General features: G+C 39.3%; 2 protein-coding genes across 2 annotated transcripts; one reads left to right on the top strand and one right to left on the bottom strand.

Moving 5' to 3' along the window:
- Positions 1–23,392: 23,392 nt before the first annotated feature.
- Rad1 (Radiation insensitive 1) lies at positions 23,393–46,815 on the top strand. Its single transcript, XM_067159215.2, has 7 exons — positions 23,393–23,595; positions 23,836–23,934; positions 24,025–24,161; positions 28,716–28,950; positions 36,982–37,046; positions 40,094–40,235; positions 46,635–46,815. The coding sequence occupies exons 1-7, from the start codon at positions 23,485–23,487 to the stop codon at positions 46,674–46,676; spliced, it is 831 nt and encodes a 276-aa protein (XP_067015316.1). The 5' UTR covers positions 23,393–23,484; the 3' UTR covers positions 46,677–46,815.
- A 12,161-nt stretch (positions 46,816–58,976) lies between these two features.
- Positions 58,977–120,980, bottom strand: LOC136886391 (U3 small nucleolar RNA-associated protein 25 homolog). The gene is made up of 8 exons (XM_067159167.2): positions 120,259–120,980; positions 116,090–116,712; positions 99,308–99,512; positions 98,309–98,464; positions 92,635–92,898; positions 79,080–79,286; positions 66,431–66,607; positions 58,977–60,747 (listed from the first exon to the last, which is right to left on the bottom strand). Exons 1-8 carry the CDS (start codon positions 120,742–120,744, stop codon positions 60,583–60,585), a joined length of 2,283 nt encoding a protein of 760 aa, XP_067015268.2. The 5' UTR covers positions 120,745–120,980; the 3' UTR covers positions 58,977–60,582.
- Positions 120,981–123,056: the final 2,076 nt, after the last annotated feature.

Genomic DNA, 123,056 nt, shown 5'->3' with positions numbered 1-123,056 from the left:
AAAACATTTTAAATTCATATTTATTGTCATATTTTCATTAATTTTTAGGTCATAAATGCTTGCATATTTCTAACACTTTTAGTTCATAAACACCCGGGCCCTAATGATGACAGTGTATGAAAACATGGAGATTGTCTTTGTACTTTTGTGTGTCCATGTTTGTTCTTATCTCCACATTCTGTTGCTCCTTCTTCCACAATAACTTGCTATTGTGTTTATCTTATTACTGGTTCATTTTGTGTTCCTATGTATCAATTTATGACTTGAGTTCCTTCTTAGACAAATGAATTTTCATTTGTTGTTTATTTCGAGTAGTATGACATTGCAAATATTAATAACATACTATAGTGGGGTCCACCATTTTGTATGAAAGGCCATAGGAGGAACGATCCAGCTTGGCTCCCATTCACAAGTGTCGTCACCTAGTACGGCCTGCCTGCTCACTTCAGCTGCAAACGATCATAGACAAGCCGCTTTGGCCACTGCACCATGATCTCCTTTCAGGTCTTCCTGCTCACACCTTTGATTAGTTTCTGGTGCTGCCAGGAAAGCCTGAAAGGTCTTTGATTGCCAGGGAGTTCCAGCGGCATCTACTCTCACAAAGTATCCGGAAGAGCCAGCCTCCCTATAAAAGACATACCGGAATAGCTCCAGATGGCAGTGGTGATTATTGTTTTAAGAGGAAGTACAAGTGGGCAACTATCCCCTTAACCAGAGGAAAATATGAAAAGAATCCATCACTTCAAAAAATGAATATATTAGCCAAAGAAGGACAAGAATAATAATGGCATATGGCCTCTGGAGGGGCCTGGTGCGGGTCTTTTTCTCGTAGATGGCCTATTAGGCAACCTGCATGTCTGTGAAGATGAGGGCCCTAATGCTGAATACGCCACACACACCCAGCCCTCAAGCCAGTGGAATTAACTAATTAAGGTTAAAATTCCCAACCTGGCCAAGAATCGAGCCCGGGACCCGCTGAACCGAAGGCCAGTATGCTGACCATTCAGCCAACGAGTCACACAGAAGGACAAGGACCACCAAGGGTGTGAAAATGAAAAAGACTCCCCCTAGGCCTTGCAAACTTAATACCGTCAGGTTCCGAAAAGAACAAGAATTGACCAAGGGAAGTTGGATAAGATAGGTGAAAGTGAGGAACTTGACACTACTAAGTGGAAGCAATGTCGGGACTCAGCTAAGGGCCCTGTGGTCGCCAACCCACACTCCCAAATTAAGAACCCCTGGGGCCCCTCTTAATCGCCTTTTATGACAGGCAGGGGACACCATGAGTGTTATTCTACCACCCTCACCGACAGTCGGGAGCTAGCACGAGCAGTTGAGTGTGAGCTCAGTCAGAGCGAGGAGTGCTGTTTTGCTAGCAATCATGACTGTTCAGTTCGAGGAGTGACAGCACTGTGGAGTGGGTGCTTCGGAACACCAGAGTGCTGTGTGTGAAATGACGACGAGAGCAAACAGTGCTACTAAGCGACGAGGGATAACAGTGCGAACAGCAATGGGAACAGTGAATTGAAATGACTGCCGACACATATAGGTCTTAATGGTGATGAAGGGATGGGAAAGGGCTAGGAAGGGGAAGGAAGCCACCACAGCCTTAATTAAGGTACAGCCCCAGCATTTGCCTGTCCCTTTTTTTTTTTTTGCGATACCTTAATTCTTCAAAAAGTGTTTGACTCCTTCCCTTTTCTGGTTACTGTTAAGAGAGGATGGTTGCATTTATCTTGAAACAATTGCCATCCCACCTACCTCCTTTTTACTCAGGATTTGGCAGTGAGAAAGTTGGAAGTGGATTTCACAGTGCCTGTTATGTGATAGTTGGACATCTGTATTCATTTCTTATCCATTTTACTATTGGCAGTATCATGCCCTTGTCTGACAAACAAGTGATTAATTAATTTCTGTATTTATCTACTTATTGAATTAGTAATTTATTAATTGATTCATTTATTTATTTATTTATTTATTTTACTGCTATGTTTGCATTTGTGAATTTTAAGCCCATTCTGTTGAAAGAATAAATTGTAAGAAGTCCGCTGTAAGTAGCCTACTTTTTTATGTGTTATAAATATGTAAGTATTCATTTAACTTTGTTTTCTTTCTCTCTCTCTAGGGAGAAAGATTGTTACCTGGTACCAGCTATCGAAAGGAACAGCTAATGAGATGAACAGAATGCCACTGCAGGAGCTTATAGAACGAGAAGCAGCAATAGGAAACAATACTGCTGCTCAAGAATGGGCGACAATGTATGAAAACTGGTATTCTAACTTAAGTGCTGGCTCTTATCCTCCTCTTGAAGATACAAAGAAGAAGAATGCTGTCTGCATAAATGTTAATTGGATGTCATGAGAACTATAGTGAGGGGGAGGAGAAATTACTCTCTTTTGCAAAAGAAATTTGAAGCACCCAGCTAACTAATATAAAAAATGGTAGGGATAAAGTGTATATATTGAAAATGAAACAGTTTCAATGTCAGAACAATGAAGTGACTTTTTTTCTTTTTTAAAAAAATTTACAATTTGCTTTATATTGAACACACAGATAGGTCTTATGGTGACAATGGGCTATGAAAGGGCTAGGAGGGGGAAGGAAGTGACTGTGGCCTTAATTAAGGTACAGCCCCAGCATTGCCTGGGTGAAAATGGGAAACCATCTTCAGGGCTGCCAACAGTCAAGTGGAAACCCACTATCTCTCAAGTGCAAGCTGATAGCTATGTGATCCAAACTGCACAGTCACTTGTTTGGTCTTTATTATTATTTTTTTATATTTTATTTTCATCCCAGCCATCTATGGACATGTTTCAAAATCTTTGCCGTATTCTTAGCCTTCACTGCCTTCTGGTATCTTTTCATCCTTTCTCCAACTTCCTTCTTCTATTCTTCCATATAGAACCTTCCTTTCCCCAACGGTGAGTCTCCTGGAGACCATGGAACCTTTTGACGAGTTGTCTAAATTGATTTCTGTCCATGATATAATCTTCCAGAACCTGCATTATTATTATTATTATTATTATTATTATTATTATTATTATTATTATTATTACTACCAATATGAATAAATACACTGCAACTGGGGGGGGGGGGCGGGCGGGGATTTCCCAGTACCGTACTTTCACCCCAACAATACAGGAATTAAAACTGAGAGGACATTTCCTTTTGGTAAAACTCACCACCTGACCTTTCATCCCGTTTACCATCATACCTATCATTGTTTCCCTGTCCATCGCACAACATTGTTAAGGTCCTTTTGTAATCCCTCACAATCCTATAACTTATATTTACTACTCTGTACAGTATAACATCATCTGTAAAAATCTGTATCTGTGATTCCAATTCTTTACTCATATCATCATTTATACGTACATAATAACACTGCCGTGTGCGACCCCCTTCTTAATCATTACAGGATCAGATAATGCCTCACCTACTCTATCTGAGTTCTATTTTCTAGAAATGTAGCCACCCATTCAACCACTATTTGTCTAGTCCAATAGCCCTCATTTTTTCCAGTAGTCTCCCATGATCTACGATCTACCCTACCAAAAGCCTTTGATAGGTCAACAGCGATACAGTCCACTTGACCTTCTGAATCTAAAATATCAGCTAAATCTTGGTCAAGTTGAGCCTCACTGGAACAACCTTTCCAAAACCCAAACTGCCTTCTATCAAACCAGTTTGCAATTTTGTAAACGTGCCTAATATATTCAGAAAGAATGCTTTTCCAGAGCTTATTCATTGCTTGTTATGAATAATTTTATTTACAAGTGTATGATAGCATGTATGTAGTGTTAGATCTGGTATTTGGCATTAAAAAATGAATCCACTTATTAGATGCGTCTCTGTTTTGGAGATCCTTTTTGTCTAAATAGAAGAATCACAGTGTGATTTGTACAGATGTTAATATCATAGTACCGTATGTAGATGTTCACTGTTATGGAAAAACTGATGACATATGACAATACTATTTCTATAAATAATTGCATGTTACTTTATAAATTTGAAAATGAGCCACTGAAATGTGCAAAATAAAATGTGTGTGTATGTGTGTTTTTTAAAATATCTTCAAATTTTGTTTTGGACACTTAAGTTTCTTTTGAATTTTGTATGTATTTTCCATCTAACATACTTAGGACATTCAGAGCACTTTCATTCAGAGTCATACCCAGGAATGTTATACTTTACTCAATCTATACCAGGAATTTCCACATCATTTGTCTCCTTATATTCACTAATAATCTTGAGAACCCTCAAACAGATGTTAATGTGGTTTTCATCCTTACAGGTTCAGGTGTATGTATGTAACATTAACCTATGACAAAACAGAGCTGAGCAGTCAAGATTTATAGTCAATGAAGTAAAAGGCCTTTCTTAGCTTACACTGTGTATAAATTGTTAATCACAGATTAACCAACACAGACACAGATCTTCTGGGCGACTTTATTTTATAGGATGTATAGGTAGTCAGATTTTTTAAAAGTGGAAAAAAGCTCATTCAACACAGCTTTTCATTCGGTCTTCAAGGTGATTTTTCCTCGCTTGTTTCTTATCAGTGATCCTTCAGCCTCTGACTTCTTCCTAGCTGATCTGATGCAAGGTTCTCAGGTCTTTATCAGGGAAGATCCCCTGCATCTTTAATTCTGAAACTCCCTCTGTCCCAGACGTATGCCACTGTAATGTCTGTCCTGGTGAACTACTTGAAGTGAGGGAGACTGTGACTTCCTCTTCCCTCGGAGGATGAGAATGTCGTTTGCTAGACTGTCTGTCCCCAGTCTGTTGATATGCCTTTAAATCATCAATTTTCCCTTTCTCATGCTTACTAATATCCCTTCAAACTTTTCGTGGAAGCTTCTTGCTTGTAAGTTGATTGTGAATGCATCTTCAGAAACTTTCTAAGGTCCTACTTTTCTCCTTGAGAATTTCCTCTTTCTTTTCTCTATCTCCAAAATACTCATTCTGCCTAAGTTCTCTGCTGGTAGTACTGAGAAAATTTAGTACTTTTTAACGTCTGTCATCCGAACTGAAGTGTTGCGTTAACCATGATCACTATAACAGAGTTCAAGATATATAACCATCAAATGGGGTCATAATCATATATTATATACTTGGTTCCTTTATTTTTCCTTCTAACGCTACTTCTTTTAAATACCTTTCTAAAACATTATTATACTTCTTTATCACTGTAGATTTTCATTCATAAACTTGTGGCATTTTCACACTCTGAATAGCTATGAACTAAACTACACAAAAGAACAAGAACAAATGCAACACTGACAGAAGATCACTACAATTGCCAACTGAACCCGTCAAAGCGGTTTCCCGCTTCCCGCAGTGGATCCATTGTTGTGCTGAGAGATCATTTGTGAAAATAATTGTATTATTGTTGTTAAAATCAATTCTATAGTTAAAACAATTCTATTTATTGTTAAAATCAAATTTTAAAATATCTCATTAATTTATTAGCTAAAATTAGTCAACTTCAACCCAGATCTCTTTAGTGGTCAACTTCACACCAATTTCATATGAATGTGACATAATTGTATATAATGTCTAGAAATGTCAGTAAATACAAATAAATTAATTTTCCACTTCCAATGACCGCTGTTCTAATAAATCAAGGTACAACATACTGAATTTTGAGAACTATTTTTATCTTGGCTGTCCATGTGAAAGTTTAAACATGTTTTATAAATTGAAAAATTCAGGTTTTTAGTAAAAATTGTATTTAAATAATGCATCAATGGTTGGAAAAAATAATTGTCATCATGACTTGAGGAAACTTTAAATAACTGATTCCCTATATTATTATGAAAATATTTAATGAATAACATATACATACATAGTTAAGAAACATTTTGCAATTTTTCGGTCAACTTCAATCTGGTGGTCAAGTTCACCCCATTTGACTGTATAACTCTGGAAAACAGGAGGAGAGCAGTGACTTACCACGCAAGACCACATGGATAGAGTACATATAAAAGAAAACAGAGTTCAAGTGTAAACTAATTATTCTCAAAGTTGTATGTGTAATTAAAATAATATAAGATTACTAACAATTTACAGTACATGAATGTCTTAATTATGTAATTATATTTTTATGTGGGTCAGTCCTGATAACTTAAAATATTCATGTTAAACAGCTTTTGTACTGTCAGTTGAAGGGCCCTCATTTTATCAGTTCATAATATGGCTATCCTATTACAGTACATAGTCACATATAAGCCCTGGATTTTTTTTAGTTTTAAAAAACTAAAATTTTTAAACCTATGGTATTTTAGGTTCTTAAATCTATGTATAATTTACAGGCTTTTATAGAAAAAGTAAAAAATAAGCATCAGACTATCAATCTATTTCAAGAACTATTAGACTTGCATTATAATATTCATTTTTATAACATTATAAATAAAAAGTAGCCTGATGATCCATGTAATGGTGATGAAATGTTTTATGCAACTATTTACCAGGGGCGCTATTGGGCGGAGGCATGGGACGCCAGGTCTCCTTTACTTTTATTTTAGAAGCATTCAGATTTTCCTGTGAAACAACTGAGGACGTAATTTATTTCGTATCAGAAGTTCACAGCCAGATTTCATTCCCTTTTGTTTGGATTCATCCCGCATAACTAATAATAAATTAATATTTTCTTATGTATGATGTGAGACGTACAGCAAAAGATTCGCAGGGGAGTGATTATTTGATGTAATTTAACGTAGTATGTAGGCTGATATGTATGCTGGTTGACCATGTAAAGTCTCTAGAATTGAGATCATATTCATGATGTAGACATGCAAGCCAGGCAACCAGTAAACCTCCTATGCTAACAGTCCAATTCAGCAGAGGCCATTTTCACATGAGTCAAGAGCTGCTTGTATGGCTCCTTCAAAGAGAAAGCGTGCAAGTTTGTGTGGTAAACAGTGGCTTTACCATTAGTTGTTAGCCTGCACATAAACTCTTAATTTGGTACAACTATCACGTACATGCATTTAATTTTATTATCCCTTGTCTTCCCACCACATGAACCCATGAGGAGCCACTGCTATTTACCAAATTACTGATATTAATACTCTAGTTGTTTAAATAACACTGTATGCTTATAAAGTTACTAAAATGGCAAACCACTTGTATAATTATGCCTGTTGCTAATGGTAACATGTTTCATAAAATTTGTTGTACAACTAATTTTATAAAAATATGATGAAAACAAGTTATGTTGTTCACGAAAAATGATTTTATAAAATCCATGGAAGCATCAGGATGGCCATCTATGAACTAAATTCTGAACTGTGCTGCCAAGGATTGAGTTCAAAGCCCATTTATCATCGCTTTCACATCAGCCTGGCTTGTGTTGGCTTGAGATACAAATTCAGCAATTGAGTTTTCTGCCTCCCTCTTCCATTTCTGTTCTGATACATTGGCGTTTTAACCTCATACAAACACTAACAGCTTCCTTAGTCAACCTGGATCCTGCCATTTTAGAAGTGTTTGTTTATATTTACAAACCATCTTCACAATCTTCTCACATCATAGCACCAGTTGCTAATTGGTTCATTTCACAAAAATAATTTTACAAAATAGAACATGTCCTATTTTATGAAAAGTTTTATCAACGGTTTTATTAAACTTGAATTTGACTGTGAGCAACAGAAATTGTATAAAATTAAATTACCGTACAATAAATTTGAAGGAAAATTTTACCGCGAGCAACAGGCATACTCTTAACACAACGCAGAACAATTAAATATTTTAACAGATTGTCAGGAGTGAAACCTCTTCTGTCTTCCATTAAAATCTGCATGATGCAGAAAAACTGTCTTCCACCAGGCCAGTAGCCAGCCATATGGTTCGAGGGGGACAGGGACAGCATTGGGCAACCTACTTTTCAGATGGAGCATCAGTGTTTAATATACCCAACTAAACCATAATAAGAAATACAATCTCAAAGAAAAAAAAATTACCCATCCATCAACATGTTGTTTTTATACCAATCGAATTTAAAATACTGGCACGTAAAATGGATATGATTGTTAAAGGTAATTCAGCTTATTACGATTGCATGTTTCTGGGTTTTGAACCCACTATCTCCCGGATGCAAGCTCACAGCTGCGCACCCCTAACCGCACGGCCAACTCGCCCAGTGGAACCAAACTAGTCAGCAGATGGTATAGGTGGAAATTAAAGAACATACTGAAATAATGGCATTATGCAATAAAGGAAGCAAGGCTTACACATTTGTGGTCAGTCTCATTTGTTATTCGAGAACAGTATTATTCCAAACAAAAATTCATACCAATGTACTGAAAACAAAAGGTTGAGGACAGAAACTTGATTTCTAGAAAAGCTGCAGTCTTCTCCCCTTTCCCTTGTTAAATTTCCTCAATATCATGTCTGTGTCCATCATTTGTATACGTTTTGGTTCAAAGGACCGGGACTCATAATGAGTAAATATAAAACCACCATTAATATATTTCAATATCTAACTAATTACATTTGAGCTATCTAAGGTGAAAAATGCTGTTAGTGTGGGCAGTACCTGTCCTTGCTCCTCCTTGGCTCCACAAGAGCTGCAAACTTCACAGCAGAAATTTCCTTAGGATTTCTAGTCAGTGTTTCTTGAAACTTCTCTCCATAGAGATCATGACCGACAGAAGAAATGATCTTGTTAGTGCAGAGTTCTGCTCTAGACTTGCCTCAGTAACCTGGCAGGCCTCTCTATACCTGCACCACACTGTAGAGCTATCCTTTCAAAGAACACCACCTACGGTACGTTGTTTATGCTGCAATAAATAGCTAAACTACTTGGGCGAGTTCCATAGTTGGTTTAAAATAATTAAACCACAGATATACAGTGTCCCAGGAGGAATGATAAATATTCAGGGATATGACAAGAAGAATCATTTGGAGCAAAATCTTCACATGGATATACTGTATGCCCTATTCAGAATGCTTTCCGAGATAGAACACACTTAATGTATGTTCGTTTTTGTGCTAGTGGCGGGCACGTATGTGTCTTACCCACCCAACCTCTTTAACGTTTTGAAATGGGTACAAGTTTTCCGGATATAACGTTCGCCACACACGTGTTCATGGGACACTGAGTCGCCGTATGCTGATAGAACTACACTGCACCATTTCAACAATGTGTTGCTGTTCCTGCACAGGTTGTTGAACTACACATTCAGAAGAAAAATGGGAACTTGGAAGACTACCTGTTTCACGCAGTTTGCTGAAAACTCTGGCAAACCCTCTACGATCAGGAATTTGACGTGTCGGAAAGCATCGATGGTATTCCTTGACAGCAGCAGGAGCACTACCATCGCAGAAGCTGTAAATGCACACCATATCTGCATATTCTTCATTAGTGTAGATGTGTAGCATTTTACCCAGCGTGTGTACAAACACAATTAACCGACGCTTCTCTCTGATACACTCACAATCCCTCGCACTACTTCACTCACAACACAACATTAACAACTGCACTTTCAACGGGCTAGTTTAATGCTGCGATGGCTATTTTGCAATAAAAATCCTTCTAGAAAAACACAGGGAATTTAATGTAGAAACACATATTGCCTTTGTGGACTTCAAAAAAGCCTTTGACAAAGTTAACCGCAATACCTTATTTAATATTTTTATATCTGACCACACCCCACAACAGATGGTACAGAACCTAAGTAACCTATGCAAACATAACCTGATTTCCATAAATGTCAACGATAAATTATCAGAGTGGAAAACAATAAACACAGGAGTAAGACAGGGTTGCAGTCTTTCCTCTCTCCTGTTCATAATCTATATGAAAGCTCTCATACAAGAATATAGAGAAACATGACATGGTTCCATCCTCTTTAACAGAAATCTACAGGTAGACATAATATTATCTGCAGATGACTTAGTGATGGTTGCCACCTCAGAAGATGATTTACAGCGTTCAATGTATAACCTAAACCTAGTTTCAGAAAAGTACTCAATGGAAATATCCCCTGAGAAAACTAAGATAATGGCTTTCTGTGGCAAGGAACCAGTAAGAAGCAAGATCTGCTTAAATAACAACATTCTGGAAAGAGTAAATGATTTTAAATACCTCGGCTACAAACTGTCTTTCTTTGAAGAACTGGACATGCACGAGAAAATCTCCAAATTCAACAGATGTTTGGGAATCATCAATAAAGTTTTTACATTATTAGTCCAAAAACACACCCGTACAAGAATCTACAAAACCATGGCAAGACCTGTTCTTTGCTATGGAAGTGAAGCGTGGACCCTGAGGAAATGCGATGAGAGAAGAATAACAACAGCTGAAATGAAATACATGCGGCGAACAGCAGCAGTCACTAAGTGGGGACACACAGAAGTGCTGAATGATCTTAAAAGCAGACCTGTATTGGAATACATCTATGAATACCAGAGAAATTGGCTAGAACACCTAAACAGGATGGACAGAGGCAGGATCCCCAATGCAAACTACTGCCCCGGTGAGAAGAGATCTCTGGGACGCCCCAGGAAGAAATGGCATGAAAATGCAATCTTTTGTATAGACCTTAACAGTTCTTCTATAGGACTAATACATGAAAGGATGATGATGATTATGACATTCCGAGCACAGAGGTTGAAAGCAGCAAGGTTGGTTGGGCTAGAATAAAACGTCAAAGAGGTTGGGTGAATAACACACACACACGTGCACGCCACTAGCTCAAAAATAAATGTACATTAAATATGTTCTGTCTCTGAAACCATTCAGAATAGGGCATATGTCCATATGAAGTTTTTTTGCTTCAAGTGATCGTTCATGTCATATCCCTGAATATTAAGCACTCTTCCTGGGACACCCTGCATATGTTAATTAATATGAATCAGGTCTTTTTTTTTAAGTCCTGACTAGCAAAACGGTCATGAGTTAGGTCATTTTAGTCCTATAATGTCATTCATTGGTCCATCAAATGAGAAAGAAAATTAATATTTTGGGAGTACTCTAATGAGATACAAAAAAAAAAAAAAAGATTGAAGCCTAAGAATCTGGAGCTCAGTCATATATATCTACGTCCTCAGTTACAAGTGTTTGTTCAATCTTTGTGACTAATTTAACAGCAGCTACATCAAAGGACAACAATGATTACTTGAGTTAGTGATTATGAATTGTGTATTTTAAATGTTTCTTTCATGTCTCTTCATACTTTGTAAGTTTTATCATACAGGATAGTTTATTTAATGATACCTGGAAGGGCATTTTTTGTAGAAAGGTGAAAAATTAAATCCTATGTAATTTTATTGCACCAGTTATTTGGGTCTAGTATATTAAATGGGTCATTTTGCAACCATGATATTTGTACTAACAAAGCAAACAGTAACAGGTACTTAAAAGAAAGAAAAAGAAATTGAAGAATAAGGTTTTAATGGGAAATAATAAAATAAAAAAAGATATTTGAAAATATAAACCTTCTTGGTGTTCTTAATTATCCACACTGTGCAGAAATATACCCTCAATCATTAATAATATTACAAATGTTATTCCTTAAAAGAAACTGTGTAATTATATGAACTGATATCTTAACGATATTCTCTCTTTCTTACAATATTCTAATGTATTTTTTTAATTGGTAATGCATGACAATTCTGTCTGTACATCTCAATTTACTCAGAGTTTATTGTAATTTATTTTTAATATAGATGTTGTACGGTTCTGGCAAGTTGATTGTATTTATTGAAATGAATTGTAATGTTGAATGTAACTAATACAGTTTGATTCATAGCTGATTATTTGCCAGTTTCTGTTAATATAGTAAAATAAGACTGAATAAAAATAATTTCAAAAAAAAAGTAATTTCTTCTATCTTTCCCATCTCTCAAATTCACAGCTTACTTTTCGTCATTAAGTTATACAGGGTGACCCAAAAGTCCGTTAACATTTGACGAGGCAATACTTCATGGAATATTCAAGATAAAGAGGTAATAATTGACACACATGATTAGCATGTGTTTTATTGACATCAAAATAAAATAAAACTTCATTAACAGTACCCTTTTCTGGTAACGTCAACATGCCGCAATTACAGACGCATCTGACGCCTTTCTCACAACAGCTGCTTTTATACCATACACGGGTGTCATGCGGCATCACTACAGGTTGCTGTCCAGCGCCATCTGTTGGCCTGTTTGTGGACTCGTTGTTAGTGTCAATAAAACCCTATGTCATGTCAAGCATGTGTGGCTGTTTGTACCAGACGTGAACCATCTGTTGGTTTTTTGTGTACTTTATTTTGGTGTCAATGAAACCCCATGTCATGCCAATCATGTATGTCAATTATTACCTCTCTACCTCCAATATTCTGTGAAGTATTGCCTCGTCAAATGTTAACGGCCTTGTGGGTCACGCTGCATTTTCATTGAGCAGTTAACTGTAGAGACAGTAGTTTACCTGTTTATTGAAAACATAGCGACTGTAAATGTAAAAATCTGTGAAGCACATATTTATGTTTTGTAGTCCTAGAAAAGACGTACGACAGAGTACCAAGGAAGATTATGTTAGCTGTGCTGAGAAATTATAGGATTAGAAGTAGATTATTACTAAACTGAGGATTTTGTCATAAATGCCTATTTTTATCCTCAACCCAAAAGTGTAGGCTCATAAGTTTAAAATCAGTTTCAGTCAATTTGTGAAGGAAAAACATAGGTTTTATAGTGCCAATAAATGCATGTTTTGAGCATTAATGTCTATTTTGAAGATGTTTGCATGTTAAGAGCCTAAAACAACAAATATTAAGTTTTTAAATCATATTATTTTCCACCCATCTCTACTTTGTTAGTTTTCTTTACCAGGTAGCTACTGAATGCCAGGTAGCTACCAAAGACAGACACTTAAGATGTGATCAAAGGTTTCTGTCTGGAGTGAGCTGGCCTTGAATCTGCACCCTCTATTGGCCAACGTCAAGATTTTCAGCGGTCTCGCATACATTTCTTCCAAGTCTGAAAAGTTGCCTTCCAAAATAAAGCAGCTGGAAGAGAGAGAATTACCTCTTGTGAAGGCAGTAGAGATTTTGCATGAGGTGGAGGCGACCGTTGCTAACGTTATTGGAGGTGCTTATGCCATTGCTCGAAGGCAAAGACGCATCACCACCACCACCAGGTTTCACCCCAGCAGAGTTAGCTGCTCTTACATAATGTCGCCCGACCTCATGTGAAGTGGAAAGGTCATTTTCTCAATTTAAAAATATATTAGCTGACAACAGGCAAAGTTTTACTGTTCAAAATTTGGAACAATATCGGCTTGTCCAATGTAGTGGGACGTTCATTTGTCACCGGATGGCTCACCATACGCCGTACATTGCTAGCATTTGAAGCGGAAGCTGACGGCACCATCAGAATCGATCTATGGGAAGGTGGGGATATAACTGGTGTACACACATATGAAAGTATGACACTGACACAAGCCACCAACCAGCATAAAAACAGGGCATTCTCACGACACTCGCCACGAATTTATGAGCCATCAAATATCCATGTGGAGATGGACACACTCAAAGTCACATTCAAGGGTAATGGTTACAGCAATATGCAGATTCATAGAGCCCTGCATCCCAGAGAAACGACCAAGCAAAGCTCACAGAAGGAAGACGTGAAGGGAACTGCCTACCTGCCTTACACTCACAACACCACAGATTGAATTGCCAAGGTCCTCCACAAACATAATATAAAAACCATGTTTGGCACCGTCATTAAAACTGCTCACAGTCTGGGTAAAACCAAGGACAAATTGTCCCCACTTTTACATCCTGGGGTACACAAAATTCCCTGTACTTGCAGTAAGGTATGCATTGGCCAAACATGCCGGTCCATTGGGACTCGCACGAAGGGACACAAATAAAATATCCGTCTCAACCATCCAGACAAGTCAGCAATAGCTGAGCACACCCTATCGCCGAGTCATGACGTTGTATTCCAAGATGTTCGAGCTCTTACCCACACTAGAAACTACAGGTCCAGGATTATACAGGAAGCTGTGGAAATACACAGAAATCCTAACAGTTTCAACAAGGACTCTGGCTATCAATTAAGAGTAACTTCTACTACTAACTTCTAAATTCAAACTTTCATTATTGGAGAAGTGAACAGTCTAGATTTTCTTCTAAAGATGCGGAGCAAAGTTCTCTGTGAAATGTAAAGAGTTTCACATTGTTTTCTTGACACGCATAAGCACAAAAGCCCATATCATGTCTAAAACCATTTATGTTAACAATTGGGCCACTGTGAAAACTGGTGGAATGAGTTTCTGGTTCAAAGTAGTAGCAGTGGTTAGGCAAGGTTGTGATGATTCACCTTCCGAAGTTATAAAATGGCAGGGAGGGATTCGTGTGTTGCTTTAAGAGGAACTACAAGTTGGCAACCATCCTCTAATAACTCTAATCAGAGAGAAAATTGAAAGGGTGGCATTATTTTATACTGTAAACTCTGTGAAGTTGAGGTACTGGTATGGGCAACAACATTGGATTGCCAGTAAGCATCAAAGGTGTTTAACAAGATTTTCCTCTACAGACAACATCTACTTTTTGAGGGAGCTTCTTCAAATACACTTTCGTTAGATAAACCAAACCAAACCCCATGGCGCAACAGCCCCGAAAAGCCATGGCCTACCTAGCGACCGCTGCTCAGCCCGAAGGCCTACAGATTACGAGGTGTCATGTGTTCAGCACAATGGATCCTCTCTGCCGTTATTCTTGGCTTTCTAGACCGGGGCCGCTATCTCACCGTCAGATAGCTCCTCAATTGTAATCATGTTGACTGAGTGGAGCCCTCAGATGCAGGTAAAAATCCCTGACCTGGCCGGGAATCGAACCCGGGGCCTCCGGGTAAGAGGCAGGCTCTCTACCCCTACACCATGGGCCCAGCTCTTGTTAAATAACAAACATGAAATTTTTAACTCTAAAAAATAACATTTTGGAAAAATCTCTATATAATGATGGTTACTTCGAATATTCCTATAAAAAAGTAAATAGTGCCATTGTCAGATCCTTCTTAGAGAAAGACATCAGTCAGTCAATTCCAAATGAATCAACACCAATAAATAATGATATACCTGCTTGCTATGAAGATGTGCTAAAGAAGATGAGATCTACAGTGCTTAAAATTACGATAGGGATTTTGATGGACGAAATAACTACTGTAGCCAACGTATTATTTGAGTAATGAAAGAGGATCTGGGAAAGTGTTTATTAAAACATGTGAAGTTCTGGAGAACGTAAACCATGTTTGCCATTGCAGTGCTGTTTGATAATGCTATGATGCTACTCTGATCAGTTAACCGATGTTGTCCCATACATGACACAGGCAGATGGTGGTGAATCCTCTATTAACACTAATCAGAAGGAAAAAATGGAAGGGGTCTGACACTTCAAAAAATGAAGGTATCAGCCAAAGGAAGACAAGGGCCAGGAAGAGCATGAAATGAAAGACTCCCTATGCCTCGTAAACCTAATATCACCGGGCGAGTTGGCCGTACGCGTAGAGGCGCGCGGCTGTGTTCTTGCATCCGGGAGATAGTAGGTTCGAATCCCACTATCGGCAGCCCTGAAAATGGTTTTCCGTGGTTTCCCATTTTCACACCAGGCAAATGCTGGGGCTGTACCTTAATTAAGGCCACGGCCGTTTCCTTCCAACTCCTAAGCCTTTCCTATCCCATCGTCGCCATAAGACCTATCTGTGTCGGTGCGACGTAAAGCCCCTAGCAAAACAACAAGAAAACAAAAAACGAAGAAACCTAATATCGTTGTAGTCGGAATTGAACAATAGCTGACCAAGGAAGGTCGAACAGGGTAAATGAACGTGAGGAGCCTGACACAAGTAAGTGGAAGCAATGCTGAGACTCAGGTAAGGGCCCCCTGGTCGCCAACCCATGCTCCCATGTTAAGAGCCACTGGGGCCCCTTTTAGTTGCCTCTTACAACAGGCAGAAGAGGTTCAAAGACAGGCTACTTTCTAACAGGAAGAAACTGTTCCTGACAACTCCATTTAATGTACAGAAGATGAAAGGAACAGCCCCTACTTTACCTCTTCCTCCTCAACCTATACTTACTCACCGGCAGACATGGCACAATGCTATTCAATATTATTACAGAAATTATGATACCCTTTGAGAGGGTAATTCAAGAGTTTGATCCTTCTGATTCGTCATGTACTAAAATTGTGCAAGTTTTGATGTCTTCTAAGAGCTTGGCAAAAAGCCTTGACATACAGGACATCAAATTTTGGCAGAATTTCAGCATCTATCACTTGTCTTGAAACTGCAGGACTTCCATTTTGTGATGGACAGAAAATTGTAAAACAAACCGAGAATGATCTAAAGCGGGGAAAAGGTGAAGTGGCCGATACAATTAGAGCAAAACTGGAAAGGGTGCAGCTGTCTAATGTAGATTATTCTGCAAAATAAGTGACATTCTTTGAGGACATGAAGCAAAATTTGAGGATTCTGAATTCCAGCGTCTTGGTAGGTGTGCTAGGTACCAACTGATGAGCCCAGCCTAGCACGCGGGGGCGAAACGCTGGAAACCAGGAATGAGTTAGCTGGAAAATTTATAATGTCCAATAACGGACCATGTATATTGGTATTATTGCTTCCACTTACTTGTGCCAGGCTCCTCACTTTCATCTATCTTATCTGACCTTATTTGGTCAACTCTTGTTCTTTTACGACCCCAACGGTATTAGGTTGTGAGGCCTAGGGAATCTTTCATTTTCACGCCCTTCGAAGCCCTTGTCTTTCTCCAATACCTTCATGTTTCGAAGTGTCGGATCCCTTCCATTTTTTCTCTCTGATTAATGTTAGACGATGGTTGCCCAGTTGTATTTCCTCTTAAAACAGTAATTACCACCACCACCACCTGTCAAGGTATAAAAACATTGTGTCTGACAACCGAAGAGACTTCCAGTTTGCCAACTTAAAAACATGCATGTTTATCTAGGGTAATTTCAGTGACAGTGGGAACTAATGTCAAGTAGAGATATATTATCCTCATTTTTATAAATAATTGGCTAATTACACACTAGCCAAGTATTTTGTCACTGACTGTTATATTTTTATTTATTCTTGTTAGTTTTCAGGGTACATAACTGGCTATAACTCAAGGCGAAGTGTAACAAATAACTTTCTGATGGGTGATGGAAATAATATGTAACCTGTAATTATTATGATGTGTTAGTTATATGTGAATCATTTAAATTATAAAATCACATTTTTATACATAAACTAATTAATTTGCAAGGTCATATTTTTGTATTTTTAGGTCATATTTGCTTTAATATTTTAAATAGTTTTGGGCCATTACAATCCACCCCGTGGTCATTATGTATTACGGCATGCTCTCCCACAGCAGATTTCTTCTGGCTAGCAAAGACGTTAAGTGTTTGCGATGTTCCTTAACCCTCGTTGTTATTTTCCTACATGTTTGGCCAATATAAACAGATCCACAGGAACAAGGAATCATACTTATTCCAGCATAGTTTAACCCAATAGTATCTTAAACAGATCGGAAGCAATTGCCTATGATGATATTAAGCTTAAGATGGTCTTGACAGTGGTGGTGGTGGTGATTATTGTTTTGGGCAGATCATCATCAGTGATTATTGTTTTAAAAGGAAGTAGAGCTAGATAACCATCCTCTATATAACTGTTAACATTAATCAGAGAGAGAGAAAAAATGGAACCGACACTTTGAAAAGTGAAGGCATCAGCCAAAGGAAGGCAAGGGCCACAAAGGGTGTGAAAATGAAAGATTCCCTAGGCCTCGAAAACCTAATTCCATCAGGGTCAGAAAAGAATAAGATTTGACTAAGGAAGGTTGGATAGGATACGTATAAGTGAGGAACCTGGCACAAGTAAGTGGAAGCAATGCCAGGACTCAGCTAAGGTCCCCATGATTGCCAAAGCACGCTCCCAAGTTGAGAGCGCCTGGGGGCCCCTTTCAGTCGACTCTTACGACAGGTAGGGGATACCGTTGGTGTTATTCTACTGCCCCCCACCCACAGGGGGCTCCACACTCAGTCTCCATGGAAAATTTAATATTTGGATGTAAGCTATTCAAGTGATCCAAAAATATGGATAATTCATGTTCACCCTGCAGCCAAATAACAAATGTGTTGACACATCTCGCTAATACAGAGCTCTTCAAAATCCTGCATATAAAAATTACTGATAACTGGTGCCAATGGTGAGCCCATGGCAACACCATCTATGTGTTCATATATTGTACCATGAAAACTGAAATATGTGGTGGTATGGCATGGTGAAACGGATGTCACAAGGAAAGATCTTACCCAACAGCAAGGAGATGCCCAGGATTTTAACCCTATTGAACAGAGAGACGATATCAAAACTGGCCAGATTATCATCAGGAGAGAAACACAGATTGGATAAAATGTCAATAAATTGGGATGAATTCCTGAAGGATGCCCCAAGAAGTTCTTCAAGGTATCTGGCCAGGTTGTACGTAGAGGAAACTGTACTATCGACAATGGGGAACTGTGGAAGTCTGCTCTTGTTAACCACGTGAGAAACGTCATTAGGAATAGAGTAAGCTTGAAGAAGAGACACTGTGTTCTTATCAATGGTGTTTAAAGGATCATTCTTCAGCGCCTTATAGGTGGGATCGCAGAGAAGGAAGTTCTTCTTAAATTCTGTTGTTATAATCAATGGTGTTCATAACTACATTCCATTTGCTCTTAGCATCGTTCAAGACCACCAAGTCTTAATTCATTTTCAGTTGTTTTACAGCATGCCACTCTTTGGAAGTAAGGTTAGGATGAGGAGGCTTGAAATGTCTGATAATGGTAGCAGTTTCAAGAAGAATCCCTTCAGCGATATGATTCGATGGTAAAGGTTTTACAGAAGATTCAATAACATAGATGATCTCCTCAATCAGAAGCTTAAGAGGTAGAAGAAGTATCCAAATTAGTGGATAGATTAACCACTATCTGCACTAGAAGAATTCAACTGTGCACTGTAAAACGAGAAAATTCGGATACCATACATGGCTAGCCCCAGATGAAGATGAAAACAATAAGGAAGCCATGCAAGGTCCAGGAGACCTAAGGAAAGATGAAGCTTATAAAGCTCACCTGAAACAGAATCCAGTTCTCTTCTCAAAGCAAGAATATGCTCTTGAGTGAGAGTAGCCTACCCTTCGTATAATTCTACGGGCCTGTGGCGATTCAATAGGATGCGTTATCACCGCGAATTTAGGGACTTTCTTATTTTTCTGACATCTAACACAAAAGGTAAGAGACGACAATATACGAGACCTTTTCTTTTTATTCGAAGACGTTCAAAACGTTTCACATCGTTGTGTATAACTCTTTCCACAGCGTTTCGTTATCTTAAAACGTAGACTTTCATGACCAATAAATAACATTTTTGGGATATTGGGACGTGTTGTTTCAACTATAATAGACAAAAGCGCTTCGAACTTGCTAACACGATCGTATTCAGCAGAGTATAGTGTCTTTAGGCGCAACAAAAATTACATCGGAATAATGGCATATTGTCCCTGGATTTGTAACTAGACTTATGATAGAAGGAAGACCCTGTTAAAAGTGTAGTTTTTTCCAGGGCCTCCGGTGCTCCGGACTCTGGGATAAAAATATTGACAACGGTCGTCCAATAAGGAAAGAGTTTTAACTTTTAATAGATGCGGCCGTAACGAGAACTACCGCTACTACCAGAAGTGCGACACGCTATGTTGCAAGCTGCTTATAAGCAGCCATCGGATGCAGATCGAGCAGGCAGTGGTTGCTAGATACCCATCAGCTGATTTGCCATTGACTCTACAACTTGTCATTATTTCCTTATGACAGTATTCGTATTGAAACTTTATTCCCTAAGCTACGAAATTCACCGATTTGACCAACCGACAGCATGCATTCGCAGCTATTAGTACCCGTGCCATTCGATTCCAGTATAGAAGGGCGCGTAATACCAGCTGAACATTTTCGCCCGGCGTTGTAACACTGCAGAAAACGGACTCAGCAAAAGTATTATAACGAACTCATAACATCCCTGCAATGTTTGTTACGCATACAACAATCACGAGCACTGAAATGACAGCGACGATGTACAGTATGCACGAAATTACGAACTTAAAAAAATCACAGGAATTAGCCAACTTGTAAAACTGGCCTTGTCTAAAAACAATATGTGAACCTCAGACAGCACGTATCAAATATAAATATAGGAATAATGACCGTACTAAACAGCATGCATAACACATAGGGTACGGTGACATCCGCGAAAGCAGTTATTTTCAACAAATAAAATACCGGTACACTTTTACTTACCCCTTGGACCACCTTCCTTTTTACCAACGCCTCCAGCTACAGCAGTACAAGACTGTGCTTAAAATAATAAGAGGAGAACATCTTTGTCGAAAAGATCTATGACATTTGCCACTATGTTTTCTCTTGCTTCGAATATACACTACGTCCGCTTTATTCTTCGGAGTTCCCTGAGATTTTTCCGAATTTGTGGTTATAACACATGCGAACAATACACACAAGTAAAGAAACAAAAACTTACGACAAATAAATAAACACCGAAGTTAAACCACTTGAATAATAAACATTATAACCAAAATATTAAACTGTTTAAAACACTAAAATAAAACTTATGTTACACACGAATCAACGGGAACAATAACGATCAAAAACAATACCAGAACGAAATGACGGTACTGTCAAGGGACGCAGGTAACACAAAGTACGGCTGAGCGACCGCAGGGCTCAAATGTCAAAACCCTTCTCTCATTGGACGTCAATAAAAAAAGAAGGCAGCCATGATCTACTCAGTCAACGACCCCTGAAACTATACAAAATCCGCGAGGTTGTAATTGGCAAATAGCAGGGTTGTCAGATACCTGAAATCAAAATACGGGACAGATGTGCGATCGAAGAAATCAACGGGCTTGCATTCCAGAAGTTATACACTTCGTTCCAAAATGATACGCTTATTATTATGCTGTCATCATAGTTCAGTTGATTAATGCGGTATATGCATTTACATTTAAACACAGACTGAAACTTACAGTGCCGAGCAAGTTGACCACGCGGTTTGAGTCATGTAGCTATGAGCTTGTATTCGGGAGACGATGGATTAGAACCCCACTGTCGGCAGCACTAAACATGTTTTTTCGTGATTTCCCTTTTGTGCATTGGAACCGTTCTTCCCTCAAACAGTAACTGAACAGGTCTTGTGTGTTTCAGGAAGTGTGCAATGAAGTTATCTCTTTTTCTATCCACCTCGGCAGTGTGATAGTTTAGCGCTATTAGCTGCAGTTCTCAGATGTTCGGGCTCGATTCCCAGTACTGACCGAAATTTAACATTGACGGATTCACGAGAGGGGACTTAATGGTCTCGTGCAACACCCAACGACCGATACAGGCGACCGTGCTTCCTGATGCTACGTTCAGGCTTAGGCTCGTCCCTACTGAAACTACGTTGCGCCGCGCTGTCCGCTTGAGAATTGGCGTACAAAAGCAAAGCGTTTATTAGTCCATTATGAAGCATCTGTACACCGAAGGACTAAAGACAGTAGATTTTAACAGACTTTAGGATATACGTTAGGTTTATTAAACTAAAAAATAGAAGAAATGACGGTAAATGAAGTGTAAAATTATTGGTGTTGCGCAACACTGCAACAATACCGCGAACTGCCTCTGATCAGCATAGATGATGATTATGCCGATACCAAAAGCAGTCAACTTGTTTGAGGTCGTAAAAAACTTTTCTGACATGACACACATGACCCTGGTCCTAGAGTTCCAGAAATGAAAAGCTAGCTCAGGATTGGATGGCAATGAGAATCGCATCAAACAACAACAACGGAACTTGAAACGGTAGCCCCAAGCTGCAGTGGAAACTGAAGAAGAAAACAGACGGTAGCGACATTTTGTTTATCGCTCCTAATTTCTAAATAATTTGAAGATGTCAAATAAAATAAAACTATAAAAAAAGGCTTAAAACTGTAATGCTTTTGACATAAACTAATATGGCTGGGAATATACAGTACCTACTCTACCACCTTGATGGCTGGAAGTCATCTACAAATTTGTGTTAGGGAAGTCGTAACAAAATGTGTTAGGGAAGTCGTAACAAAATGTGTGACGGAAGTGTAACCATGCTACTTTTTTTTTTTGCTAGTTGCGACGATGGGACAGGGAAGGGCTAGGAGTGGGAAGGAAGCGGCCGTGGCCTTAATTAAGGTACAGCCCCAGCATTTGCCTGGTGTGAAAATGGGAAACCACGGAAAACCATTTTCCGGGCTGCCGACAGTGGGGTTCGAACCTACTATCTCCCGAATACTGGATACTGGCCGCACTTAAGCGACTGCAGCTATCGAGCTCGGTTAGCAACCATGCAGGTGCACACGAAGCAAATGCTGGGGCTGTACCTTAATCAAATACAGTAGAAATACAGTCTCTACTGTATTTGCCTTAATTAACGCCACAGTCACTTCCTTCCCTTTTATATCTCATCATCACTATACGCAGGTGCGACGTAGAGCAAATTGTAAAAAGAAAGAAGGAAAAAGTCGTTTTAATACAAGCATACTATCATAGCCCACTTACTGGCACTGATCAGGTACCACACAGATTTTTTTTTTTTTTTCTTGGTAAATATGCGAACAGTAATTACTGTGGCTAATATGTTTAATCATTAGTTTTCTTGTTTCTCTGCTTTACCTCAAGTGATTTACTAGTGTCAGTGACCAAAGACTTCCTCAATGTTGTCAATATTGATTTCCGCCCATTCTCCTTGAAATGTTATTTCTTTTATTAAATGAACGAAGTTTCATAATAAAAGAAATCATTTGTTTCATCCGTTTGGAAATGGATTCTGCGTGCAACTCTTAAACTTGCACGCTTCTGCTTTAATAAGATAATTTCGCCAGGGTTCTGGAAATCCCCCTGTGGGTGGGGGCGGTAGAATAACACCCACGGTATTCCCTGCCTGTCATAAGAGGCGACTAAAAGAGGCTCCAGGGGCTCTGAACTTTGGAGCGTGGGTTGGTGCCCCAGGGGGCCCTTAGCTGAGTCCTGGCCTTGCTTCCACTTACTTGTGCCAGGCTCCTCAATTTCATCTATCCTATCCGACCTCACTTGGTCAACTCGTGTCCTTTTCCGACCCCGACAAGTGTCGGACCCCTTCCATTTTTTTCTCTCTGATTAGTGTTATATTGAGGATGGTTGCCTATTAATAGTTGTGCTTCCCCTTAAAACAATAATCACCACTACCACGGAATTCTCTTCTGTTGACCAGGGTGGGTCCATCCTTACCAAAGAGAATCATTCTACTGAATCATAGTCCTTTCTCTTTTCTTTAAACTCTATGATTGACGCGCGCCATTTATCTTCGTTGATCTTCGTAATGTGTATGAAAACAGTTTATATGTCAACTCACATTTGTTAAGTGTACTTTTCATAATTTGAAAAGGAAAGTATAATGGCTTTATTAAGTCAGCACGACACACCCGATGAAAATTACGAACTAGTCGCGCACCTTGACAATGTCAAGAGTCTATCCTTGCTTCTTAAATCGATCAACTTTAAAGAGGTTAGGTTTGTGACGATATTTTCTTGTAATTTCCGTATCGTCTGTGCTGGCAGTTGTGTTAATATACTTTTCTGCTTTTTAACTGGCTATGTTAGTCGCTTTAAGAAACGAAAGGATGTTATTGATGCCAATCGACAGCATAATACAAAAGTAGTGATGAAGAGTAAACACAAGGAAAGCAGAACAAATGTAGCAGTGTGCTAGATATGTTTAAGAAAACAGTGTATGTTTTTCTTGCAGTTTGGTATCTTCTTTGCCTCTGAAAAGGGCCTAAAAGTTACTGTCGAAGACGCAAAATCAATCCAGGCAAGCGCATTTATGCAGGAAGAAATATTTGAAGTAAGTAACTTACTACTATTTTTTGTTTATTTGTACAATGTCTGTCTGTGAAAATATTTTAATGTAGATTTGTATTTCTTTCTGTTTCAGCCATATACTTTGCTTGTAGAGCAAGTGGTATTCAAAATTAACCTTACTGTCCTAATAGAATGCTTGAATATATTTGGTAGTAACTCGACAGCTCTCAAGATGTGTTACCAGGGATATGGTTCACCTCTGAGACTCATGTATGTAGCCTGCTTACCAGCATATAATGTATTCTTCTTTAAATCAATGTGAAAACAGATGATGCCATTTTGGTGCAATCATGGAGAGACATGGCATATAGTGTCATTTATAATGTCTAATTGTGTAACTGCTTTCTTGACCTTTATGTCCCCCTGCATTTAAAGTATATTATGTGTATGCTAATACATTTTAAGTGATGCATAAGTTAGTTTGTTACATAAAACTTTTGAACAGTGAGCACTGTGACTGACAGAGTCGTCATGCTGAGGGCTCCAGTATCTTATTATAAGGAGTCATAACTTCCACATCTTTTACATTTGTGCAGACAATAGACACGGTATTTTGTATAGGTATACGTTCGAACTATCACGAAGGTAATAATTTATTTAATTAAATAACACAATATGGCTGTAAACTTTGTTTTTAAAAAGTAGTAGTTCAAGAGAATATACAGTATTTCACTAGAGAATTAATTACTTAACAGTTTTTGTATTGTTGGCGATTATTAGCTGCATGTCTCAAATATTATTACAATATTATAAGTCCACCTGTTCAATACAATTCTTTTCTTTTTCAGCATTGAAGGACATACGTTCAGTACAGGCTGCTTATTTTGTTTCCACCCAACTGAATCATTCCATGCTGATTAATATATTTCCATAAATGATCCATGTGTACTATGAACACTTAAGTGTGAAAGATTACAGCCTTGTTGGTACAGTTTTCAGGTGAAAGGGTCCACTTGTTCAACATTTTACATCTTATATTAAGTTATATGTTAGCGGGAATACATGTTTTGTCTCCTATGAAGACATCCTCAGTACCTTGAAAGATAAGCATAAGGTTACAAGGACAACACTTAATATTATTATATACAGTGAGTTTCTCTCATCCTTTGGCTGGCAGGCGTGCCTAGCTTATCTGCCTCCTGTCGACTCATCACTCCCCGCTTCACGGCATAGCAACAAGAACAGCACTTCACTCGCTTTATCCATGCATGACATGAGATAACAATTCAAATTAAGAAAATTGTAATTAAGAATTAAGAAAATAAGCTCGTACCATGGGCGCCCATATAACAGTTTGTAAGGGGGGGGGGGGGCAGACCTGGGGGTATGTAGTATTTTTCATACTTTAGAAGATGAATGGCGACTTGTATTCCATGGTAGAATATCACCCACAGTATCCTCTGCCTGTTGGTGGATACCATTTCTACGTAATACCGAATTTTAAATTGTTGTCTTGTAAGAAAAGCACCTAACTACATTAGATTTTTGCCTTTCCCTGAGAGCTAGGGGGCTGCGGCCCCCCCCCCTTGCCCCTGGGCATGAGCGCCGTTGGCTCGTACCTTATGATAGGAGATGTTGGAAATGTTCTCCTCCTGCATCCATACATTTCTGGGATTGTCTTAGGAAACTCCGATTCACATGCATATGTTCGTCTTCCATAATTGAGGCTATTTCTCTCTTTCAGTTTTAATATTTTCGTAGCCCGCCATGCTGAGCTCTTCAAAACCACGGACTCTTGTCTTAGTCGTCTTAGGGATTTTGTAGGCGTATGTTCTAATCTTTCTGTGATTTCCTTTACTCTTTCTTTGTTAAGTACACTTTACATTTTGCTTCTTATCGAGTAAATAATAATAATAATAATAATAATAATAAATTTAAATAGTCTGTTGTAAATATTGTGGAAATATTTTTCTCATGGTCTCTCTATGTGGAGAGCATACACCTGTTGTTACAAATCACCCAACAACGTCCCTGCAAGGCTCTGTTATCACATAATTATCGTACATAAATACCCTTTCCTCTGCCATGTACACATGCGTCGGCATTATGAGAATTATACTCTGAAGTAACACTTCACAACTCAAGAACAGTTGGAGTGATAGATCACTTAATAAAAGTTCTAAGCACTGCGAAGTGCGGGCATTCTCGTGCTGCCACTGCGCTATGTAACAGGAAGTGATGAGTCAGCGGGAGGCAGATAAACTGGGCGCGCCTGCCGGCCAACCGAGGAGAGAAACTCACTATTTTTTTTTTTTAAAGATAATGCCTTTAAGTTTAGTTATAACTTGAGCACCAAACTTGCAGTCTATGAGGACACACAGTAGAATTTAAATGTTGTAAGGACAACCACAGATTATGTGGATGATGAAGTCTTTAAATTTACCTGTAAATATATCTTGAGCACCAAGCTTGTAGACTATATGAACACACACTTAGAATTAAAATCATATAAGATGTAATTTAGTTGGATGACATTACAATGATTTTATAGCAATTCAAGTCTAGAAAATTCATCAATAATATTGCTGTTGTTGGTACAATTTTACTATCCGCTGTCATTCTTCATTAGTTGAGCAGCTATCAGCACTGCCATTGGCTGACATGTAGAGCCCTGTGCAGATATCCATGTCGTGGCGGATGCAAACTCTATGACAGTGCAGATAATTTTGCTGATAATTTCTAAATAATGAAGTTTATTGATTTACACTGAGGTGTACTCTTATTTTTGCTTGTGGTTAGGCGACCCTTGACAGTGGTATGGGGGAGTGATCTATAAATAGCTTTGAGACCATAAAGCCATAATTCTGACCTAAGCCTAACTGGCTCCTGGCTGCAATTAGTGGAAGGAAGGAAGGTCAATACATCAGCACTTGTCACAAGAGAAAATCCCTCATAAACCTGGTGCCAGGTTTTAATCCTATTGTATTATAACATATCTATCTGTTTTAATACCTTGGGTGTAATATACCGTACGGTAGTTAAATATTTACAACCATTCGCGAATGCGGGTGCAGATGAAGGAAGTGTGGAGCGGATGTGGATAATATTTTGTATTCGCACAGAGCTCTAGGCAAATGGTGAGAAATTACGTCCTTCCCAGAAATTGACACAGTTACATTGCATTACCAACCCACGCAGAATAAAAACACAAGTAAATAAAAGCTATAAAGGAAACGATGTAGAATACAGAACAACAATATTTTCCTATGAAACTTACCTTGCAGTGCAGAGTACAGCTCACTGGCAGCCATAAAGAAGTGGTATACTCTTGCCTCTAAGGGGAATGTTGTTTTAAAGAACAGAAAGTTATGAAATGTGCTGCAGTCTCAATCTCGAGGACATAGCTATGTTACTTATGGTGGGTTTAGGAGCCAATTTGGTATTGTCACTAGCTGGACCTGACCATTCCAGACCAGTGGCTCTTCACTATCCAGCACACTTCATTAATTCAGCTTTTCACCAATATGGAAAATAGAATGCGCTGCTGTCTCCCTAGAAAATGCTAGAAATCTACTAGCCGCTTTGGGGCCCTGACCTGGGGGCTTATACCTCCAGGCCCCAAGCACGATACTTTTGTCACTAGCGAGACCTAACAACTTGGACCAGTGATCTTGTCCCTAGTTCCTAAGTTGGCAGTCTTGTGCAGTGCATTGTTACGTTGTCTGCGAGAAATAAACGACAGTCATACCGTGCCTAGATGCCTGTGCTGCAAGGGGTGACTGCTGGTATTAATGTTGAGTAACACGTAGTAAAACTTTGCCCGAAACTGTTATGCCATGACTGTTCCCCACTTTAGAGGCTGATTACCTAGATGTTAGGGCCCATTTACACAACAAGCATCATCACCATCATCTTCTCTGCTTGACTTAGCATTGCGTGGAGCAGTGGACCTGTGTCATAAAGGCATTCTGAGATTTTTTAAATAGTCTTGAGGGAAAAAAAAAAAAAAAGAAGAAAAGTTAACAACCTAATCATTACTTTCTGCAGTCTGCGCTACTCCCAAAATTCATAAAAAACAATATTCCTATTAGACCGATCGTCAATTTTAAGAACAGCCCTAGATGTAAATTATCCCAATGTCGATTATACAATTTTCTAAATATAAACTACAAATTTCATAACAAAACAATTATTAAAAATTCAGTTGATTTTTGCTATATCACTAAAAATTTAAACATACAACCTACCCATTTTTTACATTCTTTCGATATTACCAACATGTACTCTAACATCCCCATAAAAGAAACTATTATACTTATAAACAATAATTTAAGAAAAAACTGTCATTTGAGTATCTTAGAAATTAATGAGTTTATTAGCATTTTAAAATTTGTCTTAAATAATAACTACTTCAGTACTTCAATTTACCTAGTGTTCTCTTAGATTATTCCAATCCCTTGCTCCTCATTCTAATTTGTCCTCTTGAATTCCAACTTTATCTTCATATGATGATCATTCCTACTTTAAAAATAAAATTTACCAACAAAATGGATTCCCCAGCAAAAAAAAAAAAGATATTGTGTATTGATTAGGTGGTTAATCACTATATTTTTTTTCTCAAGTTATATAGTCAATACGGACCAGTATGAGCATGATTACTTATAATAATAATAATAATAATAATAATAATAATAATAATAATAATAATAATAATAAATTTTTTAATAGTCTGTTGTAAATATTGTGGAAATATTTTTAGTATTACAAATTAGAACTAATTCTAGTGTACTTTTTCCTCTTATCTGTGTGTTTTCTTTTCTTTAGTCTTGAAGATGGTGGTGTGATAACGGACTGTAGTATCAAGACCATGGAACCGGAAGAAATGCTAGATTTTACCAGTGCATCTTCCAATGTTCTCAATAAAGTGATCCTACGTTCCGAATGCCTGAAAGAAATATTTAACGAACTGGACCCAACTACAGAGCTTGTTGAACTACTTCTGTCTCCTGATCCTCCATATTTTCGTCTCACAACAGCAGGTATTGCTGGGGAAACTAAGGTTGGTTATCATTTAAAGTGATTCTCTTCTATTTATTCAACCCCCCCACCACACACACACACACACACACACCTTTGTCAATCGGTCACCACTGATCCGCATTTAGGGCTGTCACCCAGGTGGCAGATTCCCTATCAGTTGTTTACCTAGTGTTCTCTTAAGTAGTTCCAAAGAAGATGGAAATTTATTGAACTTCTCCATTGGTAGATTATTCCACTCCTTTACTCCTCATCCTAATTTGTCCTCTTGAATTCCAACTTTATCTTCATATGATGATTGTTCCTACTTTTAAAAACTCCACTCAAGCTTATTCGACTAATGTTATTCCACGCCATTATCCATTGACAGCTCAAAATATACTACGTAGCTGAGCTGTTCGTCTCCTTCCTCCCGAGTCATCCCAGCCAAAAATTTGCAACATATTTGTAACACTACTTTCTTGTTGGAAATTATCCAGAACAAATTGTCCTGCTTTCCTTTGGATCTTTTCAAGTTCTCAAATCAGATAATCCTGATGAGAGTACCATACGCCGAAATCCTACTTGTAATTGGATACTTAACTGTAGAAAGGTGCAAAGTGCCAAATTCATGAATATGTGAGTCAGGTTGTTAGTTTCACAAGTAGGAAAAGTCCTCTCAGTTTTAGTCACTGCATTGATGGGGTGGAAGTTCCGTTTGGGGATCATTGTAAGTACCTAGGTTTTAATATAGGAAAAGATCTTCATTGGGGTAATCACATAAATGGGATTATAAATAAAGGGTGCAGATCTCTGCAGATTGTTATGAGGGTATTTAGGGGTTGTAGTAAGTTGTAAAGGAGAGGGCATAAAAGTGTCTGGTAAGACCCCAACTGGAGTAGGGTTCCAGTGAGCGGAACCCTCACCAGCATTACTCGATTCCAGAACTTCAAAAAAATCCAAAGAAAATCAGCTCAGTTTGTTCTGGGTGATTTCCTACAAAATAGTAGCATTACAAAAATGTTGCAAATTTTGGGCTGGGATGATTTGGGAGAAAGGAGACGAGCTGCTAGACTAAGTGGTATGTTAATACCAATATAGTTAGTCTGTTATTGGACATTATAAATTTTCCAGCTAACTCATTCCTAGGTGCCGGTGTTTCACCCCAGTGTGCTAAGTTGGGCTCATCAGTTGGTAAATAGCACACCCACCAAGACACATCGCTAGTGCATACACTGGGGCAAAACGCTGGCAACCAGGAATGAGTTAGCTGGAAAATTTATTATGTCCAATAATGGACCAACTATATTTTTATTACAAATTTACTCATTCGGGACAAATATTTCAGGTTCCCTATGGGAATCAACACCTGTATCATAAGTGGCGTGTTCTGAGCTCTCAGTGGAGAGATGGCGTGGAATAACATTAGTAGATGAATAAGTGTGAGTGCTGTCTTTAAAAGTAGGAAAGATCACAATATGAAGATAAAGTTGGAATTCAAGAGGACAAATTGGGGCAAATATTTGTTTATGAGAAGGGGAGTTAGGGATTGGAATAATTTACCAAGGGAGATGTTCAATAAATTTCCAATTTCTTTGCAATCATTTAAGAAAAGGCTAGGAAAACAACAGATAGGGAATCTGCCACCTGGGCAATTGCCCTAAATGCAGGTCAGTAGTGATTGATTGATTGATTGATTGATTGATTGATTGATTGATTGATTGATTGATTGATTGATTGATTGATTGATTGATTGATTGATTGATTGTGGTTTGAAAGGTGCAGGATACTGAGGAGGATTGCATGTGAAAAGGGCTACCTATGTCGGCTGAGAATTCCAAGTGGTTATAAATGCCACCGCTAGATGGTGATAGTGCTAAGTTGGCTGATGATTTCTTAAGAGTTCTGCAATATGCCATTCAGTTGTTTTTGTTTCTCTTTCCTGGCATGATAATTGTATGCATAGACTTATCCTGTCCTGTTTTGTTAATAATTGTTCTTCAAATTGTAAGGTATGTGTATTAATATTCCCTGTGACTCTGAGGTTGCCTTGATAGAGAGAAGGAAGTCAGTGACGAAGGCATTTGTACCCAGTGACCCATGCAAAATGTTTGAGGTAGCAAAGGTTTTAAAATCTTTTCCATGAACAGTTCAAATTTTTTTTACATTCAAGCTGTGCCAAATAAGATAATCTCTACAAAAAAAATGAACATTTCAGAAGCTGTCGGCATCACATACAATTCATCAGATGTGGCAGTCAAATGTTACACCAACATAGAAAGGATCCGTAAGGTGAAAGTCCTCAGAAAAAGGGAAACATGCAAGAAACTTTCAATCTGCTATCCTTGAATCTAGTTCCTTGATGAGCTCAACTACAAATGAAAACAAGAAGGATTTAAAGGCTATTATCCCATACTTGGAAAGGAATGAGCATAAAGAATATTATGTGCAGATATGTGGAGAGTGACGGAGAACTCAGCACCTAGAATAATTTGGTGGGACTTAGCACCTTTCATAAATGTCTTAAGTTTGAATTTCCTTCAGCACCAAAATATTCCAACTTTGTCATGAAACTGCCAATAATGTATGATAAGACACTCTCATTTGTAACTTTGAAATGTTTGAGGAATAGACACACTGCGCTACAAACAATTTTTTTGTAATAACTTCTGCTCATAAATTTAGCATTTTGCACCTTTCTACAGTTGTGGTCTTATGAGGTTTTAACACTTTCTTCTCTCCTGAACTTAATAAATCAATACCCGTAGTTTTTAGAAAAATTGTGTGCTAATCTATGTCAGTCTGCAAACCCATATATCTTGAGTAAGTTAGATAATGGAAAGAAAAAAGTCAGTACAAAATCAAATTATGTATCCAGAGATTGAAATATATGGACTAGAGCTCTGAACCATTTCAGGAAAAGATAGTAGTAGACCGCAAATAACATTTCTGAGAGCAGTTCAGAAAACAAGACAGGATAGGATTAGGAGTGATAAAATTTGTGAAGATTCAAATATAAAGGAACCTCTCTTAAAATGTATTGAAAGTTAAACACTACAATGGCTTAGCCATATTAAACTAATGGCACTGCACCAGATCCAGAGGAAGACCTAGGAGAAGATGGCTGAATGAAGTTAAACAGAACAGAGTAAGTCAGGGAGAGATGGCGCGGATTTTGTAAGTCTTCGCCAAGATTTTGACTAACTTATTTTTATGCTAGACGTCATTGCTTGTATCTCTCCTCACTGCCTTACGAAGGAAAGGATCTTAAGGCAAGTAGATTAACGAAAGAGCTGTTTTGTTTCACTTGCGCCATCTCTCCCCTAGTGGCTGGGTGAGATGGTGTTATATACTTCATATGCTGAGGAGGGAAGAAATATTGAAGTAAACTATGATTACTACTTAAATATATTTCTTTACCTTATTTACATTCATCTGTTTGTTATTCATTGGTCATTAATGAATCATTGATGGTTATGAATTTCATGTTTTTGGTCCGTATTGAACAATATATAAGTAATAATAATAATAACTTAAATGTTTCCACCTTTTCAATACAATATATTCACAAAATTACAAAAATAACAAAATTATACGGTACTAGTTTCGACCCATCTAGGGGTCATCATCAGCCGTATTGGAGCAAAGATCATTTGTGGCGAAATCCTAAGACAATATTATTTTAAAGAAAAACAAGTGAAATGAGATGTTATGGTAATAGTTAATAATACAAGGAATATTATTATTATTATTATTATTATTATTATTATTATTATTATGTATATTATGTATATTCCTTGTATTATTAACTATTACCATAACATCTCATTTCACTTGTTTTTCTTTAAAATAATATTGTCTTAAGATTTCGCCACAAATGATCTTTGCTCCAATACGGCTGATGATGACCCCTAGATGGGTCGAAACTAGTACCGTATAATTTTGTTATTTTTGTAATTTTGTGAATATATTGTATTGAAAAGGTGGAAACATTTAAGTTATTATTATTATTACTTATTAATGAATCAGTTAATTATCTGACCTTCAAGATTTACCCTGTAGTTCTTTTTGGATGTGTTTTTCCTTACTCTCTCTTGTCCACAATCATTACACAAAGTCTTGTGCACTGAAAACAATTCATACAGCCACTTGTTGCAAATAATGCACTTAATCCAATCTTCCTTCTTTTTTGTCAAATAATAGTTCTCCCTACACTCCACACACACTTGTTGCAATCATCAGATACTGCATTATTTTGCCCGTCTTGAATCATTTTTGTTGCTTCATTGGAATGAGGTCTTTCTGTTTTCGTACTCTTTCCTGTTGTGGCAGTGGTTGCAAATTTTCTTTGCACTTTGTTCTTTGTGTTCATTGAAATTTCTCTTTCGTTGGAAATATTCTCTGGAGTGGTTAACTCAGTGGCCTATAACTTTCTTTTTGTTGTTTTTGGTGCCATCAATTTTGGAATTGGGCTGATCTTACGAAGTACCTTTGTTGGAGTAGATTCAGTGCTTGAAGAAGGACCAATATGTTTACTGTAGTTGGCATAGAAAGGTTAGCATTGTTTATTTAAAAAAATATTGTGCCATCTCTCCCTGAAATGTAACGCTCCATCTCACCCAACGTTTGGGGTGAGATGGAGCGCTCCTGTCCCAGTAACTGTGTTGGCCCAACATGGCGCATTTCATACCAGTATAGTTGTTGACTAGCCTACTCGCCCGTCTGTGGCAATGCAAAGTTAATTTAACTTGAATAACCCAGTGAGTGGGCTTTTATATCATGCATTAGCATAACTATAAATATCCATGTTTTCAAGCGAAATCACTTGCACCATGCAACATCCAACAAATAGCAGTGGTCGAGCGTTTTAGCAGGCAAAAGCTGCACTGGCCTACCATGCGCCTTCTCTCTCGGACTCAGTCTACCATAAACAGAGGAATAGAATGGACAATGGTTGAAGATGAGATGGTCTACCTTGACTGGCAGAGATGGAGGAGGCTCACAAACCACACCCAGGCAACTGGAGGTGATCCATATCATCATCATCATCATCATCATCATCATCATCATCATCATTTTGAGAGATCTTCTGGCTTGACCTGAGAAGTATTGGGATAATATTTGTTATTTATTTTTCTCCTTGCCTGTATTTTCAGTTGCTCACGCGTTCAATTCTCGTACATATATCCTCCTCAAGAGTTTCCTGTTTTTAGATGTAAAAAGTCTTAACTGCAAATAGTTTTTCTACAAAGACTATAACCATAAATAGACAAGTGCCTTATCCAAACCTTGATATGAGAGATGATATTTTCCTATGGAAGCTGTCCAAGGTACCAAGAACTCCATTCCAACAACTGCTCCCGAAGGTACCACGTGATGAAAAAATATTGCTGAGTGTGTTTTTGCCTAATTGAGAAAATATAACAGAGATTTATTTTCAAAGTGCTAATTATATTAAACAAATATCGGTGTATTTATTTGCCGCATGTGCCTGATTTTCATTAGAACCTGCAGGATATATGTAATTGGAGTTCAAAGGGTTTAAAGCTTATTTTATTGCATTCCTTACTTGATCTGTTAATTGTGTCTTGTCATGTCTGAAGTCTTATAAGTAATGGCTCAATGAACCAGGTTGTCTGATGATCATTCCCTTCCCCTCCTTTCCTCTCCCTTCTTTATCCCCCTCCTCTCCTCTCTATATCACCTTTGTTTCTATTGCCTGCTTCCTACAACAGGTCAGTGCTTGTTTCCATGACCTGCCTGCTTCCTCCAGCATGTCTTCTACATCAGGCATTAGATATATTGTACCTTTCACCTATAGAGGCGAGTCTCATAAATAACATTTATCTCCTTTTTAATGTTTCTATTTGTTTATTCATTCTTAATTCTGGCTGTCATTTGCAGATTTACTTCATTGCCTGAGGTCCTAACTCTAAAGACATTGTATTATGACAAGAAGATCACAACCATAATTTTTGTTTATTTATGTAATTTTAATGTTATAATTATTCCTGCAACATTGTAGGAAATAGATTATAGGTGTATTACACCATCTGTAATTGGGAATAGCCTGATGGTGGCTAATAAATCTATCTATTGTCTTGTATGCATATGTTTTAGTTATCACAAAATCTGTTTATTTTATTTTGGCTGAGGTTGGCCACTAAGTAGCTAAAACTAGTTCCAAGACTGATGTAATATTATTTACTTGTCAATTTATTTCTTATATTTACCTCTCTGTCGAAATTTGCTCTTCACATGAGAGCTTCAAGAGTCTAACAATTTTTATCCTGACGTTTGAACTGTTTAACACCCTCAACCATCAAAAAGGCCCCACTTTACTTGTTTCAACGTAACAATTTATTTCAAACCTCACTTGAAGTGAGCAAAGGAAACGTCTCTTTACAAAGTTTATGTTCTTAAAAAACTACCAGTATAAAATTTGTTACCAATTTTTAAACAAGGACATTCTTATGACTATTTGTATATTAGACTTTATTAAGGTTTCATTTTAAGATTATGAAAACTATTGTCAACCATTTCGCTCATCCTTTGAAACATATTTCCAACATCATCTTCATATTCATATGTAATTTAATTACAATCAGGTACCTGGTTAATTAACCTTCAGATTGAGATTAGGCTTAAGATGCCCTTAATTAAAGGGCGAAACATGTCCCTATAGTTTTATTTACAGATTGAATTCTTTATTAACATCTCTTTTTATGTATTGAATAGGTGGAATAATTAAACTTTATTATTTATTTGACTTCATTGTACATTTCAGTACGGACCAAAATATGAGAATTATAACATGTAAAATACACAATGCTATACTGTCCTGCCATCTTTTGGTTCAGCATGGAACCTTGTAGAATCCAGATACTGTTTGACAGTCAGTCAAAAATCTCTTATTTACATGCCAGTGTAGCCATCAGCTGTCCACTCATGCACACGATAGCTTGATCGATAGTAAACAAACATGGTCGCCATATGCTCCTCTAGCCATATATAGTGTACTGTTCAATGTTGTATATGTCAGATAACACACAAAAACACAGTGTTTTTGCACCTCTGCTCCTTCCTTATACCCTAATGAATATATCTAATAGAATTTGACGATGCCTAAAAGTGAACTGACCGAGCTCGATAGCTGCAGTCACTTAAGTGCGGCCAGTATCCAGCATTCGGGAGATAGTAGGTTCGAACCCCACTGTCGGCAGCCCTGAAAATAGTTTTCCATGGTTTCCCATTTTCACACCAGGCAAATGCTGGAGCTGTACCTTAATTAAGGCCACGGCCGCTTCCTTTCCACTCCTAGCCCTTTCCTGTCCCATCGTCGCCATAAGACCTATCTGTGTCGGTGCGACGTGAAGCAACTAGCAAAAAAAAAAAGTGAACTGGCAATGGTCGGCTTATGTACCGTAATCCAACATGCGCCTGATGCTGATGGTTGGCACAGTTATAAATCAACAGATCCAGATTTCAAGAAATCTCCGTTTATAGCGGTTTCAACCTACAAACTACCACGAGGTATGAAACCAGAGATTGGATTAGGGTTTTTCAACTGCTTTTTACCTATAATTTGTTCAGTGAAATTATTAATGAAACCAATCGGTATGCAATAATGATAGTAGTAATAATAATTTTTAAAATGCAAAATAATTTGTCTTAAATTGCGCATATTGCTTTTATTTCCTCCAGTATAGCATGCTGTAAATGTGTATAGCCTAAATACATAATTTAAAAGCAAGCGCTATCTCCAAAATCGTGAAAGATGAATACAGGTCATATAAGATAGAAATTCACATTTAAAATACGAGTAGTAGAGACAACACAGAGAATTTTAATTTGAGGGGTAAGGGTTTATATATTTCCCTGCCCGCTCCCCACCCGCTAAATCCTACAAATCTAGGTATTTTTTGTTGTCTGTACATTTTGCTTCCCCCCCCGCAGTTCTAATTCCCAATCACAGCTACCGAGTCTTACGGCACTAAATTCTAGATGGAAGAGAATTATCATTTATTGTAATTATTTAAGGAATTGTAGTATACTCTTTCCTTTTGTTTTTCAGGTGGACATTCCAAAAGATAGTGACATGATTGAGTCTTTCCAGTGTTCTACTCTTGCCACATCCAGGTACGTTTAAGATTTGTTAAACTCAGCTGAAAAAATCAGCAAGAAAATATATCAGGCTATATTCTCAAGTATTAAATGATCAGAAATGAAGAATAGCTTATTGAGACTAGGGCATATCTCTCTCTCTAGAGTAGAACAATAATATATGGTATGTATCAATCTCTCTCTCGAAGGGTTGTGCCGTATGTTGGTGGTGATTATTGATTTAAGAGCAAGTACAACTGGGCAACCATCCTCTGTTAACAGTACTTAGACTTGGCAGGTTCAATCCTGGCTCAGTCCGGTGGTATTTGAAGGTGCTCAAATACGACAGCCCCGTGTCGGTAGATTTACTGGCACGTAAAAGAATTCCTGCGGGACTAAATTCCGGCACCTCGGCGTCTCCGAAGACCATAAAAAGTAGTTAGTGGGACGTAAAGCAAATAACATTATTATTATAACACTACTTAGAGGGAAAAATTTGGAAGGGGTCTGACACTTCGAAAAATGAAGGTATGGGCCAAAGAAAGGAAAGGGCCATGAGGGACGTGAAAATGAAAGACTCCGTAGGCCTCTAATGCTCTAATACCATCATCAGGTTCACAAATGAACAAGAGGTAAGCAAAGGAGGTCGAATAGGATAGATGAAAGTGAGGAGCCTGGCACAAGTAAGCGGAAGCAATGCCAGGACTCCGCAACAACCCATGCTTCCGTGGATGTTATTCTACCATAGGATATAAACTTCATGGTTTTGATTCATATTGAACTGTGATCACAATATTACTCTGTTATTCTACCGCCTGCACCCACAGGGGGGGTGCCATATGTTGAGAGAGGAAAGTGATGGGTAGAAAATGTTATTTTTCTGTAGAAGCTATCCAAGGAATCCAGAACTCCATTCCAAAAACTGCTTCCAAAGGTACACATTAAGCTATTTTTCCACATACAGTATTTACTCCTGTATTAGACCCTTTCGCGTATTAGACCCCCTTGGCTCTTCGAGACAAAGAAAATGAAAAAATAAATCTTGCATACAAGATCCCCCAACATAATTCGTCAGAGTAGAACACTGATTCCGCTTCGAAGTGGCTACAAGCCTTATGAAGCTCTGATTACATCACATGAATTTGTGAATAGTTTTGTCTGTACGACCCACACAATGAAAACACGCGTCAGTCATGCGGTACATCTGTGTTTTGTAGTTAAAGAAATGTCCGCCACCATAGCGTAGGCCTACTGCAGCTCTGATGACGTTACACAGATAGGTGAATAATTTCATGTCCAACCTGTGCATTGCAAGCACACATCAGTCGTGTATATTGTACCCGTAAAAATGTGTTCATATCTTTAAGGCGCTTGATATTAAATGAACGAGCATGATTCTTAACCTAGGGAGTGGCTTTATCATTGGAGCTGGTACAGAGAGAGGTATAGTTATCAATTTGAGAGATTATTTTGATAAATTGAGTTTAGGGGCTTGCGGCTGTGAGCTTGCATCCAGGAGATAGTGGGTTCGAATCCTACTGTCGGCAGCCCTGAAGATGGTTTTTCGTGGTTTCCCATTTTCACATCAGGCAGATGCTTGGGCTGTACCGTAATTAAGGCCACGGCCGCTTCCAACTCCTAGGCCTTTCCTATCCCATCGTCGCCATAAGACCTACCTGTGTCGGTGCGGCATAAAGCAACTAGCAAAAAAAAAAAAAAAGAGCAGAGATTCCTTAGTTATTCTTACTTTTAAAAAAATATTGCATCTTATCATTTTAGTACTGCGTCTGCTCTCCACAGTTCGGGGTGGAAAGATTCCTCTAATTGTGACTGCAGTGAAGTAGCACAGTCAGTTCAGCATGTTGTGCAAGAGTGCCCACTGTATGAATTCTCAGGATCTTTGAACAAAGTTCTGTTTTGGTTAAAAACACAGACATTGACCTATAATAGGTCTTCCTACATTTATTTTCTTTTTTCCCTTTTTTCTTCTTCCATGTATGTATTTATCATTAGTAAAAATATGTATAGCATAGTATATAAAAATCTTTAGTATAATTACATGATTGTCAAATAAACATCATGTTAAATTAATAAATACATTTTAGGACCCCGTGATATGCACATTTTGTTCGCTGTTGTCCCTAATAGTTACAACTCTTATCATCATCTTCTTTCATTTCACCCTCTTTGGGGTACATTGTATCAATGTGTGTGTGTTCTTTTCTCAGTGCCCAGTATTTCTTCATTTTTCCTGATTTTAATTTCTTCCTTCATTTCCTCTTGTTTTCCGAGATAGTTGGTTTGGCTTTTAATGTAGATTTGTCTTGGAACCCTATATTTTCAATTTAGTTATTACTTTACCTGTTCAATCGAATAGTGAATTTTCTGTAATTTTTAATTCTACTAGGTCTTTTTCGGTTTCTTTAAACCAGTTGGTTTTGTGATTACAGAAGAAGACCAAGATTTATTTTGTTAATCTATTAGAGTTCATTCCGAGAAGATGACCGTAAAAATGTATCCTCCTTTTTTGCATAGTATCTGAGAGTTTTTCAATTTTCTTGTTGTGTGTTTCAATCTTGATGTGGAAATGAAAATCCACAGTCTGTTTCCAGTCATTCGACCAGGTCAGGGATGGAATGAATGAAGCCCCCATCTAGCAGCGAGGATAGGAAACGTGCTACCAAAGCCTGTCGCACTCCTCTGTGGCAATGATAAATGACTGATAGATGAGATGAAATGTTATTGGAGTGTTGCTGGAATGAAATATGACAGGAAAAACCGGAGTACCCGGAGAAAAACCTGTCCCGCCTCCGCTTTATCTAGCACAAATCTCACGTGGAGTGACGGGATTTGAACCACGGTATCCAGTGGTGAGAGGCCGGTGCACTGCCGTCTGAGCCACAGAGGCTTCTTTAATTCTTGATGTATATTATCTTATTACGCTGAAATTTTAGTCCTATGATCTTTCTTAAAATTTTCCTTTCTTTTACCCCGAGTAGTTTCTTCATTTGACCTTTGAAATTTGTGTTTAGTGTTTCAGCCGTGTATGCTTATATTGTTTGCTTTATTTTTTTTCCTTTCAGGTACAGGTATAGTCACGTAAAGCCTTCATCCAAACCTCTTAGTGTGTCCACCAAAGTATCCATTCGTACAGATGAGCAGGGCCTGTTGTGTTTCCAGTACATGGTGCAGGTCGACAGAAATATCTCCTTCATTGAATACTACGTGAGTTTACATTCATCATTGTTCAAATCTATGCAGAAATGTAACATTTTGGGAAGTATATTGGTTTTTCTTTTCTTGAATAGAATCACATATTAGGATAAATGCCATAACAGGTTAGTGTAGGGAAAGAGAGTAACAGACGAGGAAAACATGAAGACGCAAAAGACAGGGACGATTTTCACATATTCATACACTATCGTCTTCAAATATGTGAGCTCAGAGACTCAAGACTGTAGAGCTCAGGTTGGCAGGTTCGGTCCATACTCAGTCCAATGGTATTTGAAGGTTATCAACAAATATGATATCCAGTCTTGTCCAGCTTTACTGGCACATAAAGAAACTTAATTGGGACGAAATTTCAGTACTTCGATGTGCTGAAAACCATAAAAGTAGTTATAAGAACGTAAAACCAGTAACATTATTTATTCATACAGTTGGCCTCTCCTTGTCCAACCCAACCTCCATTTTGGTTATAAAGATAATTTGAGCGACACTGTTGAATACAAAAACCTCTCCACGATCATATTTTGGTTTATTTGAAGTTGTTAGGTAGGAAATACGATAATCAAGTAAACAAAAGGAGATGGATCATGCTTCCAGATCCTCAAATGATCTCTCCCTCTCTCTTCACCTCCCCGAACTCGCGAGCAGATCCCTACATACACACATCTTTACTTCACTAGACGTAAAGCCATATTAGCGGCAGGGAGACCGATCCAAGACTAGGAAATGACTCTTGGGACACTAATTTTGAGATGAGTCAATATCTGTTTAGACACAAAGTTCGCTTTGGATCATATATTCACATCTATTTTCCCTTTTCATGGTTACAGGTTACAATTGCAAAATATCAACTTCATAATGACCATTCAATTACAGAAGGTCCCACACTTATAGCTGTCACGAGCCTGTATGTTTTTCTACAAAGAAATGCTATGAGTCTCATCAATTCTTCTAATGAGTTCAAGAACATAATGCAATAAGAAGATACATTTTACCCTTATTTTTATTGATCACGATGTACAAGTGTATACAAAGACTTTTTAGATGGACAAACTGTCACAGTTTACAAAGTTTTTAAGCTTGTAGTTAGTAATTGTTTTTAAGACCTCTCTTTCACATCATTACCTTTTTCATTTATTTTTAAGTAATCAAATATGTTTTTAAGATCATATTGAGAAGACTGTGCCTTGGCACATTTAATGTTTTTACCTAAATAAGATATCTGTAGGTGATTATGTTTATAATAAAACAAAACATGTACTAATACTAATTTGTGAACTTGCTTAAGGAACACAACATATTGTATCGATTAGGTGAAACAATAATTACTGTCAATTTGTTGAATCTCTGAAGTGCGCGGCTGGAATTCAAGTGGCGCCGAGTGATAAAAACAAAGTCATTGTAATTAAAAAGTTGTACTAGATCATCTTGTGAAGTTATGTACAAATATTTTTGGGTTTATACTATAGGAATGATACTAAGTTATAGCTGCATGTTCATGTTACCTAGTGAGTCAGGGTGGCATCTAAAAATTGCTGGGCTGCATTATTAATACCCATAGAGGGAGCCGGGAGTGAATGAGTTCATAGCCTGATAACTTGTAAATAGCACACCAGTGCACCAGGAATCATAGAAGTGACAATTTCAATTCACCGCACCCTGCCATTTAGGTAGCACTATCGAATTTCTCATTGAAAACTGCTAGCTGTCTGGTATTGTCGTAGTAAAGTATTTGGCTGTAGTGACATTCCACTGGTCTGAATCGTCGGGGATTCATTATATAACCTGGCAGTTTGGGGGGGGGGGGTGCAGCAATAGCCAGTTTGTCACAGTTGACGATCACACCCATCTGTATTGAATTCTTGTGGTATGACTGTGGCAGCGACCGTTGATGTGGGGTGAGATGAAAACTATCACATGTTTTACAATATTTTGCTATAAAAGTAAATACAGTAAAACCTCATTATCGTCGCCATAAGACCTATCTGTGTCGGTGCGACGTAAAGCCCCTAGCAAAAAAAAAAAAAAAAAAAAAACCCTCATTAATTTGAAAAAATCAGACTTCGAATTAACCGCCACCAACTCAAAATTCAGAAATGCCAACCCTTGCTGCATCACAAAATATTCTAAGATCCTTTAATGCATGCAGTCGCCTTGAGTCACAGTTATACCTTTCAGATGCCATGGAAAAAAAATTATATTTCTGAAATGTATCCAACAAGGTGCATATATTCAAATAATGCTCTTGGATAACTCCATACACTGTCAAACGTAACCTCACACCTGAAAAAATAAAACACAATTCAAAGACAAAGAGTAATCTACTGTATATGCATAGTACTGTATAAAGCACTTGCACAGGGGAGCCAACAAGACTGCAGTTGGAAACACGACACCAACAAAACAAAATTTAGAAACACAGACATATATTTAACACAAATATGAAGAATAATGAAGCCTCCCTGGCTCAGACGGCAGTGCATCAGCCTCTCGCCGCTGGATACCGTGGTTCAAATTCCAGTCACTCCATGTGAGATTTGTGCTGGACAACGCAGAGGCAGGACAGGTTTTTCTCCGGGTACTCCGGTTTTCCCTGACATTTTTCATTCCAGCAACACTCGCCATTCTCATTTCATAGCATCTATCAGTCATTAATAAATCACTTTGTGAGTGACGACCCCATCGTACTAATAGCCTATATATTATTCATTCATTACACCCCTGACCGGGTCAGTTATTGTAAAACAGGTTGTAGGTTTTCATTTCAAGAAGAATAATAAATAACTTCGTACAGTACCTGAAAAGTTTGCAAATGCTTAATGGTCCAGTAGGGTTTTTATTTTGTCACACATTAGGCTTATTGCCGTTAAAGAAAGAATGTATGAGAGGTTGCTTCATCTTTTTTTTTTAAATGTTTTTATAAACATTAGCTACGAACTGCTCCATATGGGCCATAGCCTTAATTGTAGTGTCATAAGCATCACTTGCACTTATCACAGTATACAACACAGCTAGAGTGGCAAGTACATAATATTTTGATGGAATAGTTGCAGCCTGTGCCGTATCTTCGTGTTCAACATCAGCTGTAGCTGCATCTCCCTCTGGTGTCACGTAATCACAGATGATCGCCATGGCGGGATCCCGCTCTTCTGAAGTAGTCTCCACCTGGTCTGTGGCGATATATTCGGCAAAAGTTATACAGACATCGGACTTCCGCCGTAACTCCTCCCATTCATCTTCATTGTCATTTTCTTCTCCTTCATTTAATGAACCAAAACCACACTTGACGAAGCAGTTCTTGATTGTCGATGAAGGAATAGCGTCCCAGGCAATTGCCCCACTCCACATTGCATCCATCACATTCCACATGCGTATTTTTCCTGCCGGATTATTTCTAGCGGCTTCATGGAGAAAGTAATGCACCAGTCGCTTTCTGTAGGCACGTTTTAGAGATGAAATTATACTTCGATCTAGGGACTGCAAGTAGCTCGTAGTGTCGGCCGACAGAAAAAGAAAACTCACATGTTTTAAAATTAATGTGCGTTTGTGTACAGTCCACTGATCCAACAGAAGTATTTTTCTGTCCTGGCATACCGGCCACTCCTCAAAAATTTTGCCCGTCATCCAGGTATTTTTAGATGCTTTGTATTTGCATGGAAAGTGCTTGATGCCTTTGAAACATCGTGGCTTCTCAAACTTGCCTATGATGAGGGGAGGAAGTCTCTTGCTTCTGTCCACATTGCAACACGGAAGGACTGTGACCCTATCCTTGTAAGATTTCCCACCATGGCACTCCTTTAAGACCATAAGTCCGTTTGAGCTCAGCATTAAAAAACAATGCAGGCTCATCGGCATTGAAGATATTATTCAGTGATTATGTGAACCATGCTTTCTTGCCAACTGTCTGCATTGCTAGTATTCACTGATTCTGCTTCTCCGCACACTGCCTGCCACGTGATATTGTGCCATTCCTTAAAACACTGAAGCCACCCGTTTGAACACTGAAACTCCAGGCCCATCTTCAGCGCCAGTTCATTTGCCTTCCCCTTAAATCTCACCATCAACAGGGATATTGTTTGCTCGAACATGCCAAAACCATTCACAATTAAGTATTTATTTATTTTCCACCTAGTCGATACAATGATTGCTTAAGGCAATTTTTAATGGTCAAAAATGGTACATGTTTCGTATATTATCAACATCTTCAGCCACATAACACTGTTTAGATGAAAAGTATGTAAAATTGATAATATAAAGTTGATAATATACGAAACATGTACCATTTTTGACCATTAAAAATTGCCTTAAGCAATCATTGTATCGACTAGGTGGAAAATAAATAAATACTTAATTGTGAATCTATTGAAGTGCGATACGGACCATGAAGCTGATTTTATGTAATCATGCCAAAACCACTCGATCAATTCCACTCCCAAATCAGAGTGTTTAGCTCCTCGAATGCGCATTTGCTTTGCTGCATTGTTTTAGCTTCCATGCTCTCGCGATTTTTTCAAAACTTTGAAAACTTGGACACAGAAATTTCGAAGTCTTCTGCTATTTCAGTTTTTGTTCTTTGTCCTTTGTTGAACTCCCTTATAATTTTCATCATCTCGCTCAGTGTCTTGGGAGAATACTGACACTTAGCCATCTCGCAACACAAAAAAGGAACAAACACACGTGCCCTAAACTAAAATACCGTAACAAACTAATACACAGTATAAATAAAATATAACTTTGAAGTTTATAACTGCGCACTAAAACTTGAAGTAAAATGAGTAACTGCAGGAATACCAAAGAATTATGATTTCACTAGAACTTAGCAACTCTGAAGCATGCTGTAGGCACACCAAAGTCAACGTTCGAAAAGATACCCCTGCATGTTCCAGAAGACGCGTTCTATCATTATGCAGAGAATTCTTAATTCAAATTATGCCGTAAAATATTATTTTTACCAAAATGAAAGACAATTTTGAATTAAAAGTCTGAATTTCAATACTAGGACAGACGTTGTTCTTCGAATTAAACAATTTAAAAAGATTATCACCTTAAATAATTTCTGCTGTCGAATGACAATGCTGCCTGAATATGTACATTTAACTAATAACATGCATGAGCTGGATGATCTGTTACTAATTCTTTACGTTGCCAGAACACAATACAAATAGAAGTTTCTGAAGGCTGTTGCCTAGAATATATATTCTGAGAGTGAGGAAGGACACAGCTGAAAACTACATGAATATTACAGCCATAACACAAGGGCTGGCCAGAAGAGATGAAGCCTCTTTAAAACGTGCACCGAACAGGTGGATTGGAGTCTAGTTGAGAAGGGAAATCTTTGTGCCCAACTTGCGGTGTAGCTAGTCGCTGGATTGCCTGCATACAGCTTCTGTCCGCTCTCCACCTGGACGGACAGACGGACGGACACACACACACACACACACGGTGTTCCGGGAGGAACCATATGTTAAGAGATGATAGTACTGGTCATTCTAAAGCGAAAACATTATATGAATATATGCTTTATTTTCAAAAGTTTCCGAGATACAGACAGTATTATGTAATTATTGTGTAATTGTCCATTTCGCCTTTACAACTTATTCTCAAAAATACCCTGACCAAGTTCAATGCATTTTGCAGACAGATGCTGTGTTGCTAATGCGGCGATCGGATGTCTCTCTTCTTTAATGTGCGCACAAGTATTTAAAATGCGAGCAAGCAAGTCCTCCTTGTTTGCACTTTTTCCTGCAGGCTTAGTTCTGTAACCAATCCTAGAAACAATCAGCGGTGGCTGAGCAACATCATATTTGACACAATGTCCAGGATAAATTAGATTGAGATACTGTACCACTGCAACAAACGAAATGTACAAACTGTGAAATATGATACTTTCTGCTAAACCAACTATGTTAAACATACAATTTTATCAACAAATGTCACCATGGCAACCTTAGTACAATTACCCAATATGGTCTGTATCTCGGAAACTATTGAAAGTAATCCATATGTTCATATAAAGTTTTCGCTTTAGAATGACCAATACTATCACCTCTTAACGTATGGCCCCTTCCTCTCAGGGCACTCTGTAGACCACTAGTGGGATGACATCACTGCTCTGTATGCTCTGGCAGAAACACGCAGCGCTTCTGGAAAGCTCGCTGAGTAGCGCGCTGTGTTCAAGACAAAGGTGGGGCACCCCAACAGTATAGTTTTAGTGAAGGTGCAAAAAGATGAAAGTGAATGCAGATTAGGAACACAAGACAATCACAGGAGACATGGATCCCAACAAGACCTTATTAGCAATAAAAAAACAGATGCAGTTCACTGTATATGACGTGATGTGTCATTGTGTTTAATGTGTTCCTATCCAAGATTGTATCTTTCAAATTTTGTTTTCAGTGTTCTCCTGTGGCTGATCTGGAGGATGAACATGAGAGATGATGACATGCGGACTTGTTCCAGACCCAATAACTAACATCACATATTGTGAAACCCCGACTGTATGAGAGTGCTGTATGTTAAGGATATATGTACAATAACATGAAGTATTTTTTATTAAAAAATTAAGTTATTTATTGGTGCTGGAGTGTTTTTTGTATACTTCTTGTGCCCACCTTCTCCTTCGCAATGTTAATTCCCAAATCCAAAGTAAATCGTCACTTTTCCTGTTTTAAGGGGAGATTAAAAGTCCTTTTGGTGAAAATATGACTTTTTCTTTTCTTTGCCTCAAGTTGTAGCAGGGTCTTTTCTGCTCATTTTGGTGTACCATTTGTTAAATTATGATGGTTCTAAGTATGTTTAAAATAATATTGAAATGTGGCTTACATTGTTTCGTTTTTATCTGTGAGGTACACCATACTGCAACACTTTCTTCTAAAGCTTGTCTCAGAAAGTATTTTATGTAGAAGGTGGTGACATGGTATATTCATTTATTTTAGGTTGGCAGGATTGCCAAAACTGTAATGGAGGACATTTGTTTATATTTGTTGTAAAGAGTGTGCATCTTCCCAGTATTTTTACTTTCAATATTACTTGGTTGTGGTGTGAAATATTCATAAGTTACTTAGATTTGTATATTCTACAACAATGGTGACAAAAAGGCTGTCCATCAGTCAGTGTGGAACCAAAACAATGAAGGTTACAAGTAGGGGTATGGAGACAGCTGCAGCATAAGCTACTTTCAATCGCTCTGAACAAGCTCGAGGGGCTCGCTATGTCCAATACCTGGGAGATGGAGACTAAACCCCATGGTGATACTGTTATTACTAAGTTGGAATGTGTAGGCCACGTCCAAAAGAGAATGGGGACACGTCTTCGCAAACTGAAAGCACAGTCTGGGGACAAAAAGGTTGTCAGATGGTAAAACCATAAAACATTCTGGAAGGCTCACTGACAAGATTATAGATGAACTTCAAAACTTCTACGTCAAAGCAATCTGAGACAATAGCAATGATTTACAGGCTATAAAAAGAGTAGTTACGGGTTCTTCTGATGAGAAACCAGTTCACCATCTATGTCCTTCTCCTCCAGAAACTTGGTGCAAATATAGGAAAGCTGAGGCAGCTGGAACTATTGACACCACCACCAGAATGCATTGCCAGAAGCTGTTATGGAAGCAATATAGCCAATATACCGTGATCTGGCAGCAACAGAAATGTTAAGAAAGTGCTAATATGGGAAGACTCAAAATCCCAACGAGTCATTTAACAATGTTGTGTGGTCTCATATTCCTAAAAATGTTTTTGTTGGGAAGAAAACATTACAGTTGGGTGTATGGATGCAGTAGTAACATTTAATGATGGGAATGTTGGAAGGCTGAGGGTCCTACAGGAACTTTGTGTCAGAATAGGTAAAAATACTGTCAGATGTTTCGAAGACCTGGATCGATTACGGATACAAAAGGCAGAAATTGCAGCTCAAAACATGACCAAAAGAGCTAGGAGAGAAAGCAGAAACAAGAAACTTGGTGTGGAAGATAAGGAATAGGATCCAGACTATGGAGCAGGCTGCTTCTAGTAATTGTATGAACATTTATTACAATAATCATGTGTGTAAGTTTTAAATCCTCATTTCTGAAAAACATGTTTTTCTTGTAAAAATGACCCATTATCTCATAAACTATAAATAAATTCGTGTGGCTATTTCTAGCCGGGTGCAGCCCTTGTAAGGCAGACCCTTCAATGAGGGCGGGCGGCATCTGCCATGTGTAGGCAGCTGCGTGTTGTTGTGGTGGAAGGTAGTGTTATGTGTGGTGTGTGAGTTGCAGGGATGTTGGGGACAGCACAAACACCCAGCCCCCGAGCCGTTGGAATTAACCAATGAAGGTTAAAATCCCCGACCCGGCCGGGAATCGAACCCGGGACCCTCTGAACTGAAGGCCAGTACGCTGACCATTCAGGCAACGAGTTGGACATCTCATAAACTATAACAGATAGACACTTGAAATCTTCAGATATAGCTAAGTAACATCTATTAGTGCAATGGATCTACACTCATGTAAATTGCTTTTGTATCTTGGGAGTTATGTTAATAAACGTTCCAAAATTTTGAAAAAAGAAAGGTAATTTGTAAAAAAGAAATTGAAACATTTCCCAAGTAAGCTATCGTATTGAGTGTTGATCAGTGTACATTATAAGTACTCAATAACCTTCAGTAAAAATTTCAAGTCTCTACCTGAAATAGTTTATGAGAAAATGGGTCATCAAAATGGTAAATTTAACATTATAAGCATAGGGCTTTTAATCTCCCCTTAATCGTGATGTATGATATCATGATAGTAAAAGTAACATCTGAATGTAGAATAAATTAATGAATGAATGCCATGTTATTTCCTGATTTTATTTTGTGGGACAGTGGTGTTTACTACAGGAGAAAGGAAAGGGACAGCAATATAAAAATAAAGGAAGAGAACCTTGAAATTGTGGAGAGCTTCAAGTAATTGGGAAGCAAACTGATGCTGGACATGGAGATCAGTAAAAAGATTCAACAGTGAAATTCATTCTACCAGAGTGTGAGAAACCTGGTGTGGAGGAAGAAAGTACAAATGTATAAGATATACTACTGCCCAATACCGACATATACAGTGGAGACCTGGACACTGACAGAAAGACAAGAGAATGAAATCCAGGCCAGTGAAATGAAATTTTTGTGGGCGGGGGACACATAAGAATATACCCATGGTATCCCCTGCCTGTCGTAAGAGACGACTAAAAGGGATGATTGATACCATCACGCGAGGAACACCCTGAATCGCCTTTACTTGGCGAGTACTACCACCATGTTAGGTACACAATAGTTTTGTGTTTCGTAGCAGCAGAGAGTGGTTCACTCTGGATTTACAGTACCTCTGATTAGTACCACTATGTGAGCGACACCGTGGGTCTGTGTTGCCTGTGTTTAGTACCCACTATGTGAGGAACACGACGGGATAGTACAGGTCCCTGTGATTAGTACACCTAGGTGAGGAACACCACAGGTTTGCGTTGCCTATGAGTAGTACCATAATGTGCTTCAGAAGCAGTCCCTTTGTCAGTAATACTATTGTTGTAAGATAGTAGCATTTTTTATGGTTTTTCAGAACATATGTTTATTAATGGGTTTGTTTAGTTTTATTTTGTGATTTTATGCATGGAAAGTACTGACAACCAGGAGAGTTGGCCGTGCGGTTAGAGGCACGTGGCTGTGAGCTTGCATCCGGGAGATAGTGGGTTCGAATCCCACTGTCGACAGCCCTGAAGATGGTTTCCCATTTTCACACCAGGCAAATGCTGGGGCTGTACCTTGCGGCCGCTTCCTTCCAATTCCTAGGCCTATCCTATCGTCGCCATAAGACCTATCTGTGTCGGTGCGACGTAAAGCCACTAGCAAAAGAAAAAAAAAAAGTACTGACAGAACTTAATGGCAGTACTGTGTAGTTTGAACATACAGTACCAATGTAAAATTTTAATGATGTTTTAAAACTCATCTAGTGCGACAGCAAGACTAAGACCAATTCACGTATTATTGGAACACTTTGTGGATAGTAACAGAATTGTGATGTTTTCTATATTAATTTTTCTATAGACTATTTTAATTAATGCTATTTTATATTTTTTGAGTTTTTCACATGTGTCTAGCTGAGGATGACCCAGATGAGGGTTGAAACTAGTGCTAGTTATTTTACTGTATAAAATGTAAGATTCTAATTTTACAATTGTAAATCTTTGTGTATAGATCAGGTGGAACATCCCCGTTTTAAGTTACTATGTTCATTGATGAGTACCTTGTCAAAATATTAAGGATAAAAGGATGTTAGGAAAATGGTGTTTTTATTGTTGGTTGGCCCTGCTTACACTCCTTCCTGACGTTCTCTGTTAAGTGGTTTACATCATATTTCCAAGTTTTTTTGTCTTATTTTGGTATCTGATGATGATGCTTGTTTAAAGGGGCATAACATCTAGGTCATCGGCCTCTAATGGCACGAAATGGAAGGACAATTAAAAATCCATAATCCTCCACTGACCAGAATTCAAAACACGAGGATGAATAAATGGATGGATATGAAGTTAAAACAATCAGTGGATCCGACCCTCAATGCCCCACATTCCCACAAACTAGTGTTAAACAATAGTATTACTGACCAAGGGACTGCCTCTACAGCACAATCCTGAATTGATGTTGGGGTCCAAAATCCAGGTCACTGGCCCCGCATTATGGTACTTACCGCTAGGAAAGTAGAACCATGGTATTTGTCATGTTGCAGTACTAATCAAAAGTAGCGTAGACTCACGGTATTCACACATTATGGTACTACTTACAGGTAATGTAATGCGCACATGTAACACAGACCTATGGTGTTTCGCACATTGTGTTGCTATTTACACACAATGCAAACCTATGGTGTTCTTCACGTAAGTGGACTAACCACAGGGACTCACACTATCCCGTGGTGTTCCTCACATAGTGGGTACTAATCAGAGGCAATGCAGAACCATGGTGTCGCTCATAAAGTGGTACGAATCACAGGTACTCTACCATGCATCCTGAGCACACAGTCGCTGCTAATCACAAACCTATTGTGTACCTAACATAGTGGTACTACACGCAAGTAAAAGCGATCCGTGGTGGTACTAATTACAAGTAGTATCATGGTTCTAATTTGATCATCCCTTGGTTGCCCCTTTTAGCCACCTCTTATGACAGGCAGGGGATGCCATGGGTGTATTCTTCATCTGCGTCCCCCACTCACAGGCCTCTGTCCCTTGGTTTTACCCTGAATGATCAACTGGTCTTCTCATTACATGGCCAAAGTATTTTAACTGACAAATATTAATCTGACCTTAGATTCATCTTTCAGTTTTAAGCTCTTTAAGGATGGAGTTTAGTTAGTGTGGTGATTGGTGCATGGAATTTCAGTTGCATCGATCTTATTCATCATCTTTCCTTATGACCACAACTGCAGAGTATATAGGGTGCTTTAACCCTTTGTTGCCTGACGGTACTTTAAAGTACCATCTCATATTTCATGGCTTTGGAATTATTTAGTAAATCCTACCCTTGTATTTTCCTCATGGAACTTTCAAGTAACTAATTCTTGAAACAGAGATATTTCATTTTTGAGGTTGGTATTAATGAAAAACGCGGGAGATTGTTTTATTCTTAGGAGTGTGGTCATAGTGTTACCACTGTAAACAAATGACATTTTGATTGATTATTTCTTAGCTCCTATTGTTACATTCGACCTGCAAGTGATCTTAGTACATGTAAGTATGCTTCTGTAATGCAATAAAATACCACTCAAATTGATGAAATTTGCAATTGGTGTGGATATATAGCTAGTAAATGGCGAGGTACTTAGAAGTACCGTCAGGCCATATGGAGTGTCTCATGTTAGTCATATCCAAAACCGAAAGTAAAGCTTTCCTTCGATGGACATCAGTGTTTTTCTATGGAAAGACAGTAAAGGTGTGTGCTTAGCATCTAATTTCCATGGAACAGAAGCCACAACTGTTTCTAGGAAACAGAAGGATGGAAGTAATGTTACTGTTGATTGCCCGGTTGTTGTGCAAGACTACAATGCACACATGGGTGGAGTGGACCATGCTGACAGGCTTCGAGGCGTATATGGTTTAGACCGTCGATCCTAAAATGGTGGCATAGATTATTTTGGGGAATGATTGAGATAGCATTTGTCAATGCCTACATCATATACTGTAATCTGCATGAAAAAGTCCCTCTAATGGCATTCCGGCGTAATGTGGCCCTAGGACTGATGAACCAGAAAGAAATTCCTCTTCCAGGAAAACTTTCACGTGATATGAGGTCACCAAAGTCACCAGAGCAAAAATGTCTACAAAAAAGGAGGAAAACAGAATATTCTGTGCCCAGTGATGTCAGACTAAGTAATCGTGGAAATCATTTTGTTGTTTTTGAAAAAAACCGTGGTCGATGTGAGGTGTGTTCGAGAAAGAAGGTGCAGTCAAGACCGCATTCAAAGTTTACTACATGTAGTGTTTTTCTTTGCTGCAATGAAAAAAAGAACTGCTTTGCAGAGTGTCATAATGTGTCAGCTGTATAGGATGTATGCAAGATGTTCTACATATGAACAATAATATTAGGAAACTTCACTCTTATTACACATATTTGCTTTAAATTTCGCTTTTACATTTTTGTAATAGTTTCAGGTATGAAAAACATGTTCTACTAATATTTTGAGACAATAAATGTGATATAATTCCAAAATGTGAACATTGTTATCCACCCAAATATGAAGCCTCCTATATGCCTGACTGTACTTAAAAGTACCAGGCCCCAAAAACATACCTAAAATTAAAATTATGATTAGAAAGTATTAGCATGTACTATTTGAACATATTCCATTAGAATAAGGTGAGAAAATCAAGTATACTTATTATTTTTCACTATTCAGGCAACAAAGGGTTAACACATTGACTGGCCCCGGAGATCTCCGTCGTATTGCGGCCAGCGGTTGTTGACGGGCCCCATAGATCTCCGTTTTTACGCACAGGTATCCTTGTAGCTCATTGTGCTATCCGCTGTCTATATTTTTAACTACTTTCAATCATTTAATAGAGTAGAGGGATCGTAGATTTTAGTATCGATGTATTTTTTTCTTATACGATCTTTGTAGCCATGGAAACTTCGTATATACACGGGTGTTCTTACATACCGAGAATCATTGTACACTATGGCGCGCCCATGACTACGTGTCCTATCAGAGGACAATCTATTTCAACATTTATACGCAGATTCATTATCTGATGTGCCATATGGGTGACGAGCCCTGAGAATTCTCGTAGTTTCTCAGCTAACAGTACGTGATGGGCTACGAGAATTCTCTCTTTTATGCACCTTGTATCTTCTTGATTATTGATGAAATTGTGGGCAAGAGTATGAGTTCCAAACAGTGTAGTCGTAGAATATTATAATTATTGCTGCATCTTTCTTTCTTTCTTTCTTTCTTTCTTTAAACCTTCATGTATTTAACAAAATAATGTCAGATATATAGAGCTATTCCCTGGAGCACCCGTGCAGATGTCCACATGGTGCAGCACGTTCAGTTGCCGACTGCTACCGATAATTGTGATTATGTACAGACTGGTTAAAATAGGTACTGAGTGACAGTGAATTAGATATTTCTAACGATTAACGGCTAACACTAAACAGGGAGTAGCCGTAAAGAGAAATCCTTACATACTTGAAAATGAGTATACAAATGGCAACGTACAGACTACGAAGCAACCTAGTGAGTACATGTTCCAAGTTTGATGTCGATACCTCAAATACATTCTGAGTTACAGTAGTTTGAGTGCAGCAGTGTAATTTCTTTCTTGGAGGCTCGAACTATTTGGTCTGCATGGGGTAGCAGCCTCTGTTTTCGCCCGTCGTCGATGTGTTTAGGGAAAATGAATACATTTAATAGTCTTGGTGATGATTATTGTTTTAAGAGGAAGTTCGACTGTGTATGGTTCAAGAACTGAAGCTCGGCTTTGGATGTAACAAGATCTAACCCAGAAATGGACAAAGGCAATAACAGAGTGGACAGCGGAGAAGAGGACGTCCACAGTCTACATTAGGTAGTCCAATATAGTGAGGCAAATGTGGAACCATTTTGGATGAAAAGTGCCAAAGACAGAAGAACTTACGAGGTGGGAGAGGCTTTTGCTCTAAAAGGCAATTTATTCAGTGTATGGCTTGTGGTGCAGGGAGTGTCTTGAGGACATATTCGGCTGCCTTAGTGCAGGTCTTTCCATTGAAAGCCCATGAACGACCTGTGCATCTGGGTATGAGATGATGATGATGATCATAATAATAATAATAATAATAATGAGGTAGGAAGAGGATGAAACCTGGTGTCGGCGCATAGCATACTCCTGTAGAATAATACCAGATGGTCTGTTCAAGGCTTAACATCTCCATCCGACAGACAAATCGCCATCAAGTGATTTACCACCGAGTTTGATAGCTGCAGTCGCTTAAGTGCAGTCAGTATTCGGTAGATAGTGGGTTCGAACCCCACTGTCGGCAGCCCTGAAGATGGTTTTCCATGGTTTCCTATTTTCACACCAGACAAATGCTGGGGCTGTACCTTATTAAGACCACAGTCGCTTCCTTCCCACTTCTAGCCCTTTCCTATCCCATTGTCGCCATAAGACCTGTCTGTGTCGGTGCGGCATAAAGCAGCTTGTAGGAAAATAAAAAATAAAGTGATTGACCATGCTCTGATGATAACTGCAACTATCACCTTGTGTCATTTAATATCTCAAATACCATTACATGCAATGTTCTGAATGCTTACCCTCTCCTGAGTAATAATTAACGACTGACACCTAGGACTTGTCCAGGTAGTTTTTAAGGCAAGTATAGGGGATGAGAACGGTAACCGTAGATAAATGTATTTCTACTTCATGTAGATTAAAATGCAGTAGTTAGGTAGAAATGAAAAGGTTAGCAGAGGATATACTGGCAAGGAGAGCTGCATCAAACCAATCTATGAACTGATGATTCAAACGTTATGTTATAAATTTATCTTTTATTTAATCAAATTTTTAAAAATTTCATATACAAAATACACATAATTTAATGTACAGATACAACAGTTGCATATTATTAGATGAAGAATATTACCCGTTTGGTATTTTTACACGAATACGACAGTCCTTACTGGACAATATATATATATATATACATACATATATTTTTTTAAAGTCAGTCTGGTGCATGCCAAAATACATCACCCAACACAGAACTTGAGCAGACTCTTGTACAGAAGAATCAGCGTCAAACTTTGTATATTTCATCCTGTGCTAAGATCTTTCGTAATAAAATATTCTTTGTACTAATATTTAGTACACATTTGTCCAATACACACCCTGCCAATATACTTGTGTGCTTCCATTATGTTGGCAAGGTAACAAGCAGGGTTTAACCCTCTGTAGTCCAGTTTATATTGCAAGTACAAGCAGTCCAGGCCAAATTATTTTAGTATTATTTACATACTGTGTGGGTAATAAAATAAATGGCTATTGGTGTTACTCATTCTGAAAGCTATGTTAAAGTTATGTTTTTTAAAGAGAATAGTGATTTAATCAATATTCTTCTTCTACTACTGTTTTTCCCATACCTGTGAGATTACAGGAGCAAACTGTGTTGCACATGGATTTGGTCCAATTTTTTGACCGGATGCCCTTCCTGACGCCAGTAATATATGGAGGGATGTAATAATAATGTGATTTGTTTTACGTCCCACTAACTACTTTTTAAGGTCTTCGGAGACGCCGAGGTGCCGGAATTTAGTCCCACAGGAGTTCTTTTACGTCCCAGTAAATCTACCGAAACGGGGCTGTCGTATTTGAACACCTTCAAATACCACCGGACTGAGCCAGGATCGAACCTGCCCAGTTGGGGTTAGAAGGCCAGCGCCTTAACCGTCTGAGCCACTCAGTGGAGGGATGTAACCACTTTTTGTAGTGGTTGGTAGTGAATATGAAGAGGAAAGTGTTGGGCATTATTGCTTCAGTGTTCATATTGAAAATTAGATTTGTACCTTTCAAAAGCAATAAAAATACATTTTGTAATTGTAGCTTTTATGTGGAAGTTGGCATTCAAAGTTCACTCCATTTGACATATCAAGGGGACTTCTGCAATCAATGTTGCCAGGTCTCCCGAAATTTCAGGAGATCTGATTTTTTTCTTCAACACACTAGAAACACCCCCCCCCCCCCAAAAAAAATTCTCCCAAAATTTCTTCTAATCCATTTAAGGAAAATGTATAATAATGATTAATGGTGCATAATATTGTCCCCGTTAAAATTGGCGATATTACGAATATTTTAACAAGTGGAAAGTGAAAATTTTATTGTCTGCTTGTAACTGCAGCATATTATTTGGGGAGTTGTGGCGAGCTGAGAACGAGTTTTTTTTGTCGTTCAGAGGGGTGACACACCGGCAAGACTGTGCCAAGGTCAGAGCAAACCACGTGACTGCCTTCGCACGCGCGCAACCCAGCTTGTTTCTGGAATAGTCTGAGCCAATTAAATGAGACCATCAGCCAATTACCGTTCTCGCTGAAGATCACACCTCCCTGGCTAATTAGATAAAAGGCCTTGTTTCGAGTAAATCGCTCTCTTGAAGCTCTTACTCTGGATATCCTTCGTCGTGTTGTGCCGCACCACGTTATCGGGCCACGTGGAGAAGTAATTTCAATTCAAGTCGACGCCGTTCTGCTAGAATTTAGAGAAACCATTAGTGAATTCTATGGAATAAAGACGCCTAGGAGCCAAGTTAAGTGTGACAGTGTAGACGAGCTATTTATATTCGGCGTGTGCTTGTGCAAAATACTTAATTTTGTCATCTCAGTTACAGCTTGTGATCGGCATTCTACGGAAGTCGTCTTAGAATTGAACATCTCAAGATGGATAATTCCGCAACCACCGACAACATCATTTCATCGAGGGACACCTGTTGCAGAGCCTCCATGGAGCTGTAAAATGTGAGGCGTATCTGGTAATTGGAAGGAGACTGACCGGAGGAGTATGCTGGAATAACTGACTGTCGACGAGAATCGAACCCCATCAAAAACTTGAGTACCTTTTTAATTTAATTTATCTGTCTTACCTTTTGTACAACTAGAGGTCTTTCTTCTTAAGTCGTAGATCTATTAGTTTGTTGTAGTTAAAAATATTTCATTTTTCCACTTCTTAAGGTGTCGTGGTAGACTAGGTACGTGTGAATGAAATTTTGGAATCTGTTAGAGTAGACATGTAGGTTGTCTTTGAATGATTTCCCATGCTTAAGGAGCTTTATATTTAATAATCACTGACCACACGATAAATCTACTTTCCTTGTAATGTTGAAAGTTACTGGATGGAAATTTACGTGTACATTTTGAGTGAATAGGGTCGAACCTAGTGTCTTTCAAGATCACTTGTTGCATTTATGATGAAGTCATCTAATTTTACGATATTCCATGAGGATCAGGAGATGTAATAATCACTTAAATAATAATAATATTAACTAAAGATCAGGTAAAACAGAAGTAAACGCTCGTGAGCCATAAAACTACTGTAGAGTCCTTATATGTGAGATTGAATGTGCTCTGTTCATGAAGGGTCTGGAATATGACCAATCCTGAGGGATACTTGTTGTATAATTGTGCAGTTGATGATTTAATGATGATATTTGACTTATTCTTGTGTATTGGGAGCGCAAGATGGATTATAATTATTGGAGCACATGTTGCGAGTGTATTTCACAGGTAGGAAATAAAAGTAATACAAGTAAGGCTCACGCTTGCGGTAATTTCAACCTGTAGCCCAAATGACGGTAGTGCTTATGGATTTTACTAGAATGTTCCATTATAATTTCATGAGTTAGATGAACTTACGTTGATATGTGAAATGTGTTTCTACCAAGTGATACCCATGACTTCGATCACTAGCCTCCATTAATGAAGGATAATTTCAGTACAAGGATTATTTCTGCTAGACATTACGCGTCCCGACCACCAATAAAAATCATGAATAAACTTGCCAAAACAGGATTCGATGTAAATAATGTACATAAAAACGTGTTTCCCTAGTGTGAATGTGTGTGTGTATGTAAATATGTATATTTCTCTTGTGTCATGTTGGTTTCATTTGATTTTGATCTGGTCACGCATTCGCTGTGACGCAGATTGCACTCATCGTTGTGTGTTGCCTTAAGAAATAATTTTCATGCCCTTAAGGGAAAGTTTAATTAAGTTAAGTCGAGGAAGACTAGGAAGAATTTATTTTCTTAATTAGCGAGATTTAAAAGGAAAGATCATCTCGTTACTTTATGAAGGCACTCGATTTGTAAATAAAGTTTATTTAACTAGCTCACACGTTGGTTATGCAAATTTCTAAAATTTCAAATATTTTAAGATTAATTTGAATAGAAATGAAATACAAAGATCAGAGGTAGAAATTTGTTAGCCACATGATTAATTGGAGTTATGGTGAAAATAAGTCATTAATAATTAATTCAAAATAATTATTCTGAAATGCTAATGACGATCATTTTGGAAAGTAATAAGAGCACGATCGTGTGACAATGAAACATGGGCTAATTAAATGATGAGAAATTAATAATAATAATAATAATAATAATAATAATAATAATAATAATAATAATAATAATAATAATCAGAATAATAATTAATTAATTTTGAGAATTTTGAAATCAATTTTCATTTTCTACTGAAGTTCATGTTGGTGTCATTGACTATTATTAAATACTGTAAATGACAAATTCAGTTGAGTACATCTTAAAACCACGTGTTGAGACTACTTTGGATTGGTAAAGCTTTGAATACATTTATTGTAAAACCCTCGTTCGCAAGACAGCTGTTAATCATTTTCTTTTTCAAGTTCTATGTTAATTTATTTAATTCTTTCAGTCAAATATTTTGATGTGAAAAGGCAAGAGGCCTAATTGTTCTTTGGTTTCATTACAGCACAGTAAGGCTGGAGATTAAGGACACGTGTCACTCTAAATCGAGGAAGAAATGCAATATTATGAAAGTTCTATTTTTGTAAACACATCAGCAAGAGTATTTCATTTGTTTGTTTGCTTATGTGAATAAATGTCAGAGTGTTGTTTTAACATTTCTTTTTATCCTGCTTGGTCATCAGTCCTTAACAACCCTTAAATGCCTCTAGAAAGTGATAGCCAACGATCGAACGGTCCACCTTGGGATCTCTCGCTCGATGGCTGGGCTTAGCTCGGGAAAAATGGGGGCAATATATTCGTGCCAAAAAAACTCTCGTTTTATCGATAACATCATTCGTTAGGTACTTCCCCGCATTCATTTTAGGCTCGACTTATGTAATTTCTCCCCTCTTATTGAATTCAAAACTCATGCTTGACTACATCATTCGAAGGGAAATTCACCGACCCGCAAATAGAATACAAAATCTGCATCCTGCTACGACTTCAATATTGGCACACAATTTCTACATCTGATAAGTACATCTATAGCAAGAGTGGGGAGAAAGAGATGTAGAAGAAGCATAGAGTGGCCAGAGAGTATGGGTGAGGGAAGGTGTATATTTTTGTCACAATAACTTCAAATGACTATTGCATTCTTTAATTTAGTAATATTATACATTTCAGTGCTCAAGAAACTACCAATATTTTCATTAAAACTCCCGAAATTTTTGCGTACAATCTACTGAATTTTTATTTGTAGACCTGGCAACAATGTCTGCAATAATAAATGTATTTTTTATTTTCATAATCTATGATTTGCATTTTGTATTTTTGTACACTGAAGTGTGCTTTAGTACAAGCATCGTTCACTGACAGAAGCGTAAAACATAGATCAACTTTTTTCATCACCTAGACAGATTTTTTCCTTCTGGAAAATTTAGAAACTGTCAGAAGTCCCCTTTTAATATCAAGTGATTCATATGCAGGCGAGACAGTTTGTAATACGTTACTAATAACATGCTAATGCAGACGAACATAATAAATACAGTACTCAGTATGAGCATTCACATGGCAGATTCCAGTAACTCTATCAACTATAGACAAAAATTTAGTCACTTTTTTGTACAGTTAATAAAGGTATCCTAATGAACATTTATGAAAACATTAATGTTCTATTAGAAGGAGGAGCTGGACTTCCACTGTAATGATGCCCTGCATGAGGCAGCAAAAGTGTCATTCAAGAAAGTCACCTACTTATGTTACCATAGGTTAAATCACAGAAGTGTAACACATGCACATCCCAATTACACCAGACTGACAAAGCTCTACTTATGTTTACATTTGCTTACAACTCCAGGAGGAATATCACACGCACACACACCCAGCTCCTACCAGTTCACTCTCCGGTCACGAACATGTGGACGTCCCGCTCTGATGACAACATCCGTGAGGCTCTGTCGGTCCCCACGACGGCTGCCAGTTGAAGAGCATCGTACTTGGAATACAGGACAGTAACGGACATGTTACTCTCGCTACCGCCACGCCGACTCTGGTTCGCTTCCTACAAGGAAGAGGAAAGAATTTCAATAAATATATGCGAGAAGGTGAATCCTGACAATTTTTAACATCTGTTCTAACTGCAAATTACCACCCCAACGAAAATCAAGGCAATGCTAAGGGGAGTCAGCAATACGATGAGGTTTGGCACATCCTCATTTGTTACTTTTTTTTGCTATTGGCTTTACGTCGCACCGACACAGGTAGGTCTTATGGCGACGATGGGACAGGAAAGGGCTAGGAGTGGGAAGGAAGCGGCCGTGGCCTTAATTAAGGTACAGCCCCAGGATTTGCCTGGTGTGAAAATGGGAAACCACGGAAAACCATCTTCAGGGCTGCCAACAGTGGGATTCGAACCTACTATCTCCCGAATACTGAATACTGCCCGCAGTTAAGCGACTGCAGCTATCGAGCTCGGTCATTTGTTACTTATCCACCTTCTGCCATACCCACATCTCATAGACTTCCATTCCCACCATGTTCCACACAAAACACTTTTGTTAGTTTTTCCTTAAATCTCTACATAAATTCCCACGTAACGGTTTCTTCTTTCTATAAACCCCTTGACCTACCATTTTTAGGAAAAAAATTGTGCCCTTATATACTATTTATTTCTCAGTTATTTTAAGGAAATCCAGACAAATATATACACACAGATATTACACAAAAACAACTTTTTTTCTGTTCCACCATATATTTATGGTTTGGAGAAGTCTTATGTTTGGAACACTAAAAAGCAGATGTCCACATGCAAAGCAACCTCTCATTTGAGGTACTCCAATGAGGTATCCTTGCAGAGTCCCCGTGCTGCACCACTCTGCATCACCTGGATGGCTCTAATTTCTTCCGAGTTGGAGCCACTTTTGATGGGTAGTAGGCAGTATATCGACCCTGAGGCATCATGAGAATATTACCAGTGTGAGGGGAGTTTGGCAAAGATGCGAGACCCTCGCCACCCTTAGCAAAGCGTTCAAATCAAAACGACCAGGACAGCTCACCCACAGGATCATACTGCTCTAAAACAATGCAAGGCCAAAACAGCAAACACAGGCAAGGAACTCTTGCAGACATTCAAACTGGAGGTCCTCGGTCTGCCTCCATACATTCCGACCTGTCTCCCTGTGATTATGCCATTTTTAGTGAGCTAAAGAATGCTCCGAGAGGCAAACGATTCACCTTGGACGACGTCAAGCAGTATGTTCTAAACGCAGCCTCAAAAACTTTACGAGATGGGCATTCACCGCCTTGTGTCAACGCGAGACAAATGCCTCAACAGCGCTGGGTAATACGTCTGAAAAAATGGTAAAGATTTTCATTTGATAGCCTCCGGCTCGTTTCTTTTCGAATGGCTCTTATAAATACAAAAAATAACGTTATTTATATTCTAGTGGCATACTACTTCAAAAGATGCCATACAATAATCATGATATAAAGTATTAAGAAAGTCTTTCAAAATACTCCTAACAATGTAGTCTATTTCATTTTCAGTGGTGCAAAGTTCTCTCAGAATGACTACCACCATGCTTGAAAACTACTTTTCCCTAAGGTCCTTTACTACCCGTGCCTTAGTGTTCAGCCCTTTCATCCTACCTTTTCCGCATCAAGGTGAATGGAAGATAGTTTCCCTTCCCCTCGATAACATAAACTGCTTGCTGGTTGTCCTGTTCCATTTGTACAGTTGGGTCTAAGATGAATCCTCGTTTTTCTTTCCTATTAATGCCGACTATAACAGTTCGACAATTACCAACCTCTTTGGTTTCTTACCATTAATACTCATTCCAAACTTCTGATATGCTTCATTTATATTTTCTAGAATTCTTCCATTGTATGCTCGTTGTCCTCTAGTTTATTTAGCATATCAGAAGCAAGAAACATTAACGAAAGAAGAAAACATACTGTGTATCAGGGCACAACAAATCCCGGGTGCTAGGTCGCAACGGAGCCTGTAATTCTTTCTTAGGAGCCTTATTTTTTTGAGCCGAGTAAAAACTCCCCCTTTATATATTTAACTCCCGGTTTGGTGTCGCTGAACTGTTGCGAAGCCCATGTAATAATACACAACTCCTTGACACTCCATACGATTTATCGAACTCGGTTGAACAAGAGAATGAGGTTAGATAACGGCGGGGATCTTGGCAGTATGGGCGATTTCAGTTTTGATTATGTTATCACCATTTTAAATAACAATCAAGGCTGCATTATAAAGCAATAGAAAAAAAATTAATGTTAATTATGAACATTTGGTTGTAAAGAAAACCTCCCGTAAAGAAAGTATTACCGACATGGGAATTACTCAAATATACTTCTCACGTAAATGATATGAATAATATCCTGCGATGCTCCTTTACTATCAAATTTTGCTATTAAATTATTTTAACAGAACTGTTACTGTTAAGTGAAATAGAACGTACTTTCGCTGAATTTATTTCTGTATGTTGACAGCATACGAAGCTCCTAGGCATGTGCATGGATACGAAAGGCACAATAATAATGACTTGTAAAGTATGGGTTGTTCCTTGTATCATATCCTTTTTAGACAGGTCGGAAGGGTGACGGACATTCATCCTGGTTCAAGACCGAAAGTGAAGTCCAGCAAGGCAGTGCACTATCCCTATTATTGTTTATCACCATCTTGGATGACATAATGAAAAACATAAAGAAAACCTCTGGTGAACTAAATGCAATGGCCTTCGGTGATGGTGTTATGATCTGGGGAGAAACTAAGGAACAAGTACAGTCGAGACTTAATAAATGGAGGGTTAAGTTCCAGGAGTTCAATCTCAAGATAAGTGAACCCAAAACAGTAGTGATGGCAATAAACAGAGAGGGACGACCAGCAAACATCATGCTACGAAACCATCCCCTAGAAAGTGTGGAAAGCTCGAGATACACTAGCCACAAAGGAGGTAGCAAATAGAGTGTAAAAGAGCTCTCACTTTTACCAACAAGTACGAACACTCCTCTGGGATCCCGAAGTACCAACAAAATCAAAGCTGGTAATGTTCAATCAGTACTTCATACCAATCTTAATGTATGGTATTGAAACCTGCAGCCTCACTAAGAAAGACTCGTCCAGGTTGCAGGCATCCGAGATGAAGTTCCTTAGGTCCACAATTCAAAAAACCAAACTGGACAATTAAGGAATGATGTGGTTAGGAAGGAAGCTGGGATTGAGACAGACTGAGGTGGTTTGGGCATATAATGAGGATGAAGCCAACAAGGACAGCATATATTAACTTGGAGAGACATGTGGCATGGAAATGGATGGTGGGAAGACCAAAAACCCACTGGATGGACATCATAAAGACGGACATTGCATATCGGGGAAGGACATTGGAGGACATCATTAACAACAGAATGTTATCTCAATAAGACAGAATGGAAGAGGCTTGCAAACAGTCCCTGGGAAACTGGAACTGTAAAATGATGAAGATGAGATAGATAATGTTTAAGTTATTAATCCTTTAACATGTCAGACTAATACATAGAAAGGAATAGTACAATTTGGTGTTTTGATGACAATGTTCACTTAGCTATATACATTTTACAAGTTTCTTGGAACAGTATCAAAATATAACTATACAACAATTGGCTAGTCTCATACATTTGTATACATAGTGGCATGTATGATTTAATTCATTGTCCTGCTGTCTTTACATTTTGTGGTAATCTGTTGTAGTGTATAAAACTATAAAATCACAATACCTATTGCTATTACAACCGTGTTTTATTTTTCAGAAGGTTGGACGCCAGTATGTTAACAATGCCAGTACTAGAAAAATGACTTGGCTCCTAGGTTTGAGTGTTGGCTCCTAGATTTAAAAACCATCTGTAATGGCCTGCTGTATATACATAAAAAAAACCTTTGAAAAATGGAAGAAAAACCCCATAAACTATACTGTATGGTCACAATATTAGACTGTAGAAGACCAAAAACTGGCCACTTCAAGAGAATTTGGTATTGCCTTGAGCAGGTCTTGCCCTGTGCAACGGGCTGGGCATGCTGCATGCTGCGGTCTGCTCCTCTCCACATTCACACAAACTGGAATCTGCACTGAAGCCCCACTTCTGCAGGCGAACATGAGACAAGCCTCCATGTAGGGTGCATCTCAAAACTATATTACCACATCTGGGCATCCCCTGGGCAATGGACTAGGACTGTTCCTAGACGGCTGATTCTCTTACAACAGAAACAATATCCTAAGACAGAATTCTCCTTCATACCCTATCTCAAATAACCTGGGAGATAAAGTAAACACCATAAACACGTTTTAAATGCGGTGGTACTGTATCTTTTGGTAAGGCGTTAAAAATACTTTACATGTGTTAAGTAATGTTATTTCCGCATAAAAGTTATGTACATCATCTAAATCCGTTTATCTTCACTTTTCATTTTTAAAAAGCTATTTAGTTTCAATTTATAATCGATACCCTTGCATTAAAGTGCCTTTTGAGAAGGGTGATGTGTCAACAGCGTAACAACCATTGCAGTCAGTATTCAGTAGCAATCCATTTAGCTAACATACAACCCATGTGCTTTCTATTTACTGCTGTGTTCTGGGTGTTATTGGCGCGCTACTGACTTTGCATATTATTACGAGTTTCCTTCGTGCTAATATTTAGTAATATTCATTATTAATTAAGTTGGTAGTCAATCTTTGTCTTGGTGTTTAGAATTTAGTTAACCGTATTCATTTATGTTTACATAACCTTTGTTAAATTTCCATGTGGAATGAAGATGGGTGAGCCCGGCCCTTCTCACGTAAAGCAAAAGAAAGGAAAAGCATTAAGAAGTGAAGAAAAAGTGTGTGTTCTCAACGTTTTTAAGAAGTTTAGTGATACAAATTCTGGTAGTACTCTCAAAAATGTGACGAGGTTAGTAGCCGGTACTTCTTAATGTCATCCCACAGCATATTAAGGACTTGTGTGGTGCGTTTCGAGTAGATGATCACACTGCAATCAGGAAGGCAAGTTTTAAGGTTATCTCCGTACCATTGTTCTTTAAATCCAACTGAAAGTGTGTGGAGCCAAGTAAGGACCGTGTGCCTAGGAACAAAAAAACTTTCACCCTTGCAGAAGTAAGAAAACTGCTGCTGGAAGGGATTGAACTAGTGACCCCTCAACGTTGGGAAATGTATGTAGAACAAGTTATCGAGGCGGAAGAAAAATGAATGTGGGATATAGACCAGTTAGTAGACTATGCCATTGAACAGATAGTGATACATGTGAATGACTCAGAGAGTGATGACAACGAAATGGAAGGGATTAAGTAACCTATCTTTCTTCCGCAGGCAACACTGGTGAGTACTGTACATTAACCTTCAGAATTGTATTAAATATCATCTTGATTCATTCTGGAGATTGTATAAATGTTGTATTCTTCTTATAACATGTTAGTTAAAGATTAATGTAACTAGTTATCAATCTCGTGGTTTCTTGACTGATGTTTTTATGCTAGTACTGTAACGCGCACGTGGCGGGACTTGTTATTCTTAATCTCCCAGGTAATATGAGATAGGATATAGTAACTCAATGTCATCGGCAAACGTTACGCATTCAACTACCGGGCCTAAATACTTCCACACTATGTGTGTTGTTAAAAGCATGACTACATATAGAGAACACAGGAATAAAGTTGGGATATAATTAGGATATTAAAAACCGACAATCCAAGCAGACATCCTCACCTGCATTAAGTTACAAAGTTCACTGTAGAATTGAGGAACTGATGGAGGCTGGTAAAATACGATGTGACGAATTCCTTTGATGCGCAACCGTCTGAAGAAGTGGAACCTTTCGCTGTACAGCATGAAATGAGCTTCGCTGTGGAAGAACAGATCGCGAGCACGAGCAATCTTGTTATCCTGAAACACAAGAGAATGAGAAATGCAAATGGTATAAGAAGTGCACAATGATTTGTTTAACTTGATGTAATTCCTTCTGCAATCACTAGATTGTACTAACAATAGCAGGAAACTTCCTAAACTTTGAACGGCTTTACTACATAAACTGATGTTTCGCAAAACGAACGAGCATCGCCTTACTTCTGTTGCCAGTACGCTACTGCCACAAGAGCAGCTGATGCAATACGACCGTGGTAAACAGCCCTCATAAAATCTAATACCGTACGCAGAAAAGCTAATCGGGTTTAGAAACAAATTCACAAAAACTATAGTAGTAGTAAATACAGTTGGCATATGACATTTCTTAGAGGGAGGTTCGTTTACTGCCTGCCGTGGCAGGATAAAGGGAGTGACAGTATGGTTGCCATGGAAACGAAGGTGGGGCGACTGCGGTTGCCATGGAGATAAAACTTCTGAGCAGCTCATCTTGCTGGGAGTTGCCAAACCTCTTACTTCACTTGTGAGTTAGATCTTGTCACAAGCAGTTCAGTGAAAGCGGCGTTCTATCCCTGTTTTGTGGCCATTAGTAAGTTTCTAATTGTATTTTAAATACTATTTACGTACGTACGTATAATCGTATTTTAATTTATATTTTGAGTACGATGAAACGCGCCAGGTACTCTACCGCTGGGTGGTGTGAAAAAGAGTACACATGATTTATGACCCCCCGTCCTCCCCGCGCACCCTTTTCCCCTTGAACTCACTTTATCTTATAGACAAACTGTATAGGCTTTTCGGCTTATGCCGTGTCAAGAAAATAAGGTGAAATTCTTTACGTTTCGCAGAGAACTGTGCTCTGCGTCCTCAGAAGAAATCTCGACTGTCCAAGAGAAAGGCTTCTTAAACAATGACCCTTTAAAATTTAGACGTTATAATAGAGTGGAAATGGTACATTCATTCACCATCAGATGGCTCCCAGGACGTGGCAGCATCACTTTTTCTTATTTGTTGTACGTCCTATATTTATGCCAATAAGGTGTGCAAAGTATAGGACAAAGGGCATGTTGAAGGATTTGTGAGGCTATAGGCACCACTCCTGTTAAAAAATAATGTTACTGCTTACGTTCTGTAGCACTTTCAAATACCACCAAACTGAGCCAGGATCGAACCTGCTAAGTTGGGATCAGAAGGCCAGCGCTCTACTGTCCGAGCTTATCAGGCCGGTCCCTGTTAAAAATAACGCAACATGAGACCAAGTCAGTCACAGTCACAGCAAAATTTGTCCCAATTGAGATCACTGTAAAATTATCACCAGCCTGTCAGGGTTTTCCAACTTCAATGCAGAAAGGGGACTGTTAATTTCATTCACCATTACACATTTCATCTTCATTAGCTCCTCAACTGAGGTTGGTGCCAGGAAGGGCATCCGGCCATAGAAACATGCTGTATAAATTAATCTCATCTCATCCCGACCCGGTGTCAAGAAACGAGAAACGATTCATAAGAATCCCAGTTTCACCAGTTACTTGAGGGATGTCTTCCTGTACCAGTCCTTCAGTAAGGAACTCCCTCACAGCAACCTGACTGTTTGTATGTCACTGATAAGAACCTGACTGTTTGTATAAGAGTGATCGCAAATTGGACGACACCGCCTGGCCAGGTAGTCTACAACAGATTACAGCGGTCAGAATGATGATGATGATGATGCTTGTTGTTTTGAGGGGCCTAACATTGAAGGTCATCAACCCCTAATGGAATGAGATGGATGACATGATACTTAAAATTTTGAAATGTATCCACTGACAAGAGTTAAAAAAAAAAAAAAAAAAAAAAAAATGTGATGAGAAAATGAGTATGAGATGAAAACAATCAGTGGATCTAATTCGCAATGCCATATTTTCTATTAAAAGAAAATACAGAGGGAAAAAAGGGGAATAAGGCATTGCCTGGTAGTGCAGATATATGTACATAATTTACATTAGACGTTAAAATAACATATTAAAATACGCAACACAAACTAAAATGAAGTCAATGGGATAAAAGCGCAATTGACACAAATACACTAGGACAAAGGACATCATTAGACATGATAAAACAGAGCAGTATCCTTCATAAAGCAGATGACGAGGTCTGCTGACTACTCGTCATCTCGTAAGATAAGGGAGATTGTACTTGGGAGGTTAAGACTATGGCGAAGATCGACCAGGTCCACACACTCCGTAAGGATGTGTGCCACGGTAAGATGGTCGCCGCAGGTACACACCGGAGGGGTTCTCCTTTCAAAAGATGCGAGTGAGTCAGGATACCATGGCCGAACCAAAGACGACATAATACCACTGCTTCCCTCCACGAAGAACGAAGGGAAATCCTCCAAACCTTCGTTGTTCCTTTTATCGCTCTAAGCTTATTTGGAAGTGGAATGGCCTGCCACTCCACCTCCCAATGGGACATACCTAGATGTCTCAGCTGTGTGCGAATATCACTTGCGGGAACCTTGAAAGGCAACGAGGGCAGTGTAACTGCCTCCTTGGCAGCCTGATCTGCTAATTCATTTCCCTACACCCATGTGGCTTGGGAGCCACATAAACTTGATTCTGGTGCCAGCATCCGAACACCTGGCCAGCAGGTCCTGGACCCGCTGCACCTGAGGGTGCTGAGGGAAACAAGTATCAATAGACTGGAGCGAACTCAAGGAGTCGGTACACAGAAGAAAGTGTTGACGCTCATTGGACAGTGTGTACCGCAGAGCTTCACGGATAGCATAGAGCTCTGCTGTGTACACACTACAGGTTTCCAGGAGAGCAAAAAGAAACCTATCATTGTCGACAACGAACGCACAGCCCACCTTCGTTTCTGTCCTTGAACCATCCATGTAGACGACGATTGAACCTGGATATCGACCAACAACAGACAGGAAGAGTCTCCGATAAATCTAAGGGTCCGTGTTTTCGTTCGGGCCAGTGTGCAAGTCCACGATTATTTCAGGTCGCCGTACTACCCACGGAGGTACCCCACTTGGTTGTCTGACAAGACAAGGAACCAAAGGTGCATGAAACAATCTGTAACTGCTATCCAAGCGTAGTCCAACCGGCCGCGTTGCTTGAGGACAAGCAGCGTACAGCAAACCGTAGACATTGTTGAACACGCAAGGATACTTGGATGAAGTGGCATTTGTCGCAAATTTGCAGCATACAAAAGCAGGAGCTGCTGGCGCGTCAGGTGTACAGGCGGCACACCAGACTCAGCGAGCAGGCTGGCGACTGGGCTTGTACGAAAAGCTCCCGTCGCCAACCTAACCCCGCTGTGGTGGATACTGTTCACGTTCGCAAGAACGCTTGGTCCTGCTGAGCCATATGCTGCACTGCTGTAGTCTAACCTGGATAAAATGTGTGCCCTGTAAAATCGTAGGAGCACCGCGCGGTCAGCTCCCCAATTAGTGCCGCTAAGAAACTTCACGAGATTAAGCCTCTTGGTGCACTGCACTTTTAGCTCCCGCACGTGTGGCACCCACGATAATTTACTGTCAAAAAGGAGCCCAAGAAATCGGTAAGTGTCAACAACTGGAAGAACGACATTTCCTAAATAAAGCTCAGGATGCGGGTGAAGAGTACATTAGGTCTACATCGACTTTTAAAGGTTATGTTGAACTCGAGAACATGGTATTGAATGTAAGTATCGATTCTCAAAAGTTCTTGACTGCCTTATATGTCAAGTCTGTCCGTCACAAATCACAAGCAAATTGGAAAGAGAAAATATACCATCAAAACTTCAGCAATGATGGTTATTCGTGACCTTGAGCTCAGCTGGAAAGCACACTCGCTGTAGAAGTCATTACGAGTGGGAAATAATACAAAGTTTTTAAATGTAACGTGCACAAATAAAACGACTGCATTTTTATGACATTTTAACACAAAAACTTAAAATTCCCAGTCTTATATTAGGACCAAAACAGCAATAGGCAATTGCAAAACCTCCCGTGGCTTTATGTAAGTAAGGTGCAAAATCTGTTCTGGTCTCGATATCATGATCGTATATGATAACATGAAAATACTAAATTTGTGTTAAGAAGGAGCAGTTTCGATTCCTGCCTGAAAGCTCAGTGACTACAGTGCCCCAAGGAAAAGTGCCAAAAACTTGTTTGGCAAGATAATTTTTTTTAAAAAAGAAACAATCTAACCCTTGACATAATGTAGACATTTTACAAGTATGAACATTTAACGAAACTCATTCCATCTTCAGGTAGAGCTGTTGAAATGTGCTCTGCCTCCTTCCAATTGTTGTTGCCACACACTGTTTTATGATTTTCGAGGATTCTCTAAACAATACCATTTAAATGCAATGCCAAGATGGCCCCTTATGCAAGTTCATCGCCGATCGCTTTACCAGTACAGTACTTGCACTAATTATTGCAATGACGGGAGGTTAAGGCCAAGATCCATAAGTATGCCGTAGCCGTCCTTTTCGCGAGATACAGATCCTTGAAAAACGCTCGATCGACGATTTAGTGTCGATGGAACTAAAATTTCTGGATGGTTGATCCAGGAAATAATTTCTTCGAGGAACAGATAATGCAGGATTTTTACAACTGATTTAATTAGGATGCTCGTGGGACCGCATAATTTGAACGAATTTTTCCGGGACCGTATAATCGAGGTTCTACTGTAATATGAAAAACACTAATTACTGAAGAAAAAATGCAAAGGATCACAAAACGTACCGAATACCATACACGCTGAGCAAGACAGGATAACCACATGATGAATGTAAATATTAAAGTTGGCAACTAGGTTTCTTTTTTTTTGCTAGGGGCTTTAACGTGGCACCGACACAGATAGGTCTTATGGCGATGATGGGATAGGAAAGGGCTAGGAGTTGGAAGGAAGCGGCCGTGGCCTTAATTAAGGTACAGCCCCAGCATTTGCCTGGTGTGAAAATGGGAAACCACAACCATCTTCAGGGCTGCTGATAGTGGGATTCGAAACTACTATTTCCCGGATGCAAGCTCACAGCCGCGCGCCTCTACGCGCACGGCCAACTCGCCCGGTAACTAGGTTTCAAGATCACACTCTGCCGATATATGTCGTTTATGAATAGCGGCTTGGGATTGGTCGGATGTCTACGTTTCAGCATATAACCACTAGACAGAGCCAAAACCGGCCAAAACGTCAATTTAGGAGTAAAGCAGTGTGGAATATAATTTAGCCACTGAGAAGTGTCTAAAGATAGTCTACATGTAAATACAGTAGAGCTTGGTTAATTCGAATGGTTTTAATATTTCTCCCAGTCCCTTGACATTCATATACAATTCAAATTTCATATTTAATTTGGCTACTATATTATTAAATCCAAAGTAAAAATACCATACTCAAAATAAACTTTCAACTTATTAGATCATATAATATTCTTTAAATCACTATAACAACAATTTATTGTTGAACAGTTTCTTCCTTATTCAATACCTTATGGTTAATGTGAATTTAAAATTACATTTTACATTCGTCACATCTGTACATGTTTTGATCCTAAATGGATCATCTTCAGTAGATTGCTAAAATTGACATTACATTTTGTAACTAAAAACATTTAAAACTGAAGTAAGAATGATGTTATGAATGTTAAAATGTTCTTAAGAAAAGTTTATGCTCTTATAAGGTCGTGGTTTAAAATCTTCGGTGTGCACTGTTATCCTCTTGACGTTATCGTTAGTTGCAAGTCTACTAATTAGACTAGGCAGTATCTGATTAATAATTGATATTATGTGATCTGGTTTGCTGCCAATAAGGATTACCATTTTTTTTTTTTTAAATGCTATTTGTTCGGGGTGTCGACCAGTGTGGATCTTTTGCCCCTACTGGCACCATATTGTATAAACCTGCATGTAATTGGAATGGCGGTAGCGTGGAATGTTGTCTGTGACCTGGCCCGGCTGGTAATCGAACCTGGGGCCGCCGGGTGACAGGCGAACGCGTTGCCCCCTACACTGCAGGGCTGGACAAGGATTACCATAATTGTATATATCTCAGGGTATGATAACCTGTAAATTGGAAAGTTAAAGTACACTGACTGACAGAGCAAATGCAACACCAAGAAGGAGTGGTCAGAACTTTATGCCAATTGCAGGGTAGACTGACGTCACTGAGGTATGCTCATGATGTGAAATGCGCCGCTGTGCTGCGCACGTAGCGAACGATAAATGGGACACGGCGTTGGCGAATGGCCCACTTCGTACCGTGATTTCTCAGCCGACAGTCATTGTAGAACGTGTTGTCGTGTGCCACAGGACACGTGTATAGCTAAGAATGCCAGGCCGCCATCAACGGAGGCATTTCCAGCAGACAGACGACTTTACGAGGGGTATGGTGATCGGGCTGAGAAGGGCAGGTTGGTCGCTTCGTCAAATCACAGCCGATACCCATAGGGATGTGTCCATGGTGCAGCGCCTGTGGCGAAGATGGTTGGCGCAGGGACATATGGCACGTGCGAGGGGTCCAGGCGCAGCCCGAGTGACGTCAGCACGCGAGGATCGGCGCATCCGCCGCCAAGCGGTGGCAGCCCCGCACGCCACGTCAACCGCCATTCTTCAGCATGTGCAAGACACCCTGGCTGTTCCAATATCGACTAGAACAATTTCCCGTCGATTGGTTGAAGGAGGCCTGCACTCCCGGCGTCCGCTCAGAAGACTACCATTGACTCCACAGCATAGACGTGCACGCCTGGCATGGTGCCGGGCTAGAGCGACTTGGATGAGGGAATGGCGGAACGTCGTGTTCTCCGATGAGTCACGCTTCTGTTCTGTCAGTGATAGTCACCGCAGACGAGTGTGGCGTCAGCGTGGAGAAAGGTCAAATCCGGCAGTAACTGTGGAGCGCCCTACCGCTAGACAACGCGGCATCATGGTTTGGGGCGCTATTGCCTATGATTCCACGTCACCTCTAGTGCGTATTCAAGGCACGTTAAATGCCCACCGCTACGTGCAGCATGTGCTGCGGCCGGTGGCACTCCCGTACCTTCAGGGGCTGCCCAATGCTCTGTTTCAGCAGGATAGTGCCCGCCCACACACTGTTCGCATCTCCCAACAGGCTCTACGAGGTGTACAGACGCTTCCGTGGCCAGCGTACTCTCCGGATCTCTCACCAATCGAACACGTGTGGGATCTCATTGGACGCCGTTTGCAAACTCTGCCCCAGCCTCGTACGGACGACCAATTGTGGCAAATGGTTGACAGAGAATGGAGAACCATCCCTCAGGACACCATCCGCACTCTTATTGACTCTGTACCTCGACGTGTTTCTGCGTGCATCGCCGCTCGCGGTGGTCCTACATCCTACTGAGTCGATGCCGTGCGCATTGTGTAACCTGCATATCGGTTTGAAATAAACATCAATTATTCGTCCGTGCCGTCACTGTTTTTTCCCCAACTTTCATCCCTTTCGAACCACTCCTTCTTGGTGTTGCATTTGCTCTGTCAGTCAGTGTAAATTGAATGCCTAAGAAACACAAAATGTAGTCTCATGTGTTTGTGAGTAATAAAGTTTTGACAAACCTTCTTTGCCCAGTTGAACAATGTGTTTACATGCATGGTTTTGTGCACACTAACTCGGTTTATCATGTGCTGTAGGATCAAGGTCTTGAGAAGGAACGGCAAGAGGGGAGGGGGGACTGAACTTGACGCAATAGGTACAGGAACTGTAGGCGGAGCATGTGAAGTTATCATTGGTTGAGCGTTGGTCCTTTCGTTATCAGATGTGAATCTACAAAGAAGCAGAATAAAAGTTGCAAATGAAGTATCCAATTTTTCATTTATTTCATTTAAATTGTACTCGGAGTTAATGTATTGATCTATGTGAATATGTATGTTCTCTAAGATATTGAGTAAGGGGCCCTTTTGTGCCAAACTAATAACCTTTAAATCTCCTTCGATTGACAGATAATCATTATTATTATTATTATTATTATTATTATTATTAACGGCATGTGAATTGAATAGTATACTTGAATTGGTGTTTTTAGTTCTATAAGCAATTCTTATGTCTTGTCTCTTAAAAGTGTTAGTAATTTGATAAATATTATTACTACTGAATGTGAAAGCGGCATAATTCTGGTCAACTGACTCATGAAATACAGAACTAATGGATCTCTAAATGCCATAACATTTATCATTTAAACCTAATATGAAAAAATACGACTTAAAATCCGTCTCTGTAATGACGGAGATGCTCACAACGGCTGGACGGTTGAACGCTGGCTCACTTCAGTGCTAAAATATGCCAGCCTCATGTCGTAGATTTACTGGCACGTTAAAGAACTCCTGTGGGACACAATTCTGGGACCTCTACGTCTACGAAAATGCGTTTTCAAATCAAACCCAAATTTTAACACAATATACAATGGAATGTTTTATGCATTGTTTGTAAATATCCGAATGGTCAGAACAAGACAATGCAAGGTTATGTTCGACAATGAACGCTGTGAACAAACATTCTGCTTCAGTGCTTGCATCGTCTTCCTTCCCGCCTACAAAAAAATACTTAATATTTTGTTCCTCTAGAGACAGCTAGCACTATCTTTGTGTTTTTGTGTGCTATTATGAGCTACAATATGAGCCATCCCTCCATGCGAGATATTAATATAACACCGATACATGGAACAAAATGCATAATAGTTTCCTTTATTAGACTGTAAAATGAATGGAAATTCAATGTTATAGGTATCTCTGAACACTTGGAGATAACATTTATGTTTTGTGGCCATAATGTGAAGAGAAAATGCCCCAGAAACTGTCACCGACACAACTCTCTGAAATACATTCAAATCATTAAAATTATGAACTAAGAATGAACACAAATGCACTGAAATATGCGAAACCACCAAATACAAAACAGGTCAATACATCTCACACATTACTAACATGACTCTGACAGGGGAAGAAGCACTGAACCGCAAGGAAAAACACGTGGCCTACAACATCAACGAAACTACGCACAGAAACAATGTTGACAACGCACGAACCACATACTAATAAACTCATTCTTTTACCCTATTAACGGAGTCGTTAGCACACACTAGTCTTTCTTGCTTGTAGGACGATTGCTGTCCCAAATTCCCAGCTGTAAAACACACACGTTGTGGTAGTGAGCGGGAAAAACGATACACTCACCAAATAAAGCATAAAATCAACACGCTCAAAACTGAGGTTGCGTAAATTACACAAGCACATACAAATTTATCCTAGGGGAAGAGTATTAATCGTACTGGAGGTTATGTTGGTCAAAAATAGGAAGAAGTAAAAATAAATCAGAAAATCAGAAGAAAACTTAATAAAACGGAAAGTTTCCAGATAAATCAGAAGGGTTGGCAGGTATGTACTGTAATAGCAACCATTTTGCCCAGCACTGTTAGGAATCAATACTGGTAGCTATATAGGCTACTGGAATCGGCCAACAGAAGGAACTCCAGTACATATTGCAATATTGGTCTGTCTGAAAGACCCTGAATAGGATAAGAATGGGAATTCCTAGACCCAAAGCTACAATCAAAAGATGGGGTTACACACAGAATGCAACCCACCATATTTACTCTTGTATTAGACTCCCTTGGCTTTTTGAGATGAAGAAAATGAAAAAAATAAATCTTGCATACAAGACCCTCCAACGTAATTCATCAGAGAATAACAAGCCTTATGCAGCTCTGATGGCAAAACACAAATTTGTGAATAGTTTTGTCCGTACGACCCACACTATGAAAAGACGCATCAAAGTCATGGGGTACATCTGTGTTTCGTAGTTAAGAAATGTCCGCCTCCGTAGTGTGGGCCTACTGCAGCTCTGATGAAGTTGCACAAATAGGTTAATAGTTTCACATTCGACCCGCGCATTGCAAGCATGCATCAGTCATGTATATATGTCTGTGTTCTGTAGTTAAGAATGTCCACCAGAGTAATGGTTAGCACAATTAGCTGCCGTTCTTGGGAGCCTGAGTTCGATTCTCCGTATCGTATTGCCAGAGATTTACGAATGGCAGGAAGGTTGATTTGCGATAAAAATGGTACGTGCAACTCCCTTCCACTGGGGGCCTGTCTAAAAAAATATTCACAGTTGTTGCTAGGCCTATTAATATAGGCAGGCGAGATCGTTAACAAAGTGTTCGTTTAATATCTTGGAACTTGGGCCAATATAGATTTTTTTGGGAGTATAGATTTTTGGGAGAGAAGTAGGTTTAAAATGTGATAAAAACAATCCAATCACAATTGTTTTACTCGCCAATGTACCTAACAAATAATAATGATTTTTTTTTTTTATGTCCCCACTTACTTTCAATGATTTTCGGAGACGCCAAACAATACATACTAGGCTATGCATTAAAAATTGGGCCACACGAATGTACGAAATTAAACATTATGATAATAAAACGCATTTACCACACCTGTAGATATCCATAAATAATTTTTATTCTTTCCATCGTGGAACTTTCGGCACTAACCGGGCAATAGCATACCAAACCAAAACAATGCAGTCTCTCTTATCTCATTTACAGCTATTTAGGTAAATCCTGATGCGACAAATGTAGAGAACAAACATGAAATATACTTAAAAATAAGGATCTAGCATATAACAGCCGCAGTTATCAAAAGAATGCTTCCAGTCACTATTTATTACATTCGGAAATACAACACTTAACCCATTCCAGTCTGGGCCTTAATATCCCTAAGAAACGTTCTGGACTGGGCATTTCTAAGAATTTTTAAAACATATCTCTGTACCTGTAGGAGATATTTGCATGATTATTTTTCTTTGTGCTTGTTTGAGCATCTAGTTTTGAAAAACGCTATTTGTATCATGTCAACTATCACTTGAGATTTCATAATTGTTTGTATATTATACCATGTTTTGCGAATGTAAAAAAGGTCTGACGGATAACCAAGTAAGTACAGTTTTCTGAAATACTGTTATATATACCCTATGTTGGTAATATAAAATGTGCATTGCAATTACAAAACAACAACAATAATGAGTGCAAAATAATAATAATAATAATAATAATAATAATAATAATAATAATAATAATAATAATTACAATAATGAAAATGGCAGCTGTTATGAAGTTTGATTTTAATTGATAAATTTTGTCAAGAGTTACTCAAATGAAAAATTATTGTTCCATTTACCACAAAAGACTTCTGAGAAAGAGAAAATACAGTCTTCTAAACAGACAACTTTACTAATATGTAGACAATTTTACGTATTCACGCAAATATGAAATACGCGGGAACATGCGCAAGGCCGTCAAACGAACTCCAATCATAATGAAATGTAAGAAGTTGTTTCGAATTCATATGTCAATAACATATTCATATGGGCATAAACTTATATATCATAAAATATCGAAAATATCACTTTCGTCAAGCACATGTTTGCCACGAGAAGCCATGTGACAACATCTACTGATGCATGCTGATCGAAAATATCGTAAATTCTTTGACTTAGACATATAATACTGCCATTTGCTTAAATACTCTCGTAGCTAATACATGAAGAAACACGATGTAACATTTTAAAAGGTTCAAAAAGACGGGACCTCGAATGCTCTCGTCTCGATTGCAGTGCATGGCTGATGAGATGGCAGTGAAGATGTCACTTGGAATGATAACAAGCCAGCAGCAGGGAAGTTTGTGGCGCAAGACAATTAAAATAAAAGCAGTGATCAGGTTTACTGTGCGGTAGTCCTACTGCTCAATCGACAGAGACAAACGACTGGCCATTGAGTTATTTTGTATCAATATTGCATAATATGATAATACAATACCCTTATCCCTTTCCTCTATGGGGTGGAGTATGAAGGGAGACGAATCTTCGCAGCGAGATTTTACGACCGTATGACCTTCCTAACGTTGACCTCATCAAAGGAATTAATGAGATGAAACGAATGACGTGATATGAGTAACTAAAACTGATTATATTTACTTTATATGTAGGCCCAAAAGTTGTGTACACCATTTATTGACTTTTTACATTTACAAATACTGCCTTCCAATGAAAATAGCCACTATAACTCAAATACATTAATAAGTTTGTTAAAGAACAGTGTAGAATATTTACATGTACAATTTTAGCTCTTTATAGCCTAAAAGTCATATGTTCACTACACAAAATTTGAGGTTATTGCATTTTAGATCCCCCTTTACTTTTTTTGGCTGTAAAAGTGGAGGAAAAGGGTGTCTAATACGCGAGTAAATATGGTATTTCACTGTCCAAACTGCCCCGTGGAAACCCAATTTGAAGAATTCATTAGTCAGTGATGGCTGCTTCATACTGGAGCAGCTTTCAACATCTGAGGATACTTGAATACCACCACCACCACCACCACCACCACCACCACCACCACCACCACCACCATCTGTCTACTCAAGAGGTTTTTCTGTCACACTATTGTTGCACGATCTTATAGTATACAAAAATATAACAGACAGCTTAAGAGCACTGAAATTAATACATACCTTGGAGTACTCACACAGCTGAACAAAACTAATTTCTTCCCGCTTGAAATAGTTTCGTACTCTAACGTAATCGAAATAGGATGGTATGTAAATCATAGTGTGGTTCATCAATGCATCCTTGTACTGAGGTAGAATTTTCTTCACAAAGAAATCAAATCTTGCATCCATTACTTTAGAAGGGGCATCGACGCTCAGCTTTTGGAAAACCTAGAACAATAAACAAAGACGATGTACATACTTTATCAGCATATTATTCATAAACAACAAAAAGTGAACTCAAAATGTTACATTCTTTGATGTGATGTCCTCGTTATCAAGCATAATTTTAAAACTTGTACAGTATAAAACCTGTCTTCTTCATCATCATCATCATTATTTTCCAACTCCAGTTTCCCGGGTGTGAAGCACAAGCGCTCGCCATCTCTTTCTGCCTGCATACATCTTAATCTTCCTATTTGAGACCTCTCTCTCTTCTCCACATCTGATTTCACTGTCTATCCAGCGTTTTCTAGGCCTTCCCCTCGGTCTTTTTCCTTGGACAGTAAGGTCGAAGTATTAGCTGGCAGGTCTCTTCCTCTTCATTTCCATAATGTGCCATACCACTGAAGTCTACACTTCTTTATTACACTGGTAATAGGGACCTTACTGCCAGCTGTCTTCCTGTTTACTTCATTCCTGATTTTGTCCTTTCGAGCAGTCTGATTCACAGTTCTAATGAATCTCAGTTCTGTTGCCTGAATTCAGCTGTAGTCATTGTTTAGTAGAGTAAATGCCTCTAAACCATATGTGAGTATCAGTATGAAGTAGGGGTGGTAAAGGATTAAAGGTAGAATACAAGCAGTGGAAATGAAATTTCCAAGTAGGTTTAATGAGAATGGACAAAGAAAGAAACGAGTTCTGGAAATGGTAAATGAGGTACCTCTACAGGAAAGTATAGAAAAATCAAGGTTACAGTGCTATGGACATATTATGAGAATGGGAGAAAAGAGGATAACAACGAAGATGTTAGAAATGGAGCTGAAGGGAAGGAGACCTAGAGGTAGACTGAAAGACAGATGGCTGAAAGGTGTACAAAGCAGATGTCTACAAGGTTCCGTGCAGCTGTGGCCAGGTTTAGATAGGCACTACAAAATGCAGTATTGCCACATGACTGAAGGAGCATAACAGACATAGCCGGCCAGGACAAGCAGATAGATCGTCAGTTGCTGAACACTCGCTGCTAGCAGGCCATGACATGCCGTACAGCAACACCAAAGTACTGTCAACGACTGTATCTCATCACGCCCAGCTACAAAGGGAAGCCATTGAAATCCTGAAGCACACCAACAGCTTCAACCATAAGGAGGAATCTAAAAGGGTAAACAAAGCCTGGTTTCCAGTCCTGAAAGCCTTAAATCTTGGAGGACACGATGGCCACGTCAGACCAGGAAAAGCAAAGGGCGATCAGTTGCCTGTCTCAGCCACGGCAGGTCGATGTACATCAGGCTCCTTAATGCTTCGACCACTGGCCGAAGAACAGCCAATCAGCGACCGCCCCTCTCACATGGCGGGCCAACAGGCGAGCAGCGCACCGTAGCCTGCACTATATAATGAGGTGGAATTGCAACATCACTCCATTCCACACTGAGCTTCACTGCTATCAAAGTCAGTCTGAACACTTGATAATGCAGCAGTCTTCAGTGAAACATCGGCATCATCGCATGCTTCTGGACCACGGCCTACAATCCTGGAAAACACTAACATGATTTGTAAAGAAGAGCATCGAGGCAAGGGGAGGGAACTGGATGACCCGTGACAGAAGAGAAGTGGTGGATGGAGAGGCTTATGTTCCAAGCAGACCCAGCCTGTGGTTGGAAACTGCTCCAGATGATGATGATGATGATGATGATGATGATGATGGCACAGATCTGGATAACAGAATATTATAATATACGACAGACCAACTTTCAGAAGGTTGATACAAAATGTTAAGGTGCCTCCAAGAGAAGGAGAAGAGGGAAGGAAATAACATTGGGACGGAAGAGAGGAGGAAACAGCAAAGTGAAAGGATTAAGAGCTATTGAAAGGCAAGAAAAGCAGCACCGAGATGAATGCACATTCTTACTTTGATGATGATGCTTGTTGTTTAAAGGGGCTTAACATATAGGTCATCGGCCCCTAATGGTACGAAATGAGGCAAAATGAAATGACAAATTAAAAGCCAAAAAACATCCACTGACCACAATTCAAAACGTGAGGACGAAGAATGAATGGATTGATATGAATTTAAAATGATCAGTGGAACCGACCAACAGTGCCTCACAAGCACAGAAGCTGGCATAGAACAATAGTATTACTGACCAAGGGACTGCTTCTATAGCACAATACTCAATCAATGATACTTTTAGTCTAAAGGAGTTCAAAATCCAAGTCAGCAGCCCCTCACAATGGTACTTATCGCAAGGAAAGTAGAATCATGGTATCTGTCATGTTGCAGTACTAATCAAGAGTAGCGTAGACTCGCGGTATTCCACACATTATGGTACTACTCACAGGTAATGAAATTCGCTCATGTATTACAGACCTACTCTGCCACCGTGACATTGCTTGGTGATGGACGTGAGTGAGTGAGGCTCCACAGTAATCAAGTGATTTGAAGGTGTTATACAGCAGTGAAAGTGACAAAAATTTGCGGAAGTGTAATATTTGTATTTACCAATCAATATACACACACGTTTTGTTGGTATTGATCTTCTTTTCTTCCAAATTCGCATTGTAAAGAAAATGGGTCGCCGAAACAACGGAGTTGGAAGCCCAGCCATTACCAGTGCTGCCAACGTAGACCGCCTCGTGAAGTGCGCGCTGGACGACTTCATTAACTCGGACAGCTTCCTTGAAAAAATTGTGCAGGCCATTTCGACCCGCATAACAGAAGTGGTCATAAAAGAACTTGAAAAAAGTTTAAAATTTAATATCGAAGCGTTGTCAGAGTTAACTGAAAAACTTGATAAGAAGGAGGCAGAAATCCGCAAACTGAAGGAGGATATGGACGCTAAGCGTGATTCATTGGAGCAATATAGCAGGAGAAATAATGTAAGAATTTTCGGCATTCCTGAAAGTTCGAACGAAAACTGCGATGAACTAGTGCCCAACGTGTGCAAAGCAGTAGGTGCAGATGTGAGACTTAATGACATCGATAGGTGTCACAAAGTAGGACCTCGATCTCCAGGAAAAACACGACCTATCCTAGTGAAATTTGTGTCTTATCGCTCACGGCAGGACGTTTTCACGAAGGAAAGGAAACTGAAAGGATCATCTACAACAATCCGTGAAGATCTTACGGCTGTCAGAATGTCTATCTTGAAGACAGCAATCCAGCGTTTTGGACTTACAAACACTTGGACTGATTCAGGAGACATCATAATCAAGAAGGCGGACGGGATGAAATTAAGAGTTTGCCAGTTAAAGGAACTTCCTATGGCATAAGGTTCTGTTGCAGTGCTGCTTTATCACTTGACAATGTGAGTCTACTCCCATCCTTTACCGTAAGTCACAGCCGAGAAGCTATCTTTTTATTTAGTTTAAGAAAATCTATCTATCTATCTATCTATCTATCTATCTATATCTATCTATCTATCTATCCATCCATCCATTTACCGTATTAATTGATCTAAATATCGATTAGCTTATCTGTCTTCTTATCCTACCATCTGTCGATTGACTTACTCTTTAATCACTTTCCTAACTGGATCAAATTTAAATCAGGCCCCCGTATTTACGTCTACATAGATCTAACATCTACACTACGTAGAATAAGCTCCTACTCGAGTTATTCTGTACGCGTAATCTGCTGTTGCACATTATTATTATTATTATTATTATTATTATTATTATTATTATTATTATAGACAATTTAGCTATCTAAAATACGTAAATTGCTGATTATTCATTGGATGTATTCGCATGCTGTGTTCTACTTCTAGTTAGTTTTCATTTTAGCAATTGGCAATGCATACCACTAACAGCAGTAATCCCTCTGACCATTGCAATACTTTTCCTTGTCACACTTCCCCTTCCCCGCCCAGCACTTCAACCTGTCTACCTGCTAGTCCATTGACCCGAACCCCACCCCTTGAAGCTACAACACACATTCTCCAGTCAGCTCTAAATAGACATAAAAGCGCACTTCACATATGTCACCTTAATGCCCAGAGTTTAGTCTCTCAAACTCGTATAGATGAACTAAAATCGATTTTCATTCCACTGTCCTTTGATATCATCTTATGCAGTGAAAGTTGGTTGAAAGTCAAACATCAAGCTAAGAATCTTGAATTACCTGGCTACTGCCTTCTGAGGAATGACAGACTTGGCAAAGGGGGAGGTGGGGTCTGTGCTTTTGTCTCTTCGCGCTTGAAACCTCAAATTATCTGTCAGTCGCCTCAACAGTACGAGCGTAAACCTGAGTACATGTTCATAGAGATACAGGTCGCTACTGTTAAATGCTTGGTAGGTGTAGTATACAAACCGCCTAAAGCTCGCCGTCTGAATGACTTAGAGACTGATATTAACAGACTGTTACCTATGTACGAACATTTTATAATGATGGGAGATTTTAATACAAATCTTCTAGATCCAGATTCTTCCGAAGCCACCCATCTATTGAATACGTTTCAGGCATGCAGCATGGCGGTCCTCCCACTTTCTCCCACTCACCACACTAAAACTTCACACACACTACTGGACCTAATAGTAACGAACAACCCTCACAGAGTATTACATCACAGCCAGACATCTGCTCCCGGACTGTCAGCCCATGACATCATCTTTATGTCTTACGCACTGCAATGCCCTAAACATAAACCTAAGTACGTGACTTACCGAGACTATAGCCGTATTAACAACGAAAAATTATTGGAAGACGCTTTTTCGATGCCGTGGCAGGAGATAACTCATAAAACTAATATTGACGACATGGTCACCACTTTCAATAACATGATACTACAAATTTTTGACAAACATGCCCCTATACGAACAGCACGCGTCTGTAAAAGACTCTCCCCGTGGCTAAATGATGATATTAGAGCAATGATGGCCAAGCGGGATGCAGCTCATAGGAAATATAAACATTACCCGACAGAGGAAAACTTTATCTATTACAAACGACTACGTAATAAAACGACTCAGACAGTAAGAAACGCTCGACTACGGTACGCCCATGACCTTATAAAACCTGACGTAAAACCCGCTACTTTATGGAAGTCAATCCGCCATTTTGGACTAAATAAACCGGACAAGGTAGACGATTTGGAAGTTTCTCTTGATGAATTGAATAATCACTTCGTATCCTCCCATGTACAATTAAACGAAGAAGCAAAAGAAAATCTTTTGTGTGCAAATTACAACACACCACCCGCAGGCAGAGACACATTTTATTTTAGTTATGTCTCACCCCTTCAACTGAAAGTGGCTATCATGCGAATCACAACTAAATCCACAGGGGTGGACAATATATGTATTATAATGCTAAAGAAAATTATCGACGCTATTATTCCAGTATTGACATTCATATACAATTTCTCCCTTCAAAATAGTGTATTTCCAACTGTCTGGAAAATGGCCCTGGTGCATCCTTTACCAAAGATAAAATCTCCTAGATTAAACAGTGACTACAGACCTATAAATATACTGTCTATAGTAGCCAAGGGACTCGAACATATAGTGCATAATCAAATCACCAACTATCTCAACGACCACGACATATTAGACCCACACCAGTCAGGTTTCCGACGCAATCACAGTACATGTACTGCCTTACTAAGCGTGACTGATGATATAAGACAGGCTATTGACGAGCAAAAACTGACTATCCTAGTATTATTGGACTTTAGCAAAGCATTTGACTCTGTAGACCATGAGTTGCTCCTATCCAAACTTTATCACCTAGGGTTCTCCTACAGTACTCTGAGATGGTTGGGAGCTTATTTACACGAACGTCAACAACGTGTCACCAATCAAGGTGCATTTTCTTCGTGGCAATATGTAAAAAGAGGTGTCCCACAAGGGTAAACCCTTGCTCCTTTGCTATTTTCTGTCTATATCAACGACCTAGCTAATCAGCTGACACATTGTAAACGTCACATCTATGCTGACGACGTACAATTGTACATCCATGCAAAACCAACAGACGTTTTGACAGCAATCGAGAAAATTAACATGGATCTAGAGGCCATAAGTAAATGGTCTTACCAGCATGGACTTATTTTGAACCCAAAAAAGTCCCAAACTATAGTAATTGCCCACCCAAGACTTATTTCCGACAATTTCCGCATGTCCATCCCCGACGTACAACTTCAAAATCAAGTTTTGCCCTTTTGCAAGAGCGTAAAAAATCTCGGAGTAACCATTGACCAGCACCTCTCGTGGACGGATCAGGTAATATCTGTGAGTAGACGAGTTTTTGCTACGTTGCACACATTAAACAATTTCAAATTTACTTTTCCGTTCAGTTTAAAGAAGAAACTAGTTGAAACCCTCGTTCTTCCAATATTCGATTATTGCGACGTAGTTTACAAAGATGTGAAAACCGAGCTTCGAGATAAACTACAACGTGCACAGAATGCCTGTGTAAGATTTATATGTAATCTGAAATTTTCAGATCATGTTACCCAGTCTTACGTCGACCTCGGATGGCTACGCCTTGAAGACAGACGCAAGCTGCATACCCTGACTTCATTGCACCGAATCCTTACCTTACAATCCCCATCTTACCTGTATGAACGATTTCATAGCCTTTCTGAACACCATGATAAAAACACCAGAGCGCTGAGCTCGACACTGCTCACTATTCCTAAGCATAAATCCTCAACCTACAACAATTCCTTCACTGTTGTGGCCAGCCGTGAATGGAACTTCCTTCCGCAGGAGGTCAGAGGGATATCAAACCACGGAAGATTTAAAAGTATGTGTTCAAAATATCTCTATGAAACGAGCTCGTAGTGTGACAGTCTTCTTCTTCTTCTTCTTCTTCTTCTTCTTCTTAGGGGCATCCTCCTCCTCCTTCTTCTTCTTCCTCTTCTTCTTCTCCCCATGGTCCTTCTTCTTCTTCTTCCTCTTCTCCTTATTATTGATTATTATTATTATTATTATTATTATTATTATTATTATTATTATTATTATTATTATTATTATTATTCATCAGTAGTGTTAGAAAGTACTCAGCTGTGGTTTTCCTGCATAGTTATCCTTATCCCTATCCCCGTTTTGCAATGTTTTTCACCCACAGTAAACACATGAAAACTGAACATTCATCAATGTGATATACTTCTGGAATTGGACAAATTAATTGTAAATATTAGTAGGTTTATCTACATTATTATTATTATTATTATTGAAATTGTAATTCGTTCTTTGTTGTATGTTAATTTCTTCGCAGGAAGCAAAATGTTAATTTATATTTGTGTATTATAATAGTTATTTTTATGTACAGCAGGATAGCATAGTACCATAGTAATTTGTTTCAGTCTCTTTTTTCATTTATTCAATATGTTATATATTTTTATGTTAATTATGTATTTCACTGGTTAAGTGTAAGACAGGGACACGTGTCCCTAACTTTGCCAGTTAAAATAAATCATGTCTATCTATCTATCTATCTATCTATCTACGGTGTTTCGCACATTGCGGCACCATTGACAGGCAACGCAAACCTATGGTGTTCATCACATAAGGGTACTAACCGAAGCAACTCGTACTATCCCATGGTGTTCCTCATATAGTGGGTACTAATCATAGGCAAGCCAGAACCATGGGTTCCCTTATCCCATGGTGTCGCTCATATAGTGCTACTAATCACAAGCAGTTTCATGGTTTAATTTGATCATCCCTTGGTCGCCCCTTTCAGTCGTCTCTTACGACAGGCAGGGGATACTGTGGGTGTATTCTTCGTCTACGTCCCCCATCCACAGGGGCCATTGTTACTTTATGCAGTCCTTAGAAGGCCAAAATTGAGGAGGAGAAGAAGAACCACCAACAGGATCTTCATCTATTTTCTATATGAGAAAACAAAGGGAGCCTCATTTACTGAGGTGAAGAGGGACCTGCAGAGCAGTGGAAATCACTAACGAAGTTAATCAGAAATGGAAGCCCCTTAAGCACACACTTCAAACACACGAGAGATTCCAAGAAGAAACAAAACTAAAGACAAAAAAAAGTGTGGACTGAGGAGAGACAACACACATATGCTGCAGTGACTGGCAAAAAGTTAAAGAACACAAAAGAATTCAATCTATAATTCAAAGGAGGGGATGTTCCACCTGATCAATACAAGAATATACAGTTCAATTATATTTTATATTAAAACACTGGAACTAGTTTCAACCCTTTGATTGGGTGCACAAGTTCAAATCCTTTTTAACTACCAAGTGGACATTTTAAGGTCAGCGACAACTGTGATACAAGCATTTAAGATAGTATTTTAAAGAGTGCTATTTTAGCTCTTAGGAAAATCATTCATGTATCCAGCTGAGGATGACTCAATCATCATCACCATCATCCATATGCAGTTTCCAGCTGTTGGCCAGGTCTGCTTGGAACATAAGCCTCTCCATCTCCTCTTGTCTTCCCACTACTTCTCCTTCTTCACTCTTGCCCATTCCTCTCCCCTTCTTTGAACACCCTCCTACATTACATATATCTACCTTCCTTCGGCCGTTTTCCTGTTATCTCCCCCTTGGTATCCTTTCCTCTCTCATGTATCCATACCACATGCCTCTATCCTGTTCTGTAGTGATTTCTCATCTTATCCATTCTTGTCACTCCTATCGCACTCCTCAGAAATTTAATTTCGCTTGCCCGTATCCTATTCACAGCTCTGTCTCATTACTCAAGTTTGTGCTGCATACGTCAGAATAGGTATGTAGCACGTCCTGTATATCACTCTGTTGCTTCTCTGAGAGACATCCTTGCTCCAAACCAGGCTTCTAACAAGCTCCTGCTTCTCTTCCACGCTTGATTATTTCCTTATCATTACTTCCACTTTCCCCTATGATAATTCCTAGGTACTTGAAACTCTCTACCTTCCTAAGCGTTATCCCTCTCGAAGGTCTCTCCTTCTTTCTAGTTATGATCACTATCTCGCTCTTTTTGGCATTAAATTTCATTCCACATTGTTTCACCTCCTCTTTCCATGCATCTAACTGTTCTTTGATATCCTCTTCCTTTTCTCCCCAGACTAACAGGTCATCTGCAATCATCATCAGAGGATGGCCCAACCAAAGGGTCAAAACTAGAACATGATCCCAATTCTTGAAGAAGGGAACTCTATAAAATAATAATAATAATAATAATAATAATAATAATAATAATAATAATAATAATAATAATAATAATAATAATAATAATAATGTTATTTGCTTTACATCCCACTAACTACTTTCACGGTTTTTGGAGATGCTGAGGTGCCGGAATTTAATCCTGCAGGAGTTCTTTTACGCACCAGTAAATCTACTGACACGAGGCTGACATATCTGAGCACCTTCAAATACCACCGGACTGAGCCAGGATTGAACCTGCCAATTTGGGGTCATAAGGCCAGCGTTTCAAACGTCTAAACCACTCAGCCCAGCACTCCATTAAAAAAAACACCACACACACAAAAAAAGCAATTTTACTGACGGAAATTAACAGTTTCTTATAGAACTAGTACAACGCCGAGTGTTGGGCGGCGGGAAATAACCTGACTCCCTAAGGGGGCCAACGGCTTCGGGCGAATGAGCCCCTTTGGGTGGGGTGATGGTCCCCACAGTGGAGGAAATGCCACTGGAATCCATTATGCAGCGTCTGTTCTCCAGGTTAGGGGCGGCTGCACAAGGCGTCTGTACTCCAGAGGAGCGGCCTCATTATCACCTCACTGGATCACATCCAGAGTTGTAATTCGGGACTTAGTCCCACACAGGTGACACCTTGACAGTCAACCATGGAAGGTCTTTTAAGGAATACTCCACCGGCTGAACCAAGAGTTCAGAGAAGGCAGCATTCGGATACGGTGGGCTGCCACCTGAAAGATACCGTGAAGTCGGAGGCACGGAAATACCCCAGTACTACATACACGAATCAGACAAAATCAAGAATCAAACCAAAGCAGATAACATACTTCTCTACACACAACATAAACTCACTCATGCAAACCGGTAAACTAAAAGTGATCACCGACATAATGGACCAACACAAAATTCTTATCATGGGATTACAGGAAATTAGAAACACTGACCAGGATGCCTTGGAATCTCAAGGGTACAGACTTTATAAAGGTATACCCGGGAAGAGAGTGATGAAGAATGTCCCACAATTTGGAACAGGATTTTTGGTCAGCCTTAAAATAATAATCTCAGTTCAAGAATTCAGATCACAGTCTCCACGACTCTCAACGCTCACCTTAAAGGCATCTAATAAAATCTATACTATAATAAATGCCCATGCTCCCACTAATGATAAAAACAACTCCTCAAAAGACCAGGAGGAAACAGGAGAATTTTGGGACCTATTGGACCAGACCATAGATAACATCCCCAAACACCATATAAAATTATTAATAGGCGACTTCAACGCTCAACTAGGCAGAGAAAGAAAATACCGTGACATCATCGGAAAATGGCCAGCACACAAGAAAACAAATAAAAATGGAGAGAGACTAGTTGACCTGTGTAGAAACCATAATTTAATCTCAAAATCTACATGTTTTAAGAGGAAACCTCAAAAACTCAAAACATGGAAACACCCTGACTACACTAAAGGAGAATGGCAACTGGACCACGTATGCATGGACAAATACCACCACAAAGAGATCTATAACGTCAAAGTCCTCCGAGGAATAGACACAGGTTCAGATCACTACGTAGTTAAAATTAAAATTAAACTCACTCCCCAGAGGAGACAACAAAAGCAAGCCCTTAAAACTAAAAGAAAAATAGATCCTACCCAGCTAATCAACAACAAAAATTACCAGAAAGCAACTGAAAAAATAAAAATCACAGACAAACTTGAAGACTTAGTACACAACCTTAAACAAATTGCAGAAGACCTAGCTCCAATTAAACCACGTAAAAAACACCAATGGTGGAACAGTGAATGTGATGAAACAGTGGAGAAAAGACATCAGGCATGGCTATTACATCAGTCCCAAAAGACAGAAATATCCTATCAAAAGCTAGTAAAACAGAGAAAAGAAACTACCCAAGTCTTAAGAAGAATAAAAAGACAACATCATAAGGACACCCTGCAGTTAATTGAAGAACAGTTCAGTAAAACTAAATCAAGGGACTACTACAAAACCTTCAGAAAGCAGCTCCAAAAATATGAACCCCCGACCCTACTGATGAAGGATGAAGATGGTAAGCTGGCCCATAACAATAAAGACAATGCAGAAATTCTGGCTAAACATTTCAACAAGCTTTTAAATTGTGAGGAACCTACAGAACTCCTTCATTTGGACACCAACACCCCGATAAAAACATCACCAGAAAACATCAATCCCCCCACAATAAAGGAAGTCTACCAAGCTCTGAATAAATTAAAAAACTACAAAGCGCCAGGAGAAGATCAGACCTTTGCGGAAATCTGGAAATATGCAGGAGCCTCAGCAAAAGTTGCCCTCCATCAACAACTTGTCTCTATCTGGATTAAAGAAGAATTACCAGAACACTGGACAACAGCCCTCATTCATCCTCTGCACAAAAAAGGGGACAAAACCGACCCTAATAACTACAGGGGAATCTCTCTCCTAGACATAACATACAAAATATTTTCAATAATCATCCTTAATAGGATAAGTTTACAACTTGAGAAAGAACTAGGAGAATATCAAGGAGGTTTCAGACCCTGGAGGAGCTGTCCTGATCAGATCATGAGTCTTAAGTTGATAATGGACTATAACAGGAGAAGAAACAGAGATATGGTGATAACATTTGTAGATTTCAAGAAAGCTTATGATTGCATCCATAGAGAATCTCTGTTTAAAATTTTAAGACACCTTGGACTACACCCCAAATTAATAAACATGATAAAATTGACTCTCACCAATACCAAGTCAAAAGTGAAGTTTAGGGGGGAAACATCAGAGACATTTGAAATTAAAACTGGACTACGGCAGGGAGATGGGCTCTCACCACTATTATTTAACTGTGCTCTAGAAATGGTAATGAGGGAATGGTTTAGGAAATCTCCCCCCAAAATAAAGATTGGCCGAAAAATCAAAACAAATTGCCTGGGTTTTGCTGACGATTTAGCATTACTAGCAGTGGACATAAAAGAAGCAAAAACCCAGATATCAGAACTTCAAAACATTGCAAATAAAATTGGCCTCAAAATATCATTTGAAAAAACAGAAATTATGCCCCAAAAACCAACACAGCTAAAAGAAGTCACCATAAATGGTAATAAAATCAAAATAGTAACTCAGTTTAAATATCTTGGAGAAGTAATAACACATAACTTAAATGAAAAAATCTCAATCCAAGTAAGAACAAATAGATTAGCTAAAGCACAAAAATTAACATGGGATATCTACAAAAAGAAATGTCTATCAATAAATACAAAAATAAAACACTACAACACAGTTATAAAACCGGAAGCTACATATGCAGCAGAAACACTCTTTTACCTGAATAAACAATCAAAGACTGACAGACTTCAGAAAATTGAAAGGAGGATTGGAAGAACCTGTATCAACAAAAAATATCAGAAAGATGGACAGTGGCGGTTAATACCTAACAAAGTCGTGTACAAAGAGCTAGAACCCATTACAGATACTATGCGTAAGAGGAGACTGGGATTCTTTGGACATATCATGAGGATGCAGGACTCGAGACTTCTGAAACAACTAGTACAACACAATCTCGTCTCAAAAAATACCACAACAGGATGTAAATGGATCAGAGAAGTAAGAGAGGATCTGAAGGAAATAGGCCTTACAACAGAAGACACCAAAAATAAGATAAAATTGAATACAAAACTCAAGAATACAAACCTCCGCTTTACCCTTACACAAAACAAACCAACAACACGCACATTTTCAACTGAGGAAAGGGCACGAAGATCGGAGCGTCTGAAGAAGTACTGGGAGGACCGCAAAGCCCGAACAATCCCTTCAAAGAGACCTGAACGACGGACTGACTAAAGTGATCCTATGTGGTCATAAAAGAAGAAGTAGAAGAAGAAGAAGAACTAGTACAATCAATAAATATGTACTAAATAAAATATAACTAAACTTTATATTTTATATTCTCGTATTGATCAAGTAGAACATCCCCTCCTTTAAATTATTGATTGAATTAAGGAATCATCAATAAAGGCAACATGAAACATATCATATGAGAACATAAAAGAAGGTGAAAATGGCTGAAATGACATGGTCCTTAGTTGGCTGAACGAGATTATGATACTTATGATAACACTGGATAAATCAAACTTTAACCAGACATCCTTCTATCAAGTAAAAATAGAACTGCCACGTACAGTTTACTACTTGACTATGGCAACTGAAATCACTTTAAAAAAAAAAAAAAAGTAACAATCCTTTTACCTGGGGTAACTGTACAATCACTTGACAAATGCTCCCACTCGTAATGTTCTTAGCGACTCGTACTTTCCCGGCGTAATTGTTACACTTCTTGTTGAACACCGCGTTGAACTCTGGCAGCATGTGAGACGATAACAGGATGGTCTGCCGGTAGAAACGAGTCCACCCGTTCACGGCCCACGATCTCACCCGAGAGAAATCTGTCCCGTGAGACTGATGGGGCTGCAGGTGGAGATGGTCCAGGACGTGAAGAACATGATCCCAATTCTGGAAGAAAAAGAGAACTCGATAAAACACACCTACACAAGGGCAATTTTACTGCAGGAAATTAACAGTTCCTTATAAAATTCGGACAAGCAATAAATATGAACATTTGGTGCATTGTACTGTATTTGGTAATGAAAGTATAATAACATAAAACATTTTGTTTCCCAAGCTTCTTATTCTGATGATGATGATGATGATGATGATGATGCTTGTTGTTTAAAGCGACCTTACATCTAGGTCATCGCCCCCTGAAAATGAAAATGAAAATTGAGACTAAATGTAATGACAAATAAAAGTCCAAAATCCTCCACTGATAATAATTCAAAACGTGCAGACGATGGATGGATGGACGGACGGATATGAATTTTAAACAATCAGTGGAACTGACCTACAGTGCCTAACATGCACACAAGCTAGCATAAAATAATATTATTACTGAACAAGGGACAGCTTCTATAGCACAATACTGAATCGATGATGGTTGTAGTCGAAAGGAAAGGAGTCCAAAATCCAAGTCATCGGCCATTGACAGGCAACGCAAAACTATGGTGTTCATCACATAAGTGTACTAACCACAGGGACTCGCGCTATCCCGTGGTGTTCCTCATATAGTGGGTACTAATCATAGGCAAGCCATAACCATGGGTTCCCTCATCCCATGGTGTCACTCAGATAGTGCTGCTAATCACAGGTACTGTAAAAGCCGTCGCGTTCTTTCGCTACTAATCACAAACCTATACGGTACCTAACATAGTGGTACGACGCGCAAGTAAAAGCGACCCAGGGTGTTTCCCGCGTGGTGGTATTAATCACAAGTAGGGTTTCATGGTTCTAATGCAGTCATCCCTTGGTCGCTCCTTTTAGTCACCTCTTACGACAGGCAGGGGATACCGTGGGTTTATTCTCTATACGTGTCCCCCTCCCACAGGGGGTTGTGTGTTTGATCCGCGAGAGGTAGCGTATTTACGCAAATAATACCCGCCACCGAATAATCCCTGCACTCTAACTTTAGGAAGGCTCATTTTGAAAAAAATTAAATGCCAACATTGACGCAAATAAAACCCGCACCCTAATTTCGTGCCCTAAATTTTTTTTAAAACTATGCAGGGATTATTTGCATAAATACGATATTTCCCTGAAGTCTGCCGGCAAGCCGGTTAGGACCCCCCCCCAATCCGCCACCTCTCCCCCAGCTATGCCAGTGTAATAGGTTCGTGGCTTTCTTATTCTGTGCCTAATAATGAGCTTTACTTAGAATTTTACTATGCCTTTCAACTGACCACTCCACAAGACTGCAGGTCTACATCTTAATCATTCAACCAGTACTTTACTCTCTACAATTAACTGGTTTGATTTTTTATTTGCGGTTTTTGCTGGTGTTTTAACCAACTCGAACAGGCTTTTGGTAAACAAAAGGGCTAAGACTGGGAAGGAAGCAAAAGCGGGCTTCATTAAAGTATTGCCTCAGCACTTGCCTGGTGTGAAAATGGGAAACCACAGTATGATTTCATGTACAAAAATCCATATAAACAGGTGTCCAATCTGCGATGTGCATAGAATTACAACTGTTTATATGGTAAGCATGAAAACTGCGTTTCAAAAATTATTAAAGGCGCACAAATGATTTAATGATGCACAAGCCCTCTTTTGGAACAGTTTACAGTACATGTTCAAAAATCCACCACCAACTTCAATGCATTTTTTCTGGGCTTTTGGTGATAGTACGTGTTGCTCATTGGAGGTAGGGCAGAGCTCTGCAGGTAAGCGACCAATTTGTTTCTTGCGTTTCTTTTTTATTACAGGCCAACAATAGCCACGTTTTAAAGATTTCTCTCTGCTAGTTGCTTTACGTCGCACCGACACAGATAGGTTTTATGGCGACGATGGGACGGGAAAGGGCTAGGAGTTGGAAGGAAGCGGCCGTGGCCTTAATTAAGGTACAGCCCCAGCATTTGCCCGGTGTGAACATGGAAAACCACGGAAAACCATTTTCAGGGCTGCCGACAGTGGGGTTTGAACCTACTATCTCCCGAATACTGAATACTGGCCGCACTTAAGCGACTGCAGCTATCGAGCTCGGTTTTTAAAGATTTGATCTGTCATCTGAAAGAATGCATTGTTTACAGGCCCTCAACATCACAGACATTAACAGATTCTCCAATAATGGTAGCGACATTCTAAATCCAAGAAAAATCCTCCAGAACTAAGAATTTATTAACTTAACCATTGTGGTTTGATTTTATAATGCTCCGTATTGACTACAATCTCTACTCCAATAAATATACTGCACCTCTGATAATTAACAATCAGCCTTGTCAATACTTAGAGTTGTTTAATTATTTATTTTTTCTCGCTGAGGAAGAGGGCAATAAAGGTCCTCGTGACATGTATAGTGTATGAAAAACAAAAAAATGAAAATCCACAGCCTGTTTCCAGTCATTCGACTGGGTCAGGAATGAAATGAATGAAGCCCCCATTAGCGGCGAGAATAGGAACTGTGCCGGCTGCCGAAGCCTGTCGCACTCTTCTGGGGCAATGATTAATGAATGACAGAAGAAATGATATTGAGTGTTGCTGGAATTAAATAAGACAGGGAAAACTGGAGTACCCGGAGAAAAACCTGTCCTGCCTCCACTTTGTCCAGCACAAATCTCACATGGAGTGACCAGGATTTGAACCACAGAACCCAGCGGTGAGAGGCTGGTGCACTGCCGCCTGAGCCATGGAGGCTCTTATGTACGGTGTATAAATGATAAATAAAAAAACAATAATAATGAATTAAACAACTCTAAGTATTGGTAAGGCTGATTTTTAATTATCAAAGGTATATTTATTGGGGGAAAGAACTAAGAAGTCGTGAAATGGCAATTTGGTGCTCTTCAGCTCAGAAGGGGATCAGTGTAAAGCTGTACAAAAAGTACACTCCAGCCAACAAGTGGATTAGGCATCACCAAGGACTTTCTTGTAGCGAATGGCAAAAGGCAATCAAGAGGACATCAAATGTTTCTGCAGTACAAACTCTTCCAGACAGAACTCAGGATGGAAACCTTTGTCGCAGATGCGTCAGAGAGAAAGAAACACTGCTTCATGTTCTGGGTTCTTGCCCCCCTACGGCGAAGAACTAAGAAACTCACGTCAACACGAGATAAGATCACTGATTGCAAAAGAACTCCGCAGTAAAAACTTCCATGTACATGGAGAATTCCACTGTTTGTCCATGACAGACATTACAATTGACATAATTGCCTTTAAAGATAACGACAAGAAAGGCTTCATTATCGATCCAACCATATGATTCGATCACCTTGTTGGCCAGCCTAGTGAAGTCCACCTTGAAAAGCAGAACATTTACGCGCCCACCAAACCGTTCTAGAAAAATAAATACCAGCTGAATAAAGTAGAGATTATCAGCCTAATGGTTGGTGCTCGTGGCACAATACCTGGCTTGTTCATAGAATTCTGGAAGAAGTTTGAGCTCCCTAGGAACAGCATTGAAAGAATAGTTACCACCACCACACGTGGATCTGTACACATCCTGAGATCTCATTTGTTCGGGCCTCTATATTTTTTAAAAATAATAACTGCTATATTTCTATATGATAAAACATTCCGTATCCTGATACCCTTTACTTTGTCCATTGTGGCAACTCGTAATTGCAGGAAGTTGTTGATTCTTTCAATAAATATATGTATATTGATTTTCATCCATACCCAAAGACAAAAATTGAAAATCGTTTCAAAGGTCATGCATCAGTAAGTCTTTTGAGTGTCTTTAATCATTTTTGTAAGGTTGTTCGTATGTGCACCATATAAACAGCTGTGTATCACAATACCTGCAAAATGAATACTTGTTTATATGTTTAATAACTACTTCCTCCTGACAAATGTAGTTATAAACACCTATATACAGCCCAGAACTTTAATAAAAAATACACATACTGATATTCAGAATTTTCATTAAAAACCGTGGAAATCCATTCAGTGGTTATCGTACACTTTGTATTTATTTTTCGACAGGGAGATGGATTATCCCCGTTGTTTAATTGTGTGCTGGAAAAAATTATGCGTGAATGGAATAAGGTATGTCCACCGACTGTTAAGATTGGAAGAAATATTTGACTAAATTATCTTGCATTTGCTGATGATCTAGCATTATTAGCAATTAGTACTGAAGAAGCTGAATTTCAAGTAGAGGAATTGGAACGATTAGCAGCGAAGGTTGGGTTGAAAATTTCTTTTGAGGAAACAGAAATGTTGCCATCTTTTCAAGTTGACACTTCACATATTATGTTAAATAATACTCAGAAAATAAAGGTTGTAGACAAATTTAAATATCTTGATGAGATTATAACTTGGAATGCTAATGAAAGAGCATCCATAGACAGAAGAACTCAAAAATCGAGACGAGCACAATAAATTACCTGGCTGAGTTACAAGAAACCGTCTCTTTCGACTAATGCTAAATTTCAACCTTATTACTCCGTCGTTAACCCAGAAGCAACGTATGCAAGTGAAACATCATTTAAACTGAATACCCAATCAACAACAGACAAACTTCAGAAAGTTGATAAAGAATTCTTCGGACAATTATTAATAAAAAAACACCAGCTTGATGGCCAATGGAGACTTTTGCCAAATTGAGACAATGCAAAAATGGAGAATTGTATTCTTTGGGCACATATACCACTTACCAAATACTAGACTCCTGAAACATCCTTTTGATTTCTTTTGGAATAGTAAAACAAAAAACACATGGTTTAAAGAAATACAAATGGATTTAAATGAATTGAAAATTACTAAAGATCAAATTGAAAATAGAGAAGAGAAACGGATTCTAACAAGTACACAAGACTATCACTAAAAATATTGCAGCGTAAGCAGTATGTTATATCTGCAGAAGAACGGGCTGCATGATCATCCAGAATGAAGAAGTTTTGGGAAAGGAAAAAGTTGTCAAGTGTTAAAAGCTGAACTCATTCCTTGAAGACTTTGTTGTATAAGGTTTGATTCTGGCGCTCCAATGTGTGAGTAAACAGTGTAAATAAATAATGAAGCATGGTATTTAGAGGAACATCATTATTTTTACCGAAGTTGTGCAAGTATGATCCAAAGAATAAGCTATCTCCCAAGTTCAAATGTTGTGACAGACTCCATCAATTTTGTGTCCTTAATGGAACTAATTTTAAGGATAGCATAAGATTTTATGTCCCTCTACCTACAGTTTTTGGAGCTGCTGAGTGTCCTAGATATTTTGTCCAAGTTCCTTCAAGTGCCGATCAATCCAGCAACGTGAGATTGGCACCAATGACTATCTTCAAACACCACTAGACAGAATTAGGATAAAAACTGCCACCCAGCTGAGCCACTGATCCTGGCTATCGTAATAAGAGAAGCATACTAATGTTATTACCTGCATGAAGAACACATCCATTTGGTCCAGTACCAACACTTCGATAGAAGCAAGGAAATCGTAATCTCTCTCTGCCTCTCCTTCTGCTCCGATGATCACTCGAAGACCAAGGGGAGAGGCCACGATGATGTCTGCCGAGTAGAAATCGGCATACAGCTGCAGAATGGGCAAACATTAACATTCACACTTTCAAAATTAAATGAGTCAATCATCCAGTGTGTTTACTCATAGACACATTTAGGCTAAAAATTTCCTTTATCAACACTTATAAACAAGTAAAATTAGCACTATTACTCTTAACATTATGAGACAACATAGTTCAGTAATTCTAACAGTGACATTAAAATTTAACTGAAATAGTTATTACTATGCCAAATATTAAATATTATAGAAATTGGAAATGAATAATTCATTAATTTGTTTTGAACATAAACATAATAAGGTACAACAGAGTAAATCACAGGACATATAAATGAAATGGAGTATGGCTTTTAGTGCCGGGAGTATCCGAGGACAAGTTCAGCTCGCCAGATGCAGGTCTTTAGATTTGACTCTCGTAGGCAACCTGCGCGTCGTGATGAGGAAGAAATGATGAAGACGACACATACACCCAGCCCCTGTGCTAGCAAAATTAACCAATTATGGTTAAAATTCCCAACCCTGCCGGGAATCAAACCCGGGACCCCTGTGATCAAAGGCCAGCACACTAACCATTTAGCCATGGAGCCGGACACAGGACATATACATAGATATATCATGAATCGTCAAAAAGAATTTCATTTATATAGCTTCAAAACTGAGGCAAGTACAAAATTTTCAGTAAAATCTTACACTTTGCCTTAATTTAGGTTGGCAGTTTTAGCAGTACTACAGCATTTTAACTTAGCAGGGAAAAGGGTTAAGAGCTCTACACAGTTAATTCATCTTGCAAGAAATACCTACGAAGTGCAAAGGTTGAAACTTAATTATAAGGTGTCAAAACTTTAGCCTACTGTTTACCTTGAGACTCTTTTTTGTCACTGTAATGCCAATCCGAAACTGGTCATCAGTATTGCCAGCAAACATTGCTTCATAATCCTCTGGACGAGGGTTTTTACGTGGCATGAGGATTTCATTTCCAGTGAATTCTTCAAAGAAGCGGGCTTTATTTACTACATTAGCCTTCTCGTCCGGGAGCAAGATGTCGATCAACATCTTCACCACCCTGTGTAACAGAATAGAAACTGTCAGCATAATCTAAGTCTAGGAAAAAATAATACAGGATCTAACAACAAAAACACCAGGACCTTTCAATGGGCATAACACCCTGCTGTTTTCACAGACCGCCCGGCTAACGTAACCTAGATGTGTGCTAGTTATTTAACATTAATACAAATTTGAGTCATTGGGTGCTCCACATTAAAACGTAAATACTGTAAAACTGTTTATTTAAATGATAAATCTTCATTACTGTCAGCTTAATTAGGTCAATTACATCACAGCTTAAATGTTTAGCTTGACTATCACGTAATGTCGTGCGCGAGCAGTGTCTGAAGTCGCGTGGAATAGCACGCCAGCACTCGATTCTGCACAACGTCACAAACCCGTACGGCACTCTTCAGCAATCGAGTGGTAAGCCCCGGTGTTACATGATTATGTACGAGCAGTAGAACACTAGAAGTTCAAAATACTCTTAAGTCTTGCTCGTGATGACAACACTAAAATAGTTCAATTTTGCCGTTAATGCTTACCTGCCTGATATTCCTGTTAATGCCCCGCAGGGAATAAATTTCAATTTTACCATATGCATTTTATACTCAGTATTTGCCGCCCGGCTACTCAATCCTGCCACCCGACTGACAAAAATTTCTGGAGAGAACACTGCATAATAAAACCAAGAACAATGATGATGATGATGATGATGATAATAATAATAATAATAATAATAATAATAACAATAACAACAACAACAACAACGTCAGGCCGAGTGGTTCAGACGGTTGAGGCGCTGGCCTTCAGGCCCCAACTTGACATCCTGGCTCAGTCCGATGGTATTTGAAGGTGCTCAAATACATCAGCCTCATGTCAGGTTTACTGGCACACAAAATAACTCCTGCGGGACAAAATTCTGGCACCACCGAAATCTGTAAAAGTACTTAGTGGGACGTAAAGCAAATAATAATATTATTATTATTATTATAACCACAATAATAGTTTAAATACTATATTGACTTGTGGATATCTGCAATTGTGTATATCACAAACCATAATGTTTTATATGGAACTGGGGGATGAAAAATTATCCCCATTAATATCTCAAGCATCAGTTTCTCTTTATGTTTCAGTACTGATCTTTACTTTTGTCTGTTACAGAGCACATGGTGGTTGTTCCCTGTACAGGGGAGGAGGAAACAGTGTGAAGACTTTTGTAATATTTTTATTGTTGATTTTTAAATTGCACGTTATAAATTTCATATTAGAGCCCGTATTGTCGAAGTATCAACTTGTGAAAATTTAAATTTATAATTCCACCTTTACAATAATGTAATTGTCTTTATTGAAAAGACTACATTAGACTATACTCGTGATGCATTGTTTTGTCCTCTTGTGGGACATCTTCAGTCATACATACAAACATTGAAAATAAGGTGAGGACACGTTGAAATAAGTAAATACAAAGTCTTTAGATCTTGTGACGTGGCGTGTTGGTGTCTTGTCAATCTTGAATGTTAAAATGGTGCAGCATGAACATAACATGAAGCATGAAGTCCAGTTAAAACACAAATTAAAATGTTGTTATATGCATAGAATTGCCCAATTACAAAACAACATGAGTGGCTGTGCGAATAAAATTATATGCATATTGTACATAAAATAGTATGATGATAATGCCACTTTAAAATAGATAGATAGATAGATAAATGTCTTTATTGGCGTAGTTAAGGCCATTAGGCCTTCTCTTACACTAAAATAGATAGGTCTTATGGCAACGATGGGATAGGAAAGGGCTAGAAGTGGAAAGGAAACGGCCGTGGCCTTAATTATAGTACAGCCCCAGCATTTGCCTGGTGTGAAAGTGGGAAACCACACAAAACCATCTTCAGGGCTGCCGACAGTGAGGTTCAAACCCGCTATCTCCTGGATGCAAGCTCACAGCTACACGCCCTTAAGTGCATGGCCAACTTGCCTGGCGAAGGCCTGGAAAGACGTGGATGGATGCGGTGAACGAGAGTACAGAGAAGAGTGAAAGTACACGAAATAATGAAGGAAGGAAGGAAGGAAGGAAGGGGGGGGAGTGGAGTGGTGGAGAGACAGACAACTTTGGAGGTCCACGATTCACAACCTGAGCCAGAAGACTGGAAACTGAAAATGATGAAGCAGAGATGATGTGCAAAAGTCACTAAAACCCCAACTTGCTGTCCTAATTGTGGTAGTGACTTTCGTGGCTAACATAAGTGAAATTCTACTATATAATGAGGATGAGGATAATTTCACCTAATCGATACTACTTGTTATAAGTACAATGTATTTACTTTAAAAACACCAGTAGCCAACGAGGCAAAACAAAAAGCGTATAGATAACCAGAATTTAAGAATCAAAATAAGAAATATGTTATTTATTTTGTCTTATGTTCTCACGCAGCTGAGGATGATCGATTGTATATTAAGGATGGGTCTAGTTCGTTCATTTCCTTGAACTAGTTCATTCGATACCATTCATCACCTTGGGTCGTTCAAATGAACGAGGTAGCTCATGAGGTCATATCGTAAAAACAGCTCTCGCGGCACTTTGTTCAAATGAACGAATTAGTTTATTATGAGCACAAGCAGAAAACAGCTACCCAGTACACAGCGCTGCCACTAGACTGCCTAAGTGAAGAAACAGTATCCATGAAAGACGGAGAGACAGATAAGCTTTCTAATTTTGTATAACTCCTTCTCCCCCAGTTGAGAAGTGCGCCATTTTTCATGGCACGTTATTCATTACTCGTGTCCTGGTTCATATTCGAACCTGTATGTCTGTTTTTCTTATGCTTGATTCTGTCACTTTGCAAAAGTCAATGTTTCCTAGTTTTGTCGTCAGATGGCCATCTTTAATTTCCAGGCCTTGCTTCCTGTCGTAATGATGTAATGATAGTTATTCCTTGTTTTTTCAAAATGGAATCGAGGAGTATAAACAACAAGATGGACTCCACACTAAACGAGACCGCTTTTCTGAATTATCGGAAGGTTTTTAGCAGATTTAAACTATGATTTTCCCTATATGACTATTTTTTTTTTTTTGCTAGGGGCTTTACGTCGCACTGACACAGATAGGTCTTATGGCGACGATGGGATAGGAAAGGCCTAGGAGTTGGAAGGAAGCGGCCGTGGCCTTAATTAAGGTACAGCCCCAGCATTTGCCTGGTGTGAAAATGGGAAACCACGGAAAACCATCTTCAGGGCTGCCGATAGTGGGATTCGAACCTACTATCTCCCGGATGCAAGCTCACAGCCGCGCGCCTCTACGCGCACGGCCAACTCGCCCGGTGTGACTATTTTAGTTGTTCCTTTATATTTTTCAGGTATGTACATTTCATTCTATCTTTTTGGTGCGTTCGTTTTTATTTTACCCTTTGGTGCGTGCTGTTCTGTCCTTGAGCGGACGGTTGATGTGTTGGGGGAGTTATTTGCCTATTTGATGTATGGTCCCACTCCTTCGAATTTATGTGCCTCCACATTTATTCTTCGATTACATGAGTGTTGGTCATTCGTGTCAGATCCTGTAAAATTGGATCTGTACGAATTGTGACCTTACCACCTTGTGCGTCTTAGGTTGCCTATCGCATTAACCTTGTGTTCCATGCTTATCATTTCTACGGAATACTGTGTCCTTTAATTGAGGCAATCTGTTTTGGTATCCCGGCTTGATGGGGAGACCATTGTGTGTAATTGCTAGAGACAGGAATTTGCCTATTTAATTCCTGTGTTCAGAAACGTAGGCTTTTGAGGTATAAATCCCTTTTAGGGCCTTTTTAGCTATTTTTCGTTGGTTTTAATGCGCCTATAAATGCCTATTTCAGGGGTTTGTGCCTATTTGGAGTATAATTGCCTATTTTATGCCTTTTTGAATCTATTTTTAAAATAGCCGACTTTCTTCCAGTGCATTATATTGCAGCTAGTGTGCTCGACAGAATTTTCTCAATATCTGTTTACCCCACGAACAAAAATGGGAATTCTCAGAAGTCACCAGAAATAGTCTTAGGGAAATTTCCATCAGGAGAAACAAGGAATAATTTGACCTTGAAGCCTTCAACCCCTCCAACCTCCTAAGACATGTGCGAGAACTAGTCAACGTCGAACTTGTTCACAACCCATATGCCCTGTACCTTCATTTCGATGCAAACTGTTGTACATGTACGCTTTACGTTCAGAACTGTTGTGATTTATTGTGAAGTGGAAGAAGAAGTGTGTCTGCGGCAGTGTTCGAAGAAAAATCGTCGAGGTCCTACTGGCTGAAGCAGTCGATCACAGGGAATTCCAATTTCACTACGGATGGAAGAGTATTCTGTCAAGTTTGATGTAAGGAGGTAAGTTCGTTTCTTCCTTTTATCTTTTTTGTGACTGAGAACTATGATCGCATTTCACTGTAGCATATATAGGCCTATTAATTTATGTATTGTGGCAAGTTGTTTTGTTGCAATGCTGTATTAGTCGTGAACTTTCAATTAATTTATGTTGCTAAAATGCAAATAATCATTAAATTACTGAACGAGGAGTTAGAACGCCGGTGGTCTCTTGTTACAGAATGGATGAAAATTAAATCGGGATTTTGAACTGTGATTCATTTCCAGCATAAATAGAGATTTACAACTGAAATGCAATTTTTAAAACTCCCTTTAAAAATCAGGAATTCTATCACACTTCCGCTAAGCCTTCACGAAACACAGGTTGCAGATCCAATGTAGCCCAGCTAGGACGATGCCACAACGTGTTTTACAAGGCTGCCAAGACCATCTTTACAAGGAAAGGCCAGCGAAAAAACCGTTGGTCTAGACTGGTGAGGTCCTGTTAGTAACCACTGTGCTTGGGGGCGCGGGGAGCAAAGAGAGTCTGAGGGGCGTAAGCTCCCAGGTTAACAAGCCTCTAACATCCCCTCTAAAGTCTAGTTAAATAGTGACAAAAATAAGTTTTTTTGCTAGTGGCTTTACGTCGCACGGACACAGATAGGTCTTATGGCGACGATAGGATAGGAAAGGGCTAGGAGTGGGAAGGAAGCAGCCATGGCCTTAATTAAGATACAGCCCCAGCATTTGCCTGGTGTGGAAATGGGAAACCACGGAAAACCATCTTCAGGGCTTCCTACAGTGGGATTCGAACCCACTATCTCCCGGATGTAAGCTCACAGCTGCTAACCGCACGGCCAACTCGCCCGGTAAAATAAGGTTATGGGCGCATGTCACGTCAGTTTCAAATTACGCGGTTTTTAATTTTCAATGAGTGTTGCGGCCTTGTGGGCGCACATCATGCAGGATCTATTGCAGGCAACAGAAAGTAGTCTTCATGTCAGCTGACCCGGCTGGCCAAAGCCGGCGAATAGAAACAAGTAAAATGTTCACAAATCTGAGATTCATAGTGCTTCCGTTTTCATTCTTGTATATAAGTAAGAATACTGCTAAGGCCAGCTTGGTAGGTCCTTGGCAAGCATAAAGAAAAGATCTCTCCTCTACGCTACCCCGGTATCGTTTCACGTCTTTTTTATTATATTTTTCACCCGGTAAACTCGACACGATATTGCCAAATTATAACTGAAAATCCTCGAGGACATATATTTCCATGTAAATTACTAATTCCCTTGTTCCTACTTTTTGTACTTCTAGAAACATCATCTCTAATAGTCTTCTTTTTTAGGAAACAAATGTATGATATATACTAAGCATTATTGCCAATTAGCCCAACTGTAGAAATTTAAGATGTAGGGACAATGTAATTTATGTCAATTTTATTACTTTTCAGATCAAATGTGTGAAAAAAAAACAACACATAGATCAACTGAGAAATACTGCGATGCATCTGATACGAGTACAGAAGTATGTATCAACGCAGCCTTTCTACCAGTCCACCTTGGGTACCTACCAACAACCATTTTCTTCAGACCTATGCACTGCAATGTTGGGAGCTAATATGCCCCTGAATAAACCGGAGCATCTTCAAATTTCAACAAGCTGCCGAGAGCAGTCATCAAGTTGGAGAAGAGTGGCATGTCGCTGGTGTCATTTATGATTGTGGAAGAAGTCGGGGATGTTTTGACCGAACCTCTACAAATTGGCATAGAACTAACTACGCATTCAATGGGCCAATTGAACGAATGTCAAGATATCTAAACAAACTGGATATTGATATATTTAACTGCTCATTGTCAAAATTGAGAAATCACTTACATAATCTCCAAATCTATTACTTTCCTGTGATTACTTGTAATATAACCTGTGTATATATCTGTACATATTTTTCTACGTATACGCCATTGAACTTTCTTTTTAGTGTGTTTTGTTTTGTTTACTCTTCTCTACTGTTATGTAAAATGGTATTACCGTTAATTATTATTATTATTACTATGAAGGCAGACGCTGTTAGCAAAATAAAACCAGATGAAGTGACTTCATTGAAGTTTTGTCCAATCACTACATCTGATGTTGAGAGGTCTTTCTCTTAGTACAAAAACATTATGCATGAGAGGAGAACAAGATTGTTACCGGAAAACATTGAAATGTTGCTTGTAAATTTCTTTTATAGTAATTGAGTGTGTTATTAAATTATAAGAAATATTTTCATGCCTATTTTGTTGCCTATTTTACACATTAGTGCCTATTTAAATGCCTATTTTGGCTAATTTAAGAGCCTATATGCCTGCCTATTTTAACTGTTTTTAGTGCCTATAATTCTCGTCTCTAGTAATTGCCCTTTGGACGGACCGATGGCCTCGCGAAACATATTTAGTAGTGTGTTTGGGTGGATGAGGTTGTGCGTGCATGGGTGTTGTATGTATAGACTGAACGGAACAGAAGCCGCACTGTACCCTGTATATTTTGCCTGTACTAACTCGCGTGATTTTTTTCTTAATATTCCTCCTCCATTTCTGCTCGTACCTGACTGAGCCTTGTGTCAGACTTATTTTTGATGGAAGGCTTTTTATTTCTCATTCTTGGTTTTCTATTTTGTATTCTTCTGCTTACTTGACTGTTGACGTTCGCAATCTCGTGGTTTCCAGCCACGGAGGTTCATAACTGACTTTCTCGCCCCCCCCGCCCCCCGGTCCCTTTTCACGCCTGTTTTTTCTCCTTTCTGTACATGTAAGTGAACATCGACCTGTATGGGCGTCTTGGAAAAAAAAGTGAGAAAAACCTTGGATGTTATGCTCAGTGTGTATGTATTTCTTTCTTTTAACATTTTCTATTCAATATTGTAATGTGTCGGCAGGGTAAATAAATGAATAAATGAGTACAGAACCTGGTAGCGTCCTATTTATAAGATTTATTAACTTAAAAAAACACACACACCCAGGGAAACAGGAACGAGTCCTCGGCTCCAACAGACAGATACTCCATCAGGCTGACATCTCAGCCAGGCTATCACTGACTGCGCTCTTCGCTAACTCACACCAGCGAACTCAATCTCGCTCTCGCTCACTCACTCTCTAACTGACTCTCACTCCAAGTTAATCCTCTCCTTATATACCTGCTCTGGGCCTTCCAGAACAGTCTGGATGCTAGATGTATCCAGGAACCTCGCGAGATAGAAGACTCCAGATTAATAGTCAAGTAATTTCCATCGTCCTCTGCTGTGGGACCGCAAACGGAGGCGAGAGTGCCAGCCTAGCACCAAGTGTTGCTCGTGATTGGCGCGCTCGAGCGTAAGTGGGGTGGGGCCGATACGATGACGCCCCCGATGCATAGCGAGTTGGCATGGCGGACGTCGTAACCATTACAATATCCTATTTGCATGTTTCATTGATAAATTTTTCTTAATTTACCCTTTCAATAAACTGGGAATGTGTGTGCCAATTTGCTTTTGATTCCTCGTAGCGTTAGTCCTTTAGTATTATCACTATTATTAAGGGACTGATCTGCAGTTCAAGGCTGATATATTGTCGCCTTTCCCTATCGCGATCGCCAGACCTCGTGTTATGTGTGCACTTATTTCCTCACGTTTCCCATATTGATTCTCTCATTTGTACTCTTTTTCCGGGATACGAGTGCGGGTATTGGCTCAGAAGTGTGGGAGGAGATATGCTGTCATGTTACCATCAACATTGCACACCACTGGCCATATGCGTGCAAGCTTATTTTGTCATTCATATGAACGAGGTAGTTATTTGTGCTGTCTACATGGAAACAGCTCTCACGTAAGTCGTTCAAATGAAGAAGGTAGTTTATTATGAACTAGCACTAGCAGTGCGAGCTAATACGTACATTATACAATAGATGGTGCTTGCTTAGGTTTTAGTCGTCCCTTAATATGAACTAGCTGACGTACCCGTGCTTCGCTACGGAATTTTACACTGTATATAGAATTCCAGGTTAGGTAGTGTACGCGTTGTGAGCAATATTGCATTAAATTGCAGAGCTCTTAATGTTACCCTAGAAATGCGATGGGGAAGTCACCAAACGTCTTTTCTCATTTGAAGACTGAGTTAGGGAATTTTCATTGTAATGGTAGACACTCACTCTCCATCTGCATTTTTACATCTACAGAAAGACTGTCTTAGTGGTTTTCTCAACCGAAATGGTGTGCGATTAAATGCAATGCTTCCATATAAAATAATCGATCAAATTAAAAACCACACATTTTCTCACTTTTAATGAACAGGACTATGCTGCCAATCTAACAGTCCAAATTTCCAGAGCTGGAATGATCAAAGTAGCAGACAGACGTGATCCGTGAACAATCTTAGTCTTTTTTCGGCGGGGAGGGGGTTGAATAGTGGAGACTCTCAAGGCAGAAACTATGCCCTTTTACTAATCTGTTTCCTAGGAGTACCCGATGAGTCAGAAAATCTTAATTCACTACAATGGCGGCGGAAAAATCTATCTGACTTGGAGGCAAATTTTACCTCCAAGCCAGAGGATAAACCCCTCTTCACTGCTAATTTGGAATAAAATGATCGTAGAATTTAAAAGAAGTGAAAAGGAAGAAGCTTTCCTTAAGAAACGGCTCATTTCAGGGTTGAATTTTGAGTTATTCAGTGAATTGTGGTGCTATAATTTGGAATAGGCCTAAATTGTTATTCTAGACCAGGCCATACTACTACTACTACTACTACTACTACTACTACTACTACTACTACTACTACTACTACTACTACTACTACAGGCCACTTTGCTTATTAAACACCTTGAGCAAACTTTACGAAGGATTGATTAAAACTAGACTGGAGAAAGAACTTGAACAACAGGGAGGACTTTCTTCAAACCAGTTTGGATTTAGAAAGGGTAGAACCACAACCCAAGCTATTGAGAGGGTGATTCAAATACAGGCAGAAAGCAGTGAGAAATGGGCTGCCTTGATAACGCTAGATGTCAAAAATGCTTTTAACACTGATTCTTGGAGCATTATTTTGAGAGAACTTCGTAGGATGAACATTTCTCAGTATCTACAACAAATAATCGTTAAGTACTTCAAAGGACGAAGAATACAATTTCATGATTTAGAAGATCTTCAAATGAGTGCTGGCGTTCCACAGGGATCTGTCCTAGGACCCACCTTGTGGAACATTCTATATGATGGTGTCTTACGCTTGCAGCTGACAAAAGGGACAACATCTATTGGTTATGCAGATGACCTTGCAATAGTGGTAATAGCAGAGAATGTAGAAGAACTGACCTTCCGAGTAAATGAATCACTGAGACGAGTTAACCTTTGGATGGTAAATAATAAGTTGAGATTGGCTCCACATAAGACTGAGGCTGTAATTTTGAAAGGTTCCAGGAATTGGAAAACTGTCCGTTTCTTATTAAATGAGACAGTGATTATCTCAGGAAAGTCTGTACGATACCTTGGGGTTCTTATTGACAGGAATTGCACATTTGGTGCACATGTGAAGGCAGTAACCCAAAAGGCAGAGAAGAAGGCATCGACATTAGCCAGACTTATGCCTAACATCGGGGGACCAAGAACAGTTAAGAGACAGATTATGTGATCTGCAGTATATTCCATTTTACTTTATGCTGCACCTATCTGGCACAATGCACTCAGGAGGAAGATTCACCAAAGAGCTATGGAAAGAGTACAGAGGAAAATGCTGCTCAGAGTTACCTGTGCATATCGAACTGTTTCGACAGCAGCTTTATAAGTTGTAGCTGCCAGTATTCCCACTGACCTCCTCGTTGTAGAGAGAAAACTTTGGCATGAAAGGGGTGCAACTATATCTGCTGAAGAAAAGAAAGCTTCGAGGAACCAACTCTTACTAGACTGGCAAGACCGATGGGATGGCACAACCGATGTTGGCCAATAGACAAAAAAGCTAATACCCAACATAGGAGACTAGCTTAAATGTAGACATCGGCAGGTAGATTACTATCTGTCGCAGATCCTGACAGGACATGGAAGATACGGCGTATACGCCATGAAGATGGGAAGACGCAGGGAGATGGTTGTCGGTACTGTTCTGAAAGGGATACAGTAGAACACACTTTTTCCTACTGTGTTCGATGGGAAGAAGAACGAAGGAAAGCCTGCCAACAACTTGGCCGACGACTCACGCCAGGGAATCTGGTTCAGATTATGTTAGAGAGCCCGTTTGCCTGGAACACAGTAAAGGCAATGGCGACAAGCATTATGGGGATGAAGGAGAAAGAAGAGAAAGGAAGAACTTAATAATATACATCACTCCATTCTGATGTCATGCCGACAAGCAGTTCCAGAATGGTCTGAGTGAAGAGGGCAGGGGTTTTTAGTTGGCGGAAATCCAACTCCCACACAGAGTGGTGCCTTTAAAAGATTTTCCCCTGCCATAACAAAAAACTACTACTACTACTACTACTACTACTAAGTAAGCCTATACCTTAAGTATGCACACTGCTCATTCAAAACAGCGCATCAGAGTAAGGATCGAATACTGGAATACTATGATGAACCAGTGTGTTACGTACCAGCTGTATCAGAAAATGTATGAACCAGAGGAATGGCATGCTAAAGAAGAAAGTTTTCTAACTCTCCACCTACTTCCCGCCAGTATTCAGTCAGACTTTTATACTCGGTACGCAGCAGTAATCCCATCTATCGGAGTCGAGAGGCAGCAGACAAAGAACATCACAACAAACAATGGTCAATGTAATGTTATTGTTGATCAATATTATGCGCTTTCGATATTGTAGGCATTCACATTTAATTTTCTTCCGACTCTGAAATACCATTCTTACCAACGTCGGTACGGTAAAACTGAATAAAACATAAATGACTGGAAATTGTATTCTCTAGAACTTTTGTTATGTAATACTTTTCGATAGGACCAATAACATAATTATTTAAAAATTACATTTTAGGCATCTTCCTCTAAACTATAATTTTATCCACGGTCAATAAATTTGTTTATAGCTTAGACTGTTATTTCTTATTCCCCGATCTATATACCGATTTTCATTAAATTCTGTTCACCCATTTTCTCGTGGCTCGGCGTTGATATGGACTTAGCAACAAAATTACAAATTCATGAATATCTGTGTATCAGAGACGGTACGGAAAAAACGTATAAGAAATAAATGTTCGCAAATTTAATTCTATATAACTTTGGTTATGTAGTATTTATCGATACGACCACTAATAATATAAATATTTGAAAATTAAATTTTAGGCCTTCCCCTTAACTACCATTTCACTCAGCGTGAATAAAATTATTATAACTTAGATTGTAGTGGCTCATTCTCCGACTATGCATACCAATTTTCATTGAGATAGGACAACTAATAACGTAAATATTTGAAAATAAAACTTTAGGCCTAAACTACCAATTCTATCAGCGTGAATAACATTATTTATGGCCTAGATTGTGGTAGTCCCCGACTTTGCATACCGATTTTCATTAAATTCTCTTTAGCCGTTTTCTAGTGGTGCGTGTACATACATACAGACAGAAATTACGGAAAAGTAAAAAGTGCATTTCCTTGTTACTGGGGACATGACCGATACAGAAATACCATTAATTTCAAATTCTGAGCAATGTACAGACAAAATGCTTATTTTATATATATAGATGACACTAGGCAAGTTGGCCATGCAGTTAGGGGCACGCATCTGTGAGCTTGCATCCAGGAGATAGTGGGTTTGAACCCCACTATCGGCAGCCCTGAAGATGGTTTTCCGTGGTTTCCCATTATCATACCAGTAAAATGTTGGGGCTGTACCTTAGTGAAGGCCACGGCCGCTTCCTTCCCTTTCCTAGGCCTTTCCTATCCCATCGTCCCCATAAGACCTATCTGCGTCGGTGCGACGTAAAGCAAATAGCACAAAGAAAATATGAATGACAAACCATATAGCCTTCGATCGCACCCCACCTTGCACGCTGTTTACAGCTCGGCAGTTCGAGGGGCGTATGAATCAACTGTTTGAGAGAGAAGCAGCTATTTATCGGCTTTATCCACAGGAAAACATTTCTCTAAGATGATAATTGTCCTTTTTAGCTGTTAAAGAGCTGGGGAAGACAAACCCTGTGGAAATGTCCTGTTAATAAGGAATGTTCCTGAATAGCTAATATTACAATGTTAGATGTAAGTCTTTTCAGGTGTTTATAAAACCAGCATTTTTCCTTAGGCCTGACACTAGACCCAACACAGTGGGATGTGTCAGGCCCTACCCATTAATGGTAGGATGTATGCAGGTAAATTTATTAGAAGCCCGTTAACTTTTGATATGCTCTATTGGTGTAAAACATCTAATTCTCTCAATATTTCCATTAATATTACAATGTATAAAGGGGAGTCATGTCAAATCATGAACTACTATAGTTTTCTGTCCAATGCCGCCTAATTTTAACCACTACTACATACATCTCATTAGATTTCATTACACATGGGGCAGGACAGACAGTGACCAAGAATAGGAATCACCTCACACGAAAAAGCTTTGAACAGCTATTATTTCTGAACTGTTTAATGGCCCTCATTTACTATTACAGTTTCCAAGGACATCAAGGTGCCAAAATTCTGTCCCGCACGAGTTCTTTTACGTGCCAATAAATCTTCTAACAAGAGGCTGTCGTATTCGGGCACCTAGAAATTTATGAGCGTTTTCTATATGGTATGAACAGTTTAACATATTTTGTTATTTTAGTTCTTTACTCTTCTACACCAATACACTCATCTTACGATAACCTATGCGTACTGAATATACTACAGTAGTCTCGTGTCTGTTACCACGTGATAGCATGGTTTTGCTACTCCGCTCCAAGTGCGTATGATTTTGTTGTGCTTCATGTTGTTGACATTGTTTATTTTATGTGTAGACAGAGTATTTATTTATCAGTGCCCTTGTATAATTCCCACAACTGTCGCGTATGATAGAACGCTTACAGTATGTAAGTGCCAGACTGTGAACACATTTTTTTTTCGTAATGGAATTCTGAGTAACGGCGTAGTTACCTACCTCGAATACAGTATTGTTTGTTAATATTATGTGGGATATTGTTTTAAGAGGTAAACCAGCAACATTATCACCCCATCATGTGTATCGTGGACCGTATCTTACATACGACCGGACTCGAACCAACAACGATAAGATATCTACGAACCAACATGCGCTCAGTTACATAGCTAGCAGGCAAGTACGTCATTCTATGAACTTGGAATTCAATCGCCGCCTTTTGGAGCGCCTAGCACGAGCAGAAAACAGCTACCCAATGCACAGCGCCGCCACCAGCCTGAATAAGTGAAGAAATGGTAGCCACGAGAGACAGAGAGACAGATAAGCTTTCTTTTTTGTATAACTCTTCCTCCCCCCACCGTTCAGCAGTGTGAGAGATGTGCTGGCATATGACCATTAACAAGGCACGCCATTAGCCATTCACGTGCGAGCTTATTTTGTAATTCAAATGAATGAGGTAGTATATGTGCTGCTGTCTTCATGGAAACAGTTCTCGTGGCACTTCGTTCAATGAACGAGGTACAGTTTATTTATAATGAGCTATCTTAACAACAGCACTAGCGGTGCGAGCTAGTACGTACATTTTACAATAGATGGTGCTTGCTTAGGTCTTCGTCCTCCTTTAACATGCTGTATGCTCGCGTGAATGACCCGTTCAAAATATTTGAATGAACTCATACAAGTTCAAATAAACAAGTCATTCAAATGAACTAGTTATTTTTTTTGCAAGGGGCTTTACGTCGCACTGACGCATATAGGTCTTATGGTGACGATGGGATGGGAAAGGCCTAGGAGTTGGAAGGTACAGCCCCAGCATTTGCCTGGTGTGAAAATGGGAAACCACGGAAAACCATCTTCAGGGCTGCCGATAGTGGGATTCAAACCTACTATCTCCCGGATGCAAGCTCACAGCCGCGCGCCTCTACGCGCACGGCCAACTAGTTATTTCATGAACGACCCAACTCTATTGTAGACTGAAACCGATGACAGAGAGAGAGAGGTTTTCCTTTTCCAACTCCCAGGCAGTAGGATACAAGTTTATTGGCCATTGATGGGCAGTTTGCAACCTTCTGCACACCATCTTTGGCCCTTCCTCAGAGTGAGTGTGTTTCTGTGTCCAGGCAAGTGATTGCAGGTTATGCATTATGTGATGGTAAAGAGGTAGGTATCTCTCTCTGTGGATCAGTAGTAGTGTGTCAGCCTCCGGAACACAAGATAGCGGGGTTAAAACACAGCAGAGATAGTCAGATTTTTTAATGGTGGAAATAAATCCTTCGACATTCCATGTCGTACGATGTTGTCGTGTAAAGGATCTCTGGGTGACATTTGGTGTCCACTCGACAAAATTAATTAAAACTCAGCTGTAGGTCACTCAAGAAATATGAGGGTTGGAGAATAAGTCATTGTAACTATTTCTTTTTTTTTCTTGCAGATATGTGAGTGGATCACAAACTGCTACTTGTCGCATAGAAACTATGCAGACATAGTGTGTATTCTCAAGAGATGGTTCTGTGATAGCTGGTAGTAGGGACAGAGTGTGCTGTGAAATCAACTGTGTGGCGAGCATCGTGTGAGATGGAATTAACCCGTGTTGAGCAGCGCAAATACATCCAAATAGCCGTTCCCCAGAGGAGAAATGTGAGAAAATGTCACAGTGAATTGGTGGAAGTCCATAGGAATAATGCCTTCCATAGCGTACAGTAGCAGGGTGGGTAGGAAAGTTTCAGCAAGGACGTGTGGCAACCGGTAATGTGCAAAGTTCGGGGCGACCTGTCAGTGTGCAGACCGTCATCGAGCAGCTCCTGGAGGATGACAGACGATGGAAACTGCTGTCTTATACAGGGCAAGTGGCATCGGAAACGCACCATGCATAGAATATTGCGGACAGAGCTCCAATTGTGCAAAATCGCATTACGGTGGGTGCCGCATGCAATGACGGAAGTTCAGCGGGTAGATGCGATATACAACGTGCTCCGATCATCTAGCGCGCTGGCAACAGGACAGCGACCACTTATTGTCACCAATAATCGCCATCCTTGAATTTTGGGCCAGGGCATACGAACTGGAACTCAAACGTCAGTCTGCGGAGTGGTAACATGCCGGATCACCAAGGCTTCAGAAGTTCAGTCAGAATCCTGACCCCATTAAACTGATGGTGATCACCGCGTACGATGTCACAGTTATTCTGTGTGACTTCATTCAACGTGGCAGAACAGCGAGCACAGAGTACTACAGGGACTTCTTGGTTCAACAGGTACGACGTGGCATTCGGGAGAAACATCCAAATCTTGTTGGCAGTGCAATCATACAACGCAAAACCACATAAAGCAGTGTGTGTATGGCAGCAACTGTGACACTGGGGATGGGAAGAATTGGAGCACACGCCGCACTCTCCTGACCTTTCGCCCTGTAACTTTCATCTCATACGAAAGGTAAAGGAACCACTACATGGTAGCCAGTTTGCGAAACGAGAAGACATTGCCAATGCTGTGTGACAACAGATGACCCGATTCACATGGTGCAGCAAATGTTGACTGAGATGGTATTTAGTGCCTCCCCATCGTTGGCAGCATGTGGTGAACATTGCAGGGGACTACTCAGACCCAGTTTTGTCATGTCAACTGTATGTGTGCTGTGCTGGAATGTTGGTGGTGTGCTTGGCTGTAATTATTTTGCACCTTGAAACCAGTATTGTTGTGTACACTACTGTAATAAATATGTGAGGCACAGTGTTAGCGTGTTCTTCAATATCAATACAAGCGATTCCCCACCTCATCCTTTCATCTGAATATGTCGCATTTTCCAACTGGACTGGTATCTGCAAAAAAGAAAATGGTTGCAATGACTTTTACCCCAAACCTCGTATTCACTTCAATCTGCCACCGCGTGAAGTAAAAAATGGAATGTCAAAATTGATATGCAGACAGCCGAGATTGTAGATGAGACCATACGATTATTATTATTATTATTATGATGCATCACATGAGCACTGTGGAGAGGTTTGGAACTGAACCCAGGCTTTTGACACACAATCTAATGGCCAGGAATTGTATACACCTCCTCTCCTCCTCTGCCGACCAACAAAGATGATTTGTTACTCAATTTCCGAGAGTTCACTTTTACTTTCATTCCATAAGCAATCAAACAATAATTTCAAACACCACTTGAAACCAAATCGATACTTACCTCCGAGCAGACTCCTTGAATGGCACAAGAATCAGAACTTTGGGCCTCACCAAACCTTGATCACGGAATTCATCTGGCACTTCGTCCTTTTTATTCAGTTTAGCATTGTGATGAATTATTTTTGTCCGCGTTTTGAGGATGTGATTCACTGCATGCAAACAGTACACAAATCTAACTTCTTCCCCATTGTGTAAGCTTCTCGATGGATAATAAAGATCTTGATAATTATTTATAATAGAAAATAATTCCTTCTGCAGGGTAGTTAAGGCTTCCTCAGGTCCCTCTTCAATTTTTGTGAGGTGGTTATAATTTGCTTTTGATATGTTATTCTGAATTTGAGGTTTAATAAATAATTTTGACCAGTCCACAGAACTAATTCTAACTGGGACATTTGCCGGTTTTGCATACGTCTTATTTTCTTCTAGACTAAATTTTGCCTTTAATTCCGTGTGACTAGAGGACACTTCTTGGGGAAGTAAGAACACTAATGGACCAAGTGTTGGCCATTCTTCGTCCTTCTTCTCTGCGACTACAGGCTGGCTTGAAATGCCTTTCAGTAGAGGCTCATCCAAGTCGTAGTGGAAATGGCACACGAAGGGATCTAGAGAATCGTCTGGATCTTCCTGTAAATAAAATTTAAAAGCGATTTATAGATAGGATCATAAAAATGAACACATATTAGAATAAACAATAACAATGAGTATGGAAAGAGGAAGCTACAGAAAGAGGAGACAAGGACAATCTCCGAATCATCATTTTTTTACAATTTGCACTACGTCCCGCCTAGGAGTGGGAAGGAAGCGGCATTGGCCTTAATTAAGGAACAGCCCCAGCATTTGCCTGGTGTGAAAATAGGAAACCACGTAAAACCATCTTCAGGACTGCCAACAGTGGGGTTCAAACCCACAATCTCCCTGATGCAAGCTCACAGCTTCATGCTCCTAACCACACGGCCAACTTGCCCAGTTCCATATTTTCAAATAAACAGGCTCTCTCCTCACCAATCCCCATTTTTCTACATCCATTTCATCGTATCCATTGTTATCAGTCTACCTTCTATGTGAAATTCAAAAATTTCTGTAGTTAGTCTATACAGTTTTCAGTTTTGCCTCATCCAGGAAGAAAATGTCTTTTTAAAAATCTGTTTTGATCCGGAAAGGACTTGCAGTAACATACTGTACCAGTGTGCACTACTAACGATCTTATTCCAATCATCGCCAAGGGCCCCATAATTATTGTAACATTGCACATCGAATCAAAGACAGACCTTTTGAGAATCATTCAATATAATTAGCATGTCTTTGTTGTTTGTCACGTGTAATCAACAGTAGTTTGAATTGGTGCGTTCTTTGTATAAAGCGACTATGACTGATTTTCTAAGGAAAACAGCATCATTGATCATACAAGAAAGTGTAAACAATCATTTCAATGAATTAAATGTGTCCGTACACCGAGCGAGTTGACCGTGCAGTAAGGGTTGCGAAGCTGTGAGCTTGCATCCAGGAGATAGTGGGTTTGAACCCCACTGTCGGCAGCCCTGAAGGTGGTTTTCAGCCTCAACCGTCTGAGCCACTCAGCCCGGCTGTTAGAATCATTTAGCATAGCGAAGTTGACTATTACATCTGTGTTGAATTCTGGGAACGACACCAAGCTACTTAGAATTCACCTATTGACAGTGGGTGTTCAGCAAGATATTTGGGAAAGGGAGCAATATTTTTCTAGGTTTGGTCTAGTATTGGTGATACATCTCTCAACAAGCCTTTAAATGATAACACTCTTATACTTTATATCACCGAGTAATGTGGTTGCATGCTGCTTCCTTCGCCTAGAGTGTTACCGATTATCTCTATATTACAGCAATACGATCATCAATACTATATCCTGTGTACCCCGACTTGCATCGCTAACATCTACACGTGGAATGACTGTCGTTTATTTACTTCTCATGGCTTTCTTGCAGATCACGTGATCAGACAGTCGACAAGGCTGCTAACCTGTCTAGTTAGGAACTAAGGTAAGCTCTAAGAAAAGGTGAATTACGACTTTATTTCTTGCCAGGCAGACTTATCATTCGGGCTAGTGAAAAAACCACTGGACTGTGATTAAGCAAAGGGAGTCTCAGATTAGGGCTGCAAAGTGGCTTTTAGGCATTTAGCATTCTGTACAGCGATCGTTTCCTTTACATATTATATTTATTTGTGCTTTTATTCTGCCGGGGTTGGTAACGCAATCTAATTATCATCATTGAAAGGAATGATGTCGCATCCCATTTTACATCGGCAAATAGGAATTCAAGTAGCTACTTCGGCGATGGAGAATGCTGTGTGCTACTCTTTATTAGGTCATAATAGTAAATGTACTTCTGGGGGCAGGCTGGTGGGTTCCTGGACATCGCAATAAACACATCTCTCCTCCAATGCAATTCCAAGTAAGATTTGCATTATTTTTACTTCCTTAATGTTATAAACCTTGGAGTACACAATGTATATTTTTACCATTATAACCAGTTTGATCTTCATACCTTTAGCCATCAGCATTATTTCCATCTCATCCCCTCCTTCTGAAATGTCTAACCCTTAATTTGAATATTCCAATGTTTTGCTGATTTTGTAACTTTAAAATCTTCTAGGATTGGGCCATTTCTCCAGGTAGATACATCAGAGGAAAATCATGTAACATCTGGCACCAATTTCCCACAAAAGATGTATTACAGATGCACGTCTACTGACACTGAAAAACTTAGGGTGAGCCGGATTCGCTGGATGAATCTTGTTTCACAGTATGCTACATAGTATGAGAGGAACTAAATAACTAGCATTGGGAAAGGAGGGGGCATGAACTACCATCTTGGCCATCAACATTTGAAATTAAGGCAAAAGTTCAGTAGCGCAATTTTACAGTCGTTTGTTTCTTTACTGCGGTTGACATGATCATGCGGTGCAAACGGCTAGCGAATTTACAACTTACGAACTAGTGGTACATTATTAGGTGCGACAGCAAAGGCTAGGGCCGCAAAATAGCTGTTAGGCCTCTAGCATTCTGTAGGGTGATAGCAGTGCATTCTATGATGGACAGTGGTGAAAGGCATGCTGGCTAATGACAAAGCCATTGGTCTGGGTTGGTTAGGTCTGGCTAGTGACGAAACCACTGGTCGTGTGAAGCACTCGATTCAGTTAATTGACAGTAGGAAGAGTGGCATGTCAACAAGGGAAACAAGAGGATTATGCCAAATGACAAACTGCCCATGTATAACCAAAATATCAAGAATAGATGGAGACATTTGAAACACAGCAGTTACTCCATTCTGGGATTTGGGAGGAAGAAAGCACATTTCGTTGGGTACTTGGCTGAATTCCTGTTCAAGACATCCTTCCCCATTCATGAGGGTGCACGAAATCTTTAAGGCTGGGCTACATTAAGGTCCGTTCAATAGAAAATTATTGTTCTTCTGTATTGTACATTGTTTTATTACAGGTCGGAATTTTATTGTGCACGGGTTGGTAACAATGTATTTGTCTTGACTGCTGGAAATATCATATCTGATTATAACTCAGCCAATGGAAATGCTAGTGCATGCTTGAGCAATGGAGAATTGGGCTGGTGTGTGGGTTCCTGGCTGTTCAGTTAGCACATCCCTCCTCTACAATGTATTCCACAAAAGATTTGTATCATTTCAACTCCATTTGAATGCTATAAAACTTGGGCATCAAAATCTCAATTTTTACCGAAACGACTACCCAACCCACTTTAAGAGCGCCCAGAGAAGATATTTACTCAGTTTTGTCATTTGAAACATACTGTAGCCATATGCGGTGCTTCAAACAAGTCCAACAAGCTGAGAATCAAAACTGGCTACAAGAAGCAACTTTGCCAATCTCTAGCTCGTGGTGGCAGATTCAAGCACCCATCGTCAAAGAGTTAACCAAAATACCTAAACAGTGATGAGAAAATAAAATTGAGTAACATAAAAAACCCAACACCATTAAATGGAAAGGAACAAGCGATGACCAAAGGACTTTATACTTTAATGAAACCACCTTGTACAAATGAACAGCAACAGTTTCACATTAAACTCAGGATCAAAGTTTGCCTCACAAATACAACAAGTTATGAACCTCTGATAGATTTGCAATATTATTTAACAAAAACAATACAGGCCTAGGGTATACCTTTTCCTGTTCATCTCCAAAAAAGGCAGCATCTTCTTCATTAAAAATGCTGCCATTTTCTGAACTTTCATCGTCACTATTTTCCAAACCTGAAAGTGAATCGTTGGCAGATTTGCCTATAGTTGCATTACTGTCTTCACACACAGATTCCAAGTCTTCTTCGGAGTCATCACTTTCCACTGCACTAGTTTTCGTCTTCACTCGATTGAAGGTAGATAATAACATTTTAAAACCATCCATTTCCTCTTCTGATGAGGAATCATCATCTACCACATCTACCTTCGTGGCTAAACGAGTTTCAGATTCATTGTGTGCTTTCACTATAGGCCTTTCAGTACCTTCAGACTGCGAAAATCCAGACGACTTCCCATACGGTATATTTCGTTTCCGTGATAATTTGATAGATTTCTTTTCAGGACGTCGCTTCCTTTCACGGGTAAACTTATTCTTTTTCCCACTAGAAAATTTATGCTTACCACGTGCCATCGTGCGAAATCTTTCCAAACACAAACCAACTCACACACCCACCTAACCACTGCTAAGTACCAACAAAATACTGCCTTTCTCTTACATGATCTTTTACGAACCTTACGCTAACTCATCCTTTTTGAGCTAATCTGCTAACCTAATCAAATACTCGTAATTTCTTCAACTTCGCTAACTAACTAAGATCTAAGAACTGACCTAACCAACATTGAAAACACTAGCCAAATTCACAAGAGTCTAGCTCCTGAGGGAGCAGTAGTTTCGTGTTTTGCCGCATAGCGCTGTACGAAAATAATCGGAAGACATCGGTAACTTTCGTGAGGGAGCTTTAGTTTCAAGCTATGGCACGTTACGTCGGGAGCGCGCTGGTGTAGTGGATCTTGCGAACCAGCTATGAAACGGGTCGTTGTCTACCAGGCCTCTGCATGCGCGGTCTTTTCAAGCAGGCCTACTAAATTGACAGAGAAGCAACAGTTAAAGCAGTGCCGCTAAGTATACGGCTATCGCTCCATTCCTCAGCGCGATTCCAATTGGCAGTGCGAGAATGACTTGCACACAAAAGCAAATTATTTTTCATCACCTTTTTATCATCATCATCATCATCATTTCAATGGTTTCTTCGAAGATGCAGGCGACTCTGAGTGCCTGTGTTGTTGTAGAGACGAAGTCTCGGTTCGCTCCAGTGTCCTGGTCTCCCCATAAAAGCACATTAGAAAGGTTTTTTTAAAATGCGTTTTGAATAGAAAAGTGATATTCCTATGACGATTAATGAAGAAGAGTAAATGTATCACACAATAATTCAAGAAGAGCCCATACGAATCAGGTCGTTGCGACTGAAAAGTTCACGTCCTGGTAGAAATTAAAATACTACATAGTGTATATATATTTACAATTGGCTTTACGTCGCACCGACACAGATAGATCTTATGGTGACGATGCGATAGGAAAGGGCTAGGAGTTAGGAGGCGGTCGTGGCCTTAATTAAGGTAGAGCCCCAGGTTGTGGTGGTGATAATTGTTTTAAGAGGAAATACAATTAGGCAACCATCCCCTATATAACACTTATCAGAAAGAAAAAATGGAAGGGATCCGACACTTCGAAAAATGAAGGTATCGGCCAAAGGAAGATAAGGGCCACGAAGGGCGTGAAAATGAAAGACTCCCGAGGCCTCGAATGCTCTAATACCGTCGGGGTCGGGAAAGAACACGTGTTGACCAAGGGAGATCATAGGATACATAAAAGTGAGGAGCTTGGCACAAGTAAGAGGAAGCAGTGCTAGTACTCAGCTCAGCGCCCCGTGGCCGCCAATCCACGCTTCAAAGGTATGAGCCCCTGGGGCCCCTTTTAGTCGCTTCTTACGGCAGGCAGGGGATACGTGAGTGTTATTCTAAAGCCCCCATAGCATTTGCCTGGTGTGTAAATGGGAAACCACGCAAAACCATCTTCAGGGCTGCCGACAAAGGAATTCGAACTCCCGAATGCAAGCTCACAGCTGTGCGCCCCTAACCACATTGTTCCCACAACGAATTACTTTTTCTTCTTGGTCGTTATTGGAATCCGCATCTACGGCATAACCACAGTCCAGCCACAGAAACTCGTATGTTATACTGTTAGTTTGCTTTCGTGAAGGAAATGAACGATCGAATTTGCTAGTTGAACTGTAGGTTTATATAACAGGCAAGAGACATTCAAGGGCAGTTGCAAACCCAAATTCATTCATTTCGAACGAAATTTGTTCCGTTAGTGATTGAATTTTTCAGACTGGAAAAGAATCGGTGTATTTGCCGCCACGAAGTGCCGTAGGAAAATAAATGCCATTCTTCGGGAGAGCCATAGTTTCGTGTTTCACCGCATAGCGCCGGAGGAAAATATAATCGTAGCCCTTCGGAAAACTTCGGTGAGTTTGGCGCCGCGTAGCACCGTAGAAAAATAAAAGTAATTCGGGTGACAGATTAAATAGTATTTTCATTCTGTTTTCGTTCTTCATTAGTCAGCGCTCATTAGCTAGAGTAGTACCATGTAAATGTGTGTTACAATTTAGGAAGTGCATATAACGCGTCTAATTTAAAGTGATTATACATCAGGCGATAGATTATCTGTTTGTCCGCGCTCGTGTTTGAAGGAATGTTGCGGTGATTAGCCAGAACTGTAACATGTAAATAGATGGGTGTTACTGTTCTATAAGTGTATAAATTTATGTGGATAATTTCAGGTGACTTTTTACAATGTTCAAGTGTAGTGACTGTGGTTTATTATACAGGCATAGACAAAGTTTAAATAGACACATTAATAGTACACATAAGGAAATTAAC

This window comes from Anabrus simplex, chromosome X, assembly GCF_040414725.1.
Source record: "Anabrus simplex isolate iqAnaSimp1 chromosome X, ASM4041472v1, whole genome shotgun sequence".
NCBI classification, from domain to species: Eukaryota; Metazoa; Arthropoda; class Insecta; order Orthoptera; family Tettigoniidae; genus Anabrus; species Anabrus simplex.
This window is presented reverse-complemented; position numbering and strand designations above follow the sequence as displayed.

Coding starts and splice junctions, on each gene's coding strand:
- LOC136886391 (XM_067159167.2), bottom strand. CDS start 120,744: ATGGCACGTGGTAAGCATAAATTTTCTAGTGGGAAAAAGAATAAGTTT. Junction 66,608..79,079: donor AGCTGTGTGAGTACTCCAAG/GTATGTATTAAT, acceptor CTTGTGTTTCAG/GATAACAAGATTGCTCGTGC. Junction 60,748..66,430: donor AACTTTGTAACTTAATGCAG/GTGAGGATGTCT, acceptor TCTTCCTTGTAG/GAAGCGAACCAGAGTCGGCG.
- Rad1 (XM_067159215.2), top strand. CDS start 23,485: ATGGCTTTATTAAGTCAGCACGACACACCCGATGAAAATTACGAACTA. Junction 28,951..36,981: donor GTATTGCTGGGGAAACTAAG/GTTGGTTATCAT, acceptor TTTGTTTTTCAG/GTGGACATTCCAAAAGATAG. Junction 37,047..40,093: donor TCTACTCTTGCCACATCCAG/GTACGTTTAAGA, acceptor TTTTCCTTTCAG/GTACAGGTATAGTCACGTAA.